We start from the raw sequence: 144,179 nt of genomic DNA on the forward strand, positions 1-144,179 counted from the left end.
GAAGCAGCACCCGAAGTCAAGGGTCATTAGAGAGGCGACAGATGTATCATACAGATACACTGTGTTATCCGGAGAATTTATTTGTAGGAGGCTTTTGCTAGGCCATGCATCTTAAGGACATGAATACTCTATCATGGTGGATACAACAGTGACAGAACCAGTGGCGGTGACAAGATGGTCTCCCAACAGTATTTATGGCTATATTCGCATGGGCAGGGAGATACAACTATCTGGATATACTTAATTTGCAACCTAGTGATTTGTCTTCTCTAGCTTGGTAAACAAGTAAATACTATAAAATAATGGTTTTTATTGGCAAAATATGATTATGCCATCATTTTGTAAAAAGGTGCCTCTGTTTAGAAATTATCATATCGTCAATGGGTGTCAATATGAAGAGAAAACAAAACTGTTGCATTATTCTTTTTATTTAAATAAGATGTTCTCCCCCATGCTTCATAGTATAGTGCCCAAAACTAAAAATTTACATTATATATTTAACATTAGAACTGAATTCTTAAAAGAAATTTTTGCAGAACTATAATACACTTATGTGAGGATTTAGAAGTAATTAATGGAATAAAGAATGATGATGAGCAAGAAAAGTGCCTGATAAAAATGCCTTCACATAGTCTGCCACCACCCATAGCTCCCAGGTCTTTCCTTTCCTAGGTTGTTTCCTGCCCTTTATACCTCAGCCACCAAAGAGACCCAACCACTTTTTTGCCTCTTCACATTTTTGTAGTTTTCATTTTGAGGTCTGTGAACCACTGATGTTTCTAAGCCATCTCTAAAGGAGCAGATCAGCAGCACTTGTTTGTCACCACATTTTAGTGGCTTTCCTTTGATCCGAATTGTAGAGGAGTGGTTGGTTTCTATGACAAATCATTTATTAAGAGACTGAATATACTGACCTCCCAATGATACTTTACCAAAATGTGTTATCAGCCAATTGGATATATTATTAGATAATTAAATTCACCTATGCTTAGAGATTGAATTTCTATGATAATTAATTTTACTTTCTAAAGATAATTAAACATTAGTATATTCATGCATGGGTGTTCAGTCATGGGCAATTATCAAATTAAGTGAAACATTTGAATGTATAGCATTCATTTTCAAAACTTTTGAGAGAAGTTTTTTACAAAGTATTTTCTCCATTTAAAATCAATTGCTTAAAATTAACCTCATGCATTTCACAGTAGTTGAAATTGATAACAAAACAAAAATATTGGCACTGTACATGGTTTTCTAATTAAGTTATCATTTCTAGTTAATGATGACACTGTCAAATGCTTACTAAAAAGAACTGTACATTCTCCCAGTAATTCATGTTTTAGACACTTTATTATAAATGCTACCTTGTCTCATATATACTTTATCTCATCATTTGGAGAATGTGTAAACTGTTATACAAATTGGTAAAATCATTCTTATTGAGATGCATATGGACAATTTTCCATTCCCAATTGATTTGCTTTTTGGCCACATAGTTTAACATTAAACAATAACAGAAAGTAATGTATACTTCTTTTAGATTTACACCCCAGAAGATCACACACATCAGGAGCTTGATTATGATGATTTTGTAGTTCTGAAAATAGACAAAAGAAAATTGTGTAGTTATCTAATTTACAGAGCAAACTGTTATATTGCAGGATGGTCTCATTCTGAGTATAAGCCCTTCAGGGGGATTCTAGTATAATGACATCCTTACCAATCATTTCTACAATTCTAGTTATAGCAAACTTCGTTAGCATTCTGATTATAATAAAATAAATCAGTGCAACTACCTTCTTTTGAATTGAACTGAGTTAACAGCTACCTATATGAAATTAAGTAATATGAGTTCTTAAATTCACTAAGTTTTTTTTCAACTATCTTCAGTACAAGTTTAAGCTGAGACCTTAAAATGAGATATTTTGACTTCCAATCTTTTTTTTACCTTGTACAGAATCTAAGGTAGATCTGTCTTATTAATACTCTATCATAACTGGTATTCAACTGAAGTTATAGTCACTAGATTAGATTTAAGTAATGGTAGGCATGATTTATAATCAGTATTGAACTAAAACATATTTACTTTGTTTCTCAGCCTTAAATGCACTTAATGATTTCTCTCCTAATGTAGAAATCATTCACTTCCCACTTCAAAGAACTGTGGTGAAGTAGAGTTAATTTAACTTTAAATCACATCACTTAAAAGAATTTACTGTTTCTTTTCTCTTCCTACTTTCCTCCGATACCCATAAGTAAAAGAAACATGTAATTATGTGCAATAACTGAGATGTGATCACATTTCCTTCTAAGTATTTCCCTCCATATAGTTTGCAAAGATCAGATTCAATGAATACTTTCTTATATGGATCTTTATAAGCTTGCTGACAGATTAGGTATAAAGTGAGGTTCAAAGCTAAACACCCATAAAATATCTGTTTAAACTAGAACTGCATTTGTCTAAAATGCTCATTGCTTTGAAAAAAATATGTCCTCACTGTTTATTTTTTTTTATAATTGGTTGAATCTTGACCTAACTTGCAACACTACATTCCTTTACAGTCAGGTGCCCACTCCTCAAGTCCCTCTTTAAACTTCAAGAGTGTTCACACCTGCTGAATAAAATACAAATAGAGATAAAAATTCATAATGAAAGAAATTTCATAAACAAAAATTCTTAGCTGTGTGAGAATAAATATTCACATGTGTTAAAGAACTTTTTTTAGACACAATTCACATTTTATTTTAACCAAGAAGGCCATCTCTCGGTATACACGAATTAAAAAGTTTTCAAAAATATCTATTAGCCATTCTAATTTTAACAAAAACTTATCAGGGGTCCAGATATAGCTATTAACTTTAAATTATTGTAAAAATTCAGAGAATGTGGAATGGGCATGTTAAATGAACACTTGATACATTAAGAAATCGAGGGAAATAACTAATTATATAAATTTCTTAAGGACAAATCAGTTTGTCTTTATGTTGCTAGTGAAAATCAGACTCTTCCATGGTATCACAAGAAAAACATTCCAAAGGCCCCTATGGGAGGCATGGTTATGTGGTAAGGTTTATTCTGGGTGAAAATAAAAGCTGCCCCCTGGATTTCCAATGTCCCATCTCCCTATTTCCCACCTTGAAAAAAGTCCAATCATGTCTTCAGGAAGGCCAAAACAAAAACCAGTATCTGGAGTTTTTGTTTCATATTAAAACTTAGTCCTGTGGAGTCTGAGTAGTCTGCTGTGGGCCCACATGGCTGTTAGCAGCACATGGCTGTGTCTTCCTGAATGAGAAAGAGAACACACAACTGGGCAAGTGCATTAGTGGGTTGGGTGAAAGAGTGAGAGCTTCTTTGTTCCTGTGGTAACAAGGAGCTTTTTAAAATAACCAATCAACTTCCTAATGTTTTGTGAGCTTTGGATGGATCTACCCCCTAATTAGACTGACAGGCATCTATGGTCAAGCACCTCCCATTTGCCCCTCAAAAACCCAGCACAGTGTTTCTGGAGAGATTTCCTGTGCTTCCAGGACTAACGCTCCTCAGCAGTGGTCCCTGGAATGCATAAATGAGTCTGTCAATGCTATGGCTTTCTGGCTAAAAAAGCAGGCTTATGCTTCCCAGTTTATTAAGCTGAATTCCTAATTCCCTTTCCTCCTTTTCTTATTAATAATTAGCTACCTACCTATAGTAGCACATGGACACATTTGATCTTGGGAGAATAGGAGAAAAAATGAAGTCCTAAATGACAGGATAATAAAGCTAAATTAAAGACTAAATTGAAAGGGGAAGTAAAAAGTAATCAATAAGGTATTTTAAAATATAAAGAAAATAGAACCATTATTATGATGCCAAATATATTCTAGTTAGGCAGCTAATTATTTTCTACATTAATATTGGACAAATCCTCATACGAGACTGATAACAATGATTTTGTAATTCAAGGGTTTTAAATGACAAATTTTGAAGCTGAAATATTTTTTCCTATTTTCCTACATAGATTTTCAGGGAATAATATTTTAATATTAGAAAACTCATTCAAGATAATTTTATTGTTTAACTAATTTATTTCTATAGTGAAATTTAAAAATATAAAGTGCCATATAAATGTGAAATAATGACATTATTACATGTGAAATATGTTGTAACTAACTTTGTAGTTTATAGGACGCACATTTATAAAATTAGTGATAATATATAATATGAAAAGAGATATAGCATAAATCATAGAGAGTCAATTAAAAATATAAAGTTAGTAATTTGAGTTTTGGAGTAGTAATCTATGGATACAAACAGTTTCACATAAGCTACTTTCATTATAATATAAATGTAATCTTTACTGTGCAACTGGGTCTAAAAACTTTAGTCCTCTGTATATGGACAGATAGATCTGATATATTCTACTTCAACTAGATTTTAAATAGCAAAATCATATTTGCTGTATAAGAAATTCATTAGTCTGATGCTCCCATACTGAGCATCAGGCTAATGAATTTCTTATGTATATATGAGCATTAATTTTATATTATGTTTCTGTTTTATAATGAGGACATTGTGAACATGTTCAGGGTTGATTAACAAGATCTTTTCTGGAGCTAATATATATAGTATAGTGACCATTATGGAAGAACAATAGAATTTAAAGTCTCACTGAGTGAAGGAAACGCTCCCCATAATTTCTGGTCTTCCCCTGAACCTCTTTCAATTATTTTAGTCTCTCATTGATAGTAAATTATTGTCTAGGAAATAATATCATAATTACAAAAATGACAATGCTGCTTATTTATTGCATGTTAACTCCTTCAACAATTTTCTCATTTTATCTTCAGAGCACAGTATGAAGATAGATACTATTATTTCCACACTCATATAACTGATGAAAAAATTAAATTTAAGATGGATCAAGTGTAAATCACAAAGAAAGGAGTTATTATCATCATTATTGTTATTAAAGTTAAAAATCCATGTAAACATACACATATACTATAAATTTACCATGAATAAAGTAGAATCAAAATGCATAGTCATAGCATATTCAAGGAATACAAATTGCTTAAGTATGCGTAAATCAGATCAAGTTTTCAAATGTACTGCACCAACTTTTTACTGTTTACTTTTACTATAACTTGATTTCTCCTCTGCTCCCACCAACAACATATGCTCTTGTCCATCTCTCCTCCGGACGTTACCTGAAAATTTACTACTTGTTTCCTAGGTTGAAAAGGGCAGAGCAAAATGGGCAATGTCATCTTCCCTTCCTGCAGATTTGCAGATTAAATTAAAAAATAGGAAAAAAACATTAAAACTTTATTTAGAACTAAAAATAACCTATTACTATTTCATAACCAATCAACATCATTAAGTTAAGGCTTCTTGAAAAATATGAATAGGTGTTAATTGTCAAATATAACAGATATTTATAGAGTTTGACCTGTTTCTTGCCATCTTTTTCAAAAATATATGCCTCACAATATTTAGTAAATTAGTTATAATAATATTAATCATTCAAATATTGTGATGCTGGAAATCAAGACTTCTGATTTGAGGTGTCCAGGTGTTCAATGATCCGAGCAGCGAGTTGGACTCACTGGTGCCGACAGTCTCTGACTGCTCAGGCCTCAGGATCTTAAAGACATCCTGTGACTTAAAAGGAATCTTGCTGTGTACTCCATCTTCCCTGATGTTGATAAGGAAATCAAACAAAACTAAGCACAAATGGTGTTTAACCTTGATTGCGTTCTGTTAGTGTTTAAGGAACAGTGCATCCATACCATAGCCTTAAAAGAATAAGTGATTGGATTTCTGTATTTCTGTTTTTGAATCTATAGAGGATATCGTTGTTGGCAGCCGTCCGTCTTGAGAGACGATGGTGTAGCTTCTTAAGAGTCTATCTGCACCGCCGAGAATGGCTGTGCAGTCGACTCGGGAGTGACACGGTATCTGTCTCCTCCCGTGTTGAATCGACATCTTGCGATGACGCTGGAGTGTCCTCTCCAGTGAAGCTGAAGCTACAGAGCCTGGGCAGGGTGATATGGAGGGTCTGCTGTTGCCCATGCAGCAGACCCCCACTCTCTTCGCAGCTGAAGGATCCAAGGGAAAGATGGAGTCAATACAGCTTGGCTTCAGGTGCGCCGCAGGAGTTGCCGGTGTTGACTACAACGTCGAACCGCCTTAGGGACTCCGGCTCCCGATTTTCTGTCGGGGTTTACTCCCTTAGCCTTTCCCCTGAAGAGGTATGCCGCAAGGCAGCGGAGGTTTTTTGGAATCAGAGTTTTCCTTCTCTGATGTGCCCTGACTGGAAGATCGAACCAGCGACACTTAGCTCGCAGGCCGACGCTCAATCCACTGAGCCAAACCAGCCAGGGACGTATAGAGGATATATAGACTTGTTTATAAGGAAGCTTTCTCTTCCGTTAATCCTTTAAGCTTCCTCTGTTGTAAGTTTCAAGTACATTGTAATCATTCCTGGAATGTGCCTGTGAGCTCATTCCTGGACCCTCCCTATTGATTTGCATATCTGCAAAATCCAATAAAAGGAAGGTACTTGCACTGCTCAGTGCTGATCCTGCCTGAGCAAGCAGCAGCCCTTCGACCGTTTCACATTCTGTCTGCTGGAATTACTTGCGTGCCCTCAATCACAAAATACTACAACAATATTGGAGCAGAAATTACTCATTGTTTTCCAAAATCCATTCTCCACTTCCTCTTGAGCAATAGCAGTCATTGATGACAAATTATAAGACTGTATTTCTAAGCTTCCCATCTGTGGCCATGTGACTAAGTTCTGACCATTGAGTTTTAAGTGCAAGAGTTTTGTGGGACATCAGAAAGTCTCCTAAAAAAGGAGGTAGTCTTTTCTTCTTTCTCCTCTCATCAGTTTGGCTACTTGGTACACAGATATGATGGCTGACATAATTTGGTACAATGGGAGCTCTGAATAGATCCTAGAGGTAATGGAGTTAAGATTAGATGAAGCCTGGGTCCCTTAGAAATGATAGGAATGCCTAAGCCACATTGCACTGCCTCTTTCTGAAATCATTATGGGTGAGAGAGAAGCAGAATGATACCCTTTTCAAGCCATTATTGTTTTGGAATTTTTTAAAATTCAATGCCACTAAAATAAATACATATCTGATACAAAGAGCAAGCTTATTTTCTAAACATATTTTGAGCCAGATGGAAATATTCTAGTTTTTTTAATCATTAATTACATAACATATGCCATTGTAATCATTCAAAAGGTCAATACATAATAATAAACTACTTTAAAAACAGTTCAGTTGCTTCTTGACTAATCCCAAAACAATCCCATATTCACAACTTTTTACTAATAGAGGCTCAATAAAGTTGTGTAAAGGCAGAAATATTAATACTTAAAAAATTTGCCTTTAGAAAGCATATTTTTGTAAATGGAAATAAGGTAAAGAGATTGCACACTTATTGCACACACAGTATACATGTACTGAATTGTTTGCATTTGTATGATTGCAGAAACTGACAAGTAACTTTAGTCATTTATTTCTACTTGTTTTCATACATTATAAGACCCAGTTCTCTCTGCTTACTAAAATGAAAATAGCAAAAGAATCATATAGGAAAATCTCCTATGTGGTACCTAAACTTTACATTTAGGGAATAATTTTCTACTTAAATATTTTTAATGAAGACCTTCTTCAGATTTGAATTGCAAATTGTGTATATGCATAGTGGGTTGATTGTCTCATTTAGAATAAAGCCATTTTAATAGGAAACATAATTAAGCTAAAGCATTCAGAGGTTTAAGAATAGATACCAATTTAGGGATGTTAGTTAGGTTAATTTATTAATTTTATGTTTTAAGTCATAACATTTCAATGATAAAAGTTATTGGAAAATATTGGAAGACACGTTCAAACCATGAACTTTTTGTCCCTTTAAATGTTTTTACTTTTTCCAGAGGCACTCTTCACATTTGTTTATTATTGCAGAACAGTGATTGTAGGTGGGCATAGTCAATAGCAGATCTTAGAAAATTGCTCCCATTACTTCCAGATCTCTGTTTTAGAATATTGAATCTAATCTGGAACTGTCGACTTGATATAATGGTTGTTTTTGTTTGTCTGTTTTTACATGTAACAACTGATTCTATGATTTTGATATCATATCTCATATACCATATAACATTTAAACTTGGGAGTTTCTGTGTTCATATAATGATGTTAACTGTATAGGTACATTGTATTTATTTTTCCACCAATCTACCTACAAGGTAACAACAAAAGCATATAAACATTTAAAATAAAAACAGGTATAAAACATTATATCACTGATTAAAAAATTAAAATTATCTGTTTTTAATTTATTGATTAACAGGGATTATGCTAGGCAATTTATATACATTCTCTCATTTAAACTTTTACAAATTGTTTTTATGAATTAAGTTTCATAGAGTTTTAAAAAACTTTTTAAAGGTAACTTTGTTATGGTGTACAAAAACTAAGATTAAAAGTTTAATCTAAAATACTGACCGGTTGAATTAAATTAAATTAAAGCTAATCGTGGGGTTATGGAGAAATAGAGTCAGTCACTAAAGAAAATATAGCTTACAGATATCCTAAATTTTTTCCAATCTGCTACTATTTTTGCATACTTTATCGTATAACAGCTCCTTTCATAGTTGTTATAAGATACAGAAAAGTTAATAATATTTTTGTCATTTTCCTCTTATGTACTAATATGATCAGTAATCCTTCATTTTTAACCCTGTACATTACATTCATAAACTCAGATGTAAAGTATAATATATGAGTGAATAAGGCATTGCAGTATGGCAAGAAAATTAATTAAAAGTCATTAAAAATTAGAAAGGAGGAAATAAAGTTGCCCTAATTAACAGATGATATGATTTATGGCATAGAAAATCCCAAGCAATCTATAAGTAAACTCCTAGAAATAATAAATTAGTTCAAAAAGGCTGCAGACTTAAAGATCAATACAATCAATCACATTTCTATACACTAACAAATAACATGTACATGCATAGATATAAACTTAATGAAATTATGAATATCAATTTTTAAAAAGCAAAATATTTATTAAAAATCAAAGACCTAAATAAATAGAAAGGCATACTGCTCATAGTTAGGAAGACTCAACACAGTAAATATGTCAATTCTTCCCAAACTAATTTATAGGTTTAATTAAATTCCTATCAAAGTCCCATGAAGGAATTTTGAGACATTGCCAAAAAAATTATAAAATGTGTTTGGGAAGGCATAGGTCCTTAAACAGCTAAGAGAACCTTTACAAATAGAAAGATGGAATTGCATTACCTGGCTTACTATATAGCTACAGTTATTAAGACTGGATTGAACAGAGGGATAAAAACATAGCTCAATGGAACAGAATAAAGAACCCAGATATAGACACACAAAATATATGCAGCTGATTTTTGACAGAGATAAAAATTAGGATTAATTGTATTTTAGCAAAGTCTAAATATTATTATTTTTGTTATTTAATGGGGAAAGAAAAATGATGCTGGAGCAATTGGACATCAATAGCAAAAACAAACCAAAACAAACAAACAAACAAAACCTACTGGAACTTCACATTTTATACAAAAAATCAAGTCAAAATTGTGTACTTAAATGTAAAACATAAAACTAAATATCTTTTAGAAAAAGAGAGAGACAATATCATGATCTCAGGCTAGGCAGAGTTCTTGGGCTTGACAAAGGAAGCATAATTCATAAATAAAAATATGTATAAATTCAGCCTCATCAGTACTAAAAGTTTTACTCTGCAAAAGACCATATGAAAAGGGGGAAAGGACATGTTAAAGACTGGGATAAAATATTCACACATCTTATAAGTGACAAAGGTCTAGTATCAATGCTATATCAACACTCTTAAATTTAGCTGTTAAAAATAAAGTACAAATAATATTATATAAAGACCCTCAAAACTCCACAGTAACCAACAACAATCTGAGTAAAAATGAGCAAAAAAACCATGAATAGATATTTCACTGAAGAGGGTTGCATATAGCAAATAAGCATATGGGAGGATGTTCACTATCATTAGCCATGAAAGAAATGCATATTTAAATCACAATGACAGATCTCTACACATCTACCAGAATGGCTAAAGCTAAGAAAAAAAAGTGACAATCCCAAATGTTAGTGAGGATGCAAAAAAACTGAATAATTCATGCATTGTTAATGAAATATTAAATTGTATAGCCACTTTGGAAACAGTTTGTCAGTTTATCATAAATTATAATATGCAGTTACCAGAGGATTCAGTAATTACACTCCTGGATAAATGCCCAGAGGAAAAAAAAACTTATATTTATTTTAAAACCTGTATATTAATGGTCATAGCAGTTTTCTTCATAAAAAACAAAAATTGAAAACAATGGATGCCCTTCAACTGGAGAATAGCTTAAACAATAATACATTCATCCCATGTAATATCATTCAGTAATTTTTTAAACAATGGATGAATATTTAATGAATTTTGCCGAGTAAACCCAGCGATTTCCAAAACGTTATATACTGTAAGATTCTATTTATATAATATTTCAAAAAAGGAAAACATTTTCAAAATAGAGAACAAATTAGAGGTTACCAAGCCTTAGATACGCAGCAAGGAGAAGGGTGTGGCAGATGGGATGAACTGTTCTGCATCTTGATTGTAGAGGTGGATATATAAACCTACACTTGAAAAAAATTCATTGAATTAAATACACACACACGCACACACCAGTACTATTAAAATGGGGAAATTTTGAGTAAGGTTGGTAGAGTGCATCAATGTCAATATCCTGTGTGATATTATGTTGTCGTTTTGCAAAATGTTACCATGAAGGAAACTGTATACAAGACTTTTTAATGTTTTGACAAGCATGTATATATATCTATAATTATCTCAAAAATTTTAATTAAAAAGATTTCAAAGATTAAGTTTATTCTGTCATCACAAAGAAACAAGGAGATTTTACTTCTATTCCTTAAAATCTATAGCAGTATCTCATACAAGGTAACCTTAGATTATCTGGTTAGTTTTTTTAGGGTGCATACAGCAATATATATATCTGAGGGTTCATTTTGCTTTGATATTTAGATCATATACTATACATTTTCATATAAGTATTGTAATTATAATAAAATTATATAAACATTCACATATTAAAAACACTCAGTAAATGTTTATTGAATTATTACATAAAAACTTTCACAGAATGTCTATTTTAATTTTATCGGCCATTTTAAAATATTTTGTAAAAATATAGCAACACTTAAATATATGCATCTTTATTCATATCTGTTATATTGTATGATGAATCTCAGGCATACAAAATAAGTGATGATGTTTCTGTAGGGTGTGTGTGGAGGGGGCAGGAATCTTCGCTTTGTTTATTTCAAGCATTTCCAAATCTGCTTCAATTTTCAAACTGTTTCAATTCAGTGCTGCAAATCATTACAATGTTAAAGAATTCACATTTTACATTGCATTTCCCATTGAAAGGGAAATGACTAAAACTCCTCTCTTTTGTAGGTATCACTTAATTTTGATTTTGTAGATGTACAAAAATATATATGACAATACCGGTAACATGTATTTTATCCATCTGCACCCCCATAATCATTTTGTCAATCAGAATTTTCCCCAGAGACATCTGAAATTAATTATAGGGAAAGGAACTTTCCAATGATTATTTCCTTTACAATCATCATCCTACTGTGTGTCTATTATTGCATTATACTGTTAAATAAATACGTCATGTCACAAACCTATTTTCAAACTGTTGACAAATTGCTATTTTTTGGAGAGACTCAGAGATTCTGTCACCCAAAAAGAGGACTACTGTAGAAACATTTGAAATCATGACTGCATTTCAGGCTACTTTTTTTTGCCCCCTAAAACCACGACATTTGTAGCTTGTGACAAGTGACATGTGAACACTGGAATTAACGTTTAACCACTATTTTGATGTTCTGCTTATTTTCCATGTCATTTAAAACAAATACTGACTGCTACTCCTTTCATGTGCTTCAGTATACTATACTTATAAGCCGAAGCCTAATGCCAAAAATTCTCCAGGTATGCACATCACAAATGAGTAAAAACATAGTTATTCTGAATTGATAAAAATAACTTTACTATTAATAATATCTATAATATTTTTAAACCTTGGATGTTCATAGCATTTAAGAAAAACAAGCATAAAATACTTTTAAAACATTACAAAGAGTAGGAAAAATCACTAAAAGTTGTATAATGCCTTTTTAAAAAATATTAGTAACAAGTTTATTTAAAACAAAAGAACTCAGGGACTAGCATGTATTACTAAATGCACAGTAAGACCATTGAACCAAGAAACTAAAGAGTAAAGAAATAAAATTTTGTTTCTTTTTCTCTGTCTTCAGGTACAAGATAAGGGACAGGAAAGAAATGTGAATTTGGTTGCTGCTATTTAGGACTCACTTTTCAAAAATGTATAGATTTCATTTTCAATATTACAACAAAAATTATTCTTCAGCCGGTTTGGAATGAGAACACCTGAGTTTTCCTTGCTATTAATAGCCTTGGTCGACCAGCTGTTTGTTGACCATGGTAATTTACTACCTCTTTCATTTTTAAGGACAAAAGGAAAATATTAATTGCAAATAAAATTAAGTAGAAAAAATCATCCAGTTCAGCACGTTTTTTTTGTTGTTGCAACTTTTGCTTTCATTTTTTAAAAATAATTTCTTCTTCTTTTTTATTTATTTTATTTTTAGAGAGAGGGGGAAGTAGAAAGAGAGAGAGAGAAACATCACTGTGTGGTTGCCCCTCACTCGCGCCCCCAACTGGGGACCTGATGTGCAACCTAGTAATGTGCCCTGACTGGGAATCGAACCAGCGACACTTGGCTCGCAGGCCGACGCTCAATCCACTGAGCCACAGCTGCCAGGCCCAGCACTGTTTTATTAGTTCAGTTAGTAAGAATTTCTCTGCTGAGAAAGAAGTAATACTTGTAGTCCCCAATGAGCTGAAGTCCTTGTAATAATATATAATTTTACAGGAAAGTGTAGATCTCTGACTACTATTGTCATATATTAATACCATCAAGTCTAAATTTAATTCTTTTTTATATATACCAATTAGATTTCTTCCTGCGGTGGACAAGGAACCTTGATTTAGACACTGCTGTCATCATGTAATGTGTAAGTGAACATGTAGTCATATCCTCTTTAATTTCTTATTTTATATTCGGATGTCCATGGACACCTGAGTCAGAAAATGTCCTAAGCTGATTTCATTATTTCCTCACACGTATTCTTTCTCATAGATTTCCTCTCTTTCTATTTGATTTCTCCATCTATCAGTAATTCATGTCAGAAATGTATAAATCATGTTGGATTCTAATATTTCAATCACCCCTTACATTTAATTCAGACAATATTTTGTCTATTCTATATTCTTAACATCCCTAATATTCACCTTTTCTCATTTCAGCTTCTACTCCTGTATTACTTCCAATAAATTCCTCAATGGTCTCAATGTCAGACCCTTCCATCTACCTTTCCCAAAGCACCTGTGTTTATCTTCCTAAATTGCAGGCATTTCATGTTTCTCCTTAGATTAAGACACTTCACAACACCCATCGTTTATAGGACAAAACCCAAATTTCTTAGCCTATTCTTTACTCCATTTACCTTTCAGATGTATGACAACAAATTGATTTCACGTAGGCAGGGATTAGTTATTTAATTTACCACTTCATACCAAGTGCACATACCAATGTTTGACACAGGTGCTCAATGATATTTATTGGGTGGAAGAGAATAACTTTTGCTTTGTTTAGCTCACTGCCTAGGCTCAAACTAAACTACCTTTGCTCACACAGCTTTCTTTGACTGGAATGCCCATTTGCATGTTCAACTGGAAAACAAATACTAATTTTTTAGGAATTTCCTACTGAACTATCCCTTAGTGGGAACTGATCACTTCTGATGTTCTCATTACCGTCAGCAGCCTTCCGTCTCGAGAGACGATGGTGTAGCTTCTTAAGAGTCTATCTGCACCGCCGAGAATGGCTGTGCAGTCCGACTCGGGAGTGACACGGTATCTGTCTCCTCCCGTGTTGAATCGACATCTTGCGATGACGCTGGAGTGTCCTCTCCAGTGAAGCTGAAGCTACAGAGCCTGGGCAGGGTGATATGGAGGGTCTGCTGTTGCCCATGCAGCAGACCCCCCCCTCTCTTCGCAGCTGAAGGGTCCAAGGGAAAGACGGAGTCAATACAGCTTGGCTTCAGGTGCGCCGCAGGAGTTGCCGGTGTTGACTACAACGTCAAACCGCCTTAGGGACTCCGGCTCCGGATTTTCTGTCGGGGTTTACTCCCTTAGCCTTTCCCCTGAAGAGGTATGCCGCAAGGCAGCGGAGGTTTTTTGGAGTCAGAGTTTTCCTTCTCTGATGTGCCCTGACTGGAAGATCGAACCAGCGACACTTAGCTCGCAGGCCGACGCTCAATCCACTGAGCCAAACCAGCCAGTAATGTTCTCATTACTCCTTAGTAAATTACTATAATTTCTACCCTAACATTTGATTACTTATTTTCACATCATTCTTTTGATTCTTAACTACTTGAAACCAAGAACTAGTTTTTATTTTATTTTCAAATTTCTAATGCTACTTACTAGTTCATTGCTTAATTTTTAATGGGATTTACGTATTGGTTTATAAAAATATGGTTATAAATTCATTCACATATTTACTTTCATTAATATTTTTATTCTTAAAGTAATCAATATAGTATAAAGAGATGTATAAGTGACTAGTGGTAAAATATTTCATAAGGCAAGAGGTGAGTATGAGAACAGCATTTTGTACTTTGTAGTGCAAAGAAACCCATAGAAAACAATTGAAATGATGAGGGGAGGGGGCGGGACAACTGTAGAAGAACAACAATTAAAAATAAAAAATAAAATTCAAAATATAAGTGAAAAAAAGGAAGCAATATGACTGGTTTACACTTGAAAAATACGACTCTCATGAGTGATGTATAATTTAGTAAAAAGGAAAGTTAGAAGCTAATAAACCAGTTAAAACAGTATATCTAAAGACCAGGTGAATGGTGATGGTCATTTGCACTTGTAATTTGACAGGAGGTATGAAAATCCAATAGAATCAAGAATAGGAATACATACAATGAAAATGGGAACATTTTAAACAATGAAAAATGATTTCTATTTTTCAACTTGAGCAAGTGGATGGACTAAGGTGTCAATTACTATGATAGTAAAAAAAAGCAACAGGGTAAAAATTGGGAAAGCTGTAAAAGAACAATAAGTTTTAAAAATGCAAAAGAAGAAAATAGTGTTAATAGCATAAGACTAGATAGATAAACAAATGGGATAGACTAGTATATGACAGGTGTTTATAAAATAAGCCATTATAGATTAATGGAGAGTAAAAAGATAATTAAATGCATGGTGTTGGGACAATATATTAATTATTTGGTATAAAGAAACATTTTTTTAACCTCTGATAACATCACAAATTAAAAAATCTTGTTAAACAAATAAATATGAAATTGGAAATTTGGTAAAACTGGATGAAAAAGTAAATATCGAACGTCTTAAGGAAAAATACTAAAACTAAAACTAATAAGAGGTGAAGACAGTTAAAAGGTAGAGACACTTGTTTTTGGCATCATAAGAACTAAAATATTTAGTATATAATAAGTAATCCAAATTTATTTTCAAGTGTGAAACTTACTTGTAGAATGCAGCCTATAGTTTATCTATAAGTTTATTAAAGGAAATTTAGAAAATAACTAAAATACACCTATGAAAATACATAAAGCATTTTATGATATCGTTCACAAAGGAAAAACATTAAAAACATATATTCAGGTTTTTTTAAATATACTTTATTGTTCATGCTATTACAGTTGTCCCAATTTCTTTTCCCTTTGTCCCCCTCCACCCAGTGACTCCTCCGTCAAGTTGTCCCACCCCCCTTAGTCCATGTCCATTGGCTGTGCATATAGTTCTCAACATCTTCCTATCTACTCCACTCCCTCCAACTATGCTTCTTAATTCCTGTACCATCTCCCTCCCTTTTCCCCTTCCCCGTCCCCACTGACCTCCCCCAAAAATGTTCCCCATACCTATAATTCTTTTCCCACTCTCATTGCCTACTTAGTCTGCCTTTGTTTCAATTCCTTAGCTTCTGTTGTTTGTTGTTGTGATACAGCTTTCATTTTAATGTTCATAGTTTTGATCCTCCTTCTCTTAAACAAGCCCTTTTCACACTTCATATAACAGTGGTTTGGCTCTGATGAACTCCTTCAGTTTTACTTTGTCCTGGAAACACTTTCTCTGCCTTTCTATTCTGAATGACAGCTTCACTGGATAGAGTAATTGGGGTTGTAGGTTTTTGCTTTTCATTACTTTGAATTATTCATGTTTTTTAATAATTATATTAATATAAACTATATTTAGATGTACCTTTTGACCACTAAATTATCACATGAAAAATAAAGTAGTGACTATATTCAATTCTACTTAAAAAGTTATTTCATATATTGCCAATGATAGTATAAATTGGTCATTAATTTGACTCTTCTCATACTTTTAAACCAGAAACTTATGATATGCACATCAACATAAAATTATTAAGTACATTACACCATAGTTATCTGGCTGACAACTGTGATTTTTAGGACATTTTTTATTTGGAAAAGTCTCATTATGTGTAGATGTCACAATTACTTTTATACAATACCAGTGCAATTGTTTTTTAAATACTCCAAATTCAAAACTCTAATATTGAAAAAGAATGAATTTTAATTTCTGACCGTAAGGCACAGCAGGTATTTTGAAAGTATCTTTGACTACAAAACAAATTAAATCCTACATGGATCAAAATTTATTACTACATGTTAAAAAGCCAGCATCTCCCACACCCCACCAAAAAAAAAAAGGAAGGAAGGAAGGAAGAAAGAAAGAAAGAAAAAGAGAGAGAATAAGGTAAATATTTAGAAAATGCTTTAAAATTTTTCAAGTGACATAAAAATAAGCAATCAAGAAGATACATTCTGAATTGATCAGTCAGATTTGAAAACTAACAAAATAACTTTGGACATAAAAATAAAGCAATAGATGTAAAAAGCCTAGTGATTGGGCTAAATAGAAATTAGACACTATTAAAGAAAGAATTAACAGCTCAAAAGTTTTTTTTAATTGCTCAAAATGTAGCCCAAAAATATGACAAAATTAATTTTAAATAAATATGAGGAACTGAGTGAAAAGGTCTGTACATGTCTAATGAGAGTCACAGAGCAAACAGAAAGAATAATGAGAAGAGGCAATATAAACTAATAATAACTATTAACCAAAACTGACGATGAATCTAGATAAAGAGAATATAATGTGTACCAAGCTGGACAAACTGAAGAATACCAAAGTCAAAGAAAAGATTACCCAGGGACAAATTGCAATTAGATGAGTAGCACATTTCAAAATAGCAAGAGAGCAAGCCAAAATTCAGTTGTGTAATCTCTTCAAAATTAGGGGTAAAAATAAGTTTTAAACTTGAACTAAATACCATGTTTCAATAACAAAGGAAAAAATCTGCAATAACTAACATAAATACATAGAGAAAATTTCTAATGGGCAGGCTTTCAAAAAACAAAAGTATTTTGGAATTTTTCAGGTAAATATCCAGAGAGGGACTGTTAGGTCGTTTGATAACTCTGTGAAACAGTTTTTTCATGTATTATTATATATGAATTATCGCATTCTTATATAACAACTGGCCCTGGCTGGTTTAGCTCAGTGGATTGAGCGTCGGCCTGCGAGCTAAGTGTCGCTGGTTCGATCTTCCAGTCAGGGCACATCAGAGAAGGAAAACTCTGACTCCAAAAAACCTCCGCTGCCTTGCGGCATACCTCTTCAGGGGAAAGGCTAAGGGAGTAAACCCCGACAGAAAATCCGGAGCCGGAGTCCCTAAGGCGGTTTGACGTTGTAGTCAACACCGGCAACTCCTGTGGCGCACCTGAAGCCAAGCTGTATTGACTCCGTCTTTCCCTTGGACCCTTCAGCTGCGAAGAGAGGGGGGGTCTGCTGCATGGGCAACAGCAGACCCTCCATATCACCCTGCCCAGGCTCTGTAGCTTCAGCTTCACTGGAGAGGACACTCCAGCGTCATCGCAAGATGTCGATTCAACACGGGAGGAGACAGATACCGTGTCACTCCCGAGTTGGACTGCACAGCCATTCTCGGCAGTGCAGATAGACTCTTAAGAAGCTACACCATCGTCTCTCGAGACGGACGGCTGCCGACGACGACGACGATATAACAACTGTAAACCTACTTTTCTCCACCCCGTAAATATATTATGCTCAGATTTTAAAAGTATATAGAGTAAATGTACTACTTAAAAGATAACAATTGTTGCATAATATTTTGTTCTAATGAGCTTTATACATTTTCCAAGAGATTTACTCAAAACATAACAAAAAAAGATTATAATAAGAGATAGAAAAGGACAATAAAATGCTAAATAAAAGATTTCTATATATCTATTGTTAAAAATATAATTTAGGGCAAAACATTAAGAATAGAGTTCCTATATATAAGAATATATTCATCTTCCCAGGAAGTTAGATGAAGCCAAACTTTATGCACCTAAGAAAATATTCACAAAATATATAAGGCAAAATATTTTAAAGCAACAGGAAAATACCATCAGGTAGGTGATTTCAAAATGCCATGCCTAATTACTGATAGGTAAAAACACAACAAAAACAATAATGTTGTAGAAAATTTAGACAGCTTAATATTACATTTGGTAGTTAGGGGCATTTAAAACATACTGTCATTTATATCTATTGAATGTCAAGTATACAAATAAAATTTACAAAGGAATAATTACATACTTGAAAAAAGAATCTCTAAAGTTGTTTAAAGAATAAGTATTACAGAGACCATATCTAACCATTTACAAATAAAGTTAGCAATCAATAAAACAAAGACAACAAATTTGGTTACAGAAAACTAACTCTCTTAAAAAATTATAATTAAAGATCTGAACACCTCAACGAAGATGATATAAAGATAACAAATAAGCATACAAAAAGCCGCTCCTCATCACATGTCATCAGAACAATAAAAGTTATAAAAAAACAACATACCCCTAAACATCCATTTGAATGGCCAAATTCAGAACACTGACAACTCCAAATGTTAGTGAGGATGTGGATCTACAGGCATTCCCATTCATTGCTGGTCAAAAATCAAAAACAGCACAGCCATTCTGGAAGGTGCTTTGGCATTTCTTACAAAAGTAAAATATACTCTGATCATTCAATCCACTCTTGGCTCTCCTCGGCATGACTCAAAGGATTTAAAAACATGGCCACACAAAAACATGCATGTGAATGTTTGTATTCATTTTAGTTAAAATTTTTATGGCTTAGATAAAAAAAAGATGTCCTTCAATAAATGGATGGATAAATAAACTCTGGTACACCCAGACAATGAAATATTTTTAGTGCTGAAAAGAAAATATCTATAAAGCTATAAAAAATACATGGAAGACTCTTAAATGCATATTGCTAAGTAAAACAAACCAATTTCAAATGGCTACATACTGACTATATGATTTCAACTACAGGACATTCTGGAAAAGGCAAAAGAATGAAACAAAAAAAATGAGTAGTTGCAGAAGGTGTGAGGGAAGATAATAGAGGAGAGGATTTTTAAGACAGTAAAATACTGTGCATGATGTTCTAATGATGGATGGATGTCATTGTATATTTGTCCAATTTCTTAGAGTATATATGCATACATGCATTTGAAGTAAATATGTATATATAATTGTACATACATTTATATATAGAATACATATATATTATATGTGAATGCATATAATTTTGGAAATTGATTTTCAGTATCTGAATTCACAGTTTTAAAACTGTAAAGTACCTTAAATGCCAATATATCTTCTTAACCATTATTCACATTTTGTGTCACAAAAAGAAAGTGAGTTATTAAAATTCACAGAACAAGGAATTAGGCAAGAAAAAGTTAGTCATTCACATAAGCACTAACTGCGTACTTTGGCCAGAACATCTTACCTCTCTATCTCTACCTCCATCTCTACCTCTACTTCTAATTCTCTACATCTACCATCTATCTGTAATTATCTGCCTTATGAGGCTTTGCTGAAATAACAGCTGATACGCTCTCCCAGCTTGCATAGTTCATTACTCTGTGTATAACACAACTAATTAAATAAGAAACTGAATCTGTACTAAATAAAAATTTTCTCTTCAAAATTAAGCACTTTTTCTACACTGTAGTCTTCCTACAATTTCTGCTGTTGTATAAAACAACTTAAGTAATTTAGATTGGTAAAATTAATATAGTTACATGTTAGAACCATTTTCATATTAAAAACTATTATATTTCTTACATCAAATATACACCTTTTATTTCTCAAAGGAAAGAGAAGCACTTTCCAAAATTTATATATCCATCAATGTTAATACCAAATGACTACATGATAGTTTTAACAATTCAAGTCATGCTTTAGGGAAAGAAAACAAACCAGGGATTAACTGAACATCAATTTCTTGGCTCATCTGATTATAAAAGACTGAGACACTAAACTGCAAACGGGAGAAAAGCTGACAGTACCTTAATTAAACTGATACTACTAGTGACACTCTCATAGTGTACTTGTCAGGGTATAAATTTTTATAATATCAAATAAAAGAGAGAAACTTCCCTAAGGACCTCAGTTTAAGTTCTTCTAGAGGGATTAATTTACACAAATTACTCATGTGATTTCACATTAAAATTACTTAGAATCAAAGTAAATGTGTTCTAAACTAAACCATTTTTTCCCCATTTGCTGGATAGGCAGAAGAGAAGGTGAAAATAATCCTGGGAAACTTTATTATGCAACACTGGCCAGAGATGTAATTTTGGAGGAAAATTATTTACACTTTTTAATATTATAATTTAAGAAATCTTGAGGGATAACACGGACACAGACACCAGAAGATTAGTTTTGTGTTGATGAATAGTTTGTAACATTGAGGGCTGTTGTAGTGTTGTAGTCATTTGCATCACATTGCAAACGTTGCATCTTTAGAGAAATTATACCTGAATTGTAAGTTAAGAATTTTAGTTTTCAATTTCATTTGAGCTTTCTTTTCCACCTTTCTGTGAGATGAGGTTTAGCTTCCCCAAAACAGAACATGTGTCAGCCAAAACCTGAAGGCTTATGAGCTACCAGGAAAGTCATTCTTATAAAACCAAGTGTAACACTTGTCCTCACTACTGAAGAGATGTGATGGCCCTGCTAGTTGGGTGGGGACAGTAATCACTAGTATGACAGTTAGAGGATGAAATGCTCTGTCAGACAGCCAGGCTTTCAGACCCCAGAAATTTATACTGAACAAAGCCAACAGCTCTTAAGAAGCACACCAAATTCTGGCCATTTCCCTCTGAGCCAGCGTGCTCACACCTTTAAAAGATGTGAATGGGGTCAAAGTTCTGCTGAGAGTTTACCCAGAGAGAAATACTTCAGCAGCAGATTTGAAGAGCTGAAGGATGTAAAATATTAAATATTTATATAAGAAATCGGGACTCTGGGATATAATTTAAGAAAATGCACTAGGCTCCATGTGTTCTTAAAACATGACCTCTCGTAGCTTTTTAAATCACCTGTAAGGACCAGTGTTTGGTATGAGTTCTTTTTATCTAGTGTCTCCCAAAGGCTTCTTTACAATACCTACCAGTAGACAGAAGCATTCTCTCAACATCCACCCATAATCAAAAGAGATTCTTTTCTAAGATTATTTAGATGGCCTCCTTCCAGACACTAGGTCTTATCATAGAGAAAATTTTTTTTAAAAATATAATGAACATTAAGACTTTAAAAAAGATCTGGAACACAATTTGGTCTAGTCAGCCCTGCTTCCATTTATGTGACGTGTTTTTCCTCTGGAAACCCCATTTTACCACATATGCGTCTGATTCTTTTGTCCATCCATATTTTACTAAAGGTGAAAAAGTCAGAAGAATATTGTTTAACAGTTTCACAAAATTCTATGGAAATAAACTTTCTTTTAAACCTATAAGCTTTAATTATAGGTTTAAATCTACTGACTCTCCACCTAGTAGATTTATTATTGTTGTTGTTGTTGTATTTTTTCAATTACCATTTATCCCCCACATACTCCCCTCCCCTCCGCAATCACCACACTGTTGCCCATGTCCGTGAGTCCTTTTTAAAAAGTTAGTCTTAAATGTCTTCCTGTACTTGTTCAGCATTGTAAGACAGAAGGACACATGCTGAATATCTCCATTCAGCAAGTAGTTATTCCTTTAAAACATAAGTTATTAATTTCCCTCTATGCTCAGAACTCCAATGGTTTCTCCCTGCCATAAAAGAACATAAACTGAAATCCTTAGAATGACAAGGTTGTATTTTGTTACTGTCTGATTCCATCATCTACCTGTCACTCCTGAAATTACACAACACTGGGGCCTCACTACTCTTCCTCCGGTTGGCAAGTATACTCTCATCGCAGCAACTTCACCCTTAGCACTTCCTGCTGCCTGGAAATCTTTTCCCTTGGACATCCACTAAGCTTGTTTTTTATCTTCTTCAGATTTATACTCAGATACCATCTTATCAGAGAGCACCGCTTTAACTACTGTGATAGTTAATTTTACATGCCAACTAAACTAGGCTAAGGGACACCTAGATAGTTGGTAAAATACTGTTTCTGGATATGTCTGTGAAGTCCTTTCTGGAAGAGACTAGCATTTAAAGTATTAGACTGAGTAAAGAAAATCCATCTTCTCCATTGTGGGTGGGCATCATTCAATTTCTTCAAGTACCAAATGAAATTATGAAGATATAATATAAAAAATAGAAATCTCATTTAAATTGGAGTGGGGAGGGACTGTAGGGGAAGCTTTAATGCCCTACCACTCATAATCAGTTACCCAAAACAAAGAGAGACCTATTTTCCATCCACAACAGAAAGATGTTTTTCAACTCTACTACTCCAGCAGGAGGAAAGACCTTTTTCTTTCCCTGGCATACACTTGGCCCATGAATGACTCTTACAATTCAGCCAATGAAAAGCCACTACATTTACACTCCCAGTGTTCTCCAACTGACTTTTTGTTTACAATAACACCTCTGAACTCTCCCTTCCCTCTATAAAATAAAGTTTCTATCCTTCTTTTTCTGTCTTGCTGGTGGTTCGCCATTAGACCACATGTCCCAAATTGCAATGCTTTGTTCCAAATAAACCCATTTTGCTGGAGAAATAGCTGGCTATCTATGTTTCAGGTGAGCAGAACAGTAAAAGCAAAGGAAGGAAAAACTCTCTCTTCTTAAATTTGGATATCCATTTCTGCTGTCCTTAGACATTTGAGTTCCTGGTCCTGGGGACGTCTAACTCCAAATGTGAGTTTAACAATGGCCCCTTATGTTTCTCAGGTCTGATTCTCAATACTTGGACTGAATTATACTCCTGGGTTTCCTGGTTCTTCACTTATATATGGTAGACTGAAGGGTTACTTGGCCTCCAAATTTAATTTGTAAGATAAGTATGTTTGTTTATATCCTATTGGTTCTATTTCTCTGGAGAAACCTGGGTAATACAACTATTATCTTTCTATTTCTCTTGAAATTTTTAAAAACTTAACTTTTCTCCATAGCCTACACAATCTCCTGATACACCTTTCTGTTTATAGTTTTTTTATGAGATTTGAGTCAATGGAAGCAGGCTTTGTTCATTGTTGTATCAAAAGCAATGAGAATAGTGCTCGGTACATGGTAGGTGCTCAGAAATATTTGTTGAATAAATGAATGAATACTTTGAAGTTTACCCTCATATAATCTATACTTAATGACAAATGACCAATCACTTTATGTCAGGATAACTGAATTATCTAGGGGAAACAAGTAATCACTTTATGTGAATCCATTTAGAGTGTGAAATAATTTTCTAAGTATAAATAATGAGAGAAAAGTTCTATTGGAATGCTGTCTTGATAAACTAAACATAAAATAGTTTGTTTTATATTATATTTGACTATTTGGGATTATAAAAGCAACTACAGTATAGATATTAGAACCACACAAACAAATCAATCAATATTTGTAGAAAAACATAATTTATCATTCTATTTATATTGTGTACAGTATCTTATACATGCTTTACCATTCATTTAACATTTGAGAGTAATAGTTTGAACAGTCATTCTGAACAAACATAAAACCTGTGATGGTTCATTAGTTTTTGAAAGAATCTCTCAAGAATCTTGTACTCAATTCATTTCTTCATTTTGCCATATATAGTATTATATTTACAATATGCAAAACCAACGGAGTTTGATACCATAACAAAAATATGCCCTAAACCAGTAACAAGTGGCAAAAATTTTGAGAGATCCCTTCATTATTAAGTGCTTTTATGTTATAGTGACTTTTGCTTGATTTCGTTGACTTTTTTTTTAAGTAAAACTTAGTTTGTAAGAATTCAGATAATACTCAATAAAGCAGATTGATTGTTTAGTAAAATAGATCAGTTTAACTTGGAAAATAGGGTTAGACATTTTAGCTCTGAGTCCCACTTCTGACCTTTACCACTGATAATAACATTATCTAATGATATACAAAGTTATTACTTGATTAACTCTGGCAAACTATAGACCTTTAAACTCTTTTTTTTCTGAATGAATGATTTCATATCAATATGACTGAAATTATGCCATCAGGGATAGCAAGCATAGAATTTAGCATGGAATTAATATGTGTTAATGTGTCATTTCATTCACATGACCCGAATTTAGATGTCCATTGAAGTGAATGGACATATTGTAGCCTAGAAAAAGAAAAATTGTAAAACAGGAAGAGTTTCAGCATTTGTTATATCTAAGTGGTGAGTACCAGACAAACATCAAACTGTGAAGAAAATTATTCCTGGAACAGGTGTGCAGAAAGATGCAAAGACAAAATGAAGTTATAAAATTCAAAACATAGATATGTGTTTTAGATGCTTAATAATCTTGTTGCTTGGTTGTAAATACAGTAATAATAGGGCAAAAACCATTAGCATCTATATTTTAGCCTCCTTTGGCTAGTGATTCCTTCAGAGGAGATTTTATCTGGTGAGTACTCCTCTGTAAGACAGAATATCATGAAGAGCCAGTGTTTTCAGGACATTAATAGATTCTACCTAAAAATGTTCATGATATTTTAAATATCATGACTTGAACAAAGAATAAAGATTTGGTTTGCTTGTTTGCTTATTTTTGTTGGTGGTGGAGATGGAGCCAGGCATGACACAAGTTGGGTTTATTTCTCTAAATCTTTGCAAAGACAAATATGCATTTGAATTTCGTCTTAGTCTCCTCCTCCTCTGCCAAATCCTCTTCCTCATTTCTCAGTTTCTTTTTCTTCTTATTCTAATTCTCTTCTTCTCCTGCTCTCCTCCTCCTTCTTTTTTTCTTTTCTTACCCCCATTGATCCATTTCACCCAACCCCCTGCCATCAAATGCCACCCCTCACCCCTCTCTGGCAACCACCATACTTTTTCTCTGTATCTATAAGTTTAGGTTTTGTTTGTTTTTGTTTTTTTATTCTACGTATAAGTAAATAGTATTTGTCTTTTTTTGTCTGACTTATTTCACTTGATATAATGTCGTCAAGAGGCATCTGTGTTGTTGCAAATGGCAGGATCTCCTTCTTTTTATGGATGAATAACACTTCAGTATGCATACATGTATGTATATATCACATTTTATTTATTCATTCATCTATCAGTGGAAATGTATGCCATTAACTTGTTTTGGCTATCGTAAATACTGCTGCAATAAACATAAGAGTGCAGATATCTCTTCCAGGTAGTCACTTTATTTCCTTTGGCTATATGCACTGAAGTAGGATTGCTAGATCATATAGTAGTTCTATTTTTAATTTGAATTTCTTAATGGGGAATAAAAAATATGGCATTATATTTAAAAATATTTTAAAAAAATGAAAGTATACTTTTTAAAAAGTTGTATTAATATTATTATATTTCTACTATTCTGCCTACATAATTACCAAATAATGGATTGAAAATAAATTAGCTGCATCCATAAGCATTTCTATAAAAAATGAATTACGTTTGCAAGTCATATTGTATTCTAATCTCTCTAGAAAATCTTATTTTCTTTTATTTCCTGAGGTATTGATCCATCATCAGTGGACTCCTATCTCTAAGTAAATATTAGTGTACTATTAGACTCATAAAACTAAAGTTCCAACTATAGTAAGCTTCTGCATAAATGTGCAGACATTCCCTTTGTTGAGAATATGTTCAACAGTAATATAAACATTACAAATCTGCTACACGTAAGCAATCAAATAAAATAAGGTAGTCTAACTCTAATTTTAAAAAGAAAATACATCCATCTCTTTTGTACAGCTGTGTTGTTGCAAAGATCACAGTGGTACAACCATGTTTTTACAACTGTCAAAACTTATTATGTATAAATCAAGTAACATTTAATGGATTCCACTGGCTTGTAAGCTAACTCAAGAGGAAGTGTTATAACATCATTCTGAACTTAACCATTGTTTATTTAATGTGTAAATAAAGCCAGGGTAGCCAAAAATTATCTGTCCTTTCTTAAAGAATGTTCTTAAAATACTCAAAATTACTTCAACACTGGGAATAAGGAAGTTATAGATTATAGAATAACTCCATAATTAACATTGAATCACTTTCAAATAATGAACACTAATGTTGAATTCAGTACATTCTTTACCTCAAATTCAACTTCAGAAAAAAATTAAAATATGCCTTGTAGTAAAAATAGCCACTTTGGGGATCTTCAGTTCCTTAAGCATATAACATACTGCATTCTTCACTGAGATAGAAGGAGAGGAAGAGAGAGAGAGAATGAAGAGAGAAGGAGAGGGACAGAGGGAGAGAGGAATAAAGAGAGAGAGAATTCTATATGAATTAATAGAAATTTACTAAATTGTCTTAATTTAGAACTTATATTAACAATTCCATAAAATGCATATATTTACTGGCTTAAGCATGAATCTGCTAAACTATTTAGTTTCCAGAGATTTTTCTCCTGTAATTATTCTTATTTTACATTATTAGTTGGAAGAAATTATGACTAGGAAGCACTAAAATTAGTGGAAAAGTTGACAGAAGTTCAAGTCTATGAATGAGAAATATGCCAAGAAAATGTATTTTTGTCACATATAACAGAGAAATGGTATGTATGCTTCAAGCTCCTTTGGGCATTAATGAAAATGGAATAATATAAATATATATTACCAATAATAGAGTGCTAGTTTTGTATTTTCTCCTCTTTTGCTCCCAGGTGTCCCATAAAATTTAAATCTTTCCTCTGTCCTCACGGTCTAGGACAAAAATGACCAAATGGGAAGAGGCAAATGATGAATAATATTGGCAGAACTAGTTGTGAAGGCAGAACATGGCGTTAAACAGTGAAAAGCCTTGGACACTGGATCTGAGTTGAGAAACATATCTTTGAATAACATTTACCATCACATTATAATTCCTAATGCTTCTCACAATGGAAAGAATTGTAGAATCATGACACTAAAGAGGATCTTTAAGATTATTTAATTAAATTACATAAATTTATGTATTCTTAGTTTATTTTAAAATATTTATTCATAATTTGACTTTATTATAGAACTGTGAGATCCCAAGAGGTTAGACTGTATAATTAAAATCAGGAGCTACATAATAACTTAGTGGCAGGATCTAGGACTTCTGATATGACATTCAGGATATTTTACTTTTTCTCGGTTCTTCTGCATATGGAAGTCTTTGGCTCCATAAGAAATTAAGAAGAAGGTGGCATGCATACCAAAAATGCAACAAGCAACTGCCTATGAACCATTTCTTCAATGATAACCCTTAGCCAGCCTTCCTAGGCAAAAATTCACTCTGATTTTAAAATATGAAGGATGATGACCATGAGGCCAGCAAGAACTGCCCAGATCCCATCCCTCCACCAAACTGATGAACTTCATCATAATCTCGAATGTCGATGAAGTGTTATATATATTATAGAAAACATAATTAATTAAAGATTACAGAGTATATTGAAGAGAATGTGTGAACTCTACATTCCTTAGGTTTTATATATTTTCAAGAGGGCATCAAAGAGAGTAGTGCTAATGAAAAAAAAAAGGAATATTCTAATGTGTTGCTACATGACTCAGGTATGACACAAGGGTCCGTCCAATGGCTTTCATTAGGCTTTGAGACACATTTTACATGATTAACGCCAGCCTCAGTCCTGCTACAGGAGCTCTGTGCAGTCAGGAAGACAGGAATTTCCTCTTATGCAAATTCTCAGTCTGGATTATGGTTTCTTCCTGTGCGGATGGGCTGCTGCTGTTTCTCATTCTCTTAAACCTGCCCATTGACACAGTACCATGTTGCAGAAAGTTTATTCCAGACAAATGTAGTAAACAGAATTGGGTCTCTTCTTCTGTCCGGTCCTCACCCATAAATAAGAAGCCTATCCTTGGCACAGCAGGCTGATCAAATTGGACCTTCATTCCATTACCCCAGCTCACTTGTAGGGTGAAGGTTCCAAGCAGAGAGGGGCAGCCAAGAAGACCAAGGATCCCACACCCTCCACCGCACTTGTTCAAAATGCAGGGTGTCACTCCAAGGAAAGTAAGTTCTTACTTACCTGCAGCGCAGTGGTGTGGGATTTCTTCCTGGGGCTTGGGGGTTGGGGAGGCAGGGCTTAAAAAGAAAGAGCTCCACATTGCTGCCTGGAGCAGAGTAACTTTATTTTTAGAACAGAGAACAAAGAACTCTATTCCTAAAGTCATTGTCAAAAACAATGTAGATTTTTATGGATAGCAATTAAGAGGAGGCTGGTGGCTTCATAAATGGAGAAACTTTTAAAGCAATAGAAGTTACATAGAACCAGAGAAAGAGACAGACAAGAATTCTCCTAGAATCACAGTCACCTCTGGGGACTGGGAAGCTTATATGCATGTGTTTGATGCACCCACAAAAAGCAATCAGTACAGTACGGGAGTGGACTTGAAAGCACTCTTCAAGCTACACACAAACTGATTAAACAGAGTGGAAGCCTCACTGTTGTAGTGGCCTTAAACATAACCTATGACCAAAAACTATCTGAATAATAAGCTACTATGTTCCAGATGTCGTCGTCGTCGGCAGCCGTCCGTCTCGAGAGACGATGGTGTAGCTTCTTCAGAGTCTATCTGCACCGCCAAGAATGGCTGTGCAGTCCGACTCGGGAGTGACATGGTATCTGTCTCCTCCCGTGTTGAATCGACATCTTGCGATGACGCTGAAGCTACAGAGCCTGGGCAGGGTAATATGGAGGGTCTGCTGTTGCCCATGCAGCAGACCCCCCCTCTCTTCGCAGCTGAAGGGTCCAAGGGAAAGACGGAGTCGATACAGCTTGGGTTCAGGTGCGCCGCAGGAGTTGCCGGTGTTGACTACAACGTCAAACCGCCTTAGGGACTCCGGCTCCGGATTTTCTGTCGGGGTTTACTCCCTTAGCCTTCCCCTGAAGAGGTATGCCGCAAGGCAGCGGAGGTTTTTTGGAGTCAGAGTTTTCCTTCTCTGATGTGCCCTGACTGGAAGATCGAACCAGCGACACTTAGCTCGCAGGCCGACGCTCAATCCACTGAGCTAAACCAGCCAGGGCAATGTTCCAGATGTGACATCTAGCAAACCAGGCTCTAAAATATTACCGTTGTCTTTAGCAGTTTGAAAGACTGTGCATCCTCATAGCAAAGCCTTCTCAGAAGTGGTCAGAAAAAAAAACATCAAGCTATTAGTACTTGATTAAATGTGAGGCAAAAAAATAAATAAATAAATAAAATTTTTGAACTCTGAACTCTGAACTTTGAACCAAACACATGCAACAGGAAAGAGTAAATTCTGACTGGCTAAGGAGCTTAGACACAATATTTGACTAATGACTGATTTATGCTGACCCATAAGCTAATCAAGAAAAAAAGACAATTCAACTTACTAAAATTAGGGTTGAAAGAATCACCATCAATACAGAAATAGAAATAACCGTGAAGGAATACTAAGAATAACCATATACCAATAAGTTAGACAATTTAGATTAAATTGAAAAATTTCTATATAACATGCAAATTACTAAAACCTAATCAGGAAAATGTGGAAAATCTGAATAGAGCTCAAATTTTAAAAATTTCTACAATAAAAAGTCCAAACATAAATAACATCACTAATAAATTCTACCAAAATTTCAAAGAAATAATTAATATTTATCTTTCATAAATTCTTTCAAAATATAGGAGTGTATTTTATTGTATTTTGTTATGGTAGCTTAATTACCATAAAAATACCATAAACAAGGTGGATTAAACACCAGAAATTTATTTCTAAAGTCTTGGAGACTAGGAAGTCCATGATCAAGTGCCAGCAAGGTAATTTAATTCTGAGATACCTTTCCTTTGCATGGAGACCACCATCATTTTACTCTGTGCTCCTATGACCTATTCTTGGTGTATGCAAGGGAAGAAGAGGGAGAGATTGGACAATCTACTGTCTCTTCTTACAAGGACATTAGTTTTATCAGATCAAAGTCTCATTTTAATGACCACATTTAACCTTATTTTCTTATAGACTTTATTTCCAAATACAGCCACAGTGGGGGTTAAGGTTTCAACATAAATAATTTTTTATGGAGGATAGAACTCATTTTTACTTATTCTATAAAGTTAGTGATATACTGATTTTAAAATGAGACAAAGACAATACAGGCAAGGAAAACTATACATCGATATTTCAAAAATAAATAGGCACATCCCTCTCAACAAAATACCAGCAGTTACAATTCAGTTGTTTGTAAAAACTTTATACACTAAGAAGAGAATTTATTACTGGGATGCAAGGTTCATTTAGTATCTAAAAATCAATTGATGTAATAAACTATATTAATGCAATAAAAAAATAAAAACATATGATCATCTTAGTAGATGCAGAAAGAATTTTTGCAGACTTCTGTAGGTCTTTATGATGAAAATTCTTAAAAATATAAGAATAAAAGGGAGCTTTCTCAAATGGATAAGTAGCATCTATGTAAAACTCTTAACTAGCATTATATTTCAAGGTGAAAAATGAGTGCTTTCTTTCCAACATCAGAAATAAGACAGCTTTTCATCTCTTGACATTTATATTTGACATTGTACTGAAAGTTTTAGCACAAGTAATTAGCAAGAAAAAATGAATAAAAAGCATTGAGATTTGAAAGGAAAATAAAAACTTTCTATTAGCAGAGATGACATGATCTTATATATAGAAAACCGTAAATAATCCATGAAAAAAACTAGAACAAACAAATTTAGCAAGTTTGTAGTGATGGTTGCAGGGCTGGGAAAGTGGGGTGGATGGAGGTGGAAGAGTTTATAGGTGGCATAAATGATAATAAAAACATAATAAAAATGTATTAAAAATTAATACACAAACATTAATATCATTTCTATATACTAGCAATAAACCATCTGAAAACAAGGTTAAGCAAACAATTTCATTTATAATCTCATCAAATAATTAGAAATTAACAAAAAAAATACAAGACTTGTACACTTAAAACTTCCAAGCAACATTGAAAAATATGAAATAATATTCAATAAATAGAAACACATCCATGTTCATGTATTTATTTTTTTACTTTATTTTTATTATTACCACTATTACAGGTGTACCCATTCACCTCCACCCAGTCCTTACTCCCTTTTTCCTCAGGCCATCACCACACTATTCTCTGTATCTGTGGGTCATGCATGCATGTTCTTTGACTGATCCCTTCACCTTCCTCCATCCTGTCCCCACCCTTACAGCTGTCAGTCTGTTCCATGTATCCATACCTCTATTTCTTTTGTGTTCATCAGTTTACTTTGTTCATTAAATTCCACATGTAAGTGAGAGCATATGGTTTTTGTTTCATAAACTGAAATATTATTCATCAATAAAAAGAAGTAATGATACATGTTAGAACTTGAAGACATGAGCTAAGTAAGAGACATTTGTTAAAGATTGAGTATCATATGATAGTTAAATTTTCAGAATAAACAATTCTATGGAGGTAGGAAGCAGATTAGTAGTTACATAGTATTGGGGTGTTCATATTGGGAAAAATGGAAACTGAAAGATAATGGGTAAGAATTCTCTTTGGGGCATCATTTAAACATGTTCTGAAATAAGATTGCGTTGATGGTTGCACAGGTCTATGAATACACTAAAATAGATATGATTGGACATTTAAATGAATGCATTGTATGTGATGGGAGTTATATTTCAACAAGAATAATAGGTAAATAGCTAGAGAGAGAAAAAATATTAATAAATATATACAACTCCTTTGTAAGTACATACATTAGCTGGGGAAAAGGGGTGACGCTTTTAAAAATGTCAATTCAATGTCTGCATGCAAAAATTCTCATTTCATTGGTCTCATGGATGTTATATTTTTATATTTATTAATGTGAACTTACTATGGAGAATGGTGGGAAAAATAAAAGGAAGAATGTTTGGGAAACAACAAAAATATTTGGCTTGAACTATGTGATGTCAGCCTTAAAAGACAGGCCATTTTGTTCTTTGTTTTTGTTTAGTTTAGAATGCTTTATAGTGATAATATTTCACTCATTCTTTTTTTTTTTATTATTTATTATGCTGTACAGTTGTCCCAATTTCTTTCGCCCCTGCCTTCCCCCCCTCCCTCCAGTTGTTCCCCCACTTAGTCCTTGCCCGTTGGTTGTGCATATAGTTCTTCTCAACATCTTCCTGTCTACTCCACTCCCTCCTACTATGCTTCTTAATTCCTGCATCATCTCACTCACTTTCCCCACTTCCCCCTCCCTGCTGACCTTCCCCCAATATGTTCCCCGTACCTATAATTCTTTTCCCACTCTCGTTGCCTACTTAGTTTGCCTTTGTTTCAATTCCCTAGCTTCTGTTGTTGGTTGTTGTGATACAGTTTTCATTTTAGTGTTCATAGTTTTGATCCTCCTTCTTCTAAACCACTCCCTTTAAAATCTTGTATAGCAGTGGTTTGGATCTGATGAACTCCTTCAGTTTTACTTTGTCCTGGAAACACTTTCTCTGCCCTTCTATCCTGAATGACAGCTTCACTGGATAGAGTAATCGTGGTTGTAGGTTTGGGATTTTCATTACTTTGAATATTTCTTGCCAGTCCCTTCTTGCCTGTAAAGTCTCCTTTGAGAAATCTGCTGATAGTCTAATTGGGACCCCTTTGTACATGAATCTTCTCTTCTCTCTTGCTGCTTTTAAGATTCTCTCTTTATCTTTAATTTTTGACATTTTGATGATAATGTGTCTTGGTGTGGTCCTCCCTGGGTCCAGCCTATCCAGAACTCTCTGTACTTCCTGGACCTGTAAATTCATTTCCTTCCCCAAGTTAGGGAAGTTCTGCTTCATTATTTTTTCACATAATTTTTCAATTTCTAGTCCTTTTTATTCATCCTCTGAAATCTGATAATTTGAATGTTCGATCGCTTATAGCTGTCCCAGACGTTTCTGAGCCTCTCATCATATTTCTCACTTTTTCTTTTCTCCTTCTGCACTGGTTGACTATTTGTTCCCTCCTTATGTTCCAATTTGTTAATTTGATCTATGGCTTTTCCTTCCTCACCACTTGTCTTGTATGTATTTTTGTTCATTTCAGCAGGACTAGCCTTCATTCCTTCCCTGTCTTAAGTCCCACTGTTAGGTCTGTAAGCTGCCTTATGACTATAGCTCTGAACTGAGCCTTGGAAAGATTTGCTATTTGTTCCTCAGTCAAGGCTTATATATTTTTTCTCGTTAGCTGTGTGATTGGCATTTCAATCATTAATTCTGCCATTCTGATCGTTTTGTTTATCTTTCCTTCTTGGGCGGGGCACTGTCACACCTCCTACACTATATTGGGTGGAGCCCCGTGTGCTCGTCACAACCTGGGGACCTTTCTCACCACCCTGTGGTGCTTTGGGTGGGGGCGGGGGTCCAAGATGGATTCCTGCTGTTACTCTCCACTGAGGAACAGGGCCGCCTCCCAGTGGGGTCTGCCTTCCCCGGCGTTGGAATCGCGAGCCAACAGGTCTGGTCTGCAGCCAGGCCGGCTCCCAGGCACTTCTCTCCTTCCCCCAAATACAGGCGTCTGCTTACCGCTGTTCGCTGCTGCAGCTGCCGCCTCCAGCACAGTTCCATCTTTCTCAGCTGCAGTTTCACACTTCCTACCCGTCCGGACAAGCACCGCTTGTTTATGACTTCATACATTGAACTTCCATGTAGCTTTATTTTCAGGAACTTCTTATTATTTTTAGTTTTGCAGTAGTTGTAATCCTTCTTTGTTGTAGAGGGAGACAGAGCGTGTCGGTCTATGCCTCCATCTTGGCCGGAAGTCAGGACCTTGTCCTCACTCATTCTTATCAAAGGTCTCGAATGATTTTCCATATAGGGCTAGCAAAGATAAGATGCAAAGCTTTTCCTTTTCTTCATGTACTGAAGTTTTACTATGAATCTAATTCAGATATGAAGCAGATAAAAAGTATATTGAGCAATTAATGCCATTAACCAACTCAATTTGTCTACATTAATGAAATTGCTTAATTACACTGTGGAGTTTCAGATATTTAAAGCATTATTCACTGTGTAAATCTGAAACCAACATAATAATGTATGTCAACTGTAATTCAAAAAATTATAAAATAAAACATTATTCAATGCATAGCACCCACCCTTCCTGTCCAAAAGTGAATAACACACCTTAGAGCTCTTCTGTTCATTTTTGCATTAAGGTCCTATTTACCACTATTATTACATAAATCCAGGAAAATATTTCTCATATTTTCTTTTTTATTTAAAACTTCCTGCCTGCCAGTATTTTCAATTTTGAAAAGCTGTTGCTTCCTACAGCTTTATTTTCTTTATTCTCAGGCAAGATTTCCCACTTGTAAATATTCACCATATGTGTTAATTATGTTTAGCCCATAACAAATTTCAGTCACACCCTCCCTTTTAATCCACTAAAACTACATATGTAAACAATCTATGTACTATATTGATGTAGGTGGTATCTAACCAAAATTGTGATCTCTATAATGGACACATAGATGCCTAATTAAGATCAAAAGTCAAATTTTTCCTAATTATGTGGTCAGAGAAAATGTGTTCCAGGATTCCTTCAGGAACTAGCAACTTTGTCACATATTAATGCTTATTAAATGAAAATGAGTTTTCTGTTCAAATTAGATTCTATAAGCTATTCCTCCTCACTTACAAGCTAATTGCCATCAAATATTAGCTGAGTTTAATAGTATTTATTCAATAAATTTGATGGTTATATTTTATCAATTAACTACAATTGATTTAAAAGCAAATATCAGCATACCACAAGAGTAGATGAAAAACGTTCTTAAATTATATTGCTTAAGCTGTTAACACTAAAACAATATGATAACTGGGAAATTATATATATAAAGTACACACTCCCACACATAAAACATTTAAAGCATAGATTTCACATTTACTATATAATTTGACCCAAATTCTTAAAGATCTGGATTTGGATTAATATGTTAAAATTAGAAGTATGATAGCATTATTTAATGAACAGAACAAATGACTGTGACTATATTTTACGTGAAATTTTTCCCAGATCCACCATTCTTCGTTAACTGTAATGAATTGAAACATTTAGAGTTGTGACATAAACCTATTCTGAGATATTGCCTAAAATCTTCAGAACCTATGTATTACTTTCTAAACAACAATTTTAAATAAATACATTCTAAAATGGTCAACTAATAATCAATTTTTTGTAGGTAATTTGAGTTTATTACTTAATTATTCAATTGGATTAAATTAAAAACATGTCCTAAGCTCTCAAAACATTTAATTCATCAATTATCTAACTTGTCTGCCTCTTTGACTCCACTAGACCCCAAGTTCTTTAAAGAGAAGTAGAGCATTTAATTCACTATTTTTCAAAAGTAAGCTAAAGAAGTCACTCCCCTATTTATTTAATGATGAATGACTGAATAAGGGAGTGAATGGATGACAAGAATAAAACACACCACTCTGTTGCTAATGATCTCAGCCAATTTAAATTTCAACACAATTTACAGAGTATTTGATCTGTCACTTAACTTACCAGAACAGCTAAATTAAGAAAGAAGAGTCATCGATAAATGGTGATGGGAAAATTAAATATCAACATTCAGAAAAGTGAAATTAGACCCTTATTTCATATCATATACAAAAACAAATTCTTCATGGATTAAATACTTACATGTAGGACCTGGAATTTTAAAACTACTGGAGAAAATATAGGAAAAGATAGCTTGACATTAGTATGAGTGATGATTTTTAAGTATGACTCCAGAAGTGTGGGCAACAAAGGAAAAATTAGCAAGTAGGGTTGCATCGAACTAGAAAGTGCCTGCACAGCAAAAGAAACAACCAACACCATGTGAGGCAACCTGTGGAATGGGAGAAAATATTTAAAACCATACATCTGATAAGAAGTAGATATAGGACTTCCGGCCAAGATGGAGGCTTAGACGGACACGCTAGGTCTCCCTCTACAACTAGAGAGGAATACAACTACTTCAAAACAAAGGATAACTAGAAATTCCAGAAAATAAAACTACACGGAAGTCCAACATATGAAGTTATAAACCAGCGGTGCTATTTGGGCAGGTAAGAGTTAAAGAGGGCAGTGCTGTTTGCGGTAGCACCCGGAGCGGCGGGCGGCGAGGAATCCCGGCTACGCAAGCCCCTGGCGGTGCGCGACTCCGGCGCTGGGGAGAGCGGCCGCCGCATCGCCTTGAACAGTGAGGCCCAGGGGGACGGGAGGACAGATCCCGGTCTCCTAGCTGAATAACTGTGTGAATCCATCTTGGACCCCCGCCCCCAAAGAAAGCACCACAGGGCTGCGAAATAGGTTGCGGACAGGCAGACGCCGGTCGCTGATTTGTGACGCGTACACAGGCACTGCCTCCTACAGCCGGCCCAAGAAAACAAAATGCATCTGTCAAAATGAGGCAGACAACTATAGAAATCCCGGTGATACAACTCACCAGACAGCAGATAGAGAACCTGACAGGTGAACAGATAAGAAACCTGTCAGAGGCTCAGTTCTGGGCCATTGTTATCAGGTGGCTTACAGAATTCACAAAAGAGCAGGAAAAAGATAAGAAAGAAGCGAAAAAATTTCATAACGAAAGGAACAAAACCGCATACGAGATAGAAGGTGAGAAAAAATCCAGAGTTCATTTCAACAAACTGGAATATGGAGAAGGAACAAGCAGTCAACCAATGCAGCGAGAGGAAATGGGAAGCAACAATGAGAGGATCAGAAACCTCTGGGACAGCTATAAAAGGCCCAACATAAGAATCATTGGTTTGCCAGAGAATGAGGAAGATGAACTAGAACTTGAAAAATTGAGTGAAAATATAATAAAGGAGAACTTCCCAGACTTGGGGAAGGGAATAGACTTGCAGGTCCAGGAAGCAAGGAGAGTTCCCAAGAGACTGGACCCAGGAAGAACCACTCCAAGAGACATTATAATCAAAATGTCAAAAATTAAAGATAAAGAGAGAATCTTAAAAGCAGCAAGAGAGAAGAAAAGAATTATGTACAAAGGGGTCCCAATTAGACTATCAGCTGACTTCTCAAGGGAGACCCTACAGGCAAGAAGGGACTGGCAAGAAATATTCAAAGTAATGAAAATCCAAAACCTACAACCACGAATACTCTATCCAGCGAAATTGTCATTCAGAATAGAAGGACAGAGAAAGTGTTTCCAGGACAAAATAAAACTGAAAGAGTTCATTAGATCCAAACCACTGTTATATGAGATGTTAAAGGGACTGGTTTAAAAAAACAGAAGCTAGGGAGATGAAACAAAGGCAAACTAAATAGGCAACGAGAGTGGAAAAGGAACTGTGGGTACAGGAAGCATATTGGGGGGAGGTCAACAGGGAGGGGGAATGGGGAAAGGGAGGGAGATGATATAGGAATTGGGGATCAAGGTAGGAGGGAATGGAATAGACGGAGAGAGGTTGGGAGGAACTGTATGCACAACTAATGGACATAATCTAAAAGGGGGGGACAACTGGAGGGAGGGGGGCCACCGGGTGGAGGGGAGCAGAGGGAAGGGAAATTGGCACAAATGTAATATTTTAATCAATAAAACACATTAAACAAAAAAAAAAAGAAGTAGATATAGAAAACATATAAGAAGTAAAAACAACTCAATAGCAAGGAAACAAACTATGCTATTCAAAAATGGGCACAGGACCTGAATAAATATTACCCTCCCCGCAGCAAAAAAAAAAAGAAAGCAGATAATAGAATGGTGGTTGCCAGGGCTAGGGAGGTAGGGGAAATGGGGAGATGTTGGTCAAAAGATACAAGGTTTGGTTATTCAAGATGAATACGTTCTGAAGGTTCTAATGCACAGCATGGTGACTATAGTTAAAAGCACTGTATGATATAGTTGACAGTTGCTGAAGATATTCTCACCACAAAAAGAAAAATAGTACTATGGAGATAATAGATATACTAATAAGCTTGATTGTGTTAATCATTTCACAATGTACGAGTATACAAATATCATGGTGTAATCTTTAAACATATACAATATTTATTGATTAATGAAAAATAAAATAAAAATACCAGGGCACTAAATTATTGCCGTTATTTCTCTAATGCATTACGTTCAGTTATTTGATATCATTACATAACACCCTATATTCAAAAAATACTTTGCCACATAGAAACTTATAACAATGATCTAGTAATAAATAAAAATATATTCTATACCTTTTAGCTTGATTAATACAGACTTAATATATATTTGGTTAGAGACACATTTTATTAAAACTAGCTTTTCTGACTAGATTTACTGCATGACACTGAAAATAATTTTCTTTACTTTGTTTTATTAGTAAAATATATTTATAGAAATATATTGTTATGAGTCCTAATGGAAAAGAGTAAATAAACTATTTTGGCCTACATGTCACTTTAGTCAAATGTGACCAAATGTATTGTATATGATCACATGAGATTCTGCTTCTTCTTCCATGTACTACATTAATTAATAATTATTAAAAAATTGACTTAATATCAACCATGTGTTTTTGGAAAGGAACAGATTATATATTTTTATGTTTGACAACAAGAAGTGAACTGTTTATATGAATCAAAGGAATAGTCTACTTTAATAAGAATATGCATATAAAATTTCATTTTGAAAAAATAAGAAAATAAAGCTATTTGGATTATAAAATTACTTATATGTTTTAATGGTATGCACGTATATTTTAAAATAAAGGGTTTTTTTTTGACTGTCACAAAATTCTGTTAAAAATACTCCACTCTTTGATGTGTCGATGCATGGCAGAGCATGACTGAATAATACTGCTTTGCATTTGTTGTTGAGTTTGCCAAGGTTGACTCTGTCATTGGCAGCAATTTTAATATGATGTTTACTAATAGCTCTGTAGAGGATCAGTATTTCCATAGCAACAAATGAAGAATACTAGAGAGATTAATCTCTTCCACACTATCAGTGTTCAGTTTGCTGTAAAGCAGTGTTTTGTAGTTTGATAATTGCAAGTCTAGAATGAATGCACATTATAAGTTTATTAGCATAAACACTTAAGATGAAGAATAACTGTTAAAATGGGGAAAGTGCTGCAAAATAGGCAGGACTATATAATAAATATGGCCATGGTTCAAAGACTGTTCATAGAGCTAATAAACTGTAGCATTAGTAATATTATTTGGCACTGGTCATTTGATGTGGGCAATTTTTGGAGGGTTCTTAACATACATACACATACTCCATGTGAAAAAACATTAGAGTTTTATTCAGTTTCCTCAAAATTATCGCTACACAAAGCCATTAACTGGTATCTAGAAAGTGCAGCCTTGACTATCTATAGAAAGTATTTGAATCCTTTGTTCATTCTTCCTATTCATAAACACTTCTGTTTCATTTAAAAGTTATTTAGGTATTGTGTAGAGTTGACTGTCACAAATTGCCTCAGATTATTGCACTGTTCAGGTAGTATCCTTAATTTAGGACTATGTACATTTACAAAGGAAAGGATTCTATTAGAAAACTTTGTGTCCAGTTGCCTCTTAGAAGCACAATACATAGTTCATATGTGCACAGGCACAAAGATTGCATTTACTTAATTTCTTACTACTATTAACAAAAAACATAAATGACAGCAGAATTAAGAGTTTGTTTTTTTATTGAGTTGAGAGACTGATAGAGCTATTATTTCATTTGTAAGAATAAAAGTTCCATAAGAATGAATGCCTAGAAATTCAAAAATGTGACTTCATTTAAATCTATTTAAATTAGAACTAATTTATGGGTTCCCTTATATTTGAATTGTTTTTTGAAAATTAGTGGCAAAATAAATAGTAAGGGTAGAAGTATTAAAATCATTATTACATTTGTCATTGAGTATCATAGTAAATTAGGTTTACCATAAGCAACAATCTGTATTTTGGATATCATAACATCTTTAGTGGTTATTATATTTATAAGGGTCATTTATTTTTAAAGGAATAAAACTATACAATAATCACAAGTGAAAAGCATTCATTGTGGCTATTCAGTAATCAGAATATCATTGACTAAACAATACTTGAAGATTTTCATTTGTACTGAATATAATTAGTATATATGGAGTACTGTCCAATTTAGGCAGTAAATATTGCCCTCATGATTTCATTAAAATCACAGTTCAGAATTATTGTAAAAAAAAAAAAGGAAAAATAAAAGACACAACAACTACCACTAATGTACCTGTAGACTCTGTTTAACGTCATCTTGGGAATGAACCCAGTAATGAGATATTTTCCCAATGAGCTGACAAGCTGTTCTTTCCATGGTTTCTCTAACAGCTACTTCCACATATACTGTGGATTAAACAGAAAATGGATAAATCCCTTCATTAATCCATGGCTATTCTCACAGATTGTACTGAGGAGGCTGAATTAAATTTTATAGCACAAAATATCAAACAATTTATACTTGAGAAATGGCAAAACTAGAATTGAAAGATTATAACATAGTGAATTTTTCTATATGTAGATTTTGTATTGATAAATTCACTCAGATTCTACTATACAAAATAAGTAGATTCCTAAAAATTTGTTCCAATTGTTTTATAAATTCAGTGTTTCTCCAATAAACTTTAGAATTTAAATATTACAGCTGACTGTACAGACATTTTATTAATTTTTAATAAAGTGTACCTAAGATACTCCATGAATATCTGTGACAGTGTTTGATAGTCTACAAATAAAACAATACCACCAGTAGAATTGCTATAAAAACCTTTGAAGTAATTAGTATCTCATTTTAGTGTTTTAAATTCATATTTTTATATATCTAACTTTATTAAGGCAGAGATTACATAGAGAAAAAATGGTGAAACATATAGAACAGTATAAAAATATTGTTAGTCATTAAATAACATTCTGAATGACAATTTTACTTTTATTTTTATAATGTCATATATATGTGTGTATATTTTCATATATGACATTATAAAAATATGTGTGTGTGTGTGTGTATATGTACATATATATAGTGCCAGAGTAGGTAATATAATGCATGCATTTACAAAAAAAGATACAAACATCTAAGTGTAAGTCTCTAGATATTAATATCATATTGGTTTTCTTAAAATCATTTTCCACATCATTCTGGTAGAAAATGTGTGTATGTGTGTGTTGAGGGTGCAGGAGAAGGTAACTGCTATTGTCTGTATGGCTGACTCCTTATCCTCTAACCCCTGTAGTATTTTGAAAATTTGGGATATACACAATATATTTTTTAATAAATTAGTAATCTGCTTTAAGAAAATATAAGATATATATTCTAGATTTACTATTATATTTTAAATAGAAAGTAATCTATTTACAAAACCACTTCATTTTCTACAAATTTATTAAATTACAGTACTCAGTACATAGTAAAATTATAAAAGCATTATATATTTCAGTATAAGAACATCAAAAATATGCACAAGTACATAAATAGAAAAGGTATAGCTGTGTAAAGTTTAATATTTTGTTCTTTTACTGAGTTTTTCAGATGAGAATTCTGTCTAGTCCACAAAAATTTGAGCAATATCTTTTAATGATTGCAAAACAATGAACATTTTAATATAAAATATTTTATATACCATTTTATTAACATTTAGAAAATTTTTAAACTTTTTTATATTACAAAAAAATGTCAGAAAAAAACCTTAATGTATAAATTATATCTACATAAATTTTTGATTATTTGTGTTTTAGAGGTGGAGTTAATATTTTTTTCAATGTACAAAACTATTTTTGTTGACAAATTTTTAGAGCAGTTTAAGGTCCAAAGCAAAATTGAAGAGAGGATTCAGAGATGTCCCATATACCTGCATAACGATCTCCATTATCACTAACTCCCACCAGAGTGGTACTTTTGTTACAACTGATAAATGTGCATTGACACATCATTTCACCTAAAGTCCACAGTTTACATTACAATTCACTCTCCCATCATTATGGTATCCTACAGAGTATTTTCACTACCCTACAAATTCTCTTTGCTCTGTTTATCCAGCCATCTCCCCTCACTCCCAGACCTTGGCAACTACTGATCTTTTTATTATTTCCAGGATTTGCCTGTTCCAAATGTCTTATCATTGGACTCACACAGTACGTCATCTTTTCAGACTGGCCTCTTTAACTTAGTAAGATGTATTTAAACTTCCCCCATGCTTTTTCATGACTTTATAAGGCATTTCTTTTTTAAAATTTTATTTTTCAATTACAGTTTACATTCAATATTGTATTAGTTTCCAGCATACAGCTAAAACTCATTTATTTTTAAATTAAATTTATTGGGGTGAGATAGGTTAATAAAATGATATAGGTTTCAGATATACAGTTTTATGGTACATCATCTGTATATTGTATTGTATGTTCAGGACCCAAAACCAAATCTCCTGTCACTGTATATTAAACATTCTTTACCCTTTACTACCTGCCCCAGCCTTTTCCTCTGGTAATCACCATACTGTTGTCTGTGTCTATGAGTTCTTATTTGTTTGCTTATCTTGTTTTTTATTTGTAGCTTTCAGTTTTATATCCCATATGTAACTAAAATCATATTTCTTTTAAGCACTGAATAATATTCAGTTGTCTAGTTTCATTTATTCATTCACCTACTGAAGGACATCTTTGGTACTTCCAAGTCTTGGCAATTACAAATAAAGCTGCTATAAAGATCTGCATACAGGCTTTTGTGTGGAAGTAAGTTTTCAGCTCTTTTGGGTCAACACCAAGGAGCTTAACTGCTGGATCATATGATCAGAGGATACTTAGTTTTGTAAGAAACCACCAAACAGTCTTCCAAAGTGGCTGTACCATTTTGCATTCCCACCAACAACAAATGAGTTTTGTGCATCCACAGCCACCCCAGCACTTAGTGTTGTCAGTGTTCTAGTGTGAGCATTCTAATAGGTTTGTAGTGGCATTTTATTATTGTTTTAAATTGTATTTCCCTGATGACATTTAATATGGAGCACCTTTTCATATATTTATTTGTTCGGGCATCTGTTAAAGACTTTGGTCGTTTTTAAATTGGGTTGTTTTTTTCTTATTATTGGGCTTTAAGAGTTTATATTTTGGATAAAATTGGGGTTATAATTTACATCATTGTGCAATTGGTTTGTCTTACTAACCATTACTAAAAAATATGCAGGTTGAATAAATCCCAGTAGCACAATATTGTTTTTCATTTTAACAACTGTAGAAATGCTAAATCATATTAAACATTTTAAATTTAGAAGTATCAAAGTCATGAATAAAAATAATATTTTTAAAACTTGGAACTGGAGAATATTATACTAAGTATAATAAACCAGTCAGTGAAAGAAAAATACTATATCACCTTATTTATAAGAGGAATCTAATGAACAAAATAAACTAATGAACAAAATAGAACCACAGGCATAGAAACATGGAAAAGACTGACACTGGCCAGAGAGGAGAGTGGAGGGGAATAATGGTGGGAAAAAGGGAAGGGATGAGTCAAGTCACATGTACAAACGACCCATGGACACGGACAACCGTTGGGCATTGACTGTGAGATCAGGGGATGGGATGGGCAGAACAAGGCAAAGGGAGAAAAAGTGGGACAACTGTAATAGAATAACAATAAAAAAATGATTAAATTTTGCATATGTAATTTTTACATTTTCAATTGTGCACTCCAAGGAAACCAACCCTGAGATTGTACTAGCTTTTAATATGTTTTTCTTGATTAGTAGTGAGCTATTAAGGAAAAAATCACTTGAAAAAATAGTTGTTCATAGTTGTATTCTTAAATATATTTCAACATATAACAATTCAATGTGAAGAATCTCCATCAACTTAACATTTAGGTTACAGAATTTGCTTATTTATATTTACATAGAAAACTAGAAATAAAGTCTTACCTAAACAAACTAGATTCTATGAATCCATTTATTCTCAGCAGATGAGATTTAAATGCTTCAATCAAATAATTACTTTAGGCTTTAGGCATTTTCAGAGCTGGCTAAAGTTTTCATTTCTCTAGAGAGGGTAATGCAAAAAAGAAAGGACTAGAAGCAGATTTGGCTGAGATTGCAGAATGAGTTAACTTCAGGGTAGAGCAGAACTGAGAACTGGACGAGGAAAATAAGAGGCTTGATACCACTGTCACAGCTCAGATTTTTCCTGAAACCAAGTTAATCTGAAAAGAGGAGACAATGTTTCTTGCTTACAATATAACTGATTTCGGTATTTAACAAGATATAGGATCTTGTTTCTTTTAATAATGTGTTCTCTGATGGGCTTTAAATATTTTTAGATAATTGGAGGAAAAAATGGAATCCTTTTCTTTGGACCATTTTGTGTTGGTCACAGATGAAAGCTGTGTTCTAGTCATTATAAAAATTAAATTTCCTGGCATACTGACAATGTTAACTTAATACTTGTCAGTAGGCTACATTTAATGCATTGAGGCTGATTTGCTCAGAATGTGAATAAAAACTGCTGCGTGAGACAGTATGTGATCTGAATCAATTAATCAAGGAAGTTGTTCATTTTTTACATGTCAATTTTATACACTTATATGGCAACAATTGTGTTTATTATTTGTGATGCAATTTATCACCACATTAATACTATTATTATTTTAAATTAATGTTAAATTCAAATAATATAAAATAAAATAAAATTTTAATGTTCATCAAATTTGTTTTATTCTCACTTTTATACTTACTAAAGTAATAACTTTTGTAATTATTTAAAATCAGAATATATTTAATTATAAAATTGTGTAACTAATTAAAGTATTGAAAAAACAAAAGCAGAGTGAGACATCTTGAGAATTCAGGGGTAAAATACTCAGCCATAATAAATATATATATATAATAGAATTATACTGTATCATTGTGACTGTCATTGTTTGCTCAATCTTCTGTTTTTTAGTTTTACTAATTCCAATGTGTTCATAGCTCATTCATTTGTTTCTTGTTGCTATATAATATTATATTGTACACACACAAATAATTTTTATTTTATTGTTCATTGAAATTTACTTTTTTCTACTGCTTTGTGTTATTATTAGTTGCTATCTTGATGGCTAGTTTTATACAATTATGGTCAGAAAAGATAACAGACATGACTTCAATATTTTAAAATTGGTTCAGGCTTGCTTTGTGGTCCAACATATGACATATATGTCCCATGTGCTCTTGAAAGAATGTTTATTCTGGTGCTGTTGGATGTCATGCACTATATACATTTCTAGGTCCATTTCCTCTATCGTGTTTTTCAGATATGCTGTTTTCTTATTAATTTTCTTTCTAGATGATTTAACCAATGTTGAAACTGAGCTTGTGAAGTCCTTTAGTATTATTGTATTGATGCCTATATCTTCCTTCAGTTTTGTTAACATTTGTTTTAAATATTTAGGTGTTCCAATGATGGGTGCATATATATTCACCACTGTTAATGAACTGACCACTTTTTCATTACATGATGACCTTCTTTGCATCTTGTGACTGAATTTGACTGAAAATATAATTTATCTGATATGAAGATAGCCACTTCTGCTCTCTTTTGGTTAACATATTCATTGAATATACATTATCCACCTTTCACTTTCAGTCTGTGGGTGTCCTTAAACCTAAAACTAGTCTTTTGTATGCTGCCTATTGTTGGATATTCGTTTGTTAATCAATTCAGCTGCTTGCATTTTGATTGAGGATTTTAGTTCTTTTACATTTGAAATATTATTGATAGGTAAGAACTTACTATTGCCATTTCCTTAATTGTCTTCTGACATTTTTGTGTGTGTGTTTTCTTCCTCTCTTACTGTCTTTCTTTGTGGCTTATGTTTTGTAATTCCTTTGTTTTTATCATTTATGTAACTACTATTATTTTTTTTCTTTGTGGTTACTATGAGGCTTACAAAAAATTTTTATAGATATAATAGTCAGATTTATGCTGATAACAACTCACCTTCATCATGTACAAAACCTGTACACTTTACTTCTCTCCTCACATTTTATGCTCTTGCTCTTAGACTTTACATCTATTTATATTGTTCATTCATTAAAAAGCCATTGTAGCTATAGTTACTGTTAATATAATTGTTTAACTTTTATACTAAAGATAAAAGTGATTTACATATGGCCATTACATTAAAAATGAAATACATAAACAATTTCATTTACAATACCATCACAATGATAAAATAGGAATAAGTTTAACCAAGGGAATTAAAGATTTACATATTGAAAACTGTAAGGCATTGATAAAAGAAATTAAGGAAGATACAAATAAATGGAAAGATACCATGTGTTCACAAATTAGAAAAATTAATATTTTTTAAATGTTCACACTACAAAAGCCATTGTAGATTGAAGGAAATGTCTATCAAATTACCAATGGTATTTTTACATAAATAGAAAAAAATTATAAAATGTATATAAACACAAAAAACTTTGCATAACCAATATAATCTTGAGAATAAAATAACAAAGCAGAAGACATTGCTCTTCTTGATTTCAAACCATATTACAATGCTATACTAATCAAAACAGTGTGATACTGACATAAAAACAGACAAAAGGACCAATGGGATACAATAGAGAGCTCAGAAACCCATGTATACAGAGTTAACTAATATTTCACAAGAGAGACAAAAATACTCAATGGAGAAAAGATTGTTTTTTCAATAAACAATGTAAAGAGAACTGGACAACCACAAGCAAAAGAATGAAATACAACTCCTTTCTCACACATCAATCTAAAAATTAACTCAAAATGAATTAAAGACTTAAACATAAGGCCTGAAATGGTAAAATTCCTAGAAGACAACATAGGAAAAAGACTCCTTGACATTGGTCTTGGCAATAACACAGGGCAACAATTTTTTACATAATTCCTGTTGAGTTCAAATTTTCAGCTGTTTTAGACTTAAGTAGGCATGCTGATTTTAAAACTGCAGTTAGTTTCCTTCTATCACATCAAGTTTTTCTCTACAGCTTATCTTAACGCAACTACTCTAGGTTGGATCAAGCCTGGATCAAGGGAAGCACTAGTGCTCTCCTATTGGCTGCAAGCAAACCTCCCTTGAGTCGGGAGTGGTGGGGGATGACCTTGGAGACCAGCAATAGGTTCATACTTGTCTAGGCTATTCAGTCACACATGAGACAGTGTGGTGAGAGGTTGTATGCCGCTCTATATAGTGAATCATATTTCAAAGTGTAGTCCGAGTTCTTGTCTGTATACAAGAAATTAGCAAAATTTATTTTTTATTTATATATGTACTTATTTCCTTTCCTTCAGATCACATCTGCCTCTGCTATTTCTCATTGTAAGTGCCTAAACAACCCTGATAAGTCTTAGGTGCCACACAAGGTGTGCAAGCAGTATGTCAAGAGTTTATGGACATGGATGAAGGGAACACGTGATAAATTGCCATTTGGTATACCTATGGTTTGGCAAGAGCCCAGAGATCATTCAAGTGACTGTTACTTTTGTCTAGTGAAAACTTCAGGATATAACAAAATAAATAAATGTAAAACAGAGTATCCTAGTCTACCATCAGCTATATGCCCAGTGCCTCATTCAGCTGAAATCCTAGTGCCAGTTTTCATTGAACTACCCTCTTTCAAAAAACAGGAGTATGGTAAAGAACTAGGTGACAACAACAATGAAGATTTTGGACTTGAAGATGACTCAGTTTGTAAAAAATTTGATCAGCATGAGTTGAATGATTTGGCATGAAATTTAGGACTATCCAAAAAGGCTTGAGAATACCTAGCATCAAGACTGATTGAGAAAACTTGCTTGAAAAAAGAGAGAGGGTATCCTACTTTCGATCTAAAGAAAGTGCATTTCTGCAGTACTTTTGAAGTAATGGTGGCTTTGTGTATTGCTATAACATACATGGTTTAATGGAGGAGTTGGGAATTTCAATCTATAATGCAACTGAATGGCAACGGTTCATCTATGGCTCAAAGAGGAGCTTGAAGTGTGTCCTCCTCCACAATGGAAATTTACTTGGTTTAGTCCCAATTGGCCATTCAGTTTGTTTTTGTGAAGAATATGAAGATATAAAGAGAGTCATTGATCTGTTGCAATATCACAAGCACAATTGGATCATCTGTTTTGACCTTAAAATGGTCTGCTTCCTTCTTGGTCAGCAACGCAAATACACCAAGTATCCCTGTTTTCTGTGTATGTGGGACAGCAGAGCTCGTGAGAAGCATTGGGTGGAGTCATATTGGCCTCCAAGATCTGACCTCAAACCTGGTGATTCAAACATTTTACATGAGCCACTTGTTGACAGAAAGAACATTATACTCCCACCTCTGCACATAAAACTGGATCTTATGAAGCAATCTGTTAAAGCTTTGCCAACTGAAGGAGACTGTTTCAAGTATATCATTTTGGCATTTCCTAGCCTGTTGTTTCAAAAGATAAAATACCTTAATATGTATATATGGTAGCAGGACTTTACTACTAGTACACAACTTGACTTAAAGTAACAATATATAACTTCTATGTGAATAAAATAACTCTAAATAAACAGTATATTCAGATAATTTTTTTCTTTATTTTCCTTTGTATGTAAAATTTGTATGATTTTTGGGACAAAGGGAGGGTATCCTGTACCTTAAAAAGTTGACGTGATAGAGAAAAACTGGGGTCATTTTTAGATTCAGATACCAAAAGTTAGTCAAAAACAAATATTATATCTAACTCAATGAAAATTGTGTTCCTCAATTTTTTAGATATGACACCAAAAGTACAAGCCACCAATAAAAAATTAATAAACAGATGAGACTACATCAAATAAAAGACTTTTCCATAACAAAGCAATAAACAGAATAAAGAGGCAACTACAGAATGGGAGGAAAATTTTGAAAAGAGTATATCAAATAGAAATATATATAAGGAACTCACATAACCCAATAAGAAAAATGAAAACAAAAAATTTTAAAAAGTAATAACCTACTTAAAAACAGGGCAGAAGATTTAAGTAGATTTTTTTCCAAAGAAGACATACAAATGGTCAACAGGTAGGTGAGAAGTTGCTCAATATCACTAATTATCAGGGAAAGTCACATCAACACCACAGTGAGATATCCCTTCATACGTGTTAAAATGGCTAAGAGATAAGTGTTGGCAAGGATGTGGTGAAAAGGAAGTCCCAGTGTGCCGTTGGTGACAATGTAAATTTCGCAGCCCTGTGGAAAACAATATGATGGTCCCTCAAGAAATTAAAAATACAACATATGATTCAGCAATTCCCTTCTAAGTATAAATTTAAAAGACATAAATCCCTATCTTAAAGAGATATCAGCACTCCCATGTTCATTGCAGCATTATTCAAAATAGTCAAGATATGGAAACAACCTGTGTCTATCTATGGAAGAACAGATTAAAAATGTGATTCATAGAAAAACACATACATACAATAGGATATGTTTCAGCAATGAAAAAGAAGGGAATCCTGCCTTCTGTGACAACACGGACAACTTATATGTGAAATCTTAAAAAACAAAACATAAACCGAACTCATAGGAACAGAATAGAGTGGTAATTACTATAGCCTGCAACATGGACATGATGGGAGTTGTTGGTCAAATGGTACAAACTTTTAGTTACAGATGAATAAGTCTGGGGATCTGATGTACAGAATGATAACTATAGTTAACAATACTGTGTGTGTATATATATGTATATATTTAATTATCTATCTAGCTATCTATCTATATATATAATTAAATCATGTTGTACACCTTAAACTAACAAAATATCATATGTGAATTTTATCTCAGTAAGGCTTGGGGGAAAAACACACAAAATTAAGTACATGTGTACTTGGCTACATGTATAGGAATGACCACTGAAGGATTTTTCATAGTAAACACAAGCAAGAAACAACACAAAAATGTCTTTTATCAGCAAAGGAATAGGTAAGTAAGTTGTAGCTTGCTTCATACAATAAAATATCCTGCAACTTTGAGAATTAATGAACTAGATCCACATGAAGGGCATTGATGAACCTCACAAACATAAGATTGAGCACATAATTTAGAGATAAACCCCAAACTCCACACATCACTGAACTTAATTGCATGCTAGCAGCTAGCAACAGTGGAGAGCTAAAAGTAAATTTTGTATGTATGTATCTTTACATTCAGGAAAGTCTTTGGGGCTACTCTTAGTGAAAAGAAAGGATTAGAGATATTGGAGAAATATTGTTGATGTTTTTCATAGATACTTTTTAATATACAAAAGCATGTAATATTATTAATTAAATAACATGGGTTTTTTAGCCAGAAACATAAAAATACACTGTCAACCACTATAAGGAGCTATCTGATAAGCTGTGTGTTTCTACCATCCAATGTTACTCACCTTTTAAATGTATATAGGTGCTTTATGCCATCTTTCAGAAGCCTTGCATTTCACAATTTCCCATAAATCAATTTCCTTTGTACTATTTTTCATCATTTTGCCATAATTTATTAATTGTAATAGTTCATTAGGAAAGTTCATATAAATTAATTTATATTGCAGCTTAAATAAGCAATTATTTGGTGGTTTATATTGCATTTTAATAGAAATCTTGCCTATTAACAAAACATTGAAACCACAATAGTAAAACTTCTGGCATCAGATAGAAGCATATTGAAAAATTAGGACAAATAGCTGAGATAGTCTCAGATTCTCTCACATTTTCCATGAAGAAGGTTGACCTTAAGCCTCTGTATATAATGCTGATTCCATTTAATTCAGACAGAACATCTTTTAAAGGTGAAAAGCCAAATTTACACACTACCTAAAATCTCATTGTTTATGAGTCCCATACTTAGATGTAATTTCTTTCTGGCTAGTCAGAGTAAAGTTTATTAGAACAAATAAATAATTTAATAGTATATACATGACCAAATTAATGAGGTCTGCTTCTGCCTAATCTAAAGCCAAAGTAGATTTGGGCACAGATAATTTACACCATGCTGTCTTTCATGAAAAATATAATGAGTTTAGATCAAAACTGCACTATTTTAAGTGTATTAAACTTGAGGAATGTATTTATATCTATAAACTCTGTCATATTAAAATATCTGGTCAACTTAATATGGAATTAAAGATATCCTGTCAAATTCATTTTCCATCACTGATAATGTAAAGCAGAAATATGTAATGGTACTCACTTTATTTAATCTGCTTTGTATAGCAATGACAAATTGTGTAACTGATAATGTGACACTTAACACAAAGTGGTATTTGTAATCATCTAGGAAGTTCATTTACCTTCATCAGCTGACAATGTACCAGCACTTCTTAAGTCAACCTCTCATGCTCCAATATTTTCTGACAGCTGTAGCTGTCTGTATGCAATTAATTTTTTCTAAAAATGAACTTGATTTCATAGGCAGTAATGTTGTGCGTTCCAGTGAAAATGAAAGATTTCTGTCATACTAAGAAAAGTCTAACAGACAAGTTGATAAAATCTGTTTCTTCAAATCTCTATCCTTCCCTCTCTACATTAGGTGCATATAATTGTTAGGTGACTGCTGCCCCTTTCCTCCCCGCCCCAACCCCCAAAATACAAAAAACTTGAAAATCAGATTGAAGTAACTCTTATAGGAGAAAAACATGATTAATTTCCATCAAAATACCCCAGGCCGCCTCTCAGAGTTAGAAAATTTTGCAAAATATCAATTGATGGAAAGTATCTCAGTTTGATCCCAGGATTTATTTGTAGGTCAAATTTTCTAACATTAAAAAAAAAAATCATATATTATGATAGTTTCAAGAAATGTCATAAATCTATTCAATACATAATATGTGTCATGGATTTTGCAAATACCAAAATGAAGCTTAGTATAGTGGAGAAAACACTGCCTTTGCCATCACATGACCAGAGTTATAGTCCCAGGCTTCACATTACTAACCTGTGACCTTGAAAAATTATTTAAACTTAGATACTCAGTTTTTTCATGTGCAATTAGAACATCATAACTGATACATTGGAGAGTTGGGTAGATTAAATATATATATATACATACACATATACATATACACATGTCATCCTAACATTATAAAATCTACTAATGAATCTCTAAGTGCCTAGAAAAGAGACTGGCATTGTGAAAATAAAGTTTTTTTTAAAATCATGTAACTAAGAATTTAATGAGGTAGATCTTGCCTTGTTGGCAAGAATGAAATGAAATGCCTCACACATAGGTAGAAAATATAGTACTCTATCAAGACTGAAGTAGTAAGATAAAATTGGGTCCTAAGTTACAGGCAATGGAAAGTCACATATCATCTCATCAATAAAAAGTTAGAATTCTTCCTTCCATGTTAGTAGGTTAAAAAATGAAGATCGATTCTTTTACAACAATGCAAGCTCCCTAGTAAGGTACACTGACATAGTTAATATCACAAATCAGGTTTATTTGGTGTTGTGTATGCACAAAGCATAGAAATTGAAGAAAAATCAATAATGTTAACATTGGAAGTTTTACTGGTGAGAATAATAAAAAAATTTTTGTACAAGTTTTAATGACTTCTGGTGCTTTTATGGATAATTTATGTATGTCAGCAACCATAATACTTTTGTAATATTATTGCAGAGAACTTTACATGAGTGTGGTATAGAATTCTAGATTTTAAAATTAAAAATAAAAGAGAGAGAGATTGATGTTCAAGTCTTGATTTTGGTCAAGCTATTCATAGACTTGCCTAAAGAGTACCCTGCCAGTATCCTTCATGTCTTTTAACTTGTATGCTCAAATCCAACTTGATTGTCCATTGCCACAGTTCTCTGAATAAGAACTTGGAACTGGGGCTTCCCGATACATATATTACTCTCTATGAAGAAATAAAATTTCATGCAGTTGCTTGAGGATATGCCCTATCAATTTTAATTTTTTTATTGAAACTTTGTTATTTGTTAGTTATACTTTGCTTCTCATAATCTTGAATTTTCTCAATGTACTTTATTAATCCACTTCTTTTAATTATGCTTAAACTAGTGGTTATCACAAATAGTTTAACATTTTGATTCATTATTATTATTAATTACAATAAAGATTGAGGGACAGGTGGGTTAGGAGATACATTAGCTGGAGGCCTCTAAATATAATTTACCAAGACTGGAACAGGTGTTTTCTAAAGAAACATCTATGAAATGGGAAGATGGGGAGGGAACTGAAAGAGGTTGAAGAGTTGCAGGTGAATATGCAGGTCTGACTTCTGTGAGTGAGAAGAGGAAGGAAGAAAAGTAGTTTTCTGTAGTGAAGTTCTGAGAAAGTTTCAGTAGTGCCACTGGAGGCCTTGTGACAATATTGACCATCACACACTTACCATGTATCAGTCACCAACCTGCCTTAGTATCCTATGTGCAGTCAGCAGCTGGGAACAGCCCATGGGAACCTCGGCTTCCAGCAGCGGCAGTGCTGGTTTTTGCCAGTGAAGCAACTCTGGGTAACAGTCACTTATGGTCTCACAGTAGGGGGTCTGAAAATGTGTGTTTTTTTGTTTTTTGTTTTTGTCAGCAAAGGAGCTCTTGCAAACAAGGGTGTCTAAGAATTTATTTTAAATTTGACTAACGCTACAGAGTTTCACTTAGTTCCTTGCATATTTCTTCTGCTCAAGTTTCTTTGTATGATATACAATAAAAATTATACTCAAGGACTCAGAAAATCATTTTCTGAAGTTTATTTCCATTTTATTCATAATCCAAACCCAAACCAGTTTTATTCCAGAAGAACTTCTAGAATAGACATAACTTTGAAATCTAGGATCATTACAGTGTAAGTAAAATATATTATGATGAAAGCACCCTCAGTTTTATCTCTAAACATGTGTATCAAAATAGTCATATATTTCTCAAATTTTCAGAATGATATCTTACTTTAATAGTATACCTTTCATTTAATGTCTTCTCACACCTACCTGCTTCTAGAAAAATTTTAATGAACTTTATCCATCTATCTTCGAATCAGTATAAAAAATAAAAAATAAAAAAACTAAAAGAAAAATAAAATTTTCAACAATTTCTATTTATTTTCCCAGTCATGAGAATGAAGAGTTGGGAATGGCATCATATCATCAAATATCTCCACATACTCTTTAAAACAGACTGCTACTTATTTAAAATATATATTTACATTAATAAATCTATAACAAAAAATCTAAAATCTCTGAGTTTCTTATTGCTGTTATGACAATTTAAGACAATGTTAGTGCCTTAGAGCTGCTGAAAGAGTGGATAAAGTTAGCCATGATATACAGTAGTCCCTCGCTATATCATGGTTCATTTATCATGGCTTCACTGTGTCACGGGATTTTTAAAAATATTATATTTAATTATTTATTCATGGATTTTTCACTATATCGTGGGATATTGTGGTACTGTATATGTATGTTGTTAAGCTTACGTGGGTTTGAGAGTGTAGAATAAATGTAAGGTTCCTACTTCACGGAGTGGTCTGGAATGTAATACCCACGATAAGTGAGGGAATACTGTAGTTAAATATAACCTATGCATGAAGAACACGAGCAGACACATCATTATCAGCAGCGTTGCCCACAGAGAATATGCAGCACCAGAATCAGAAGTACCTCACACTCCTTGAGGAGGATCTGTCCAAACACTTCAAACCACCCAACACTCCTGCAGGATGAATTCTCTGTTCATTACAGGCTATGTTAGCACTTACTGCCAGGATATCAAGCAATCCACCGCCCAAAACAGAGGCACACTCTTCAGTGGCCCGGACTCTTCAAGAATAAAGCTAAAAAAAAGACGTTTTAAGAAAAGAAGTCAATATAAATTCTTGAGATCACATTTGGACAATTCTTGGAAGACAGACATTTGCATAATGAAGTATTTCTACCTTATAATAGAATGAAAAACAATAAAAATTGATGCCTTGAGTATCAGTGCCTTAAAACAACAAAATTCATTAACATGCAGCTCTGTCAGCCAGAAATCCAAAATGCATCTCACTGTAAACAGGGCTGCATTCTTTTTTGAGCCTGTTCGCCTTTTTCAGTTTCTAGAGATTGCAAACCTGCCACACCCTTTGGCATCCTTCCATCTTCCAAACTGGCAATGGCCAGAGAATTCTGTTACATGCTGTATAACTGGACCCCATTGTGTCATATAAAGACTCTTGGGATTACATTAGGCCACTCTGGCTAATGCAGGAGAATCCCGTCCCAAGGTACTTAATCTAGTTACATCTACAAGATGCCTTTGTCTTCACATTTTCTGGATACACAAAATTATGACTTCCTAAACAATGGTTTTATTAACACTTAAAGTTGATAGAACCAATAAGGAAATCAACTTTCTCAATCTTTATATTGTTCATTTGTTCTCTTTCTCTCTCTCACTCTCTCTCTCTCTTTTTTTCCATCAATTGTTTTGATTTTTTATAGCCCTGGCCAGGTAGTTAAGCTGGTTAGAGTGTTGTCCTGATACACCAAGGTTGTGGGTTGAGATTCCTGGTCAGAGAACATACAATTTTATAGTCTCATAGATATTTCATGATATTTTCTAGTTCTACTCTTTTGACTTTTGAACCTATGTTTATTCTTATTTTTTTTTCTTTGAATTAACTTGTTATTTTTTCCCTAGTTTCTTGAGCTGTGAGCTGAAGTTTTTGACTGTAAACAGCTCTTCTTTCTGGTCTATTTAATGCCATAGATTTCTTTCTAAGCATTTTTAAAGAAACATCCCACAGAATTAGGTATGTTGGTTTTTTAAATTCAGTTCAAAAAATTTACTTATTTAAAAGTTCTTTGAACGTAGGTGTTTAATTTGAAATTTATTTAGAACTTTATTTTTTAGTTTCCAAATATTTGAAAAATATATCCCTCCTCCTCTCTTCTTTCCCTCTCCCCCCAAAAAACAAATTGTAGCTCAACAATAATTTTGTATGAGTACCTTAAAGATATCTTGCCACTGCTTTCTGACTAGAACAGATTGTGATAGAAATTTTTGTAATTTTTATCATTATTCCTCTACATGGATTGCCTCTTTTATATGATATTCTCTAACAATTTTTATTACTGATTGTTAGCAATTTAGTTATGCATTTTGGTGTAACTTTATTATTACTCTGAAAGAGTTTTTGTATTTCTTGTTTCTATGGGTTTATAACTTTTATGTCATTTGGGGATTCTTTAGTTGTGATTTTCTTAAATGTTTTTCCTCTCCTCCTTCTCATTCTAAGATTCCAATTGCACATATATTGAACCACTTGATATTCATAAGTCACTAAAACCGTGCTCATTTTTGCAAGCTTTCTTTTTTACTTCTTTGATCCTGTTTGGATAGTTTCTGTCACTGTGTGCACACATTCATTCTTATTTTCTACTATAGTATCTACTCTTCTGTTAAATTTGAGTAAGTTTCCCTTTCAGACATTAAATATTTGACCCTAATATTTAATTTTGTTCTCTTTTTTTATACCTCCAATTTATCTTCCCATTATTCTGATGTTTTTCTTATAATTGTTTATCATATTTTTAATTTTCATAACTCTTTATATAACCCTGTCTGACATGAACTTAACAGAGATCAAATCATTTCTACAATTTCTGGAGTTATATCTAAAGACTGATTTTCACCCTGGTTATTGGTTTCTCTTATTATTTATTTATGCTTTTTCACATAATGATGTGATAGGCAAATAATGCTTCCACTTGCCTCAGAGATGTTCATTTCCTAGTATCTGGAGTCTATTAATATATTACCTTAACATGGTAAAGGAGACTTTTCTACTAAATGTACAGACTTTAAGATGAGGAACTTATCCAGGATTAGCTGTGTGGACCCAGTATAATTAAAGAAGTCATTGAAGTCAGAAATTTGGGACACTACTGAAGATAGAAAAGGGGGCAGGGGTATGTGTTAAGGAATATGGTAGCTGAGAATGACCCTGTGTTTAGTCAGTAACATTGCAAATAGAGTTATGCGTCCTTAGTCCTAAAACCACAAGGAATTGAATTCTACTAACACAAAAAATTATGAAACAGATTCTGTCCTACAGCCTCCAAAAAATGAATGCAGGCTATGAGCACCTTGATTTCAGTGTAGTAAGCCTCTTACCACACTTTTGACCTGCAGTACTCTAAATAATAAATTTGCATACTTTAAGCCACTAAATTTGTAGTAATTTCTTATGGAAGCAATAAGAAACTACTATATATTTCTAATAAAATTTCTTCCTTATCCAGACACTGCAAATATTATATTGTTGAATATTTAAATTTTTCTTTAAAGAGTGCTGGATTTACATATGTATTCTGTCACTTACAGAGCAGGTTGATCTTTTTAAAGCTTTTATTTTTTAACTTTTTTTATAAGTTAAAATTTAGCTCAACTAATAAAATATAATTCTTTTGTGGCCTCTATAACTTTCCAAAATGTTCAGATAAATATCTGTACTCCTGCCTAATGAAATTCAAATGCCTCTAAAATTTCTGTTGCTCTGGGAATTGTTTATTGTAGCTTCCTACAATTATTATATGTCTCTATCTCATGGTTTTACAATCTACAATTTTGCACATTAATGTTTAGCTAAATATTAAGGGAGAGTCATGGACAGATTTCTAAAGTTATTTCTCAAAGTTGCTTGCTCCTTTCCAGCACCTACCCCACTAGTTGCAGCTACCTCCATCTATCCAAAACCTGGTATCTACTTCCTTTTATATTAACATATTACAATGTCTTGCTTTGGGTTACCTTTCCCTTTCTGGGAAGTGCCTCCAGATAGAAAGACATGTTGTAGGAATCGTCTCTTCTTCTTTCTCTAAATGATCAGAGTTTTGCTCTGCATGATAGCCAATATGGGAAAACAATTGTTCCATAAATAATCATATTTTTTGCCTAGCTTTCCCTTTGTTTACAGCTTTATTTTGGTGAGAGGATATGTCATACTCTCATGGCTAAAAATGCAGTTTAGTCTACATATTTATTTTTTGTTTAGAGACAAAATTTCATGATAAAAATTTAGAAAAGTCACTCACACATACATAAAATCTAATAGTTATTACAAGTAATATTTTTTTCATTTTTTAATTGTTGTTCAATTATAGTTGTCCCACTTTCTTCCCATTGCTCTCCCCTACCACACCCACCTCTCCCCTGTCCCACAGTCAGTCTCCCCCTGTCATCCATGTCCATCAGTCATTTATGCTAGTTCCTTGACTAGACCCTTCCCCTTCTTTTCCCCTTTCCTCCCTCCCCTCTCCCCTCAGATCATTGTCAATCTGTTCCTTGTTTCCATGCCTCTGGTTCTATTTTGCTCATTTGTTTGTTTTGTTCATTTGATTCCTGCATTTGGTGATATCATATGGTATTTGTCTTTCGTTGCCTGCCTCATTTCACTAAGCATAATACTCAAGAGTTCCACCCATGTTGTCACAAAAAAGGAAGAGTTCCTTCTTTCTTTCTGCTGTGTAGTATTCCATCGTGTAAATGTACCACAGTTTCTTGATTCACTCATCCACTGATAGGCACTTACGCTGTTTCCACCACTTGGCTATTGTAAATAGCACTCCTTTGAACATAGGGGTGCATAAATTCTTTCAAATTGGTGTTTCGGCGTTCTTTGAGTATAATCTTAGCAGTGGAATCACTAGATCAAAAGGCAGTTCCATTTTTAGTTTTTTGAGGAAATTCCATACTGTTTTCCACAGTGGCTGCATAAGTCTGCATTCCCACCAACAGTGCAAATAATTTTTATGCAGCCATGCATCTTCCAGAGATCAGTTACTAAATTAAAAATATGCAATCTTTTACCATCCATGAACACTTGGTACTTTCAACAAGAAATTTGTCAAATGTGGACTCAGCTGGGTTGCTCAGTTGTTTGGAGTGACATTTCTTTCACCACAAAGTTGCTTGTTCTATCTTGGTTGGGGTGTGGATTGGAGGCAACCAATCAATGTTTCTCACACCTTTTTTTCTCTCTCTCTCCCCCCACCCTCTTTCCCTCTCTCTAAAATCAATAAGACATTTCTTCCGGTGAAGATTTTATTTTAATTTGTCAAATGGGAGAAAGAACTTAAAAAAGTAGTAATTTCATAAATGGGTTATTTTAAGACATTGGCTATAAATTTAGTGAGAATGTTCCCAGTTAGTGTAGTAGAGACATAGCTTTTTATTTTTATATGTATACATGCATATCTACATTCATAATCAATGTAATGAAACAAATGTTTAGTTAGCAAACACTATCTTTAAAACATGAAGGTGGCCCTGGTGGAGTGGCTCAGTTGGTTGGAGCCTAATCCCATGCACCAAAATATTGCAGGTTCAATTCTCTGTCAGGGCATATACCTGGGTTGTGGGTTGGGCCTCAGTGGAGGCACATGCTTGGCAGGCAAGGTGGAAGAGATGGGGCAGCCCATCAATGTTTCTCTCTCCATTCCTCTCTCTAAAATTCAATGAACATATCCTAGTGTGAGGGTTAAAAAAAAAAAAAAAAAAAAAAAAAAAAAAAAAAAAAAAAAAACCTAGAAGGTGATTCACTGAGAAATGTGGCTTATTACTGCTTTAATCCAGATGTAAACTTTACTGTGGCTTGAAATATGGTAAAAGTTGAAAGTCCCTAATTATCAGGGTTTTTTGCTGGTTTTAAACATTTTTTAAAAATTACTGATATCTGTCAATATTCTCACCAAAAAAAATCTTATCATTTCACAGAAGGATATTCAAATTAAAGTTAATATTTTATATTTCAAAGGGAAATAAATGATCTAAGATCAAAATTTTTTTCTCCACTAATGTCTCGAGTAAATCCATTAGAAAACCATTCATATCTAATTGTCTAATCACAATGAAGACCAAGAGTGAAATAACTAATGGGAAAATAATTGTAGTTCAGTATTTTATACTTTGATAAAGTCTGCATATAGCAATAATGTTGGGGACCATTTCATTTAATTTACTTAGAATTGAAGAGGGGGGTATTAAATGGATTCATATTAAATGAAATTTTATTAAACAATACTCATGATGGTTTTGTTGTACCTTTAAAATGTAAGTTAAATCTGGGCTTAATTATTGCCTTGCCCCTCACCTCCTTAAATAAGCAATAAACTGCATGAAAACTTAGTAGATTCTATATTAGGTAAAATAACTAATAATTCCACAGGGTAACTATATTGCAAAATCTCAGGCAAGTCTATAACTCCTTTTTGCTCAGTTGCAAAATTATTTTTCCCTCATTCCCTTAAGAAGGGATATTTGAGGAGATAGAGCACAATTCTTTTTTAGCTCCAAAATTTATGGCTCAAAATTTATTTTATATTTTAGGTTATACTTTCCTCCAATTTTCCTCTATGTCTACTAAAAATAGGTTTTTGGCTCACTTCTTCATTAAAAGTATTCTTTTCCAATAACTACTAGTAACTACACTGGCTATTACATTGCTAAATCCAATAATCTACTACCAGCTTTCAGTCCTTTTATCTCATCACTTCTCTGACTTCATCTCTTACCTCTTCTCTTTACTACACTCTAGTAGCACAGGCCTCCATTCCTGGGGGTTTCAGCATTGCCAAGTGCCTCACCTTTGTCAAGTATTTGTTCAAAGGCAACCTCTCGTGAAAATACCTCTAACCATTTATTGTGCGTGCGTGCGTGTGTGTATGTTAAAATATACATAACATAAAATTTACCATTTTAACTATTTTAAAATATAGATTTCATAGGTAGTAAGTACACTCACATTGTGTGCAGCTGTCCCCACCATCCCTCTCCAGAACTATTTCCTCTTCCCCACCTAAACGCTGTGACCTTTACATACTAACTCTCTATTTCCCTCTCCAACCAGACCTGATCAGCCTACATTCTACTTTTTGTCTCCATAATTTAACTACACAAGGTATCTCATGTAAGTGGAATTATAAAATATTTTTCCTGGAGTTGACTTATTTTTACTCAACCAGTAATGTCCTCAAGGTTCTAACCTTTGTCGGAATTTTCTTTCTTTTTAAGGCTAATGACATGCTATTGTGTATATACACCACATTTTATTTATTAATTCATTCATTCAAGGACACTTTTATTTATTGTGAATAATGGTACTATAACTATGGTATACAAATATGTCTTCAAGTCTCTGCTTTCCTTTCTTTGGGGTGTATACCTACAAGTGAAATTGATAGACCACATGGTAATTGTGTTTAATTTTTTAGGAATGTTTATATCATCTTCCACAGCAGTTGATTCATTTCACATTTCCACCAGCAATGCATAGAAGTTCAAATTTCTCTATGTATTCCATAACACTTATTGTCTTGGTTTTTAAATATGCTTTCTTACTATTTTTATATCAACCTAATTATAAAATATAATCTCCATGTGAAATTGTCTCTCTCTTTTTTCAATTATGTATTCAATGTACCAAAAATATTATCTAGCATATCATAGAAACTCAATAGAAAGCTGTTGAATCTATAATAATATTAAGGATGAATCATGATTGTATATATATCTATATACTTGTGTATATGCTTACCTATGCATGTGTGTATATATACATATGCTTGTTTATTAATAATATTATATATATGCTTATATATTTGCTTCTATGTATATAATATGTGTTTGTTTAAATATAATACTTAGAATAAATAATAGTAAATCAGAAGAGAACCTAAAAGCACTCAACTTTTCATGAAACACAATCATTGTATATAAATATATTATCACTACTTCAACTGAAACCTCTATAAAAGAGAGTCAAGGAATAAAAATAATAATATATTAACCAGGACAAAGAGAAAAGGAAGAAAAAAGGCATAATTTGTCACTTGCTGGAATATAGATGGGCAAGTTATCTAACTAAACAGATCACGGAAAGTGAACCTTAAACTTGTCAGTGGGGGTGGTAAATGCCTTGAGTGAGCATGTGCGCTGCGTGGCTGTCGCATTCAAAATGACTGAGTGAGTAGAGCAAAAAATCCGCATCACATTTTGCATTAAGCTTGAACATTCCTCCAAAGAAACTATTTGGATGATTCAGAAGGCTGCACCTATGGGCAGCTGGTGATGGGCAGCTTCATCAGGACAATGCACCCACTCATGTGTTGTGTCTCCTGTAGAGTTTTTTTGTGAAACAGCAAATCACCCAGGTGACTCAGTCCACCTATAGCCCAGATTTGGCACCCTGCAACTTTTGGCTTCCCCCAAAACTAAAATCACCTTTGAAAGGGAAGAGATTTCAGACTGTCAATGAAATTCAAATAGAAAAATACGACAGGGCAGTGGATGATGACTGGGAGAAATGTGTGTGGTGCCAAAGTGCTTACTTTGAAGGGGACTGAGGCATTATTGTTCTATGTACAATGTTTCTTATATCTTGTATTTCTTCAATAAATGTCTCTATTTTTTATATTATATAGCGAGATAGCTTCTGGACACACACACACACTATGTATATATAATATGTACATCACATATATATAATCTCCTACACACTGTTTTTAGGAAAAGTTTTAGGGGCACACATTTGGAATGTGTAGAAAAAGAGAATATTTGAGCTTAATGAGATTTAGATGATACTTGAAAGTTACATATAGAATACCGATTTTCAAGGAAAAAGAGTGACTATAGAAAAACAATGTAGAAATTTAGTAGAGTGACAGTAAAAACATAGAATAATAGAATATAGAACATAAAGTAAAAAGATTCATAATTAGGAAATAGAAAGAAGACTTGATGGTTGATAAGTGAATGAAAGAGAAAAGTCCAGGGTGAATTTATTTTGTGATTTGGTTAACTCTTTAGAAAATTATTCCATCCATCAAAATAAGTACTACATGAGGAGTACTTTGGAACTCTATTAAAATGTCTATTATAATTGATTTTTATAAAAATTCATTTTAATCAAATAGTACTTTTTAAATTTAAAATTTTATAACTTTGGGAGATTAAATATTACCCAGATAAGCAGGTCCAGTCATACTGGACTTTGACTTTCTGGAAGGCATAATGCTCTCAGACTAAATAACATAAATATGCTCATAACCAAAAATATGAAGTTAAATAGCTCCTGTCAGACAACTGATCAATTCCCCAATTATTCTAATGTAAGTATAAGTTTTCTATATCAAACAAGGATGTTTATAGGTCTAATCAATCCATCTGCCCTTTGAAAGGCTTAAAGGTGCCTTCAAAGTAAAAGCATATTTTAAAAATTGCAATTGATGAACACCTTAGGATCTGAGATTAAAACTAAAGACTAGTATTATCCAAAGAAATATTCAGTAACTACAATGAGAAGGGGTATTGAGTTCTGAAAATATTTTATAATTTCTTGAAAATAAATATTTATAACTGAAACCCTAAAAAAAAAAAGCATTATTGCTTTTCTATGTCAAAGTGTTTTTGTAAACTTATGCCGTGATTTCTATGCATGCTCATGGCCACCACTGAACAGCACCTGCCTCTGTGAATCCTATGCTAATCCGTGCACTTGTGTTTCCTCATACATTGTCAACACGATGTTATTTGATGAAATCTGCTTTTTAAAGTAATATATTTTAGTTGTCTTCATGCTTTGACCTTTGAATTAAAATAAATTTATTTTTATTAGGCTCATATAAATAAGATACATGTTACTAGTTATTACATAATAGATGAAACAGTGAACTCTACTTGTGATTCCTAGTAAAGGAACATTTAGATATTTCATGAATCATCTCTTGAAATGAAATCATCTCTGATTAATACGAACTAGTTCCACTCCTCATTGGTAAAAACCATCTCTTGGGATCAGAATTTCTTTTATCTATGAGAGCTATTTTGTTTTCTCTTTTCTTTCCCTTCCTCTTGTTCTCCTATTCTTCTATCTAACATTTATTCAGTCTGCCACACATGGACATCTGCAAAGTACTATGCCAGTTTCAGGGGAAAAAATGAATAAAATACAATTTCTTTTATCAAGGATCTAGTAAATCAGTAAATATATGTGGATTAAAGATCATAATCAATAATCAGTAGTGAAATGTTATAAAGTACAATGGAAACACAGTGAGGGGAATAATTTACCCTGAAGTGGAAAATCAGATTCCAAGTGGAACTGAAATTTGAGTTGGGTATGGTGAGAAAAGTGGATAAAAAACATATTTCATACAGAGGCCAACATATACAAATGTATGAAAGAAATGTACTTAAGGAACCACGCTGCAGCATAGTCAGTATTACAAGGAGTGGCTGGGATGTCTCTGGGGATTTAAATGGAACTGGATTATAAAAGCCTTGAATGTCATCACAGGAAGTTTAAATCCATTACTAAGAAGTGGTAGTCAACAGATGTAAAGTTATCCATACAAACTCGGCAGAGAAATATGCTTAATGTGGGGGATTAAAGTCATATTAAAAGTATCTTGACAATGGAAAACAAAAAATTATTATAGTTAAGGAAGAATGTAGGTGATTAAATATTGATAAAGTTGAATTAGATTGCATATAAAAGTAACTGAACTCAAAATAGCTTAAATAACAAAGGAGTTTCATTGGCTCGTATAACAAAACTTAAGCAGACTTCAGAATTTAGCTTGAAAGTTTTAAAATACTGCTCGTGGACCAGGTGTTCTTCTGTCTCCCACTGCTTTTACTTCCATGGTGTCCATTGGCTCTGCATTGTGGTTGCATGATGATTGTAAATAGCACCTTAAGTGTCATTCTTCATTATACAAGTGGAATGATCAATATAACACTTGGAGGATTGTAATTTGTGGTCGAAGCACATCAGTAGTATTCTTTGGCTATTCCCTATATCTGCATTAAGAGGACAACTGTGTTTTCAGTGCTCACATATTGGTGTTAAAACAGTTGTAAAATATACCCTGGGACTCCCAGCCAAGATAGAGGTAAAGACAGACACACTGCATCTCCCTCCACAACGAATAAGGACTACAACTACCTCAAAACTAGAGATAACCAGAAGTTCTAGAAAATCGAGCTACATGGAAGTCCAACAAACAAAGATATAAAGAAGAAATATTCATCGAGACAGATAGAAGGGGCTGAGCTGGGGCAGAGAGGATGCGGTGTGACGGTGGTGGGAGCAGTGTTGGCAGCAGTGGCAGTAGCAGACCAGCAGAAAGTGCAGTCAAACATTTAAGAAAGTCAAGAATGACACCTGGGGAGCATTCTCAGCACCAGACCAGACTGCACAGCTCACGGTTGCAGCTAGGGAAAATAAAGCCTCATTGCTTCTGACTGTGCAAACAAGTGGGGGTTGGGACAGAGGAATAAACTGCCAGTCTCTTGGAAGAGTCCACTTGTTTAAAGGGTCCCCATGGCCCTAGAACATCCAGAGACACAGTAATTCTGGGAACAATGGCCAGAGCAACAGCTAGAGAGGCGCCAGTCCCACACAGAAGTGGGAGAAGTGCCTGGAAAAAGGCAAGTGCTAAGCAAGTGGCAGTGTTCTGAGATCCCTCCTCCACACAATGTGGTGAAACAGATCACCCTGTGCTGATGAATACCTAAGGCTTCACCCCTTACAATGTAACAGGTGTGACAGCTCTATGTAAGACACAGAGGCAAACAAACACAGGGGCCTGTCAAGATGAGGAGACAGAGAAGTATGGCCCAAAAGAGGGAATGGATCAAAGTTCCAGTGGGAGAACTAAGCAATGAGAAAATAACCAACCTAACAAATGAGGAGATAGCCAACCAAACAGAGGCAGAGTCAAAAACATTGGTGATAAAGATGTTCATAGACTTGACAGATATGCTTAAGTATTGCAAACGCATAAGAGAAGAATTGAAGGCTATGCTAAAAGAAACTGAGGACAATTCACACAAAACCAATTGTGAAGAGAAGGAAACTGGGGTTCAAATCAATGGTTTGGAATATAAGGAAGAAAAATACAGTCAACCAGTACAAAATGAGGAAACAAGAATTTTTAAAAATTTGGAGAAGCTTAAGAACCTCTGAGAAAACTTTAAACATGCCAACATCTGAATCATAAGGGTGCCACAAGGAGAAGAGGAAGAGCAAGAAATGGAAAACTTATGTGAAAAAACAATGAAGGAAAACTTCCCAAATTTAGTTAAGGAAATAAACATACAAGTCCACAAAGCACAGAGAGTTCCAAAGAAGATAGATCCAAAGAGGACCACACCAAGACACATCATAATTAACATGCCAAAGATTAAAGATAAAGAGAGACTCTTAAAAGCAGCAAGAGAAAAAACAGAATTACCTATAAAGAGGTGTTTATTAGACTATCAGCTGATTTCTCAAAAGAAACTTTACAGGCAAGAAGGGACTGGCAAGAAGTATTCAATGTGATGAAAAGGAAGGACCTACAACCAACATTACTCTATCCAGCAAAGCTATCATTTAGAGTAGAATGGCAGATAAAGTGCTTCCCAGACAAGATAAAGCTAAAGGAGTTCATCATCACCAAGCCATTATTATATGAAATATTAAATAGACTTATTTAAGGAAAAGAAGAACAAAGCTATGAACATTAAAATTACAACAAACTCCTAACTATTCAACAACTGAATCTAAAAAACAAAAACAAAAACATACTAAGCAAACAACCAGAATAGGAACAGAATCATAGGTGTGGGGATCATTTTCAGAGTTATCAGCTGGGAGGGGAAAGGGGTAGAAATGGGGAAATAGTGCAGGGACTAAGAAGCATATTTGGTTGGTACAAAATAGACAGGGGTAAGTTTAGAATAATATAGGAGAGAGTAAGACAAAAGAACTTATATGCATAACCCATGGACATGAACTAAAGGGGAGTGGTATTGCTGGAGGGAAGGGGGGTACTGGGAAGAAGGGAGCAAAGAAAAAAGAAATCGGAACTATAGACTGTAGCAATATAATCAATAAAATATACTTAAAGTAAAAGAATACTCTGGTTTTGGGATTATAAAGTGATATAAATTACGGTTCTGGCTCTATTATCTGACTTTGAAGCTAGATTTGAATTCTAATAGAAAAATGATAATAAAAACTTGAAATAACTCAATGGCATGGACTGAGCTGGGTAAAAGTTGTATGATGGGAAGATAAGAACCAAATTCAAAGCACAATGTATGTCCTTCAGACCTGTAGTTGGTATCTCTATATGGTACATTGTATTATTGAAAGTTCCAGAGCCATTTCATGTATTTGCTGAAAGATAAGATAAACACAAAGATAACGTTTCCAAAGGGAAACTTAAGTATATACTACACTTACAAAATATAGATTGAATATTTTAACGGTATAATTATAATTTTTAATTTACTACATATACACATTTAAAATTACATATTACACAAAATAATAGTGAAATTATTTTATCTGAATTTTAATTTTCAACATCAGAGTCTTTCACTTTATCAGAGTAACTTTTTACATTGATGAAACACATATTTCTATGAAATATCATCTTTTTTATCATTTATGCTGTGTAGGAGGTGACCAATGTTGAATCCATGTATTACATCATCACTATGAATTTTATCCAAAGGTGTTGTATAACAGGGCATTATTTTCTCCTCTTAGAATATCTTTGCGATCTCTGCTACATAACTATTTTCTCTATTTCTTCTGTAAAGTATTTTACGAACTTGTTGGTAATGACATGAGACCTTTAAATTTGTGAGGTTACACCCCCAGGAATAAGGACTAATTGGTGTTGGTTTTATTTGCTTTCCTTGTTACTTTTCTATTGATGACCTCTATAAGTTTCCAAATTAGTATTGATTGAAGTCATTTCAGGCTAATGTGTCATCTTTCAACATTATTTTAATGTCCCAAATAAAGTAATTGAAAAAAAAAAAAACCCTTCATAATGTGAGAGATTTGGTAGGGACTTAAATACAAAATAGATTTTTTTTGGAAGGAGTGTGAGGGGAGAAATCCTCTTGTTATAGTTAGGCATATAAGGGACTCAAATGCATACAAATCTCCTTCTGAATGTTTAAAATGTACCTCACTTTCAATATGGCCAAAGTAGAACTCAGCATCTTTTCTTTAAATATTGGATTTCTTTCCTATATTCAGATTCTCAGAGATTAACAACAATATAGAACAATTTCTCTTACTTATCTCTTATATCTATTCTGTCTCCAAATCCCTCCATTTTTAGCTTCTTGGAACTTATCTTTTTTCTCTTTCCAATGTTCCTGTCTCATTTTAGATATTACCATTTAGTCCCTGCATCATTGTAAAAACCATCAAACTGCTACCCCATTTCATTTGTCCCTCCTCTGAGCCACACTATATTGTTGAGTTAAACTTTTAAAATATACAGTTGAGATATTATTTCCTGACTTAATAATAAATAACTACCTTTAGTTCCTTGAACCTTTGTGCCTTTTAACACTTGTGAAATTTTTACATGCTGATGTCTTTGTTAAGAATATTCTTTCCAATATGTGTGCCAGTATGTATTCAAATCTATGTGGCCTTATTTGGTACAATTACTTTGTGGCCAATTCTGTGCCTGCAGCATATGAACTACATTGTTCCTCCAAGCATTCACCATGATGCACATATTACTACTTACCTATGTGTTTTTTCACCAGTCTGAGTTCTTCAAGGGGGAAAAACATATTCTATTCTTGTTCCTCCAATATAAAATATTGATATTTTGCTGAATGAATAAATGAGTGACGGCAAGAAATTAACTCAGCTCATGGTATCTGTTTCTTTGTTAAACAGGAAAAAAAAAAGCATTTGCTATAAGGAAAAAGTAGAGATTGTGTTAGGAAATTTGATGAGTGTTAACTGTAAATGCCTTGCAAGAACTCCAACTGGAGACAAGCAGAACTGCCCATGTGTAGTGAAAGTTCTAAACCAGAGTGTAAGTTCTATGTTTTCATATCCTAGACAGTAGAATCTTACATTTTAGCATGTAGCAGCACTGGAGTGCAAAAGAATAAAAATGACTTGAGAAATCAAGGTACAATATTTTCTTTGAAATGAGTCACCATGATTTCTGAATGAGAAACACTCTCAGGAATGAGGAAATTGAAAAGAGCGACTATTATTTTTTTCTAAGAATGTTTAGAAGAATTACAAATGCATGAAAGAGGTAGAAGAATGGGATATTGTGTCTTGAGAATAGATTTTTTTTTTTATGACTTATGTTCAAGGCACCACTATGAAAGAGGACTGCCATAGAGAGAGATTACAGTTACTGGACAGGTTCCAGAATAGAAGCATTTTTACATGAGATATTTACCTTGTGTAGCTGATTTGATAAACTAGGGTGCCAAAGTAGACTGTCAACCGCTAAGTAATAGAAATTGTGTAGCTATAGAACACACGTGATTATGCTGATTATTTACATATTAAATTCTTTTTTAATGTATTTTATTGATTATAGTGTTACATTTGTCCCAATTTCCCTTCCCTCTGCTCCCCTCCACCCGGTGGTCCCCCTCCCTCCAGTTGTCCCCCCCTTTTAGTCCATGTCCATTGTTTGTGCATATAGTTCTTCTCAACCTCTCTCTGTCTATTCCATTCCCTCCTACCATGCTCCTTAATTCCTATATCATCTCCCTCCCTCTCCCCATTCCCCTTCCCTGCTGACCTCCCCCCCAATATGTTCCCCGTACCTATAGTTCTTTTTCCACTCTCGTTGCCTGTTTAGTTTGCCTTTGTTTCAATTCCCTAGCTTCTGTTGTTTCTTGTGATGCAGTTTTCACTTTAGATTTCATTGTCTTGATCCTCCTTTTTCTAAACCAGTCCCTTTAACATCTCATATAACAGTGGTTTGGATCTAATGAACTCTTTCAGTTTTATTTTGTCCTGGAAACACTTTCTCTGCCCTTCTATTCTGAATGACAGTTTCGCTGGATAGAGTATTCGTGGTTGTAGGTTTTTGCTTTTCATTACTTTGAATATTTCTTGCCAGTCCCTTCTTGCCTGCAGGGTCTCCCTTGAGAAGTCAGCTGATAGTCTAATTGGGACCCCTTTGTACATGATTCTTTTCTTCTCTCTTGCTGCTTTTAAGATTCTCTCTTTATCTTTAACTTTTGACATTTTGGTTATAATGTGTCTTGAAGTGGTTCTCCCTGGGTCCAGTTGTTTTGGAACTCTCTGTGTTTCCTGGACCTATAATTCTATTTCCTTCCCCAAGTTTGGGAAGTTCTGCTTTATTATATTTTCACTTAATTTTTCAATTTCTAGTTCATCTTCTTCGCCCTCTGGCAAACCAATGATTCTTATGTTGGGCCTTTTATAGCTGTCCCAGAGGTTTCTGATCCTCTCCTCACTTTCCTTGCTTCCTGTTTCCTCTCTCTGCACTGGTTGACTGTTTGCTCCTTCTCTGTGTTCCGGTTTGTTGATTTGAACTCTGGATTTTATTTCCTCACCATCTGTCTCGTATGTGGTTTTGTTCCTTTCAGTATGAGTGTTTTTCGATTCTTTCTCATCTTTTTCCAGATCTTTTGTTAATTCTGTAAGCCACCTGATAACAATGGCCCTGAACTGAGCCTCTGACAGGTTTCTTATTTGTTCATCTGTCAGATTCTTCATCTGTTGCCTGGTGAGCTGCGCCACCGGGATTTCTATAGTTGTCTGCCTCATTTTGATAGATGCGTTTTGTTTTCTTGGGCCGGCTATAGGGGGCAGTGCCTGTGTACTCGTCACAACCCAGGGACCAGTGGCGATATGCAACCTTTTTCTCTGCGCTGTGGCCCTTTGTGGTCACTACCCAGCGACCAGCAGCGGACCAGCAACCTTTTTCGCTGCGCTGTGGCGCTTTGGCATCACTGCCCAGTGACCAGTGGCAATCCGCAACCTATTATGCAGCGCTGTGGCGCTTTATGTGGAGGCAGGGGTCCAAGATGGATTCCCGCAGTTATTCCGCTAGGAGACCGGGATCCGTCCTCCCGCCCTCTGGGCCTCACTGTTGGAGGTGATGTGGTGCCTGCTTTTCCCAGCGTTGGGGTCGCGAGCTGCCGGAGTTCGACTGCAGCTGAGACTGCTCTCCCTGCTGCTGTCCCAGATGCTACCGCAAACAGCACCACCCCCTTTCGCTCTTACCTGCCCAAAGAGCGTCACTGGTTTATAACTTTGTACGTTGGGCGTCTGTGTAGTTTTATTTTCTGGAATTTCTAGTTATCTTTTGTTTTGAAGTAGTTGTATTCCTCTCTAGTTGTAGAGGGAGACCGACCATGTCCGTCTAAGCCTCCATCTTGGCCGGAAGTCCATATTAAATTCTTAATCACTAACCTTAAGTGGGCATAGCAAGCATACTTTATCTCTTTAGTATTTTGACATTTCCACTGTTCTAGTCAATTCTTTTATGCCTTCAACTGCTTCTTCAAACATATAGCCTCATCCCCAGCTTCCATACCCTTAGCTGAAAGTCTGACTTTAATTTTTCTGAGAAAACAAAGCAATCAAAATGAAGTGTCAACAACTGCCCACCTCTTACCTGCCTCTGAACCCATAGACTCTATTTTTCTCTTCTATTATTTTAGATTAATCATGTACCCTACATCTCGGTCCCTCTTACCTATTTAAGGTCATGTACAAATTCTTCCCTATCTTCTCCTTTATCAAGTCCCCATTCAATGTTCTTCTTTCCATTAACTACAATAATGGTATTAGTTTAGCTATCTTAAAAAGTAAAAAATCCCTAGACCCAATAGTGAGAATATAGAGGTAACCAGGATGCAAACCTGAACAGGCTATGTTAGTCAACCTGGTCAGAACAACAGCAAAAAGATGCAAATTATCTACTGAATGTGCTAATATGGTGACCTCACCGTCGCTGAAATGTGTGACTGGCAAGTTTAAAAAGAATGCCTTCAGAAGTGCTGGGGGATGGGGTTGACTCCTTCAGGCCCACAAGGAGGACTGGGAGTGACCCCTTCACCCCCTTCCCCTTTTCCCTCAATAAACCCATTGCCTACTCCCACAGTGGTCTCCAGGCAATTTCTCAAAGCAAGGCTGCTCTGACACCAATGTCACCCTCCAGCTACTAACACATTACTTTTTTTTTCTTTTACAATGAAATTATTTGAAAAACTTGTCTTTACATTATTATTTTCTAGTTTTCTCCTCAATTTCTCCCTTGAGCCCTTTTCTATTAGACTGTTCTTAAGCACTACACCAAAACTGCTTTAATCAAGGTCACATACAGTTAGCTAAAACCAAGAGACATTTATTTCACTCAACGCATTTGACTCACCTTGTTTCACGTGACCTCCATGGCAACATGGTAAGTGATCTCTTCCTTTCTGAACTTGTCATTCCTCATTATTTTCCACGCAAAGCAGTCAAACTTGAATTTTGTTCAGACTTTGTCTCTCCACTGCTAAAACCTTCCAATGACTTCCTATCTCATTTCAAGAAAGCCTCAAGTCCTTAAAAAGGATCTAGGGGGTCACATTAGCCAAGTGCTTTGTTATGTCTTTGGCCTCATGCTCAATTTCACTATTGGGATCTCTGCCTTTCCTGAACATACCAGGTGAACTCCTACTTCAGGGAGATATTTGATTTGCGTAACGTGTTCTTCCTAAGATATGTGTATTTTTTGGTCATGAGTTCCCTTCAGGCCTTTACTGAATTTTCCTTGTCAGTGAGGTCTTTCCTTGCCACCATATCTAAGAATCGCAACCCTCTTCCTTACCGTCAGTACTGTCTGATATATTATATAGTTTAATATTTCATCTTACTGATTTACTGTCTGCTTCCCCGTGCTACTGTAAGATGCACAAAGGGAGGGATGGTGTTCGTTTTGTTGTGCTATGCTTCTAGAGCATACAGCAATCTCCAGTGCACGTTGGTTGCTGAATACCTGTTCCCTGACTGAATTATGCTTTCCTTCTCCTTCCTAATGTTGTTTGCATTCTCTTTTCTTTCTTTATCGTTTTTTCAGTTTTGCGTATTTTATTGGTCTTTTCCAAATTTATATCTACTTTAATTTAAAGTAAACCTTTCGACTTAGTATGGCTTTATACAGTTCTTTATGCTTCTTCTCTTAGCTTCTTGAGTTGAAAACCTACTGCGCCGATGTTTTTTTTCCCTTTAACAAATTTTCCTCCAAGGAAATATCCCATGTCGTTTTCTTTGCAGAGATTTTATTATGTTGATATCTAAATAATTTTTGTTTTGATTATCCCTCATAGTTTAGAAGATGTTTTCTTTTTCTACTGGGTTTTATAATTGCCGTTTGTTGGTTGGTTGGTCAACTAGTTTATATTTTCCAAATGAAGGGAGTATTTTTGGGTACTCATTCATTATCCATTTCTAATTCCTTACACAGTAATCAAATAATATTTTTGCATGTTTTCTACTTTCTCACAATTTCTAGGTCATTTTTAAATCTTTTATATTACCCTGTTAATAAGAATTCTTCTGCTGTATGTAGCATTATCTCACTTAACACCCCATCATTAGCCATCACGTTGGCATCTGTCTTACATTTCTCATGTTATCTTTCTTTGACATATTTTAAAATGTATTAACACAAAGGCTCAAAAAATTGGGGGAATAACCAGATTAAATTTAGTTGCCTCATAGTGTTGTGGGAAAAAAAATTCAGCAGCTATCTTCTAAGCTCCTTAATCAATTGGTGAAGAGTAAAAAAAAAAAAAAGATACAATATTTTACTGTGTGACACATATATTGATTATAAGAAATGTTGACGCAAGAGAAATTTTCAAATAGAAAAATTCCAGGTTTCATATTATAATCATTTCAAGAATAGAACACACACACACACACACATGCAAGACGTGACTAAATTAAATCCTTTACCTGTGGGAATTTGTTCTTTTCACACAAAGAGCAAGAGACACATTTCCCAGTATATCATGAACTGATTTTAAAAACATGTAACATAAATTGGGTCAATCAAATGATAAATCTCATTTATTTTCAATCTTATAAGTCCAAACATGAATCTAAAGCGTTGAGTGCTGTGATATGAACATTTTAGTTTAATTCATATCTTTTTCTGAAGTCAAAAATTATTTTCATTATAATTAATGTTCCAAAGCAAAAATTCTATTTATTTGGCTAAGTTCAGTTATAAACTAAGTTAACAGAAACTTCCTATTGAAACTGAGCACACAGGTAAATTTATAAAGTAAAATTTATTTCTTTTTTACTCTCTACTGAAGAAAAGACTATAAAATGTGCTTAAAGTTCTATAAGATAGAAAGTGACTTAAAACATATGTATATAATTCTAAATGACCTTTGAATGGAGTCTCCCTCAATTTGGAGTAACAGATCAATATTGTTCTGAGATTAAAACAAGGACAGGCTGTGGGGTTTACTTTTAAATATATGTATTCAATTTAATGGACCTTATTAAATTTTTAGTTTACCACCTCATTTTTTTGTGTAAATATTTTGCTTTTACAATATTCTATGAATTAAGCTTTTAAAAATTGCATTCACTTATTAAAATAGAAATTGGCAATATTGTGGATCCCCAGGTGAATCCCACCCAAGAATTCAAAATATTTGGAAATCAGGGGCTGAAGGTTTTTCAAGGGCAAGGGGAACTGGTATTGACCTAAACATTCTGTAAATCAGCCTTTCTTTTATTGAGACACAATTAAAGGGCTTTTCTTCATATTTATTTTATGAGGAAGTACAAACTTTCTATGCATTAAAATCCCTTCTAAATTCTGTGAGCAAATACAGCTCTCCTACTTTTCCCATTTGTAAACAAAATGTTAAAACTTATGAATACAGTAGAGAGTAATAGAGGAAAATTGTTTTTTACTAGCCCCTCCCCCTCCCCCAAATGGCTAGCACCTCCTGCTGTGAAGAGCAAAGCTTACTGAATTCTAACTGGCAATTCACAAAAGAGCTCTCTGTAAACAGGAACTTAACATTTAACTTCCAACATAAGAAATTTAGAGTAAATTAAATTTTCTATGGCCTTCTGAGTCTAGCAATGGAAATCAACAAGCTGAAGATGCCACACTTAGCTGTTGCTAAGTTACAGTGAGTACCCATTTAATGCACATGGATGTACATTAATTCCAAGAACTGTCATTATGCACTGTGGTAATACAAAGAAGAACAAATAGATTAAAAATAATTTTTAACCCATTAAATTAAACACAAGCCATATCCTGTTCCTCACTTTTTGTCTTCAAGGTTCTTTTATTGTTGTTATTAAAACATAACATTAAAAGAAGGAAGGGAAATGTGGCTGTGCAGGTAGTAATATAGCATAACTGTTTCTGCCTATAAGACAAGACAATAGAAAGATGTTCTAAAAGAGAAATAAAGTGTGCCTATGAACAATATAAATATAGAATACTGTTAACATTTTCTTACTGCTCAGTGACAACACGGTTCTCTTTGTGAAGCTTACTTAGAATGCATTTATTCTGAGGCAGAAATGTACAATTTCTACCCTTAGGCTCATAGTGCCTAAAGTGCAAAACCCATTAACACCTTTAGGTATTCATGACCCAGTCCTGAAAAACTGGCACCACCTTTACCTGTCAATCAATATGGAACCCCCACACCCCAATCCCACCAACAATATATGTCCTCAGAACAAAGGACTTCTTCTCTTGGCTCTTGGCCCTATGGCACTCTTGGCCTTCTGGCTGCAGGGCTCTGGTCACCCTAGGGCAAGCTTGCCACCCTGGCCTTTGGCCACCCTTGTTTTAGCTCTTCCATTCACTAATAAATTTTGTGTACATGCTAATAGGCTCACTGATCTGTAATTCTGTACTGTATTGTAAGAACAACCAGGGTTTCTCCGATAACATCACTGAGTTCCCTAAACTGAGAGATAATTGTTTTATATCATTTGAGAGTAGAGATGTTTTCAGTGGAAATGGGGTCATTTCAAGGAGTCACAAGAAAAGCACTTCCAAGGGCCCACACATGGGAAGATAAGGTGTAGTGGTAAGATTTATTGGGGTTGAAATAAATGACTGTGCTCAGGTTCCCAGTGTTTTATCTTCCTCTGTCCCACTGTGAAAATCCAACTTTGTCTTCATCAAGCCCCCACAAAAGGCCAGGGTCCAGAAATTCTGTGTCATCAGTTTAGTCCATGCAAAGCTTAGTCCCATTCAGTTTCTGTCCCCATCAGCTCATTTAATCTGGGTTCCTGGCTGTGCTCCCTCTAGATGCTGTGTTGCTGCAGGCAGGTTTGCTCTTGGAGCCTACACTCAGAGTGGAGTCCACGTGGCTGCAGGTTCCGCTCACTGCTATAGAGAGAACACCTGGGCACAAATAGGCAAGCATGTGTTACCAAGAGAACAGCCTTTGTAAAGCTTGGTTTGTATTGCCTCCTGCTCTCAAATTGACCAATCTCTTTCCCAGTTCTTCATGGGCTTTGCTGGGCCCTCCCCTAACCAATTTGGTCTGTTCCCCAGATTAGACACCTCCATTTTATGGTCATCATCTTGGGTGCTACTACACATGCTCAGAGTAGAAGGACCTCCCCTTGTGCCATCTTGGCTTCTGCTGATCATCTACCCAATAGAGAAATTTCTCTTGCTGTTTCTTGACTCCCCCTCTGTAACCCTGTTTAATAGTAACAGATGCTTCCTGCCCACTTTGGGGATTAAGGCCCCTTGGTGGAGGATGCAGCTAACCCCTGAGGAGCCTATGAATGGTGCAACTTCCTATGGAAGCAGGCTTATTGTCCAACCCAACTTCCTAGTTTATTATGTCTAATGTCTGTTCCCTTTGCTTCCTTCCTGTATTTATAACTATCTAGCTACCTGTGCTAACAGATATGCCTTAAATAGTCTGTTCACTCTAAGGCCCAAATTGCTGGTGTAAATACCATATCTTCTTGAAAAACATTTCACTCATATCTTCAAAAAGACAACAAACTTTTAAAAATGGATTATCTTTATGTATTATTTATACACAACATGCAATATATTAAACAAGCTATTTCTATATAATCTGTTATAGCACATATGTCTCTTACAACAGTAATATTATCTAGCTATATCAATACTATAAGTATAAATAAATTAAAATATTTATATTAACCTATAATCTCTACTGTTTGAGGCCCATGCCTTTTTTCTCTTTTTTTAAAGTTGCTAATCTGCTTCTCCTATCCTTTCTATCATTCTCCACAGCATTTCATACCTCTCCAAATTGTATCTTAACTATTTATTTTCTTATTCATTCAATCAAATATTTGAATGCCAATCAGCTGTTAGGTCAGTGCTAGACACTAAGAAAACAATAGCGAGTAGTATCAGGTAGGATTTCTGCCTTCTAGAGCTTTGACCTAAATGCAAATATTATAAATGTGGCAAGTGCTGTGGAAGAGAGGTGGAACATACTATGAAACTACATACCAGAGAAGTTTGTGCCAGTCAGAGAAGTCAAGTAAAGCTGACTTACAGAAGTAAGAACTGAGGTGAGAGTTGTAGGATGAACTGGCATTCAACCAGGCAAAGTAAGTAGAAGTAGAGATTTTTAATCAAAGTCATAATGATATATGATATGATACAATTAGGGATCAAAATTGAGAGCAATACAGAGAGTGAATAAAAAGCCTATGTGAAATGAAGTTAATAAGATAAGAGCCAGTTCATATAGTGTCTTAAGCAACATGTTAAGGAAATTGGTGTTTATCCTAATAGCTATGAAAAGTTATAAAAGTGGTTTAAGTTGTGGTGGGAAATAGAGTTTGAAAAGTGGGAAGAATAATTAATATGGTGTACCACTTAGGAAGGTATCATCTTAACCAAGTTTAGAGAGGATGACTGTTTACATTAAGGTGGTGTTAACGAGATCCAGGAAAATAGCTAGATGTGGAAACATTTATAATTAATATTAAAAATAATGGTAACACATAGGAAATAGGATGTGGGGGATGGAGGTGTTAAAGATTACTAAGATGATGGTTGCAGTATATGGTGGAAACTGAAGCAGTAAGGATATGATTTATTAGAGAGAATATGGAATGAGAAAAGAATAGAACTCAGGGAAAACTTTGAGGGATTCCAACAGTTAATGACCATGTACTGAGGATTATTTCCAAGAGAGTCTAAAGAGTGACCATAAATGTCAGAGGAAATTCAAGAAACTGATGTGTATGGGGAAGAATATTTCAAGGAGGGAGAATTCAGAAATGTTTAGTGTTACTAAGAGATCAATTAAAATGAGTACTAGAATATTTCTACCAAGTTGAAAGATAAGGAGGTAGGTCATTGATGATCTAATGAAAGCTGGAAGTATGGATAGACTAGAGTGAGTTGAAAGTGAATGAGAAGGTAAAAATCAGGAAAGAATATAGAAAATCCTTTTGATGCATTACTACTTTCTTTAATTGTTCAAAACTCAGTCTTTAATATGGTTCTATGAGTCTGTTGTTTTATTTCTTATTACATAATTTAAAAATATATGCATGCTACTCTGCAACACATAGGTGCTACATTGTGTCTTTTCATAAAAAAAATAATGCTACAGAATGCAATTACTGCTATACTTGGGCGTATTTCATAGGTCTTACTAACATTGAACAAAGGAACAGCAGTCAGATGTGGAAGTAACCATATGGCCCTCCTTAATTTTTCAGAGTTCTTATTTTTTGTTTGTTTTATTGTTTTTTTAATGGTTGCTTCTGTCTCTCCATAATAATCCAAGTTTTAAAATGGTACATTTTCCCTTGACTTGTGATTATGTCCAGAATTCATGTGTTTTACACTAACATAACTACTTCCTAAATTCAGAGGGGAGAATAAACCAGTATTTATTTTTCTATCGTTCCTAATTCCCCCATGTTAATTTTCCACCTGGACCATTAAGTTGGGAACACTAACTGAAGAATTAGGTGTCTTCATAGTCCCTGGACTACACATTCGATAAAAGTATTCAGTGGTTTATTAAAAAATATAAATTGTCTCCCCTTGTGACAGATGAGAAGATGAAGCAAGTTGGTAATACATCTATTCTTCCCCACCAGTCCTTAATTTTATCCTCAAATGCCTTAGGAAATTAAAACAGCAGTTAAAGAAACTCTTCCTTATACTCCTGCCCTCCTTTTGGACCTGTGATGACTACACAGTAGCAGTAACTTACAAGATAGAAAATAAATGGACCAATTGCCTCTTTGGAAGTAGAGTGGCCTAAACTGGGCAGGAAATCCAAAGGGAACATCAACAAAGACAATGTCAGAAGGTGAATTGGAGTTTGGGGTTAATCTGCCCTATTTTTAAAATTATCTGAAGAAAAGTTCCTATATGATATAAAATTGGAAAAAAAAAAAACCCAAAGCAGCCTATTTTCTATAGCAGAATTAGTGGTCTCTCAAGGCAAGTTAAGGAAAGGCCTGTGGTCAGGTTCACAGTACCTCTTGTAAAAACATTGGACCATGTTTGGAGAAACTAAAGTTTGTGGTGAGAACAGGGTTAGGGCCCAAACATTAGAGTATATTTATTCTCAAATCTCTAACCCTATGTATGCATAAATACATAAAATACACATAGACTTATTTACACACAAATGCACACAAACATATACACACACTTGAAAAATATGTTTTTTTAAAAATTAGTCGATGTATAATGTTATTTAGTTTCAGGTGTAAACACTGATGAGACATTTATATAACTTACAAGGTGATCACCTTGAAAAATCTGGTATCCATCTGACCGTGTTTTATTAATACTTCCTGGAGGGAGAGAAAGAGACAAAATCTTATGCCATAATTATCTCCTAAAATTGTATAAATTTAATTGAAACAAGTCATAAAAATCAACAATTCATTTTAGCAATAAAATAAAATTTGGGCCAAAAAAATATCAATACTTTTGGAAATCTTGCTTTTCCATCACCCCCTCCCCCCTGCAGGATGAGTATAAATGTATTCATAGAAGAAGAAAAAAAGTGCCTACATACTCACAGCACTACTTTTATATACTACCTGTTACTGCCTGCCATTTGTTTTCATATGCATTCATTCTACTGCCTCCAGTATTTGGAATACTCATCAAATATAAGGCTATACATACTTTTATTTTGTTTTCAAATTCAGGTAATAATTTATATTTTGAAAGTATGATGTTGCAGGTAATAGGTGATAAAATGATTTATTTGTATACTCAGGTATTTAAATGTAGACTTTATTTCCTGCAATAAACTTCAGATTTGTCCTTGATTAAGACTAATCAGACAATTAAAATATTGTATGTTTGGCTCCTAATCTTATCTTTTTTTTTTCTTGCTTTCCTCAAATAGTGTAGATTATAAACTCAAATAGTGTTTTCTCCTAATTTTCCCATTTCAGGTTCACTAATATCATTCTCACTAATTAAGAAATATGAAACCAACTGTTACTTTTGTACTAGTACCCAATCCCACTGGAATTATCCTCAACATCATTCACACAGTTAAGTGATTGATTCTATTCGATCTATGCCTTCTTCCCTTAATTTGGGATTGTGTAGATTATATTGTTCATATGTAAGTCAAAACCTGTATTAGTTCGTTTTTCAGACAGATTTAATTTTGTGCTCTTTATTGCAATACTCGTCACTTCACTACTGCACGCCGATATTCTCTTCCAATGTGCACTGACTCTGCTACAATAGAGCATTTCTCACAGCTCTGAGAGAAATCATTTACTCCCTCTTCGCTGTCACTGGCTATGCAGCCCTAGTGAAATCAATCTGTGTTCTGTAAATAAACTGTTAATAAACACACCCTTTTATTGGCATCAGCCACAAGAACGGATAAAATCCCCAGCCAATTATTCCCCCACTCTAGGAATCAGGTACTGGATTTGCAGTTAGATGTAGTGTCTTGATATCCTACTTAGGTTCTCTGTGGTAATGCTTCCTGAACTGCATGCCTATCAGCCCATCACAGAAAAACCCCAGAGCAATCTGAAAGTCTCTAGTTTATGCAAAATCAGAGAAAGCTGCAAGGTGCCATATCTTCATCCTTCTTCCTAAGAGATGTATAATATTTTGCCAATAAAACAAGCCCTTAGAAAAAGAACAGAAAAGCAACTTGTGCAAGCAGCATATATAAATAAAGGCAAGGGAAAAGTCCTCTCCCATCTCCCTTTTCCCTTCCACTTCCTCTACTTCTAATTCCACCTGTGATAAGATGGAGAATCACATTCCCCAGAATACCAAGGGGATTGCCCTCCCTGAGAGCGGTGCCAGGCAGCAGTGTAGAGCATTGACTTTGAGAAGGGTCAGGGATATAATCAGAAGGTACAGCTGAGAGAAAAGCTTAGTGGTGAGTAAACTGTGTGCAAAGACAAAGATGGAGGAAGAAATATTTAGCACACAAGATAAAAATTTTATTGCAAAGTTCTTGGGTATTGATGTCCTAGTTTTTTGCAGTATGTTGCAAAAATATTGTCTACCTGATACTGACTTCGAAACACATCAGGTTTCTTTGCACATTGCCTACCACATAATCAATTGTGTGCACGTGTGTGCATGTGTATATTCCCTGGAATCCCCCCCAAATAGCTATATAGCTATCCTTTCTTGTTGGATTTAATGTGCATGTGTATGTATGTGTGTATGTATGTGTGTGTGTGTGTGTGTGTGTGTATACACACACACATAATTTCTTATTCAAAGCTCTGGTACCTTTACATACCAAAAATAATGGTAATCTATCAGTGCCTGGGGGTGGGGATAAAATGTCCCACTGTACATTTTGATATAATTATGGCTTCTTGTCTAAGTTCTAGAATTTTTACTTTTTTAAATTCCAAGCTATACATTTAGAGCCACATAAGACCGTTATCTTTTTTTTTTCCTTTTACCAATACATAGGGCTCCATTTCAGTGCTTGTGATGTTTATATTTTAATTTCACTTTTGGACATATGGATGTCTTTGGTATGTATTTTACTATCTTTTTAAAAAAATTTACTTATTTATTTTTAGAGAGAGGGGAAGGGAGGGATAAAGAGAGGGAGAAAAATATCAATGTGAGAGAGAAACATCAATCCACTGCCTCTCAGATGGGTTCTGCCTGGGGACCAAACCTGCAACCCAGACATGTGCCATGATGAGGCTTGTTTAAACAGGATTTTTTAAGAAAAATGGTATTAGATTATAGATATATATCTAACACGAGGAGGTCTCTCTTTCTTTCTCTCTCTTTCTCTTTCTGTGTGTGCCTCTCTCTGGCTGAGTTTTATGCATTTACATTTTTTATAATACTATTATATTAGAAATTATTTCTGTCATCTTATTTTGTGCTTAATGTTGTATATTTTCCTACCTTTTACAATATAAATCAAATTTTTGTTATACAGGAGTTTTTAAAATTTAGTTACAATTTATTCTAACTGAATTATCTTTAGCATTTTCTCAGGCTTATCAATATCTATGTGTTTCACTAAAAAGCTACAAAAATTTATCATATTCTCTATTCTGCTGGGCTCCCTAAACCAACCTCCTCCATTCACTGGATAGTTAAATATGGATTGAGAATACATTTAGTAACTCCAAGATTCAGATAATATTTTATCAAACTATAAAATTCATATGCAGTGTTATTTTGCTCTATCAATTTCAAAATTTTATTCAATAATCACTATGCATCCAGTAAAATATTGAAAAGCCTGAGAACAATCCACACTGTTCCTTCATAGATAATCTGCATTTCCTTTCTTTTTGTATATTTTATTGATTGTTGTTATAATAGTTCCAATTTTTCCCTCTTTGCTCCCCTCCGTCCAGTACCCCCCTTCCCCCAGCAACCCCAACCCCCTTAGTTCATGTCCATGGGTCATGCATACAAGTTCTCTGGCTTCACTCTTTCCTATATTCTTCTTTCTTTTTAAAAATTAATTAATTTTTTATAACAATAAAAAATAACATTCCCCCTCTCAAACTTAAGACCCTTTATAATCTTATAAAGGACAATGGGCAAAGGTCTCATGCTCCTCTAGCTGCTTCAAGCTGGACATGATCGTCGTCCTGCCTACCCTTGTGTCCAGAAATCCCTAATAAGAGTGGGGGTGTGGAGGGGAGGGTGGCCTTCCCACATGGGGAAGGATCGTGCAGACTCCAGGTCAGTTGGCTGTCCCTGGACAATGGCGTGCTTGGTTTAACAGGCTGGCATCCTCGTATGCTGGGAACAACAGATTTGGCAACAGGGTTAAAAGGCATCATTCAATCCATAACCACTAGGTGAAAAAAGGCAGCGATTAATTTTTCAATGTCCCATTTTAGGGGGAAAAAAAAGTCTCTTTGGAGGAAGGTGTGTAAGGCACATCGCACCTGTCCAAAGCCCTTTTGCCCACTATACTTAGTTTGGGCTGAGGGGAATATTTTAGGTTTCTTCTCTCTCAGACCTTTGGGCCCTTTCTGTCCAAGCCTTTAAGATAGAAAAGAGAAACCAGTTTTAAAGTGAAGTGCACATACCACCCCATGCTTCACCAACCCAACCACTTATTTCAGCAAAGCTGTTGAGTCTCAGGAGGCAGCAATACAGACAGGATTAAGGCCTATAAGTATGGACAATCACTTAGGTAATGAGATCATAGGCTTATGTCCTATGAAAAAAAAACCACATGTTAATTTATGCAACATAACCCACAAATCAGTCTATATCTGCAAGACACTCTTACTGGAAAGACATCCAGTTGCAAGACATTTGACACCGTACTTGCCTGTAAATTAAACATATTTGATGATATCATAGACTAGTTTAACTTTCAAATGAGAACAAACTTTAAATGAAAATAAACTTTAAAGACAGCTGCACTATTTATAGTCTACCACTGAGCATTGTGGTTTTCCTTGAATCGCAATTTTTTTCCTTAAGATTATCCTCCTTGTCATTAAAGGGACCACATTACGTCTGGTTTTCATTTATCCTATTCATTTGCATAAACACAACAAGAGCAGCAAATGATCACATATGATCTTTATGTCTGCTTTGCTGGAACTTACACAAGAAACCTTTAAGATGACTTTCAGTCTGCCCTTCAGGGCACAGGAGCTGAGCCACATACCTGCCATTCAGCCTTGCCTATAAACACTTGTCTTTTCCAAGTCCTTCAGGTTTTCCATTGTGCTTTAAGGTCCTTTTTAGCCATTTTTCAGGAAAGCAACCTTTGTTCCTTCCCTGGAAAGATCGCCATGGACCGCACAACCAACCAAGGTACCAGGCCTTTTTTCTCGTGGGATTTTATTACCTTTGAAAGTCAACCCCCGTTCCTCAGGGCTTTTTGGTAACAATCAGGGCCCAAGCATGTCTCCTTTAGGCATGACATTCCAATCAAAGTCTTGGTCAACAAAAGCTCTATTAACAACTGGTCTTATTAGTTCTATGCAAAGAACCTTATGTCATTGCTTACTTCTTCAAAATACCAAATTCTGGAGGGATCAGGTAGGGATAAAAAATGTACAATGTGAAGGAAAATCCTTGTCCTTTTAATATTCACTAAAATTGCATTTCTATACTTTACATTTTCTTTTGTTCACTTTCCTACATGTGAGCTGTTTTTCTTTAAGGGGGTGGTTGGCTGGCTCATTTATTTATTTTGCTTTCATTTTTTTCCCTACTAAAATTTTTTTTGATTGTTTTTCTATTGCAGTTGTCCCACTTTTTTCCCAATTGCTTCCCCGCACCCTGCCCACTCCTTCTCCCACAGTCTCCACCAAGTTGTCCATGTTTGTGGGTCATTATACATGTTCTTTGACTAGATCCTTCCCCTTCTTACCCCCTTCTCTCCGTCCCATCTCTCTCATTGTCACTGTTAGTCTATTCCTTGTTTACATACCTCTGGTTCAATTTTGTTTGTTTGTTTGTGTTGTTCATTAGTTTCCTGTAATAGGTGATAGCATAAGGTATTTTTCTTTCATTGACTGGCTTATTTCACTAAGCATGATTCTTTCTAGTTCCATCCATGTCGTTACAAATGATAGAAGTTCCTTCTTTATTTCTGCCACAGAGTTACTCCATTGTGTAAATGTACCACGGTTTTTTGATCCACTCATCTACAGATGGGCACTTTGGTTGTTTCCAGCACTTGACTACTGTAAATAGTGCTGCTATGAACATAGGGGTGCATAAGTTCTTTTGAATTGGTGTTTCAGATTCTTTGAATATAATCCTAGCAATGGAATTGCTGGTCCAAAAGGTAGTTATGTTTTTAGTTTTTTTGAGGAAATTCCATACTGTTTTCCATAGTGGCTGCACCAGTCTGCATTCCCACCAGCAGTGCACCAGGGTTCCCTTTTCTCCACATCCTTGCCAGCACATGTTGTTTGTTGATTTGTTGATGATGGCCATTCTGACTGGTGTGAGGTGGTATCTCATTGTGGTTTTTATTTATATCCCTCTGATGGCTAGTGATGTTGAGCCTTCTTTCATATGTCTATGGGCCCTCTGTATGTCCTCTTTGGAGAAGGTTTCTTCAGGTCCTTTGCCTATTTTTTAATTGGGTTTTCTGTCTTCTTGATGTTGAGTCATATAAGTTTTTTTTATATATTTTTGAAATCTATCTCTTGTGTGAGGTACCATTGGGAAATATATTTTCCCATATGGTTGGTTCCCTTTTCATCTTGCTTATGTTTTCTTTTGCTGAGCAGAAAGTGTTTAGTGTGGGGGGGGTAGGGGGGGTCCTGAAAAGTTGAGTTGAACATCTAAAAGCTAAGAATATTTGCTCATTTGAAAATCAGATTGAAAAGAAAGACGAAAAGAAAGAAAGAAAAAAGAAATAGAGACAGAGAAAGAAAGAAAGAAAGAAAGAAAGAAAGAAAGAAAGAAAGAAAGAAAGAAAGAAAGAAAAGAAGAAAAGAAAGAAAAGGACTTTTCTCTTGAAATATTGAGTGGCTTAGCTGTAGACAAGAAAGGAATAAAATACATGAGTTAGTTTCCAACCAGAGATTTAGAATTTAAGCTTGAAATTAGATTGCAATTATCTTTTGAGTCAAATTTTTACCTGCGCTAGGATAAACAGATGAGTGTTATTTGGAGTATTCTTTATAGAGGTAACACGAGGAAGTTGTCCTAAGGAGCAGAGCAAGGAAATAGAAATTAAGTAATTTTTATTTTAATCTGCCAAAACTGTTTACAGGGGAGCTGGAAAGTCATCATGGACAGGTGACCGCTCCAAGTAGCTATATGTAGGTTTTTCAGCAGTTTTTGTATTTATTGTCCCCTCCACCCTCAGTAGGTGTAATTGTCAGTTAATGATGTCAACAAAGCCAGAGATGTCTTACAGAAGAAATTGAGGGGAAACTGCATAGTAGAGAGATTCATGCCAAGTTTCATAGTGTAAAATCAAAAACTTAAATAATTATTTGAATAATTTAAACTAACAAAAATGTCTTCTCTTGACTCTTTTGGATTTCAGTAAGAAAGATTTAGAAAGAAATCAGAGATTCCTTTCACTTTGGTATTTTTTAGACAATGTAAAGTCAAAACATTCGACATCCTTTAAGACATTTAAGAAAAAATAATATTTGCATATTAATATTGTGTTGTTACAAAAGTGATTATATATTTTTAAACCTGATTATAAGAGTCAGATGTTTTGAAAAAAATTGGCAATAAATATGACATATACAAGGTCTATCCATAAAAAGTCCAACCATTATTCATATAACAGGGACAGTTTGTGTAACATTGATGTAACCTAGCAGCTAAGGACAGTGGACTGGAATGCGCGTGTGTGAACAATGACTTCACTGAACTAGTCAGTGAGAGCAATAAATGCCATTGAGTGAGCTTGTGTACTCTGTGGCCATCACATTCAAAATAACATAGCTAGGAGAGCAATGAATCTGCATCAAATTTTGCATTAATCTTAAACATTCTTCCACAGAAACTACTTGGATGATTCAGAAAGCTGCAGCTATGGGCAACTGGGCAACTGATGATTGGCAACTTCATCACAACAATGCACCCGCTCATGCATCACGTCTCATGCAGAGTTTTTTGGCAAAACACCAAATCACCTAGGGGACTCAGACCCCTACAGCCCAGATTTGGCACCCTGCAACTTCTGGCTTTTCCCAAAATTAAATCACCTTTGAAAGGGAAGAGATTTCAGACCATTGATGAAATTCAGAAAAATATGATAGGGCAGTTGAGGATCCGGAGAATTATGTGAGGTCCCAAGTTGCTTGTTTTCAAGAAGGCTGGGGTGTCATTGTCCTACATACAATGTTTCTTGTATCTTATATCTTCTTCTTATATGGCTGGATGTTTTCTGGACAGACCTCATATTTAATATATTTATAAATGTCTTTGATCTTTTGGTTCTCCAGCAATCACATTTAATTATCATTGGCATGTCTTCAGTTATATCTCTTAGAAAAAAAACTTTAAAATATCAACTACATTAAACAACTATTAAGGCCAGACTAATTTAAGAGCACTTTGGGGAGATATAAGAAATGGCTGATGGTGAAAACTGCTAATTGCTCTAATTGATTACTATGGAATATCATGTTGTAATTGTCTTTTATAAAAAATTGAATTTTGTTTCAACAACTCCAGAACTCTTTCAGCCCTCAGGCAAATGTTATAAGGTCAAAAATGAGGTCACTATCATTACAAAATAGTTAATTTAAAAAATATTTATCAAAACATATAAAGTGGAATATATATAAATGTCTGCATTTCCAAAACCAAAAATACAGAATTTAACCTTTTATGCAGTCAAATTCAGAGTTTAGTTACATGTTAGACTCATAAGAATTGAATGTACAACTACACACATAGGAGGGATAAGATGAGAAATTCAAAGTTTTTGTTTTCATTAACAATGTATTGAAGTGACATTATCAGAGCATCTTGAAAAGAAGATTTATGTTTACTACTGCAACTTACCATGACAGGATCTGTGTTAGCCTTTGTGCCTTGTTCTCTAGTTTTCTCTCATTGCCATATAACTTTACTGTGCAGATTTTATAGCACATATACCTCCAGTATATTGCCCTTCAGACACTATTTCGATTTGTTTTCTGCTTGACTGGTTCTGCATCATCAGAAGCCTTCCTGTCAGATAGTCAGTGGAGATGCTGCTTTTATTTCCCACAACAAATAAAAATTATCTTCCCTCTTTAAAGCGTATCTGTGACTCTGAGACACTGCAAGTTCAACAGCACTCAATGCCAGGAGGCCAAAGCACCAATGTGTAGATGACACAATGAGATTATGACTATTTGTTTAAAAGATTTAGGAACTCACTAGCCATAACAAACCACTATAAGTGCTTCATTTTCTTCCTTTAGAAGGACAGATAAATCAAAAGATAATATGAAGGTGTGTTATGAGTAGATAAGACTGGGAAATCATTAAACAAAGATTTCCAGAAGATGAGAACTCAGAGAACCCCAATTCTAAATATGAAATCAAGGATTGTTTGAGAAATAGGTCATTAAAATCAAATGAAACATTTTATCTTAAAGTACTACTTTTTATCATTGAAACCAATGAACTTTAGTGTATTTCAGAAAGTGCCTCTGAAGCAACTTATACACTACAGATATTTTTTAAACGATGATGTGCATTACTGCTGTGTTCTTATGTGATATAGAAGAGGAAGCTTCTGATATATATGAGGGAAGTTCACAATTTGAAACATGGTAGGGGAAATATAGGAGATAAACATGATAGTAAATTTGAGGTCTGGAGATAAATCATTAGGTATAGTTCTTAACAGTTTTTAATATATAGAAAATTACAACTCAAAAGTTTCATATTAAAAGTTAATTTCCTCCCAGGTTAAGAAGAAAGTATTGGCTTTATAAATGTAAGTATGTCTGTGTTCTATATGCCAAATTCTCTGATTATCATTTTACATCAGTCATCTAATTCAATCCTCATAACAACATACGAGCTGGGAACATTCATTATCATCCATATTTTACAGATTAGATAATTCAAATTTAAGTCATGTACTCAAAATTGCATCTTATTCTAGGCTGATGGAATTTGAATACAAACAGCTCTGGAATAAAACAAACAAACAAACAAACAAAAACTGTAGGGATACATTTGATCATAAAGATAGAAAACTTAAAGCAAACTTATAATGATTCAGCATAAATGAATTTTATAGGACACCCCCCAGCAGACTTACTACAAATTTAACTTTGCTAAAATTAAAATACTAATAACAACTACAATAACCAAAGGGACATTATAGGACATTTATGTAAAAAGGTTGATTCAAATAGAAAAAGATAAATATATTTTCCATAGAAAGTTAATAAAGAAAAATAATAATTTGCTGAGTAAACTACTACAGTTTACATAACTATACATCTTTTTCCACTGCCGTGGCAGAATTAGTGATGTATGGAGGCAAACACAGTTGTGTCATATTCAAACAAAGAATATGTATGTGTATAAATACATGCATACACACATATATACATGTGTATATACACACAAACCCCACTACAAAAATTCACCACTATACACACAGAAACCCCACAGCAAGTACAGAATTACTCCTATCAAGACAAATCTGAATTTCAAATTAAAATTTTTATTGGAAAAGTCTGCAGTTTTAAGAGCATGGTCATAGCCGTAGCTCAAATATAACTGTTTAAAAAAAATGTTAAGGGATGAGAAAAACCTATTTGCCTCCTTGAGAAAAATGTTCAGGTAATTAAAATAATAAAATGCCTTTTTATAATATCTAGAGGAAATAATCGATATTAAGTTATTGTCATAATCATTTCACAATATATGTAACTCAAACCATCATGCTGTGTGCCTCAGAATTATACACTGATGTATGTCAATTATTTTTAAATAAAATTGGAAAAAGTAATAAAGAAACAACATCAATGCTTGACAGTAATTGTTTTAAATCAGGTACACCCTGCATTTCTGCTATTATTTCTTCATTATATAAACCAAGCAGACATATTCTTTTCTTAGCCTGGGCCCCTAAGAACCTCTCAACACAGAGTCACTCGATAGCAGTTAATTAAATTTGATGTATATGATTTAACACACCCAGAAGCTCAGTGTAGGTACATTTTGAAAATCTGATATTAAAATTCCTAGATTAATGCAAATATGTATGTTCTTAAATAGTATAAATATATATTCAATAGGACATCTATCAAATTCATAGTGTTAATTGTGCTAATGTTTAAAATTATTCAGTATAAACACACTATTACCTTCGTACTTAATACAGAAAACAAAGTTAAGAAACAATCTCATTGACTCCATCCTCCTTACCGGTGGTTAAGTGAGTTATAATAAACTAGTTTTTCACTTGTAAAGAATAAAGACAAGGAACACTAGAAATGAATCCATATCCATATGAATTATAGAGGTATTACAAATTTTTGTAATGAGGTGCTTCAACTGTTTTCTTTTTTATTTAATCTTTATTGCATTTATTCTATTACCATTTAGTCCCTTTATACCTCCCTCACCCCCAGCAATCACCACAGTATTGTTCATGTCCATGACTACTTTTTCCTTTTGCTCACCTCCACCCTCTCACATCCCCCACCCAAACTAGCAGTCATGCTGCTCTCCATCCATGAGTCTGTCCTCATTTTCCTTGTTAGTTCAGTTTGTTCATTAGATTCCACATATGAGTGAAATCGTATGGTATTTATTTGTCTTTCTCTGACTGGCTTATTTCACTCAGCATAATGTTCCCCAGGTCCCTCCGTACTGTCATAAAGGGTAAAATTTTCTTATTTGTATGTCCAAGTAGTATCCCATTTTGTAAATGTCCCATAGTTGTTTTATCCACTAATCTACAATGGACACTTGGGCTGCTTCTATATCTTGATGATTGTAAATACTGCAATGACCATAGGAGTGCTTACCTTCTTTTGAATTAGTGTTTTGGTTTCTTTGGGCATATTCCCAGAAGTGAGATCGCTGGGTCAAAAGACAAATCCATTTTTAATTATTAGAGGTATCTCCACACTGCTTTCCACAGTGGCTGCACCGATCTGCATTCCCACCAACAGTACAAAAGGGTTCCCTTTTCTCCACATCCTCGCCAGCACTTGTTTTTTGTTGATTTATTGATTATTGTCATTCTGACTGGTGTGAGGTGGTATCTCATTGTTTTTTTAATTTGCACTTCTCTGATGATTAGTGATGTTGAGCATCTTTTCATATGTCTAAGGGCCATCTGTATGTCCTCTTTGGAGAAGTGTCTATTCAGGCCCTTTGTTCATTTTTTAACTGGATGCTTGCATTTTGGGGGTTGAGTTTTGTAAGTTCTTTATAAACTGGATTATAACCCTTTAACAGAGGAATCAGTGAATAAGTTCTCCCATTCTGTGTGTTGTCTTTTTATTTTGTTGATGATTTCCATTGCTATGCAAAACCTTTTTAGTTTGATGTAGTCCCATTTGTTTTTGTTTTGTTTCCCTTGCCTGTGCAGAAATATGTGATAAAATATTGCTACAAACAATGTGTGAGATTTTTCTGCCTATGTTTTCTTCTAAGATTTTTATGGATTCGTCTCTGACAATTAAGTCTTTAACCCATTTTGAATTTATTCTTGTGTGTGGTGTAAGCAGGTGGTATAGTCTCATTTTTCTGTACATATCTGTCCAATTTTCCCAACACCGTTTACTGAATAAACTATCTTTAGCCCATCGTATGTTGCTTCTTTCAAGTGTTAATTACTACAAAGGTATGGGTTATTTCTGGGTTCTCCATTCTGTCCCATTGAGCTATGTGTTAGTTTTTATACCAGTACCATGCTATTTTGATTACTACAGCCTTGTAGTATAGTTTGATGTAAGATAGTGTGATTCCTCCAACATTTTTCTTCTTTTTCAGGATTGCTGTTGCTATGTGAGGCTTTCTGTGGTTCCATACACACTTTTGAAATATTTGTTCTAGTGCTGTAAAATAATGTCATTGAAATCTTGTTATGAATTGTGTTGAATCTATAGATTCCTTTCAGTAGTACGGACATTTTAATGATGTTAATTCTTCCTACGCATGAACACAATATGTGCTTCCACTTGTTTATATCTTCTTCTATTTCTTTCTTCATTGTCTTATAATTTTCCAAGTACAGGTCTTTTACATCCTTGGTTAAGTTTATTCCTAGGTATTTTATTCTTTTGGTATCAATTGTGAATGGGATTTTTAAAAATTCCCATTTCTATTATTTTGTTATTGGTATATAAAATGCAGCTGATTTCTGGATATTAATTTTGCATCCTGCTACTTTGCTGAATTCATGTATCAATTTTAGTGGAATCTTTGGGGTTTCCTATGTACAATATCATGTCTTCTGCAAATAAAAACAGTTTTACTTCTTCCTTTCCAAGTTATATGCCTTTTATGTCTTATTCTTGACTAATTGCTGTAGCTAAGACTTCCAGTACTATGTTGAATAAGAGAGATGAAAATGAATATCCTTGTCTTGTTCCCAATCTTAAGGGGAACACTTGTAGTTTTTGCCCATTGAGCATGATGCTGGCAGTGGGTTTGTCTTATATGGTCTTTATTATGTTTAGGTATGTTCCTTATAATCCCACTTTGCTGAGAGTTTTTATCATAAGTGAGTGCTGGATTTTATCAAATGCTTTTTCTGCATCTATTGATATGATCACATGGTTTTTATCCTTCATTTTTTTAAATGTGGTGAATCACATTTATTGATTTGTAAATGTTGTACCAACCTTGCATTGCTGGAATAAATCCTAATGGACAATGGTGTTTGATCATTTTGATGCATTGCTGTATTCAGATTGCTAATATTTTGTTGAGGATTTTAGCATCTATATTCATCAGGGATATTGACCTATAAATATATATATTTTCTTTGTTGTGTCTTGACCTGGTTTTGGAATTAGAAAAATTCTAGCCTTGTAAAACAAGTTTAGGAGCCTTCCTTTTTCTTTAATTTTATGTAATGGTTTGAGAAGGAGAGGTTTTAGCTCTTCTTGGAATGTTTGGTAAAATTCACCTGTGAAGCCATCCATTCCAATACTTCTGTTTGTTGGGTATTTTTTTGATTACTGCTTCAATCTACCTATGAAGATTCTCTGATTCTTCCTGATTTAGTTTTGGAAGATTGTATGTTTCTAGGATTTTATCCATTTCATCCAGGTTGTCCAGTTTTTTGGCTGCAAATTGTTCATAATATTTTCTTAACAGTCCTTTGTATTTCTTTGGTGTCAGTTGTTATTTCTCATCTTTCAATTCTGATTTTATGTATTTGGTTCCTTTCTCTTTTTTTCTTGATGAGTTTGGTTAAAAGTTTGTCAATCTTGTTTGTCTTTTCAAAGACCCAGCATTGGAATTTGTTGATTCTTTGTATCATTTTTGGACTCTATTCTGTTTGTTTCTGTTCTGATCTTTATTATTTCCTTTTTTCTACTTTGGGCTTTGCTTGCTTTTCTTTTTCAAGTTTCTCTAAGTGTGAATGTTGATTGTTTATTTGAACTTTTTCTTGTTTTTTTGAGATAGGCCCGTAATACTATGAATTTCCCTCTTAGAATTGCTTTCCCAGTTTTCCACAGATTTTGAATTGTTGTGTCCTCATTTTCATTTGTTTCAAAGTATCTTTAGATTTATTCCTTCATCTCACTTTTGACCCATTCATTGTTTAATCACATGTAATTTAGCTTTCATGTTTTTGCGTGTTTTTCAGTATTCTTCTTGTGATTGATTTCTAGTTTCATAGCATTGTGGTCAGAGAAGATGCTTGATATGGTTTCAATATTTCTAAATTTATTGAGACTTGTTTTTCTAGCATAGTATATTGTCTATCCTAGAAAATGTTCCATGTGCACTTGAACAGTATGTATATTCTGCTACTTTGGGGTGAAGTGCTCTGAAGATATTGATTAAATCCATTTGATCTAGTGTGTTGTTTAAGGCCACTGTCTCTTTGTTCTTTTTCTGTCTGGGAGATTTATTCATTGAAGTCAATGGGGTATTGAAATCTCCAACTATGACTATATTTTTATCAGTATCTCTCTTTACATTCATCAAGATTTGTTTCACATATTTGGGTGGTCCTGTGTTGGATGCATAAATTTTACTAGGGTTATATCCTCATGTTGGATTGTTCCCTTTTTTGTTATGTAGTGTCCTTCTTTTTCTCTTACTATAGCCTTGGTTTTAAAGTTTATTTTGTCAGATATAAGTATTACTTCCTCAGCCTTTTTACCCTTTCCATTTGCATGAAGTATCTTTTTCCATTCCATTACTTTTAGTCTGTGTGTATATTTCAATCTGAGATGGGTCTCTTGGAGGCAGCATATATATGGATATTGTTTTCTTATTCAGTTACCTTATGTCATTTGGTTGGATCATTTAAGCCATTTATATTTAAGGTGATTATCTATAGATAGGTATTTTTATTTGAATATATGTCGATTGAGTCTACACTTCTCTCAGAAATGATAGGGACTAACATATCACAAGATGAATTTAGCATAAGCATCGATCTTCCTCTGTACTTCCTGTGATCATATCATTTCTCATCCTGGTTGCCACAAAGCTAACATCACATAAGCCAAGACCTAATTTAACTAAAATTAATAATTTTAATAAGCAAGAGTTATTGTATTGCAATTGTTTAAAAAACAGTAATTAATTTAGCTACTGCTATAAAGCATTCTTTCACAGCAAAATTAAAACTTCACATATGCCCAGTTCTTTGTGTTTAATGATACATAAGGTGTTTTGACATTTTTAAGAGAGATTAAGCAATATAATAAAGCAAATTTATTTACTAAAAGAAGTGATATAGTAAAGTTTTGTTAACAGCTGTGTATTTATCTTTTGAAAGACAGTTGGAAAGGTAATTATAAGATGCAAATTAGTTTCCATCGAGCTGCATTTCAGAATTATGTATTAATGTACAGTATTCTAAGTCACAACCTGTGTTTGGGCTTTCCCCACATGGGCAAGTCACTGAGACTTTTGTCTTAGGTTTGTGTTTTCTTTGATAATCACTCCTTTGTGTTATTTTATTTGAAGTCTCTAATGTCTTTGTCTAAAGTCTATAGAGAAAGGCTATTCTAGTCCTGAATTTTCAGCTTCTCTCTTATGTATTCATCAGTTTCATGACTAGGGTTCTCTTAATTTATCAACATGTGCAATATTGTCATTAAAGTATAAACAAAATTAGGATATAAATCAATCTCAAAGAGTTCAATGATAGGTACTGTCTATATCAAGTTTTTGTTTACAATTAGTCAGTTTTTATGATTCATTAGCATTTACCACAAGGTTATTGGCTATTCTGAGAAAAAATGTACCCGTACCCGTGATTTAAGAATTTTTTCAATGCTTTCATTTTCTCATTAAAACCAATAGTCATTGCTTTTGTCCTTGTTTAAAACATTCACCTATCTCATACACTCTGTGCTATATTATTTGTAGTTGTTACTAAAAAATCACTGAATAATATTGTTCACATAATATAAGCCTTGTCCTTGGCTTTGCTGTGCATATGTATTGTCATTTATTCTTGTTTTGAAGCAGATTTCCATTTGGGTTATTAGAAAATGGTCGGCGGCAGCAGCGGCAGCCGTCCGTCTCGAGAGACGATGGTGTAGCTTCTTAAGAGTCTATCTGCACCGCTGAGAATGGCTGTGCAGTCCAACTCGGGAGTGACACGGTATCTGTCTCCTCCCGTGTTGAATCGACATCTTGTGATGACGCTGGAGTGTCCTCTCCAGTGAAGCTGAAGCTACAGAGCCAGGGCAGGGTGATATGGAGGGTCTGCTGTTGCCCATGCAGCAGACTCCCCCCTCTCTTCGCAGCTGAAGGGTCCAAGGGAAAGACGGAGTCAATACAGCTTGGCTTCAGGTGCGCCGCAGGAGTTGCCGGTGTTGACTACAACGTCGAACCGCCTTAGGGACTCTGGCTCCGGATTTTCTGTCGGGGTTTACTCCCTTAGCCTTTCCCCTGAAGAGGTATGCCGCAAGGCAGCGGAGGTTTTTTGGAGTCAGAGTTTTCCTTCTCTGTAGAAAATGGTACAAATGCCTTATTTCTAAGGAAGGCTCTGAATATTTCTTCACTTTACTGTGCAGTTAATGCCTGACTTATTAGTAACTTTCATATTTTGTAGCCCCTCTTCTATTCACCACCAATCTTCCACCAAATACATTCTCATGTTTCCTAGTTCTTCAGAATATTTACATGGAATCTGAGGGGTTTTTTAAAAATGTGTGCATGAAAATGTTCAAGGGTGTTAATGTTCTTGAGCTTCGTACCCATTTTTATATTAGATATAAAGAAGACTCTTGTATTTAGCACCTAGATTTATTGAACCATAATATTTTTAAATTTTTTTATTAAATATTTATTGTAGAAACTAGTAAAATATAACAAATATGTAATATCATCTGTGTAACCAAACCTACTATCAACCATTTTTATACTTCCATGATAATAGTTATTCAGACATAACTATTATTCTGGACATTTTTTATTTTCTGATTAGCTTTTATTATTTTATTATCTATGTAAGTGCCTACAAAAAATAGTTTATTAGTGTTCAATAAATGGCATGTATCTTTCATGACTTTTTTAAAGTATATTTTATTGATTATGCTGTTCCAGTTGTCCCAATTTTTCCCTTTGTCTCCCTCCATCAAGTACCCCTCTTCCCCACTACAACACCTTCCCCTTTAGTTCATGTCCATAGTCCATGGTTCTTTGGCTTCATCCTTTCCTATACTATTCTTAACATCCCACTGTCTCTTTTGTACCTACAAATTATGCTTCTTGATCCCGCACCATTTTCCCCATTCTCTCCCTTACCTCTCTCAGCTGATAGCCCTCCAAAAGGTCCTCATATCTATGATTCTGTTCCTCTTCTGGTTGTTTGCTTAGTTTGTCTTTGTTTTTATTTTTTAGATTCAGTTGTTGATGGTTTTTTGTTGTCATTTTAATGTTCATAGTTTTGATCTTCTTTTTCTTAAATGAGTTCCTTTAACATTTCATGTAATAATAACTTGATGGTGAACTCCTTTAGCTTTACTTTGTTTAAGAAGCACTTTATCTGCCCTTCCATTCTAAATGATAGCTTTGCTGGATAGAGTAATCTTGGTTGTAGGTCCTGCTTTAAATCATTTTGAATACTTCTTACCAGTACCTTCTTGCCTGCAAAATTTCTTTTGAGAAATCAGCCGACAATCTTATGGGAACTCCTTTGTAAGTAAGTCTCTTCTTTTCTCTTGTTGCTTTTAATAATCTATTTTTAACCTTTGACATTTAAATTATGATGTGTCTTGGTGTGGTCCTCTTTGGGTCCAATTTGTGTGGGACTCTGTGCTTCCAGGACTTGTATGTCTATTTCCTCCACCAAATTAGGGAAGTTTTCTTTCATTATTTTTTCAAGTAAGTTTTCAATTTTTTCTTTTCTCTTCTCCTTATGGCACACCTATGATTTGGATGTTGATACATTTAAAGTTGTTCCAGAGGTTCCTAATCCTCTCCTCACTTTTTTCAATTCTTGTTTCTTGTTTCTGTTCCAGGTGAATACTTATTTCTTCCTTTTGGTCTAAATCTTGGATTTGAATCCCAGCTTCCTTCCATTCACTGTTTGTTCCCTGTATATTTTTCTTTATTTCACCTTACATAACCTTCAATATTTCCTTTTATTTTGTGGCTGTATTCAATCCTTTCTCTGAGCATTCTGCTCACCAACACTTTAACTCTGCATCTGATAGTTTGGCTGTCTCTGTTTCATTAAGTTCTTTTTCTGGAATTTTTTTTCTGTTCTTTCATTTTCTTATATGTTCTCTTCTAAAAATTTCAGAGTTGCATTTTACATTTAGATCTCTCATCCATTTTAATTTCTTTATGAGTTGTAAGGTCTGCATCAAGGTTTGTTTATATATTTCTTTTACTTCTTTTTGTATATGTACATCTGACTGTTTATGTCCCACTTGTTAAAAATTCTATCTTTTCTCCATTAGCTTGTTTTTGTGCCCTTGTCAATAACTAGAAAATAGTTTTCTTGGATTTTGATGTGACTGACTACATCAAACTACTTATCTGAATTTGGGGAGAATTGACATATGAAAAATATTTTTTCCAATAATCACACAATATCTCTCTATTTATTTAGATCTTTCTTGGTTTTGTTCATCAGTGTTTTATTTATGTTTTCTATAATTAAAGCTTGTACTTAATTGTGTATATATATATATGTATATATATATATACATATTTCAATTTGCAGGTGCTATTTTAAATGTATTGGGTTTTTTTAACTTCAAATTTGAATTGTTAATTATTAGTATATTGAAAAAGAGTGGATTTTAGATATGGACATTGTGTACTGAGAGGGTATACTCAGGAATATATTTGCTGCTTCTAGGAATTTATGCGTATCTTTTTAAGAATTTCTTCATTTTATTTTTTGCTTAATACACTGTCTACGACTTCTAGTATATTCAACAGGAGTAAAAAGAAAGGACATCTTTGCCTTGTCTCCAATCTTAGAAGGAAAACATCTAATTTCTCACTATTAATGCTGTTAGGCTCAGCCACAAAACTTGAGTCGCAGACCTGGCACTCACTGCAGCTTCAACCTGAGTCTCGGCTTCTCGCCTTTCTCCCTGAGCAACATGAGCTTCAGCACACGCTCCAGCTTCTCCACAAACTACCTGAGCCTGGGCTTCCTGCAGTCTCCCAGCCACCGGGTCCGGCCGGCCAACAGCGCGACCAGCGTCTATGCAGACACCGGGGACTCCGGTTCCCGGATCTCGGTGTCCCACTCCCCCAGCGTGTGAGACAACTGGGGATCCGGGGACCTGGCTGCAGGGATGGCCGGGAATCTGGCATGCATAGGGGGCATCCAGAACGAGAAGGAGACTATGCAATGCCTGAATGACCGCCTGACCACCTACCTGGAGAGGGTGAGAAGCCTGGAGGCTGAGAATAGGAGACTGGAGAGCAAAATCCGGGAACACCTACAGAGGAAGGGACCCCAGGTCAGAGACTGGGCGCATTATTTCAAGATCATCGAGGACCTGAGGGCTCAGATCTTTGCAAATTCTGTGGACAATGCCCAGATCGTTCTGCAGATTGACAATGCCCATCTTGCTGATGATGACTTCAGAGTCAAGTATGAGATGGAGCTGGCCATGCGCCAGTCTGTGGAGAATGACATCAATGGGCTCCGAAAGGTCATTGATGACACCAACATCACTCGGCTGCAGCTGGAGACAGAGATCCAGACTCTCAAGGAGGAGCTGCTCTTCATGAAGAAGAACCATGAGGAGGAAGTAAATGGTCTACAAAACCAGATTGCCAACTCCGGGCTGACTGTGGAGTTGGATGTCCCCAAATCTCAGGACTTCAACAAAATCATGGCGGACATCTGGGCCCAGTATGACGAGCTGGCTCGGAAGAACAGAGAGGAACTAGACATGTACTGGTCCCATCAGATTGAGGAGAACACCACAGTGGTCACCTCGCAGACCCCTGAGATAGGAGCTGCTGAGATGACACTCACGGAGCTGAGACATACAGTCCAGTCCTTGGAGATTGACCTGGACTCAATGAGAAATCTGAAGGCCAGTTTGAAGCACAGCCTGAGGAATGTGGAGACGCGCTATGCCATGCAGATGGAGCAGCTCAATGGGATCCTGCTGCACCTGGAGTCAGAGCTGGCCCAGACCCGGGCAGAGGAGCAGTGCCAGGCCCAGGAGTATGAGGCCCTGCTGAACATCAAGGTCAAGCTGGAGACTGAGATTGCCACCTACCGCCGACTACTGGAAGAAGGGGAGGACTTCGATCTTGTTGTCGCCCTGGACAACAGCCACTCCTTACAAACCATCCAAAAGACCACCACCCGCAGGATTGTGGACGGCAAAGTGGTGTCCGAGGTCAACGACACCAAAGTTTTGAGGCGTTAAAGGCAGCAGAAGTAGGGAATCTTTTTGTGGGCAGGAGGACAATAAAAAGTTCAGAGTTCATTGAACAACAACAAAAAGGATGCTGTTAGCTTCAGGATTTTGTAGATAGTCTTCACGACAATTAAATTTTTGTATCTTCCTTATTGTAAGAGATTTTACCATTAATGAACTTAGTGGCTTGTCAATATTTTTTTTTTTTACAAGTTGTTTGTTGATTTGTTGATGATGGCCATTCTGACTGGTGTGAGGTTGTTACGGCTACATAGGCGAGATTGAACACTCTGAAGCGGTGTATAAAGTTAAGCAAAGGATTTTTAATATTGGCCAGGAGTTGGGCAGACCCTGAGCAGGTCTCTAACATGCTCCAACCTACAATGGAGTCTAAACGCTGGGCTTTTATACTGGTGCAGTCTCTTTGTTTCTTCTTTGGCGGGAAACAGCCTTAGGAAGAGGGGACTGGGCAGGACTGCAGGAATGTCTTGGCAGTAACAGGAACAGAAATTCGCAAGGCTAAAGGTTATCTTCGACGGCAGCATAGCTCTTCAGCCAGGGACGAACTCCCTGTGAGGCAAATTATTTTCAAAGGGCTAGACATTCTGCAAAGCACAACCTTCACAAATGTTATAAACCAGACACAAGCAAGCAAATGGGAGGTGATAGAGGCTGAAGTCCTTTTAGCTTGTAAATCACTAATTGCTATAACACTCCTTCTTACATTCCTTTTTCCAAGGCCTTTTAGCAAGTCCTTGCTACTTCTTACAAAGAACATTTAAAGCCCTTACATACTTACATATTGAAACTTTTTACAGGGAATATTTGGTGCCCCTACAAAGTGGTATCTCATTGTGGTTTTTATTTGCATCTCTCTGATGGCTAGTGATGTTGAGCATACTTTCATATGCCTATGGATCCTCTGTCTGTCTTCTTTGGAGAAATGTTTGTTCAGGTCCTTTGCCCATTTTTTAATTGGGTTGTCTGTCTTCTTGGTGTTGAGTCGTATGAGTTCTTTATATATTTTGGAGATCAATCCCTTGTCTGAGATGTCATTGGCGAATATATTTTCCCATATGGTTGGTTTCCTTTTCATCTTGCTGATGTTTTCTTTAGCTGAGCAGAAACTTTTTAGTTTGATGTAGTCCCATTTGTTTATTCTTTCCTTTATTTCCCTTGCCTTAGGAGATATATCAGTGAAAATGTTGCTACGTGGGATATCTGAAATTTTCCTGCCTATTTTTTCCTCTAGGACTTTTATGGTATCACGGCTTACATTTAAGTCTTTGATCCATTTTGAGTTTATTCTGGTGTATGGTGTAAGTTGGTGGTCTAGTTTCATTTTTTTGCATGTCCCTGTCCAGTTCTCCCAACACCATTTGTTGAAGAGGCTCTTTTCACTCCATTTGATGTTCTTTCCCCCTTTGTCAAATATTAGTTGACCGTATGAACCTGGGTTTATTTCTGGGCTCTCTATTCTGTTCCATTGATCTATATGTCTGTTTTTATGCCAGTACCAGACTGTTTTGATTACCGTGGCCTTGTAGTATAGTTTGATATCTGGTATTGTGATTCCTCCTACTGTGTTCTTCCTCAAAATTGCTGTGGCTATTTGGGCTCTTTTTTGGTTCCATATAAATTTTTGCAGTATTTGTTCTAGGTCTGTGAAATATGTTGTTGGTATTTTTATAGGGATTGCATTGAATCTATAAATTGCTTTGGGTAGTATGGATATTTTAATGATGTTGATTCTTCCCATCCATGAGCATGGTCTATGCTTCCATTTACTTGTATCTTCTTTAATTTCTTTCTTCAGTGTTATGTAGTTTTCTGAGTACAGGTCTTTTACCTCCTTGGTTAAGTTTATTCCTAGGTATTTTATTTTTCTTGTTGCTATGGTAAATTGAATTTTTCTTTCAGTTCCTATCTCTGAGTTTTTATTGTTGGTGTATAAAAATGCCTTCGATTTCTTAATATTGACTTTGTATCCTGCTATTTTGCCGAATTCACTTATTAGGTTGAGTAGTTTTTTTGTGGAGTCTGTAGGGTTTTCTATGTACACTATCATGTCATCTGCAAATAATGACAGTTTTACTTCCTCTTTTCCAATTTGGATGCCTTTTATTTCTCTTTCTTCTCTGATTGCTGTGGCTAGAACTTCCAAGACTATGTTGAATAAGAGTGGAGAGAGCGGGCATCCTTGTCTTGTTCCTGATCTCAGGGGGAATGCTCTCAGTTTTTGCCCATTGAATATGATGTTGGCTTCAGGTTTCTCATATATGGCCTTTATTATGTTGAGGTATGCTCCCTCTATTCCCATTTTGCTGAGAGTTTTTATCATAAATGGGTGTTGTACTTTATCAAATGCTTTTTCTGCATCTATTGATATGATCATGTGGTTTTTGTCTTTCATTTTGTTTATGTGTTGTATTACGTTTTTTGATTTGCGAATATTAAACCATCCTTGCATCCCTGGGATGAATCCTCCTTGATCGTGGTGTATGATCTTTCTAATGTGTTGCTGGATCCGGTTTGCCAATATTTTGTTGAGGATTTTAGCATCTATGTTCATCAGCGATATTGGCCTGTAGTTTTCTTTCTTTGTTGTGTCTTGACCTGGTTTTGGAATTAGGGTTATACTGGCTTCATAGAATGAGTTTGGCAGTCTTCCCTCTTCTTGTATCTTTTGGAATAGTCTGAGGAGGATAGGAGTTAGTTCTTTCCTAAATGTTTTGTAGAATTCACTTGTGAAGCCATCCGGTCCTGGGCTTTTGTGTGCTGGGAGATTTTTTTATTACTGCTCCAATTTCACTAGCTGTTATTGGTCTATTCAGAATTTCTGCTTCTTCTTGATTCAGTTTGGGAAGACTACAGGTTTCCCGGAATTTGTCCATTTCCTCTATGTTGTCAAATTTCTTGCCATACATTTGTTCGTAATAATTTCTTATAATCCTTTGTATTTCTGTTGTATTAGTTGTGAGTTCTCCTTTCATTTCTGATTTTATTTATTTGGGTCCTCTCTCTTTTTTTCTTGATGAGCCTGGTTAAAGGCTTGTCTATTTTGTTTATCTTTTCAAAGAACCAGCTCCTATTTTTGTTGATCTTTTGAATTGTTAGTTTAGACTCTATGTCATTTAATTCTGCTCTGATCTTGATGATTTCCTTCATTCTACTTGATCTGGGCTTTGCTTGTTGTTCTTCCTCTAATTCTTGTAGCTGTAGGGTTAAATTTTTTATTAGAGATTCTTCTAGCTTTTTTAGGTAGGCCTGTATTGCTATGAACTTTCCTCTTAGGACTGCCTTCGCTGTATCCCATAGATTTTGGGTTGTTGTGTGTTCATTATCATTAGTTTCCAGAAACTTTTTGATTTCTTCCTTGATGTCATTGTTAACCCATTCATTATTTAATAGCATGCTATTCATTCTCCATGAGTTTGAATGTTTTTGAGTATTTTCCTTGAGGTTGATTTCCAATTTTAAGCCATTGTGATTTGAGAAGATGCTTGATATAATTTCAATTTTCTTGAATTTGTTAAGGCTTGTTTTGTGTCCTACCATGTGGTCTATCTTTGAAAATGTTCCATGTGCACTTGAGAAGTATGTATATTTTGCTTCTTTGTGGTGAAAACTTCTATATATATCGACTAAGTCCATTTGATCTAGAGTGTTGTTCAGTGCCTCAATATCTTTGGTGTTTCTTTGCTTCGAAGATCTGTCCATTGTTGACAATGGGGTGTTAAAGTCCCCTACTATGAGTGTGTTGCTGTCTATATCTTACTTGGAGTCTTTCAAAATTTTCCTTATATATTTGGGTGCTCCTAAGTTGGGTGCATATATATTTATAAGGTTTATATCTTCTTGATGGATTTTTCCCTTAAGTATTATGAAATGCCCTTCTTTGTCTCTTTTTATGGACTTTGCTGTGAAATCTGTTTTGTCTGATATAAGTATTGTTATCCGGCTTTTTTTTCATGTCCATTTGCTTGAAATACTTTTTTTCATCCCTTTACTTTCAGTCTGTGTAAATCTTTTGTTCTAAAGTGAGTCTCTTGTAGACAGCATATATATGGGTCATTCTTTCTAATCCATTCAGCTACTCTATGTCTTTTAATTGGAGCGTTTAATCCATTTACATTTAAGGTTATTACCGATAAGTACTTATTCATTGTCATTTTTCCCCTTTGTTCTCGTGTTCTTCTCTCTCTCTCTCTCTGTTTCTTTATCTTCTTAAAGCAGACCCTTTAGCATCTCTTGCATTGCTGGTTTGGTGGAGATGTATACTTTTAGCCTTCTTTTGTCTTGGAAGCTCCTTATTTCACCCTCCATTTTGAATGAGAGCTTTGCTGGGTATAGTATTCTAGGTTGTAGGCCTTTGTTTTTCATTGCTGGGAATATTTTTTGCCATTCCCTTCTGGCTTGTAGTGTTTCTGCTGAGAAATCTGAGGATAGACTTATTGGAGCTCCCTTGTATGTTATTAGTTGTTTCTCTCTTGCTGCTTTTAGGATTTTCTCTTTGTCTTTGAATGTTGCCATTTTAATTATGATGTGTCTCGAGGTGGGCCTGTTGGGGTTCATCTTCATTGGGACCCTCTGTGCTTCCTGTATTTGCGTGACTCTTTCTCTCCTCATGTGAGGGAAGTTTACTGTCATTAGTTTTTCAAAGAGGTATTCTATCCCTTGCTCTTCTTCTTCTCCTTCTGGAATTCCTATGATATGGATATTATTATGTTTCATGTTGTCCTGCAGCTGTCTTAGAACCTCTTCATTCTTGTTCAGTCTTTTTTTCATTTTGTTGCATTGTCTGGGTGTTTTTGTGTACGTTGTCCTCCAGCTCGCTGATCCGATCTCCTTCCTCTAGCCTGCTTTTAATTCCTTCTACTGTGTTCTTCAATTCAGAGATTGTATCCTTCATTTCCTCCTGGCTCTTATTGATAGCTTCTATGTCCTTTTTCATGCTCGTGTAATTCTCTGTGAGTTCCTTGTAGTTTTTTTGGAGTTTCTTGTAGTTTCCCTGGAGTTCTTTGTAGTTTCCGCTGAGCTCATTCAGCTTCTCCATAATCCATGTTTTGAATTCCGTATCTGATAGTTCACTCCCCTCTATTTCATTTAGCACTCTTTCTGGGGATTCTACCTTTCCTTTTGATGGGAGGTTGTTTCTCTGTCTCCCCATTTTTGTGACTCCTATTGTTTGTTGGTGCTTCTTAGAATGATCTGCACTTCCTGGATCTGCCTCTGGTGGCGTTAGATCATGTACCAGTCTGGCCCTAGGCAGCCTGTTGGAGACTTTTAGGGATCTACTGCCATTGTCTGTCTTCTTTAATTGTTAATCTAGTCAATCTGTGATTAGCTGTCAGGCTTAAGGACCATAGATGTGGCAGCTTAATTCCTGTAGGCAGGGCTTTTGCTTCCCCTCAGGCTGAGGCCACTTGGAGGGGAATGGTCTACCCGCAGTACTGGGGATGAGTCAGCACTGGGACCCAGTCGGCTGCTCCTCCAGTTCTCCCCTCAGAGCCACCGTGCCTAACTCTCCCCAAGTGTCTCCAGTCCTCTCTGCCTTCCCTCTGCTTGAGCCCAGGGTAAGTGGGGGCCAAAATATTTTCATATGTAATCCACTTAAGAGCTCTTTTCTCCTGCTGTTTCTCTCTGGTTAGCAAGCTTTTCAGTGGCTTGTCAATATTTTTTCAATCGATATGAACTTATGGTTTTTATTCATTATCCAGTTAGATTGACTGATTTTCAAATGTCAAACCAGCCTTGCATACCTAGAATAACCTGATCTGCATGTGCTCTATAGCTATTTTAAAAACTATTTTATTCAATTTTCTAATATTTTGCTAATTACTTGTACATCTGTGTTCGTTAAAGATATTGGTATGTGTCTTATATACATTTGCATGGACTTTTGGTATTAAAATAATGCTGCCTCACAAAATAAATTAGGATTTTTTCCTCCTGCATCTATTTGCTGGAAGAGATTGTGGAGAACTGATGATATTTCTCCCTTCAATATCTGGTAGAAATCAACAGTGAAACTAAACTTAACATTTTCTTTGTTGGAGATTATGAATTACTAATTCAATTCCTATAATGAATTGATCTTATTCATGTTATTTGTTTCTTCTGTAAATTTCTGTTGCTTGTATCTTTTATCTCTTAAGAAGATACAAGCATGTTATTAAATTGGTGAACACAATTGTTTACAGTATTTCTTTATTATCCTTTCATTTTCAATTGGAGCAGTAGTTATGACCCTTCAAATTCTGATATTGGTAATTGTGGCTATATGTTTATCATGTTACTGATCTTTTAAAAAGTGAGCTTTTGATTTCATTATTTTTTTCTATTGTTTTCATGTTTCAATTTCATTGATTCACGGTTTAATTTTTATTATTGCTTGTTCCAGCTTGTTTTAGCTTAATTTAGTCCTGTTTTCATAATGTCCTAAAGTGGAAGCTGAGGTTATTGACTCTAGGTTTAATTCTTTTCTAATGTATGCATTTAATGCTATAAATTTCCCTCTAAGCTCTGCATATGACACATTTAGTTAAACATATATTTAATTTCTCTTGAGACTTTTTGATCTATGGGATAATTAGAAATGTATTGTTTGGGTATTTTCCAGATATCTTTCTGTTAATAGTTTTTAGTTTAATTCCTTTGTGTTCTGAGGACATGTATTTGTATGAGTTCTATTATTTTTTTTAATTTGTCCAGTGTGTTATATAAGAAAGGGTGAAATTCATCTGTACACTCTGTTTTCCAAAGACTCAAACCTGTGATATTTTTGACAAAAAATAATTTACTTTAAAATAGGGTTTTCGAGCTGAAAACTCACCAGCCAGCTAGCTGTGAGAACTAGATCACTGTTGGTTGGTGAAGTATCAGTAGCCTCTGACATGATGTAGCTGTGCAGTTATTAAATCTTTCACTGGCAGTGAATTAGAATGCTATACTTTTGGAGGGGATGCACTTGAGTGTTCACTATTCAGGCATTTGAGAGATGTGGAGAACGTAGTAATTATAAGAACTATGAAATTAGGTGTTCATTGCTCATGGCTATTGATGGAAAAGAGACAAAGAAAGACTGAAAGTAATTAATCATTAATTTGAGACAAATTGTGAAAGCCAAAAGGCCTGTTGGAAACATAAAACAAAACTTTTGCTCCTTGCAGCTGGGAGGCAGAAAATAGAAAGCTGAGGATCTGGCAGAGAACTTAATCAAAGAGCAGCAGCTCCAGAGAAGATTAAAAACCTGGCCAAGGCTGCTCCACTAAACTCAGAATTGGAAAGAAGTGGGTGATGACATTTGGAATGGTAACATCTGGATTCATGCACCGGGGATTTTTGAATGATCAGATTTCCCTGAACTCTCAGTGCCTGGCTAAATGGTTACTTCTCCCTGGAACACTTTGAAAAGCAAGAGTGTCAAAGAAACAAAAGAAAATCCAGCTGTAGTTAAAAGAGACTTTATTCAATAAGTATTGCAGTAAGGGGAGTGGAACTATTGTTGCAATAAGGAGGTGGAGCTTATGTTTGGAGAGAGCTCCAAATGTAAGATCACAAGTATTCCAAAGTTCAGGCAGTAAAGACTGTTTCTTTTATATGAAGGAGTAAACAAGGTCAGAAAAAAACTGTCTTCAGGGGCATGGGATGAGTGAGGGGGCCTAATCAGGCAGTTGATGGTTGACCCTGACATCAGTGGAAAGGGGATGAGGGGGGTCTTTGTTTCAAGGCCCAATTAGGCTTAGGGGTGAGTGAAAGTTTAGGGCTCTGTGAGGAGAGAATTTGGTCAACTTAAGCATTTTGTTTTGATTGATAAACATGAACAAACAGTTAACCAGTCATTTACGAGACAAAAAATGGGAATTTGGAGGACCTGTGTCTGGCCTTGTCATATGTGAACACGAGAGTTATCCCAGAGCTTTAACGCATATGGGGAAGAGTGGTTGTGTGAAGTAACCAATTTTCCTAAACACAAGAGCCAGGGTATTTTGTTAACCATCATTGTTTTCTAGGATCACAGGGCTCTGTAATGTTAAAAGAAAAGACCTGATGATACCACAGTAAGTGAACCCTTAAAGGGAACTGTAGCCATTTATTCAGATACTGGTGGGAAAAAAGATACCAAAGACTGATTGACAGAGGGGTTGAGTTTGTATTGCTAATGAGGGAGCCAAAGAAACATCACGGGGTCTTTGTTAAAGTGGTAACACATGTAAGCCAGGTAATGAATGAAGTCTTGACACATGTATATTTCACAGTGGATTTACTAGGTTCATGAAACCATCCAGTGGTCATTACCCCAATCCTTAAATTTACAACTGAATTGCACATACTTGTTGGCAAAACTCATACACCTATTCCTTGCTTTTGGAGTAAAAGTTATAGTTGGGGAAGGCCGTGTAGGAACATTAGAAACTGTCCTCATACCAGAGCAAGAATTAACTTAAAAGCAATTATTTCATTCTTGTGGCAATGGCAGGAATTATTACCTCTCTCAAATACCTAGGTATGCCTGGATGGTGATATTCATCATATCCCTATTTCATTCAGTAGTCTGATCCCTGCAAATACTGAATAGATTCTAGAAGATAGAATGGCCTACTACAAATACAACTAATTAGTAGTTTAATTGTAGCTAGCTGTTGTGCTCACTGTGGTGTTTTGCTAAAACAGCTTAGTATAGCCTCAGATGGATGATATGTGTAACTGATCTTTTTTTTATTTCTATTCAAATCTAGAAGAGGGTGTAGAAATTATTCACATTCACTTGGCATGAATAACCATATACACTTACGGTTTTGTTTGTGGGCTATGTGAACATTTGCACTCACTATTACAGTGTAGTTCAAAGGACCATGGAAATGTCTACCTGAATATTCTGTATAGTATCACATTGGTTCTCTACTTTGATAACATTATATTAATCAGACCATGTAAGCAAGCAGGGATATGCACATTGGAAACTTGGTTAAGACACATGAATTCTAAAAGGTAGGAAATAGATTCCATAACTCTTCAAAGACCTACCACATGAATTAAGTTCCCAAGGGTCCAGAGATGTGGGAGGGCATTTCCTCCAAACTAAAAAGCATTGCTGAAATATATACCTGTGCTTGAAAAGTAAAAGGAAACACAGATTTGAATAATTCTCTTTGGATTCTGGTTCTGATTTTGGTTCCATGCTTGTGATTATTTCTCTGAGTGACATGGAAGTTTTCCTGATTTGAGTGGTATCCAATGAATCTAGTCTGTGGTACAAACAACTCTGCTACTTTGGCCATACAACCCGGTAGAACCTATGGTATTAGAGGTATCTATTGTTGTAAAAGTACTGTGTAGAATCTATGGTAAGCTCCAGTAAGAGAAGCCCAAACTAGATTTTTATTGATGGGGAGCAAGACCATGCCACCTGCAGCAGATAATTAGTTGTGATGCTATTACACCCTGATTCATATGGAGTGCTTGTCTAGGGAACACTGTGCTAAGAACCTGCCATGTGATAAGTTCAGGCAGACCTAGGAGGAATCCACTCTCACATAGTGGTGTCACACTCATAACTGGGCATGATCAGGGCCAAGAGACACAATTATGCCTCAAGAGTGGCTAGCTGGTCCAGATTCCCATGATTTCCACCATATCTGCACTAATGCCTCTTCCAGAGGTCAAATGGCCATATGATAAACCCTTTATCATCAGCTATTAGAGGTAAAAATGTCAAGCTTAATTCATGGGTAATGTAGTTGAGTATGTGAGTGTAAGTCAAAAGTGGAATTTGATTGTAATACTTTCAAGGATGGTCTCAAAAGACAGAAGGAAGAAAATCTTCCCACTGAGTCATCTGCCCTGTTCAGAAAGAGAAGCAGGTATAAAGCTTATGGGAAGGGGCAAGCTGCTTGTCTTTTTAGTAAAGAGAACAATGATAAGATTGGTGGCAAGGAGATTTGAGGAAGTTTATGGATAGGTTGATGGGAAAGGCTATGAAATATGAAAATTTTTGCATGGCATATTAATGACAACCAGGATAGTCACAAAATGACTCTTCCAGTTGACATCAGCCAGGCTCTATCATTGCTATCATTCCCCATTCTTCCCTCACCAATGTTAACACAGTGGGAGCATGAAGGGAATAATCACAGGAGAAGGATTGATATAGTACATGAACCTACACTGCTGCTTTCAAACGCCCAAATTGCTACTAAGAGAAATGATTGCTGAGCCCTGTATATGGAACCATCTTTAAGGAGACCCAATAACCACATGGTGGTACTTTAATTACTTTCCCCATGTAAGAGGCAGTAATTTATCTTAACTAGAATATGCAATATTGTAAATGTGGTTTTCCTTTCCTATTCAAAGGCCTGTAGAGTGTTTAACCCACTGACATAGGATACCATATAACATTGTATTGCAACAAGGAACTCACATTATAGCCAAAGAGACTCAGTGGTCCAGTTACATTCTGTCTTTATGGAGTATTAGCATGGCACTTTAAAAACACAGCCTGTGTAGAACAGACACCCACAAGGATGGGAAGTTACTATACATAACATTATTCACTCCAAGTCCATGGTCCTCATGTGGCACCATGTCTGCAATGGGTAGGAAACAATGGAGGTTCTGAAATTCTGGTTCCCAAGAGGGAATGCCACAAATGCCATCTTGTTACTTCACATTTCATATGCATTAAAGCAAGAAAAAAAAGTTACATTCTGCCTCTTGAAGGTAGGATGTGATTATATAATGGGAAGCAAGGAAGAATATATTTTTTAATCAGGTAATCTACTGAGGATCTGTGGGTTAGTCTCTACCCAATCTTGATAGTGAATGGACCAGTGCAGTGACCGGGACATGAGGAAAAACAAGATCATTACAGGTGAGGATGTTAAGGAACCAAGAGTCAAGATGCTAAAAGAAGATCATCACAAATGTTTAGATCACCACGAAAGATGTAATGCCATTGAGAGAAATACCAACATCTTTAAGACTAGAGAGACAGTGACTGGCATATTGGTACAGAACCAAAACAAGAAATGGTGCTGGTGGTAAAGTTTGATGTCTTAAGTTTTCAGAGAACTAGAGTGAAGACTTGGAGGATGGGAAAAAATACACTAGAAGCAGAAAAGGGAATAAACAGGATGCTACACTAACTTCCAAGATCAGTGATAGAGAGAAAGCCATGCCAAGAGATTTGCAGGGAACCAGTGTCCTAAGAGGAGAACCAGATTTTATGCAGAGGAAGGAGAAACAATCCTCTAGAGAAAAAGGCTCTAATAAGAAGTTTTAATGATGACAGATACTGAGTTTCAGAGTGCAGATGTTTAAGGATGCAAAAAGTGTTGGGAAAAGTATATCAGGTGAAGGGATGTACAGAACTGTTTAAGTAAAAGTTCAAGAGATGTGTGTTGGCCTTGAAATCTTGGGCTTGGTGGTGACTGAGACAAACAGGAACATACCACATCAATGGATTCACCCTGATGGGCACTTCCTAGAGGGGAAGTGGATAATTAGTTTCACTAGAGCTTCTCTTTGACATCTGGACTCTGGCAGATTGTGGTCAAAAGAAAAGGAATATGTTAGTGGCAGGGACTTTCCAGGAGATTCTGAAGTTTTCATGGCATCCTCTTTATTTCTGCCAATGATGACACTGAGGGGAATGTTGTCAGGATCATGCAGTGCTCTGTGCACCCCCTGTACATTTCTGCTGATAAGTATCATGATTGTCATCATCTTGGTAGGAAGAAGTCACAGCAGGGAGGATACCATCAACACATTAATATATTAAAGGAGAAAACCCATCTGATCATCTGACAGAGACAGAAAAATAATTCATGTAGTTTAGAAAAATGTGCTCAGCACACTAGAGATAGGAGGAAATTTTTCTTTCCCTCATATAGGATAAAAAAATTGTAGTCAATAATATTCTTAATATTGGTACCTTAGAAGCATTTTATTAAGAATCAGGATGGTTGGGCAAATGAATGCTACTATCCCTTCTACTTACCATAACAGTGAAGATCCTAGCTGGGGAAGGATGACAAGAGAAACAAATAAAAGGCATGTGGAGAAAGGAAGAAACAAAAATATTATTAATGTTTTATATACTTTGCAAGGTAATATGTGTTTGAGACTATATTTGTTATAAATATGTAAGTATAATATGCATGGACATTTTAAAAATTCATCCATTAAATTAAGGATTATGAGTTATCACAAGGGAGATGGTAACACAGGCAGTTTCAAAAATATAGACAATATTTTATTACTAAAATTAAAAGAAATCTAAAGCAAATGCTATAAAATTTTATAACTTGAGAAAACTAGGTTGTAAGTGTATAGAAGTTTATTGCATTATTTATTAAAATTTCATTTTGAAATGGTCTTAGTTTAAAAAAAAATCTGTATCTCTCAATATATCTTCTGATCCTTTCATTTGTACTTTAAGAATCATTCCTAAATAGGAAATCATGCAGCCATTGTAGAGTATCATTTATAATCTGTTTCAGCATTACCTAGACTTGGTAAAGGCACTTTAAGACTCAGAGTAAATGTCACTTCTTTACACACTACCCTGGCCCACCATTCTGGTTAGGGTTCTCTTACTTTTTAATGTGTTACCACCCAGGGCTCCTATCATTGCATGCATCATGCTGGATTGTAATATTCTTGTTACTTATGTGTATCTCACCAAGTACATTATGAATTCTTTGAGGAAGGAGCTTAGCCTTTATCTTTGTATATCCAACTTCTGGATATACAGCAGCATATATTAGGGAATGAATGGCTTTTAAATGAATAAAATCTACTTAAAGTTAGGAAAGACATACTTCACTAGAAGCCAAAATTGAGCAATTAAAGTGATATTACTAAAAAAGAAAACAGAATTTTACCTTTGTCTCTCTTATATTCTGAACACAGAATTTTGTTGTCTCCAAAAGAAAGGTCAGCTCTCATTTACAAAAGCTAATCATTATAGAAGGTTGGTTTTCCTGCTTGGACATTTACCTGTGTGATAATGGCCTACACTTCTTGGATACCTTGTAGCTATTATTTTATGTGAAGAATCATTTGAAACATACAGAGTCTCATTCATCTGCAACTGCAAACAACAAAAAGCTGAACATTTTAATATGATTAATTTACGATTAGATGCACTAAACAGCAGCCTGAAATAAGATGTCTCCACATTATTGTTCTTACTGAACTGTAGTTTTATTTTCTTTTATTTATTGGGGTGACATTGCTTAACAAAAAATTATACAGGCACGATTCCACAACACATCTTCTATACACTGTATTGTGTGTTCACTATCCATCTCCTTCCATCAATATTTATCTCCCCTATATATCAAAATGTTGGCAATAGTTCTCAAAAACAATTAAAACTTCTCCACATTTCTCCTACAGGAAAAAATCCTGTGACTTAATGTATAATTAGCTAATGTAACTGCTTCAATGATACAAAGACACCTTTTGTGCTTGTAAAACTCAGAATTTATAATGTTTTGTACTCTTTACTTATGACTCATAGAGTACCTAAGAAAGGGTCTTTGGCATAGTCTTAAAAATTGTTGAGGTCAAATGACCTAGGTTCAGGGTTCAATTGCTAGTTACGAATTCTTTTGTGTGGCCTTTGGCCAGCCAGTTATTGCAGCTCATCAATTTCCTAGTCCCCATTTGGACAAAATCACACATTTGCATGGTTTTCTGGTGCAAACTAGTGGTGTTATTATTGCTTCATGAAGCTTAAAAAGTATATTGAAGTGCATAGTACCTACACATATCTGATAATTATTTCATACTGTACAAAGGTTAACCTTTAAATATGTATGAGATTATTATTACCTCAGGCCAATGGCCTAGGGGCCAACACATGCAGTAGGCACTAATTCTGTTTATGCTGTTGGTGTTACTAATATAAATGTGAAAAAAGAGCCCTGGAGAAATATAATAGAAATATCTGTGATGATATATTAGAAATGAATAACAATACCAATCTAAACACAAATAATTTGTTTTTAATTATTGTTGAAACTAAATAATGAACTAGTAATTTAACTCAATATTTAATTAGTACTCATGTAAATAAAGCATCCATTTCATCTGTTGATATATTTAAAGTATATAAAATGGGTTGTTAGTGAATGGCTATAGGTCAAATAACTCCTTTGGGAGAGTTTGCTGGTATGAAAAAGTTACCTATTATTAAAACATTATTATTTCTATATAGACCTTTTGGCACCAATATGCATTATGTTTTATAATAATGACAGCCTGTTCAATAGATCATTCATCTGGAACAATCCTTTTTGTAACTAAAATCATATAGTTGCAAAAAAATGACTGATGTTAAGTGGAAATCTTAATTAAAAGCAACAAAATCAAAGAGGTCAATAGTAGAACAAAACTGATTGCCTATGCCTCATTAGTACTGAAGGCTAATCAAATGAATTGAATAACTTTAAGTCATCACCCACCAAATCATGCATTTTGAAATATTTTTTCTTACCATGGATGTTGCTTTTAAATGAGGCCTACATAAAACTAAATATTGACTTTCAGGAGGGTTTTTTACATGACTGCGAACATCTGGATAATTTATATTAAGAATTTTCAAATGAAATATTTGATTTTTTTATAATTGTTGTATCTAAAATGAAAGGTGGTTTAATGCTTTTAGTAGGTGACTAATTGTTGGTTTCAGCATATTGATTTATAGTTTTTAATATCTGCTCTTTTTGCCTGGCAGCCATCTACTAAAAAATTTATAATTGATTATTCAAATAAAATGGATTATTTTGTTATCTCTATTTGCTTATTTAGCATGGTAATGCATACTATGCACATATAATAATATCAAGAGTGTATTTTTAAATAATTGAATAAGACAATTTCAGTTTCTGTGAAATCAATTTAATAAAATGGATTTTCAAGAATAGAAAATGAAGTGGGAATTTGAAAACACCTAACAAACACTAAAGAGGCTCTTTCATAAAAATTTGCTTTCTGATAAAATTTCTGATAATGCTGGTAAAACTAAAATGAATGGAAGAGAAAGAAAACCTTACCTCATGCTTGTGGTGAAAGGGACGTTGGCAGGCAGAAAATGACAATAGAAGTGAGGTCACAGTCAAGGTATGAGTTTAAAAAGCCAGAAAGAAGAAAGCTGGAGTAAATAAAAAATAAAAAGAAATGTAAAGTCAATGAATGAGACAATAGAAGAGATTTTTAAAAATTGAAGGCAAGCTTATCCTATAATAAAAACAAGACAACAAAGCCAAGAAACAATTAGAGGTTCTTCACTTTTACAAGGATAACTTTTTTTAGAGGATAAAATAAAGTTTAAAATAGGGAAACTTTACAAGGACTAATACTTAAATTTATTTTTTCTACAAATATCTCCTGCTTACTTTGTTCAAGCATTATGGAAGACTTTGGATGCAAAGATAAAAAGATACGTTTGTTCAATAAACAATTATAAAAGCATAATTGCTTCATGAAAGAAGATATAATATTCTGTGTGAGTGAAGGGTAGAAAGATGGTCTAGTTTGGTAGGAAGAGAACAAATAATTTATTCTAAGACTGGGAACTTAGATAAGCATTTTAGAACATAGGATGAGATAAATCTGATCAGTGAGGACAGATTAGGAGATGTCTTAAAGACTTTAAGAATTCTAGCTTAGTAGTGCAGTGCTATAGTATGCACAGTGATGTTAGTACCTAGAGACGCAAGCAGCCCCAGATAAGTAATACTCATAATGTGCCTGTGAAGGAGTTCTAGAATTTATGCTAAACTAAAGGAAAGCAGCTGAGTAATTTTGAGTCAGAGAGTGACTTAATGAAATTTGCTATAAAAAGATGACTTCATGAAAGTACAAAGGAAGAATGAGATATGGAAATATTAAATGCAGAAACATTATTGAAAAGGTAATTGAAACATTGCAGGTGAGAAATTATAAAAACCTTAACTGAGGCAATGGTGATAGACTAGGAAAAGAGGAGATAAATATTTAAGGCACAGAGTTAATAGAACTTAGTGATTGTGACTCTATATTTATGAGTATTGGATGTACCTAAGATCCCTTCCTCCCCAGTACATCTGAACTGTATTGTCCATTTACTATGATCATCTGGATAATTAACCTTTTGTGAATTATAATGTTAAAAAAAGTTGGAAATTGTCAATCAGTTCTATTAATGATTTTTCAGAAGATTTTTAATAATAAAAAATGTTGCAGTTCCTAAAATATTTATTTTCTGTTAAAAAAAATCCATTAGATTTAATTAAAACCAGCACAGCATTATATCACTGCTACGTATCTCTGTTGTCTCTGGTCAAGGTAGAGAAAGCAGATATTAATCAGTTGTCTACTTCCTCCCAAACTTAGGAAATTGTTTTGCATTCATTATGCCTTACAATGTCATGAACATCTAACTAAGCATCAAGCACTGATTTTAGACACTGGAAAGACAAACATAGTAAGAAGAAAGGGGTCGCTGTCCTTCTACAACTCAAAGAGTTGGAGAGAAATATGATATGAATACTAAAAGGAATGAGTACATAGTTATCAATCACCCAGTGCTATTAAAAAATTCAGGGGATAATAAGGCATTTTAATGGAATGATTTTTCTGCAATATATGAATGGGAAGGAGCTGAATGGGTCTGGTCAGAGATAGGGTGAAGTGAAAGCTTATTCTACGAGAAGAAGTATATATCTTATACAAAATGCTTCTGGTCCTGTAGATACTGATTAAAGGCCAGCATGGTAGGAGCCAAGGAAGAACGTGACAGACCCATGACATGGGATAAAGGCAGTTAGAGGATGCAGAGAAAAGACAAAGCAGGATATTTCTCACCTAAGGGATTCTGAGTTTATACTTAGACAATAGAAGCACCTTTAAAAATGTTGACCAGAGAAGTGATATGATCCAGTTCCTATTTTAAGATCTGAAAGACATTTTAAACACTGATATAAGATAAAAGACAGTGGAAGTGAGAAGGTCATTGAAGAAACTTATAGCGAAGAGAAGTGAATGAATCTAAGACACATGATGTAGATTAAATGGATGGGATTTGGGACAATGTAATGACTTGACTCCAATTTTAACCACCTAGCAAATCTTAGCCCATTAAATTTATTAAATTCATTATCAAGAGAGATTGGCTTAACTAGTTTGCCAAGCTTCCCAGGTCCTCATTTTAAAACTATTTATATTAAAGGGTTTTATACAGTAATCATTTTACTTTGCTTTGCTTTTCCTTTCATTTTTTTCTTTTGAAAAATCTATTGACATCTTATAATTAATTCATAAAGACTGAAAAAAAAAACACATTTCTAAATCAATGCATTCAAAGACATGATTTCACAAGTGTGACTTACATAATCATACATAGACAGAAATAAAGTATTTTGTATACCAAAAACTTTATTAATCTTATATATCCATGAGAAAATATGGGGAAGGCAATATTTTCCAAGGTCTAAAGGAGCAATAGTTAACACCAGCTAGCCCTAAGTAATGAAATGTCAGAGTGGGATAAGTCTGTAATTGAGCATACTTCTAAAGAATAAGGGAGAAAAATATGACTCCTGCACCTTCTTCCATGTTCTTGCTGCTTAATTGGAAAATTCAATATAGCTTTCCCAGTTCAGAATGAACGCTCCATTTGACTCCCCCTCGGTATGACCATCACCTCATTTCCTCATTTCTGAAAAGAAGAATATATATATATATCGACAGAGAGAGAGAGAGAGAGAGAGAGAGAGAGAGAGAGAGAGAGAGAGAGAGAAAGGAAAGGAAGTTCAAATATTCACTGACTAGGAAACAGTAAATAAAATTTAAGGTGAGAGAGGGTCAAATGTTTTTAAGTACTTTGTCTTTTAATTGATTGATTGATTGATATTGTGTGCATCTATGTATATATGTGAATATAACGGCGAGAAAACACATGAGTAATGAGTAGCTGTATTTTAGGTTCAGTCCTGTCTTCCAGATTAAGAAATAAGCCACTCCCAACGCCTCCACTTTTTTTTTTTGCTTTTATTGTAGATATAGTAACTGACTTAACCTTTAAGGACAAAAGTTATCTTGTTTCTTTGCTGCTCGCTGTTTCTTTTTTGCTGTATTGTTTGGCAGTAGGAAGAAAAACTTTCATTTCATAAATATGGATTGAGTTTCTGGGCTTTCAAAGAGTGTGGAGATAAGTTAAACTTGAACTAGAGAGTAATTTGAATGACTCATCTGAGCTCCTGACTTTTCTAACTTCACTATTTTATCCACTCCAAAAGACCTTTGTCTAATTCTTAAAATCTGAGTCTAAGTATGGAGATGCACACTCTTTTTTGTTTTTGTTTTTGCATTGTACAGAGAAGTGAGAAGCAAGAAGAAATGGTCACTACAAAAATTTTATGAGTCCTTTTGAATTTTATAATAGTAATGAACACATACTAATCAGGGTCTATAATAACTTCATTTCAAAATCACAAACTGGCTATATGAAAAGCTAATGTGTCCAATTTGAAATATAGATAAGAGAGAGGTGGAAATTGCCATTTAAACTGGTTATTAAACTATAGATATTATCATCTCCTAATGGTAATATTTCATACATCACAATCTATTAGGTTCCCTTTATAACATAATTTTTTCCTCTTTTATAATAGTTTTGTGGTGAGCATCACTTTCTTGCTTTGGATTGCCTTTTTCTTTCTTACACTTATAAACTTATATGTTGTCACACTCTTTCCAGTACATTCTTCAATTCCTACTAATGACAGCACTAAAACTTCTGTTTTATCAAATGACTATTTCCCCATATTGGTGATCTTTATGCATCATTACAAGAGTTTGATTAAACAGATGGGCAGTCTTTAGAAAATACTGTTATTTTGCAAGGAAACTTCACTTCTTGATAATGTTTACTATAACTTTGCACCTATTTTGTTTCTATTTCTGTCAGCTGTAAGTTTCTTTGTAAGGTAAGCATGCAGAAAATCTTTCCCAGCTATTAAAACTCAATGTTTAGTCCTGGCCAGTGTGGCTTAGTTGTTTGGAATGTCATCCCATAATTGAAGAGCCATAGGTTCAATTCCCAGTCAGGGCACATGCCTGGGTTGCAGTTGCAATTCCGTCCTGTCAGGATGTTTACGAGAGGCAACCAATCCCAACCAGTGGAGGTTTCTCTCTCACGTGGATGTTTCTCTCCCTCCTTTTCTTCTCCTCTCTCTAAAATCAATAAATATGTCTTTGGGTGAAGATTAAAAATAAAATTAATTAATTAATTTTAAACAATAAGTGTTTGTCTCTCCATATACAGGGTGGGAAAACATAGGTTTGCCGTTTTGGGGGGGGTGGAAAATAATACAATAATTAATAAACAATAATACAAGAATAAACTCTGTGTTTTGTGCACTCACAAATGTAAACCTACTTTTGCCCCACACTGTGTATCTGAAATGTCATTAAGAAGTATAAGCAATATTGGTTATTTCGTTCTGGATCTCTTTTTATTACCTGTTTGTGTTCCCTGGTGTTCATATCATCACCCAATTTACTCTCATTTGTGATTTGAATTAATGCGCTGTGTACCTCTATGTCCAGACCAAAAATAAAATGTTAACATTCTTCTCGGATACTAAAACTGAATGCAATTTAATACCAATAAAGCAGTGCCATAATGTTTTTCAGAAGTGGATTGACACAATACTTCTACCTAAGGGAAATGCAGCAGCATACTGATAATGAAAAGAGATTTGGAACTTCCTTAAAAAGAATCCCTTAAAGCCTTAACTTAATCTATTGTATAGCTGTAAAGAAAGATAACAATACGATGGGTGAAATTATTATTATTATTATCCTCGCCCGAGGATATTTTCTCATGGCTTTTAGAGAGAGAAGCAGAGAGAGAGAAACATTCACGGGAGAAAGAAGTACCAGTTGTTTTCCTCCTGTATGCACTCAGACCAGGAATGGAATGTGCAACCTATGTACGTGCCCTGTCCAGGAATCAAACCCACAACCAAGTGAACCACACAGGCCTGGTGGTTGAAATTATTATTTTCTTAAGCACTTAAATTGAAAAGAAAATGACAACAGGAAATTATCTCCCATGTTATCAACATGAAAAGTTAGAGACACTGATGAGCATAATGAGTATTTTTAAAATATTAACATGAGAAAAATAGCAGACTGAAAATTTCTATTCAGATTTTCCACAACTTCAAAGACAAGCTGTATCCCCACCATACATGTGTTCCTTAGAATGCCTGATTTTATTGCTCTACACAGGTAGACAGACTTCAATTTTCTATGAGAATGCTCTCTATGAATTTCCTGATTTAGAGTAGTTTACAATACCTCAGAAATGCCCCCAAAACGTATGGGATAAAATTCCAGAAGCAACAACACCCATCCATATGGCTGGAAATCCCATGCCTGGCAATGCTGTTTGCAATTGTGACATACTTTATATTCTTCCAGCAAAATCTCATTGCATTCATGGTTTTTATAGGTATTGTAGTAATATAATTTTTCACTATTTCATTCTTATGTGGAAGCAGTGAAGGAGGAAGGTTAGATTCTGTGAAACTAAAGAAGCCTGACCTTGATTGACTGCCCTTCTGAAACACATTTATCAGCTTTATATGGTCAACTATAGCATTCTGTGTTTTAAACCCTGAAGCCAACTGAAGACACTAGTGTACTTTGCAATACCAAACCTTTTACTTTTTTCTTGATATATGAATATATGTACTTTGCTATGTGAATGAATTCAGTGTCCCTTAGATGTCTATGTGTTGTTGCTTTTTGCCAGTTTTGTTGCTCTTCATTTTAAAGTTTATATTTTTGCCACCAAAAACAGGAGAATTATATGAATTGGTGACATGTATAGTTATTGTTAGGGTATTTCTTCAAACCTGTTATTTTTAAATAATTCTTTAAGCTCACTTTCTTTTTTAAATTATATTTTATTGATTTTGCTATTACAGTCACCTCAAATTTTCCCCTTTTCTCCCCTCCACTCAGCAACTCCCACTGCCTCAGTCAATCCCCCCACCTTTGTGTATGTCCATGGGTCATGCACGTAAGTCTTTGGCTACTCCATTTCCTATACAGTACTTCACACTCCTGTGGCCATTCTGTTACTATGTATTTATACTTCTTAATCCCCTCACCTCTTCACCCATTCCCCCACATCACCCTCCCATCTGGCAACCATCAAACCTCTCTCTATAGCCCTGATTCTGACTCTGTTCTTGTTTGCTTTGTTTGTTTGTTTAAGATTCAATTGTTGATAGATATGTATTTATTGCTATTTTATTGTTCATAGTTTTGATCTTCTTTTTCTTAAATAAGTCCCTTTAACATTTCATATAATAATGGTTTGATGATGATGAACTCTTACTTTTTTCTTGACTGGGAAGGTCTTTATCTGTCCTTCAGTTTCAAATAATGTATTTGCAGGGCAGAGCAATCTTGGCTTTACGTCTCTGCTTTTCATGACTTTGAATATTTTTTGCCAGTCCCTTCTAGCCTGCAAAGTTTTTTCATGAAATCAGCTGACAGTCTTACAGGAATTCCCCTGTAGGTAACTAAGTGCTTTTGTTCTTGCTGTTTTCAAGATTCTTTCTTTATCTTTAACCTTTGGCATTTTAATTATTGTATGTCTTGGAGTAAGCCTCTTTGCATCTAGCTCATTTGGGACTCTCTGTGCTTCCTGGACTTGCATGTCTATTTCCTTCACCAAATTAGGTCATTAATTTATCAAATGGATTTCCAATTTTTTGCTCTTTCTTTTCTCTTTCTGGCACTCTTATGAGGTGAATGTTGGAATGTTTGAAGTTTGTCCCAGTTGCTCCTTACACTATCCCCATTTTTTTAAGTTCATTTTTTTCTTGTCACTCTGGTTGCTTGTTTTTTTTGCTTCCTTATGTTCCAAACCACAGATTTCATTCTCAGCCTCATCCACTCTACTGTTGTTTCCCTGTAAACTGTTCTTTATTTCTATTAGTGTATTCTTCATTTCTGACTGGGTCTTTCTTATGCTTTTGAGGTCCTCACTAAGTTCCTTGAGCATCCTTATAACCAGTGTTTTGAATTCTGCATCTGATATCTTGCTTATCTTCTTTTTGTTTAGTTATTTTTCTGGAGTTTTGATCTGTTGTTTCATCTGGGCCATGTTTCTTGATCTCCTCATTTCGGCATCTTCCCTGTGTCTGTGTCTACATGTATTAGGTAGAGTGGCTATGACTCCCTGTCTTGGTAACATGACATAATAATGTAGTAGGTGTCCTGTAGGGTCCAGTGGTACAGCCTCCCCTATCACCCAAGCTTGGTAACTCTAGTTGTGCCTTTCATGTGGGCTGAGTACATCCTCCTCAAGTAGTTGAGACTCGATTGCTGTTCGCAGGTCAATGGGAGGAATTTACCCAGACCAGTCATTATAAGGACTGGCTGTGTCCAATGACCACCCACCTCAGCTGCCATAGAAGATCAGTGGTGCAAGGGTAGGGTGGTGGTGCTCTGATATGGTCTGTAGCCATCCATTGGCTGTGCAGGCTCTGGGGTTTCCTGCATGGTTCAGGCCAAAGTCAGACCCTACCTTTGTTCTACCCAGGGCCATCCTGCATGTGCTATAAAGCAATCTGAGATGGTTGCTGCTTGTGCTGGGCTTGGAGGTTTCCATGCAAAGTCAAGCTGTGAATCTAGGCTGGCTGCTGCTAGTTCTGGGCCTGGGGCCACTTAGTAAGAGGTAAGGTGGCTGGGAGCTCAGATACCAGCTGTTGTTTGAGAGTCTTTAGGAAGTTACAAAGCTTGAGAACCACTAGCTATTCAGTTGGAAAAGTTACTGTTAACAGCTTGGGAGGGCCCATAAGTTAAGGGAAGGAGCCTCAGGGGATCTTCAGGGTTGGCAAACAGTGTTAGCCAGGTTGATGGAGTATCAGATATTGCACCTGCCTGCCGACTCTGTTGCTCTGTAGCAGGAGGAGTCAGAAAAGGTACAATGTCTTCTGCCAGCCTTTCTTTTGGCAGAAAGCTGTCCCAGATGCTTCAATTCCTCCCTATATGCTACTGTTGCCTTTCAAGCTGCTCCCTGGTTCTGGAGCTCAGAGAGAGGGAGTCTGACTAAGTCTGTGTATGGATTCGTTAAGAGGAATTCTTTGGGACTTCAGAAATGTCTTCTGGTTTTTGCAGCCAAAAGTTATGGGGACTTATCTTCCTCGCATGAAACCCTGGTCTAGCAGACCTAGTTTGGGGCTGGAACTCATTGCTCCTAAGATATCCCTCCCAAATTTTTAACTATCACTTGTGGATGTAGGGCCAGCCTGTTCTTCATTTCTGCCCCTCCTACAAGTCAGGATGGATCTGGTTTCTTTAAATCCATAGTTGTATGGCTTCTTATTCAACTCTATTTCTGATTTTTCTAAGTGATGGTTTTTCTATAGTTAAGTTGTAATTTTGATGTAGAGGCAAGCTGTGTTTACCTACACTGCCATCTTGACTGGAAGTCGTGTCTATATATTTATATGCTATGCCTTTTTCGTGTTGGGATTTTAAAATCCTTTCCTAGTATATATCTCTGCCTCTTACACTATTTGTTCCCTATTTCATTAGTTAAATCATTGATACAGATGGTAGACTGTACTGGTATGTACATGCTAGTGTGTCCATGTATACACTTGATTTTGAATACAGAAAGTTTCAGTTAAAATATATTTCTACAACTTTTTTTCTCCCTTACTGCTTTAGAACAAATAACCAACTATAAAAGACACTGTGTAGCCAGCAAATGGTGGAGGACAATTTAATTGTTTTTAAGCTCAGAGATGGTCTTTCATATGAAAACATGCAACATGTAGAATTTGCCAAACCAATAACTAGAGCATCCAAGAGGTGAAGGCAGTGAACACTTCCTCTTAGCCCTACTGGAGGGCAATCAGGGTAATTTGGGGTCTTCTCATTGTATTTGTCAAGAGTTAAAGTATTGCACAGAGCGCCATCCTTAAAGAAAAGATACTGAATAAATGAGAATGATTTTAGGCATAATTTAACTCCCCTCTTAGAATTATTTGTCTTTATCTGAAGAGATTAATTGTGAGGAGAATCTACAGGTCCCAGTACTTCTAGGAAACACCTCATGGAATAAGCTTGATTGGATGAAAACACTATCAAAATAACAGTATTTCAACTGTTAAGAAAAACACTGTCTGCTAAAAGTAACTAAGGTAATTTCAAGACTCAAAAAGTCATTGAATTATGAACGGTGAAATGTATTGAACTGGAAGACATTCCTTCATCATACATGTTACTTAAATTTGAAAATAAAGCAGAATGTGTTCAAGAAAGAGCAGGACAAGAAACCCATGTCTTAGCTACATTGAATAATGATGTTCCCTCTTCTCTGGACTTAAAAGAAATATTCAATTTATATTAGATTTATTAAAATTACAGAAAACATTTTTTCATTTTGAAACATTTGAATTGTTTCAATGTTGCTTATGGAAATGTATTAATCATAATGTTATGCAACTCATATATACTCCATAATCCCTGCACTCAATTCTCTATCATCATTCTCATGTGTCTACAAACACACATATACCCATCAAATACAAAGAGAAATTACAAAGATATGTATTCAAAGCTTACCTACACATTTTTAATCAATTCTGGCATCTAATATACATAGATATTACATTTATCTGAAGCTACTGATTTAGCCATTGCCAGCTAAATACAGGTTTTAAAATTTGAAATTGTTTTACAATCTCTCACAATAATAATTTTCTTAAATTTATGCCATTGTCATTATTTGACATTACAAAAATCTGTTTGTTCTTAAGCCAATTTGAAAATGGAAATGTTGATATATGACTAGTGTATAGGGACCATCTATCTGTCCTTTAAAATATTTCTTTACAATTGTCATGACACAAATTAGAGCTTTACCCTTAAATGTAAATGTCTTTCCCACTACATCCCTGCTATCCCATAATTTAGGTAGGCAGATAGAACATTGGTGGGTCAAATATATTAGGACTAAAATTTTAGACATTGTGTCTAAATTCCATGAAAGAATATAAATGTAAAATATTATAAAAAACACAAATTAAGATGCAAGAAAATTAGTATTTTAAATGATTTCAAAATGATTTAACAAGTGTATTCTCAAGTTGTAAATGTTTCGCCATTGCTGGCTATGGCTATCTCAGGAACTTCAGGTAATTGCTGATTTTTCTAAGCAGAAAAAGTAGAGTTCATGCAAGTACCATGGAGCAAGCTGTATATAGCATTAGATCTGTAAAATAAAGTCTACTTTCAGAAATCAGAGAAAAATAATTCTTTATTCCTCTTCAGAAAGAAGATCCCTGAATGTTCCAATTTTATTCAGAATGGAAAAGTAAACTTGCAATGAATATCAATATGTCAACTATATGTATCTTTAATTGAATTATAGGATATACTCTTTATGTCATGATAAGTAAAATAAAAAGTTCTACCTAAATCCATGGTTACATGATTGTGAGTTCAGGGAACTGATCCCAGATGCAATCTGGAATTTCCTATGATCATTGTTTATTTAGGATTATATATCAAAGAAGCAGAATATTCTGGTTTAGAGAATTTCTAGAACATAGAAGGAAGTCAAAGAATTATTTTTTTAACTGGCTTTTGTTTCCTAAGCTCAATACAGGAACACACACACACACAGTAAAATACATGTAACATAAAATTTACAATCTAAACTGTTATGTGTATTGTTCAGTAGTGTTAATATATTCACATTATTATGCAGCCAATCTCCAGAATGTTTTCATCTTGCAGAACTGAAACTCTATACTTCTTAAACAAGACCTGCCCATTCCTCTCTTCCCCCAGCCCCTGGCAACCACCATTTTACTTTCTATTTCAATGAATTTGACTATTCCAGGAGCATTATATAAGTGGAATCAGCAGTATTTGTCTTTTTGTAACAAGCTTATTTCACTTATCATAATGTCAAGTTCCATTCGTATCATAACATGTATCAGAATTCCCTTTCATTTTAATATTTAATAATATTCCATTGTATGAATATACTACATTTTTGTTTATCCATACATCTGTCGACAGACATATGGATTGCTCCCACCTTTAGGTTACTGTGAATAATGCTGCTATTAAAATAGGTCTACAGATATCTCTTTGAGGCCTTGCTTTCTAGTACTTTGGGCATGAACCCAAGAGTGGAATTGCTATACCATATGTGATAAGTCTAATTTTTTGAGGATATTGGGCTAGAACAATTCTGAAATTGAGTGGATTCTTTGCTTTTTAATACATTTATTTCCTATTTCTCTACCTTTATTTACCCTCTTCTCCATATCCAATAGCTAATCTAAGCAGAGAAAGAGGGAACTCAGAAGACAAATCAAATGTCAACTGAATTCATGTTCATAATTGAGTTTTCCTATACTATGAAATTTGGTGTAATTCCTAATATATAGAAATCACACCGATAACTCCTCATCATTATGACAGGCAGTCAGGGTTCTATAAAAGTCTGTGGCTTTCCACGTATTTGTATATGCCTTATCACCAAGCTTTCTTGTGATAGTGGCATGAATTAGAAACCTATGCTATCTACAGAATCATGAATGTCACAATAAATCTGTATGATCTGCAAAATAAATGGCTATGAAATAAAGATGCAGAGATCTCTGATTTTTTTAACCTTTGTATTTAACCAATATAATGCAGATTTGTTGTTTTTTAACCATAGATAATCCATAAACCTTTTTAATATTTCAATTTCCTTTAGAAGAATCACACATTTGCCTTTGGATGCAATCTGATGAGATAATTAATTATGTTCTCTGCTTTACACTGACCTAAAGGAAAGTAAGAGACCTAAGTTAGAGCAATCAGATCCATACTCCAAAATGGAGAAAAAAGTCAATAGGTTAGAATTGATTAATCACATCAGTAGTCTGAAAACCAAAATATTAATAACATGAGGAGTTTTCCAACATTCAAGATGACTAATTCCCCAAGCTTATTTTCAGTTGAAAAGGGAAAATGACTCCTTATGTCTTTCCTCCAGAATGTATATGGCAAGAATATGATTGTGTAAGCAATTCTATTTCAAATGCCACTGGGACCCAGTTCTGATTTTGTTTAACTCTGAGTACACTGCAATATTGAAATCACAGTGTTCATGGAATCTTCTTAATGATGGTTTTTAATGTTTTGGTTTAGTTTGTTGATTTCCATATTATATTCACTATTACACAATCTTTGTGGCTTATTATGAGTTTTCATGAAGAACACATAGCTATAATACCCATAGTGGGGACAATTTTTTAAAAAATTTTGACTGTATAGGTTTTATAGAGTTATATATTATACATATAAGCATGCAGATTATATTTGTTTTATTATGATATGTTGTGTATAACAATATATAACAATATAACTTTATATACCTATATATAGAATAGAAGGATTATGTATGATAGTTTTCTTCTTTACTCTCTCTAAATAGAATGGTATAGCTCATATTTTTGAAATATACAGGATGCTATCTAAGAGATAAAGGATAAAATAATTCTGGTTTATTCAGCCAATAGATTCATATATTGATCTGTGTATTTACTCATTAAACCAACATTATTGAGTACCTACCATATCCCAGCATAATATGAATGTTCTTTAGTTAAATTTCCTTAACTTTTGCATTATTTATGAATGAACCCAGGATGGTGTAATTTGAGGACATATAATATTTTAAATATTTACATTGTTATCTGAAATAATTCCAGTGATAATTATGGTACAGCTGAGCATGATGGCTACTTGCTTCTTTCTACATTACAATGAACTAATAATTGGGACTGAAAAGAAAAGTGTGTCTTTTGCAAATTCGTCAGGAAGAACAAGATAGACATCCAGCAAGATAAGAGTATTGACAAGATTCCTAAAGATGCAAGAAATAGTGCATTTTGAAAACTAATTCTAATGATGATAAATAATCAACATTTTAAATTAAGTACCTTGTTAACAAAAGATACTGAACACAACAAATGACTGTTATAATAATGAATGGAGAGATAAAAGTAAAGAGATTATTTGGTTTTTTTTTAATAGAGATGGATACATAAATAAATAACTGATTGCTTGATGTATGCAATGAGAATAGAAGTGTAAAGTATAATCTCACCTTATTGACATGTTATCTCTAAGTATTATATATTTTTAAAAAAGCATACTAGGATCATTGATTGGGGAGAAGATAAAGTGATTAAGACTTAGACCTAGAGAATAGAACAGAAACTTGTACAGATCTCGATTTAGGTGAATGAGCTGTCATGAGTCAATAAATCAACTTGAACAATAATTTGATAGAGAACTATGGAACACCTAAGTGTTGAGGGCTAAGATAAGGTATAAAATCTACTGTTTTTATTTACTTGTGTGTTATTCAGTAACATATATATTATTCAATAAGCATGTATTCAGTATATGTTGCAGAAACTGGGGGTGGGGGACAAGTTACAAGAGAGTTTCTTCCATTGACGTGTATTCTACAAATATTTATTGCATTCTACATATATTTATTGTGCACATACTTTTAGGTGACTGGCAGTCACAAGGAATACAAAAATGATAAAGATAGACAAAGTGACCTGCCTTGTAGGTTCCACATTTTGATGGTGGTGGGTTAGAGGTAAATGGTCTTTCAGAATAAAAGACAAAAGCAAAAAGAACAGAATGGGCAGAAGAAACAAAAATAACAATATAATTGAATTATTGTAAATGAAAGTTTGAGTTCCATTAAGCTTTTATTAGGAATCATTAAATAGTATTGAGGACTACTTAAGTACTAATTTAATTTTCCAGAGGTTACAGAGAATCATGAAAAATCTAAAACCCAACCTGCAAATGTGGTTGAATTAGCTGTTCATAAAGAGATTATTGTGAGTTTGTTACAGAAACAGGGGAGTCCAAAAACAAACCCCAGAGTTTGCGGCTGGGAGATAAGGAGCAGGAAGCAGCTTTCAGGATGCCCTTGCATGCCTGGAACTAGTGGCTGGAAACATTGTTGCAAAGATCCGCTTCACTTCCAAGACTCAAGAAGATGGGAGGGATCTTGGACTGTGGGCTGGTACGGAAGAAGCAGACAGAGCCTACCTAGGGTTCTGTGAATGGTCAGGACAGTTTGCAATACCCACTGCGTGAGAGGATGCAGGGAGAGGGAGGAGGCAGGGAGGAAGAGAGAAGCAGCTGCGGACATTTTGGGCTGGCTCTGGCTCTAGGAGGCTCTCTCTCTCAGGCTCTCTCTGGCCCTCATGCCCTTACTCTCTGGCTCTTGTGGGCTCCCTCCATGTGGCTTGGAGAATGGGTCTCCAGGCTGCTTAAAGGAGAAGCTCTTGCCAGGCGGTTTTGAGAAGGAGAGGAGTCCATGTGGTTTGCAGGAAGAAGGCAGTTTGCAAGGAGGCTGAGAATCAAGGCGGTCCTGTATTGAGAGCTGAAGGCCACCACAGCACAGAAAGGACCTCCCCAATCAGAACTGAGTGATTGGCAGCTACTGGTAAAGCTGAACTGTGCCTAGGAAGTAGGGAAACAGTGTTTCTGACTTTCCTAAGACTGGCCAGGTCTGGAAGGGGGAGGCAGGACTATGTGTAAATAAACAATTCTTTTTCTTTTCACCAAACTCTGGTATTAAGAGTTATAATTCTGGTGGCGGGCAATCGGGCCCCTAGCTAAACAGCCCGTGGGTTCTGTTTCAATTGGAGCAGCCCAAGGGTTCTGTTACAAGTTGAGTAACACCTAAAACCTTATTTACATTGTACAAGCATAATATGAATGCAATAAGTAGTTTAATGCTGTAAAAAAATCCATGTTCTCTCAGTTGATCATCAACCAAAAGAAACAGGATCAGGGGTTTTAGGAGCCCAACCCTTCCTTAATCCCAATTGGAGTCTACATGTAATCTTGACCTTTTCCTACACCAGGAAAAGGAAAAAAAAAAAAAAAAAAGAGTGGAAGAAGATTAGCTGAAGAAATTTCCAGCAGATTCTAGATGAGTTTAGTATGGGTATCACCTTGTTTTTATTTTATTGAGTCACTTTTAATTAAACTCAAATGTTTTCTCTTGTGCATTCTCTGCACACTGACTCTGCAGAAACAAAGAGCTTTCTCTTCCAGAAAAAATCAGATTCTGGTTTTGGCTGGTATGAGTTTTTTTTTTTAGTTAATTTGTTTTTAAATTTTAATCTCATTGATCTTCAGAACTGAGATTTATTAAAAACCATAAAGAAAAATCATGTAGAATGTCCAACATTTAAATCTCTTGACACCTACATGTTACTCTATATATTTTACATTAACCATAGTGTTTCTGAATTATTGCTGTAATATTTCAGTAATGGGATAGAAGCTTTCAAGGTCAGACCAGCCTCATAAGGAAGATGTATAATGAGAATGTTAGATCTGAAAAGTACAATCATAGGTGTTCTAAGAAATTTTTTTTATTTATTGAAGAAATGGACCAAATGACATCATATAGAACTTGAGAGCCCAGAAAACACCAGGTAGCAACTGTGCTCAGAGATGAAAAGTAAGTTTTTGTTTCTGTTTCCTTTATATTTTAGCACATAAAACAACCTGGCACCTTTTCATTCCAAGTAAATCTTATATGTAATATCCATAAAGCCTAATGAAAGTGTTTTTTCTTCAGAGAGATCGACTTAATGACTTTAAATTGGATTTTTAGTCCACATATCACAGTGATACTATTTGCAACGTGTCTGGTAGTCTGCAGGAGGAGCACTGAGCTACACAAATGTTGACGTGCTCAGCATCCTCCAGTGTGAGCCTCAGACATTTCCTATCTTGCTCTGGAAGGTCACAGTGAGTAACTGGGTACAACCAATAGGAGCACACAGCTTGGTGCTTACTCTTTTCTTACCTAATAAGACACAGAATGTTTTATCTATAAGTAGTCCTTTCTCATTTTCAGTTGTTCAATCAGCAGCCAGATTTCAGGTCATGGGATAAGTCTTTCTCATCTCAGCACTCTGTTACAACAGGAACACACACAAACAAAAAAAGAAAGAACAACTCTTAGCGATAGATATTCAGTTGTAACCCCACAAGCCATCCACATTTGTATGGCATTCATATATTATTAGAAGCCTTTGTTATCTATGTTCCCTTTTGCTCCTCACATGAACCTGGTTAAGTAGAGTTTGCTGTTACCTTTATTTTGCATCTGAAGACTCAAAACTGTGAAAATATATACCACATAGCTCATGATTACCAAGTCAATAGATCTTAGATCTAGGACCCAAATCAAGACACCCTCATATTAAACTGTGTAGTCTTTTATCTGCACTTAGACCACTTGAAATGTTCTTTCTTGCCCCTATACAGTACTAGGATCCCAAAAAGGTCCTAGTGAGTTGGAGCCTGGAAGAGTTATGCAATCCTAGAGAAGAATGAAGCCTTCACCACATATGTTTTCCTTTCTCAAAGTCACTTAAATATATGTTTAAATATTGATTTTTTTCCATTAAACTTTTATTATTTTTTCTTATAAAGTATTCTATATAGATATTTATATTTTATTTTTGTGTAATAGTTACATTAATAATGCCAACGGAAAAAACTTTTAAGTCATATTGCTTATTTTTTTTCTTTTATCACACTAGACATGAAATAAAGCCATTGGAACTTTTTCATTAAATCTTTTCATAGAATTATGTTGACATACAAAAAATAAGGTCATGTTAATAATGTTTAATCATTGCTGTAATTTATTAAGTGAACCCATATACCTTGACCCATCAAAATGCTGTTTCAATGAAGTCATTGGGCCAGAAAATGTTTAGTTTTTTCATCATTTAACCAACAATGATTTTTGCAATGTTTTATGTGTAATTAAATGTGTCTGTGAGTCATTTGGGCCATCTAAAAATAAAATATCCATAAAAAATTTTATTTGGCAATAATATAAACATGAAACATGAATGTTCTCAGGTTTTCTGAGAGGAAAAGCTTTTCCTAAGAAACATTAATATTTTGTCACTATGGGGTATTTATTTCTTAACCAAACACAAAACTAATTACTATGTTTAAATAGCATTTAGAGACTTCATTTTGGCATAGTGTTTTAATTATTCTTGACTGAAAGATTATTCTAAACAATCAACAGTTTCTACAAATAAACCAATCTTCAATTTAGAATAATTATTAGCTTATTCCAAGAAGAATTTCAAATAATAGGCATTATTAATTTGAACAATAATTAAATATCTTAAGTAAGATTAGCACAAGGCCAAACAAAAAGCTAATATTAGCAAAGGATCCAAAATCAGTCTAGATACCCAAACTCTCAAAATGTAGGTTTCTAAAATTTTTGTCTTTTTTTGTTCGTTTGTTTGTTTCTGGGTTTCTTTTTCTTTCTTTTTTTTTTTTTTTTTTTTAAGGGGTTTGGGGAGAGTTAAAAAAAAACAAAACAAAACAGGATTCTCCCTATGGTAGAATGACCAGAGACACCAATATTCTTCCCATACATTTATCTGTCTAACCTCTGTGTATTAGGTCAATTATATCCTGTCCACCCCCCCCCCAAAAAAAACCTTGGTAATTATTGAACAGAATGTTTAAAACATTTAAGTAGTTTTTATTTACATAGTATACAAGAAAAGGTATATTTTCACCATATTGACTTGACTTCAAACACAGTCCATATTTAGCTGTTAGATTTCAAGCAAACCATTTAAATTTTCTTGTTATATTTGTTCTTCCTTAAGATAAAGAATATAGAAAACTATGCATCATATGTTTTATAGATTCCTTAGAATGATCAGATAACATAGTGCATCCAAAGCATCTAATAATTCCTAGCATATAATACATACACAAATAGTAGCTATGACTTTGTTTATACTCCTTACATGGTTGTGGCTGGATCACTTGTTTAGTTTTCAAATTTATTAAGCTATAAGATGATTATTACATCCCTTTAGAAAGTTATTGTATTTTTAAATCATTCATTCATTTGTTAAACGTTTATCGAACACATTATGTATGAATACCCGGATACATAAATTAAGCACACTCTTTGCCTTAAGAAATTCACAGTATTATTAGAACCATAACATCCCCACTTACTGAAAGCATATCATATGAAAAGAATTACATTAAACACTTTTAAGACATTATATTAGTTAGTGAAAATTGTTTGAAGTTAAGATTTGAACCTCCATTATAAACTGACCTTAAAGCCCTATTGATAAACAGCATTCTACTATGGAAAAAGAGAGCACATTTTAATACAACTAGAAAAGAGCAATAAGTGATTTGTTTAAGAAATGCACTTTTTACCATTTGTTTTTCAACAGCATATTCGTTTTAGGAGAGAAAAACAAGTGGGTTATATATCCTTAATTTTTTTTCTTTTCTTTAAGCAACACATTCTCTCAACAGTTCTGAATGCTGGAAGTCTGAAAGCAAGGCGTCTGCAGGGGTGTGCTCCCTCTGAAGGTTCTACAGAGGAAGGTTTACTTGCATCTTCTGTCTTCTGTTGGTGTTAAGTATTTCTTGCCTTGTGGAGCCTTAACTCCAGTCTGCCTCTGTCCTCACACGGTCATCTTCTATGACTCTGTGTCATCTCCCTTTCTCATTAGGTAACTAGTCATTAGATTTATAGTCTACTCTAAATTCAGTATATCATCTTATGGTCTTTACTAACACATCTGTTTATTTTCAAACAAATTCATATCCTGAGGATCTAGGTAGATATGATTTTTGGGGAAGAAACACTCTTCTATCCATAACATTTATAACATAATTTATCGGTAGTAGTAGAAACTGTATTTAAAATGCAGTAGTATGCATTCATTTATTAAGCTGACACAACTTATTAAATTTCTGGGGCATAGATAATATAGAATATGTCTCTAACTAAGAGATGCCTTGATATTTGTTCTGCATACCTATTAACATAGTGATAGATTTGGTACTTCACCCATACCTCTCAGTGATGTTAATAGATATAGGCAGAGTCCCAAATTCATGGACTACCTTACAGTTGTAAAATCTAGTAAAGAATACAAGCATATATCAAATAATTACAAAAAACTATCAAGTTATATATTTATATGGAAAACAAGGCAATAGAACAAATACTATAAACACATATATCAGGTTCGATTTATCAGGTAGGCCTGACCTAATCTTGGGAACTGGATTTCTTGAGGAAGAAATACCTAAATTGAGATTAAAAGATGACTAAGAATTAGCTAATTAAAGAGCATTTGTGTGTGCTTCTACTATATTTTCTGAACAATCTGTAGTTTAAAATCAGCAATTCCTCTTTTCTGAGAATCATGTTAATTATACTCCTTTCATTTATTCACCCATAAAATATAACCTAATATCCCCAAAAGAGAAATGTATGTATTGCCCTGTGATTAGACAATGTGACCTCACTTTTGTGTTAACTTTTGGCATTGAGATGCAGCTGAATAAAAAAGTAGGATAACTTTAAGGATAGAACTATCCTTAATTTAACCTATTAATTCTGGATCTCTAAAGTCTTCTGAAAAATCTTGTTCTGTAACAATATACTTAAAGGTAAAAGTCATCCAATGTAGCACTAAACCAGATTCCATGGTAGGTATCAGTGAACTCCCACTTGTAAGGAAAAGCTTATAAATACTGTATTTATCCTAATATAGATGCTTTTACGATTCTGCATAAATGAATCTGCTGATGAATATATGAGGAGAAAGCCAAAAAAACAGAATTTATTTATTTAAAAATTGTGTATTTATTCTTACATATTTAAACTTCAGTCACCTTCAAAGTGCTCTCCATTTGATGCTATTTACCTATTGAGATGTTTCTCCACTGGTCAAAAACAGTTTTTGAACTTGTGATTTTGATGTGTTTTAGTGCTTCTGCCATTTTTTTTTTTTTGTTTGTTTGTTTGTTTCATCTCTTCCACATCTGTGAAATGTTTCCCTTTGAGGAGACTTTTCATCTGGGGAAACAAACAAACAAAAGAGTTGCTTGGGGTGAGATTGGGTGAATATGGAAGGTGGGGCACAGGGTCATGCCATTTTTGCTCAAAAACCCTTGAACACTCAGTGTGGTGTGGGCAGGTGTGCTTGTAAATCACCCATCATGAAAATGGGCAAATACATTGAAAGAGTCTTCAAAAAATATTCACTGAAGTCACACGCAGCCTCCCACAACAGCAACAGTTGGTACACTGATACAGATGGGTTCCTAGAGCACTCACCTAGTGGGGACAGCCTGTAATATAAGGGGCTCACCCTCAAGAAGATAATTCTATTTTTTGGAGGTCCCCTCAAAAAATATATTTATCAGTAAGGCTTCTACCACCTATAATGTATAGTAGGACTCCTAAAAAATTATTGATTCTGCATATTCTCCTATTCCTTGAATACCTTTGATAATTCTGATAAAAAGAGTATATTTTAGAACGGAAGACTCTCTACAAGCTCATTTCCTAAAACAGAAAATGATTGAACTGAAACTCTCCTTGACTGAGACATTCAGGTTTTATTAACTATATTAAAAGGAAGACAGAATATCTGAGTAAGATTGTCCCGTATTGAAACATGTCTTTCTAATAATATGGTTGATTTCTTTCTATAAATGGCTTCCTCAAAATATCCTTGGAGCCTAGTGAGGAAGGACAGAATTTAATAAATAAGCCTCTATCATAAACAAGCAAGTCATTATGTGACAAAGAAGAAGAGGAAGGTGACTATTTAATTTAATCAAACCTAATCATATTCATATCTCCATTGTACCAAATCAGACCTTCCCATAGCTAGAGATTGTTTGCACCTTTTTGGCCTCATCAATTACGCAGTCAATTGAAACCCTGTTTCCGGAATGAGTCAACTGTAACACTTAATTAAAAAGACTGAAGAAAAACTACTTTTTGTTGGTTTAGGAGAGTTCTGCATATATCATTTGGGAAATTTTGCATGTAATTCTGTTAAATGCATGATGATACTTTATCTTTCTACTTTCAACATTGAAAACCAATGTAAAAAATTTTAATTATGTCTTTCATAGCTTTTTATGGGGCACATTTTTCTCCTTTATTTTCGCACATACTAATTTATTGCCTAGAACTGGGTGTACATTTGCTATAACATCTCTTCCATGGGTGTCAGGAAACCAAACCTCTCACCCGCAGACTGAAAAGTTATTTAAATTCTGATCACAAGACATCAATCAAGAACTCTGTTCCAATTACTGAGCTGGGATACACAGGTACATGAGTAAACAAGTCTTTTCTACTAGATCTGTCTGTACCTTAGACAAAACAATTATGCAGAACATCTTAATAACAACAGTAAAATTGTTATAAAAACAAGTGATATTTATTGGGTTCTCACTCTGCACCTGGGACTGTTCTAAGTGTTCATCCTGTACGAACTCATTTACCGGTAATTCCATATAATGTTACTGGGAAAAGTTACATGGCAAATTTAAGTAATTTGCCAAATATCACAAAACTAAAAAGTAGGAAAAACATAACCCTTTTTATGCTTCACACAAATTATTAATTAATACGTTTATATACTGGCAGATACATTTATTGGTCCTTCTGTCTATACTTTTATTCCTAACTCCTTCCACTATCTCAAGGACCTAGTTGTTTCTTGTTTCTTTTATATCAAACTTCTCCTTAAACTGCATCCTTCAGATTAACATTTAAATATGCTCATCTCTTACGTAACAACAAACACTAAATATAAGAATACATTAATCTCCTATCCTGTATTTTTTTCCAATATAAACTCCTTCTGCAATATTTCACCCTTTCCCAGAACTTCCCTTGTCATTGATATTACAATAACACCAAATTTATATCTTCATTCTTTAACACTGAGTACCATGCTATTACTGATCTGTAACATCCCCTAATTCAGCAAATGAGATTTTTATCTACACATTTTGCAACCCAGACACAGAAGTCACCTTACCTTCCAAGCCTGTCTTCCACTCTATGACAATATTCTATAACTTTTACTTTCTAATTCTCCAGCATGTTCACTTATTGTCACCTCCATATCATGGCCCCAGAGCAAGCTATGTCCCCCCATCCCCACACTCATGCTATGAACTTGGAAAAAAAATAGCCTCAATACAGATTTTCCTTCTTTCACTGTGCCATGCTACAATTTATCCCTAACTATGTAACCCAGTTGATTATTTCAAAACATAAGTGTAAGAAGGGCGTTCCTCCCATTAAACCCTTTTCAATAGCTTTAAATATCTCCTATGATAGAGATCCTTAGCATAGCCATCAAGGTCTGACATGGTCTGGAGCCTTACTGCTGGCCTGGCCATATTGGATGATGCTGTCTCTGTCCATGTCTGCACTACACCACGCTTTCCTCTTTTCAGTTCTGTGTTTCTCCATAGAGAGACTTCATATATGCTACTCTCCCTATGTAGATGTTTCCATATCACACATTTATTTTGAGCTCAAATAACATATTACATTACACTTCTTCAGAAAAATCATACTTTAAGCCTCAAAATAAGGTTATATATATATATATATATATATATATATATATATATATGATCTCATATATATATAAAATTCTAATGAATTCTAATACATTTATATTTATATTTGTTATAAATATGTATCTCTTTAATTAGAAATAAAGCTCCATGAGGTCCACAAACATGACTTTTTAAAATGTTTATATCCCTATTACTTAGAATATAAATAGATTTTTGTAGATGCTCAATTAATGTTTACTATATATGAATAAAAAATAAGTTAAAGCTTTTTTTATTTCCTAGTACTTTGATAGATTTTTCATCATAAATCCCATGCCTCCTAGCTTTTATTTCAGTTTCAAATAATTTTTCAGTACAAATTCTTTAGGTAAAATTTTTAGTTGACAATCTCAGAAAGAACAATTGTTCCAACATGTGAATTACAACTAAGAGAAACTCAAGATAATTTTTCATGGAATATAGTCTATTAGTCCTTTACTTTCTTCAGTTTTCTAAGAAAATCATTCTCACCTAAAACTCACTAGCACTAAGATTTAATGACATAATGCATGTGACAATCTTTCTCAGAAAATAAACACAAAGAAAATGAAAAAAAGTGACTGACAGAAATGTAAACAGAAGAGGACAGAAAATAAAATGTGGGAGTACATGTCTGGATAACTATATGACACTAAATGCTATTAAAAGTGACAATAGCTTCATCATCTGTCTACACTACCTTTTATGCAAAATGCACTCAAACTAGACCTGCAGTGACCTCTCCTTGGGTTTTTTGAATGCCTCTTGGATTTGTTTTTTATTTTATTCACTTTTGTGCTAACAGTGGCAATGGAATCTATATAATAATATAAAGATTGTAGACTCTTCCTGTATGATACTTAGGTCATTTCTACAAAGTTCTCATTACTCTAGACAACTGTGAGTTTGCCTGTCTGAGTGTATGCATTGGGGACAAGAGGTGAAGTAATAAAAGAGGAGCTTCAACACTTAGAAGCAACTTTTTGGATCTATATTAGATGAAATGAGAATCAGTAATTAAACCATTTAAGAAATGAAGGTAAATACCGAAGTACTTTCTGGATCATAGGTCATCCAGCTTAAGAAACCCTACAGAGGAAAGAGAGAACATGCAATTGAAATACTCTCTATGGTGTTTTCTCCTTCCTTCACCTATTTTATATTTTTCTTCAAAGTGTTGGACTATAAATCCTGACCTTCTTGTTTGTAATATGAAGTTAAGTTACCCATGGAGTTTTGCTGGATGTGGGATTTCCAATGCTCCTGACTCTGCAATTTAGTAGCGTTAGATTTTGTCTGTTTTTATGAAATGTTGAATGCAAATTCTTATTGACAGTGAATTCTACAATTCCACATAGATTTGAGAACCCAAATGTCTGAGCTGTATATAACTTTAACACAAACAAAATCTCAGTGCTGAAAATTGACCAAAATTATTTCAGACTTTCAGAACTATGTACATTCTTCCAGCATTAAGAAGGAAAGAATTTAACTGATTATTAAAAAGAAGTGTCCCATTGTTTGGTCTGAGACCTCCAAATAGCATGGGGGGGCTCTGGTCTGGTGGCAAAGAAAAATTTCCATGGAGCCTTCAGGAGCTTTTGCATGCTTTATTGGTGTGGCAGAGTCAAGAGTGCCGGCGGTACACTCTCGTGCCTGCTCTACAGTGCCATGGGTTTATATACACTTGTTACACAAAGGTGGCTTCTGGCCAAGAGGTTACATCATCTGCTGAATCAGCTACTGGAAGTGGTTACATTAGTGGTTACACAACACCTGCTGAATCAGCTAACCGGAACTTGAGTAGACCTAACTCCATCTTAAACCTTGGCCACATATAGGCAGGCGTCTTCCCCTGACACCCACAGTTGCTATTTAAAGGTGAAAAGTAAAAGCTATTTTAGGAGTTTTCTGACTCCTTATCGTGATAGTCTTTAATCTTGAACTGAACAAGATAAAGTTAATATAAAAAGACATGTTTAAGAACCACATAAATGATACAGCATAAGAAATATAGTTGGTAATACTGTAATACTTATGTATAGTGCCAGGTACACTTTGTAAAGTATATGATTGTCTAACTGCTATGCTGTACACCTGAAGCTAATACAAACTATCATTGAATGTAAACTGTCATTGAAAACAATGTTAAAATGAAGAAGAAGAACTTCATAAATGAAATATCTTTTGAGGCCATATGTTATTAAAACCACTTTTATCTATTTAATGAAAATAAGAGCATGCAAAATGAAAACTATTAAGTTGATCTAAGTAATAAGGTAAAAACAATGGAAACACTCTTAGTAAAAGTTCACTACAGGAGAAGCACCTGGAATGGTAAATGTACTTTGAGCCATAGGGGTCTGGCGCTGAGGCAAGTAAAGAAGATAGTGTTTGCAGTTGTTTGAACAAGGCATAAACACCGCTGAATATGTACGGTGCAAAAACATCCTCACAGCCAAAGGTAAGAACAACTGAACAAGAGAATGATGCAATCTCTATTGTGAATGCATCACCCATGTGGTGGAAGAACAAAGGGAGACCCAGATGGAAAAAGTGCCTGGAGGATCAGCAGAAAATAATAACAAATTTGGTGCATCTACTAAGGGAGAATTCCACTGCATTATTAAAATGGGATTCAGTTAAACTGTGGAACCCAGGACTTTGTTTACTGTGATAAATGGCATGCTATTAGTAGTGTATTTAGAGTTTCCAAGATTAAACTCATTGGCAGTTCTTGGGAAGAGAGAATGGAACGGCTGAGCTTTTGCAGTGTTTTCAGACTTCCTTCTCATTTTTAGGACACTTTTCTCTAAAACACTTAATGCAAATAAAACATATAAAATCTTATAAACAAACACACACACATTTAACTTATGGCATAAATATAACATAGAACAGTTTCTGTGCATTGATATTTAGAAAAGTTAATCCATGACCCCCACAACAACAGCTGGGTGCATGACATCTGTTATGACAGAGAGAGGGTGCTATGTTCTCAATCAAATAATGCAAATTAAGTCAATATAATTAATTGGATGCTATAGTGAAAAAGAAATATTAAGCAATCAGTGCTATAAATCATAATAAATCCTCTAGGATTCAGATCCAGAGCCACTGAGAGGAAATATATCATAACTTCTGTTCATCTGTAAATCATCAGACAAAAAAGGATGAGAAGCATAGGAAACACTTTATATTTCTACTATAGACTCTTTTTTACCCTTAGTATCAGGGAGTTCAAATAGATTTTTAGTTATAATCACCTTTTAGTCTTACTGTGATCAGACAATATTATATAAACTAGTACATTCCCACTTTCTTATATACCTAATTATACACTGTAACTTGAGCACAGGATCAGCTGGCACTCATGAATAATTTAGTATATTAATTCATCTATATCCAAGAGGGTAAATTACATAATATGTGCAAGTTGATCCAGAGGAACTCACTTATACTATTGAACATTCGAAACTTATATTTTGGTATAACTAAATGCATACTAAAAATAAAACATGGTCCTGTACAAAGCAATGCCACACTGTAATATAAACATTTTAATAGAGATATCAAAATGTTAACAAAAAGACAAAAAATTGTGTGGTTCCTACTGACAAGATTGGAATAAAATCTAATATCTTGGGTTTGTTCATCGAAGTTTTCATTAAACTCACTTATTCAATAAATTTATATTTATTGGAATACTATTCTCTTTTAAATATAGTACAAAGTATTTGAAAAAAGATTTTTCTCAAAGTGTTTAAAATGTGATAAAAAGTAACATTCAAATAGATAAATGATTATAATAAAATGTGCTATGAGAGATAGAAACACAAGATACTATTGGAGCAGTTAGGATGTTTCAGATATATGACTCCACATGTACACCTGAAACTCATACAAAATATCATTGAATGTAAACCGTAATTGGAAACGCTGTTAAAATTAAGAAAAAGAACCTCATGAATAAAATATCTTTTGAGTCCATATGTTATTAAAACCACTTTTATCTATTTAATGAAAATAAGAGCATGCAAAATGAGAACTATTAAATTGATCTATGTAATCAGGTAAAAACAATGGAAACACTCTTAGTAGAAGTTCACTACAGGAGGAGAAGCCCCTGGAATAGTAAATGTACTTTGAGCCATAGGGGGCTGGTGCTGAGGCAAGTTAAGAAGATAGTGTCCTTGAGTCACAATAGAACATGCAGTTCCAAGGGAATTAATGGTAAAATGAAAGTAAGATGTGGGAAGAGATAAGACTAGGCGAGTAAGGCCCAGTTAATGAAGAACTGTTTATTTCATTTCAGTGAACACAAACATTGATATGTAGACCCTGAGAGCCAATAAAATATTTGAAGCAAGAAAATGACACCATACAATTTGTATTTAAGAAAATAAATTCTAATAACTGTAGAAAATAAGTAAGCATTTGACAAACTTGAAAAAAAAGATAGTAGAAAGATGAATGTTTCAGAAATTTAAAGAAAATGATAAAATTTAAAATAAGGGAGTAAAACATGTTGGAGAAGGAAACAAAACCAATAAATAGAAAAGAGGAAATTCAATAGTAAGGGAAATGAAAGAATGGCCAAGAGCTTGGGGCTTAGCTATGTTATGGATTGTTGTGCTATTCATAAAGAAGGGAACACCAGAGACATTACAAGTTTGGGTAAGGTAAAATTAGTTCAGCTTAGGACATGTTGATTTGAAGTATAAGTGGAATGTTAAAGAGTAGATACTCAACAAATAACTGAAGATGTACTTGAAGCTCAGTAAAGAAGTCTTGACTAAGGATATATATTTGAAAGTCATCAGCATACAGGTACTAATTAAAATAATGAGGAAAGATGCTATCATTCATAAAGAGTAGCAGAATATGGGGTAAAAAGCAGATTGATGGTGAAACATTGAGGAATTCTAATAATTTGGGGACTGGAAAAAGAAAAATCCACATAAAATATTAAGAAAGAACCCTAAGTAAAGAAAAAGAAAAAAATCTAGGAGATTTGTCTATAAAGTCAACCAGAATAATAAAAAAAAAAAAAAAATGAAACTGTAGTTTGGTCACTAGAGGCAATCTTATAAGAGTTTAAATTAGATGAGAAGAGAAAAAATTCCCATTTTACTTAACAATTTTAGGTAGTCCTTATAAAATTAGGGTATAAAATATCTAATGACAAGGATGAAATCAAAATTTCCAAGAGTGAGAGGAAGTTTAAGACATTATGAAAGTTAGCTTTTCTTCAATAAGCCTGCATGTAGAAGACAGGAAAAAAAAAAAAAAAAAAAAAACAGGTAGTATAGGAATCAGAGGACAACATGAGCTCTAAAGAATAATTTTAGAGAATAGATTTATAAAAAAGAGATACGTTCTGGAGCAAATTGCTTAGGAAAAATAAATAAGATAGTATTCAGAACCATGGCTGGTAATTGACCTTTAAATGCAAAAGAAACTTCTCTTCCACTCATAAAAGGGTTAAACAATGACTCTAGATATACATTGAAACACATATCTGTGGGCCACAAAATGTGAGGCACTTATATGTGTTTATCCCTCATACTCTAAAATTTCTCATAGGAAAGGGGGCATGATATTTTGATAACTGATAAATTGGAGGGGGTTAGGTAAGGTTATTGAGTATGATAATGACTATTTGTAAGAGGTATTATAAGAATTAACAAGAATGAGAGCAATAACAAGTAAAATGATTGCATATAGAACTAGGTGTCCAGTGAGTATGAATATGAAGAAAACAAATACATAGAATCGCTAATCTGCAAAGATTATGATTTTCTCTAGAAACTCTCAGGAAATACTAACAAGAGGAGGTAGAAAGATTCTCAATGTATTTAGGCCAAAAATCACATAAACAAGTCAAGAAAATAATCCAAACAAACAAATCAAATAAGCAAGCTGCAAATAAAATGTTGAAATGATTCACTGAGGCTAGGATTCATAGGATATAAACTGAAGGAATGAAAATAAGAGTAAAGTGAGGGAAGAATTCAATATCCAAAGACACGATAAAGATAAAATGCTCCATACGGAAAGTAATGAAGCGAGGAGCTAAAAAGAATGGAAACTGTGGTCAGAGATTAATATTTTGTATTTCATTATATTAGGGGTAATTAAA

The 144,179-nt window shown here is 34.5% G+C and overlaps 1 pseudogene; it reads left to right on the forward strand.

Moving 5' to 3' along the window:
• Window positions 1-99,105: 99,105 nt before the first annotated feature.
• Window positions 99,106-100,453, forward strand: LOC150002708 (keratin, type I cytoskeletal 18 pseudogene; annotated as a pseudogene).
• The last annotated feature ends 43,726 nt before the right edge of the window (window positions 100,454-144,179 follow it).

The sequence above is a fragment of the Furipterus horrens genome, unplaced genomic scaffold (assembly GCF_987537825.1).
Source record: "Furipterus horrens unplaced genomic scaffold, mFurHor1.1.pri manual_scaffold_8, whole genome shotgun sequence".
Taxonomy (NCBI): Eukaryota; Metazoa; Chordata; class Mammalia; order Chiroptera; family Furipteridae; genus Furipterus; species Furipterus horrens.